This window comes from Blennius ocellaris (genome assembly GCF_963422515.1).
Source record: "Blennius ocellaris genome assembly, chromosome: 6".
NCBI classification, from domain to species: Eukaryota; Metazoa; Chordata; class Actinopteri; order Blenniiformes; family Blenniidae; genus Blennius; species Blennius ocellaris.
Window position 1 is genome coordinate 21,811,045 of NC_137655.1, and position 143,313 is coordinate 21,954,357.

General features: G+C 41.9%; 2 protein-coding genes across 3 annotated transcripts; one reads left to right on the top strand and one right to left on the bottom strand.

Moving 5' to 3' along the window:
* Nucleotides 1-1,328: 1,328 nt before the first annotated feature.
* Nucleotides 1,329-95,795, bottom strand: dachd (dachshund d; the record flags this gene model as incomplete). The annotated part of the gene is given in 12 exon segments (XM_080498471.1): nucleotides 1,329-1,925; nucleotides 6,100-6,168; nucleotides 7,495-7,638; nucleotides 8,243-8,390; nucleotides 10,983-11,128; nucleotides 15,128-15,160; nucleotides 23,566-23,697; nucleotides 23,864-24,113; nucleotides 24,117-24,310; nucleotides 40,072-40,224; nucleotides 47,492-47,607; nucleotides 95,239-95,795. Coding segments are annotated over 12 exon segments (1,980 nt in total). The 3' UTR covers nucleotides 1,329-1,887.
* A 37,020-nt stretch (nucleotides 95,796-132,815) lies between these two features.
* Nucleotides 132,816-138,522, top strand: klf5b (Kruppel like factor 5b). 2 transcript variants are annotated; one of them, XM_080498614.1, is made up of 4 exons: nucleotides 132,816-133,036; nucleotides 135,417-136,341; nucleotides 136,473-136,532; nucleotides 136,926-138,522. In XM_080498614.1, the coding sequence occupies exons 2-4, from the start codon at nucleotides 135,429-135,431 to the stop codon at nucleotides 137,102-137,104; spliced, it is 1,152 nt and encodes a 383-aa protein (XP_080354740.1). In that variant the 5' UTR covers nucleotides 132,816-133,036; nucleotides 135,417-135,428; the 3' UTR covers nucleotides 137,105-138,522. The 2 variants fall into 2 exon arrangements, with proteins under 2 accessions (XP_080354740.1, XP_080354739.1); XM_080498613.1 differs by lacking the exon at nucleotides 132,816-133,036 and adding an exon at nucleotides 133,591-134,570.
* The last annotated feature ends 4,791 nt before the right edge of the window (nucleotides 138,523-143,313 follow it).

Genomic DNA, 143,313 nt, shown 5'->3' on the forward strand with positions numbered 1-143,313 from the left:
ACTCCCCCCACCCCACTCCCCCACCACCCCAAAAATAAAAAACAACCAACCCACACTTTCCGACGTTTCTGTGTCCGATCATCACCATCACTGATGATCATCTACATGTTTGTGTGTGTGTGTGTGTGTGTGTGTGTGTGTTTGTGTGTGTGCGTGCGTGTGTGTATGTGTTGTATTGGGAATGTTACACTGGTGTCGTGTGCAGGGCGACATAGTTAACTCATATAGTTTATCATCAACATGTTAACTTTTATTTGAATTTCGAAATACAATGAAGAGATGATTGGAGAAGCTATATAAGTTATCAGTGACAACAGACCGAGACACTCCATTGAGAAGGAAAAGAACAAACACAGTGTGAACATGGGACACGCCTCGCGCTCGCCTCTCCTGATTGTAACACAGAGGGTCGAAACTGGTTCGCAGTTAAAAAGGACTGACATCAGCGTATGTCTCGAGAATATACACATGTGGTTCAGCACCAAAAATGCAACAACAAAAAAAAGTCTTTAGGAAAAGTAACTGAAGAATCAATCTTTTTTTTTTTTTTCTTCTTTTATTAATTTTTTTCCTCATCAAGATAATATGAAACACGAGAAAATGAAAAGGTGTGTTTTGCGTCGGGTTAAAGAAGGATTCGAGTGGATAAATGGTATCGTCAGTTCCGGAAAAGTTGCATCATGATTGATTGTTTCTCAAGCTGATAACGTTCAGATCGGATCTTTATTGATTTATCTTTAAAAAAAAAAAAAAAGAAGAAGCATTGAGAGGTGCTGATTTCTGAGTGTGTCTCATGACAAAAAGAAAATTACAGCAAATTCCAAGAAATATTACCTCTGTTACAAAGATTACAGTACTATCGACAGCAAAAGTCTTCATTTTTGAAAGTGAAATGTCTGTTAATCATGTTTTCAAACTCATCTGGGCTCGAGTGAGTAAAACCCTTGTATTTGTTCAGCACAATATAGGATTTATTAAATATCATAATTCCAGGACAAACATTTACATGCCTGCATGCTTTCTCACCAAAATGGCAGCTATAGGAAAGAATGATGGCTCAGAGATAGAACAAAACAAAACGGTAGGTTTATATAAATGGTGGTATTGTTCGCCTAATAGCTCTACTGCATACACAATACCTCTTAACGTTATATACACATACCTTATCAATCCGCTGGGGTTCGACAGAGGGAGTTTTTCCTATCATTATCATCAGATCTTGTATATACAACAATGGTAAAAAGGAAACTTGATTGTATTGTCATCTAATTTAGAAAACACGAGAATCAAACATCAGTCTTCTCTTTTGATGAACACGTGGATAAATTCACTTTGTTTTTTTTCCTTTTTTTTTTTTCCTCCACGGGGGGGGTTCATCTCCACTTTTTAGCTTCTCAAAAAAAATTCAATTTGAAATACAAAACAAAAGAAATAAAAAAAAATCTTCAGTCGAATTTCTTTTACGAAGCTTTTCTCGCTGGCTGAGATACAGTATAAAAATCTTCAGTGCTGTGAATTTATTAGTTATTACCAACAATGCACCACGGGTACATTTTGACTGTGCTCAGTATATATACGTTGATCCTTCATGTCGGCCAACTTGTTATGTCAAAACCTGTTTTATCAAACTATTTGGGGTTGGCCGCCATGATGAGAAGAAGACTTTCTTATTCTACGCTCGGACAACCTCCTCCGGCGTTTTGGGTGAAACGCAGCATTTCCAGCTTGACTTCTTCCCGCCACTCTGCCGGCCTGGATTAGGACTCTTGACAATCTTCATGGGGCTTTTTTTTTCCTTTTCTTTTTTTGTTTTGTAGTTTTCTTCAACTTTTTTTTTCTTCCCTTTTATTCAGAAATTTTTATTTCCTCCGGCTCCTGGCGGCCTTATCAGTACATCACTGTGGTTTTCAGGAACAGTCTTCCATCTGCAACAGAGGACACACAGGAGCCAAGGATTAGCCAACAGCGAACAACTTGCTGACGCAAATGCACTATTCAGGATGTGATTGTTGATGAAACGTAACTTTGAAATGTTGCCCTCAAGTCTCGGGAAATTTCCAGCCGCGTTACTATGGATTTAAAAGCCGATTTCAGGACGAGATAACGCCAGCAGCCGTGACAAAGGAGATTAAATATCACGTAGAGTCATTTACTCTATTACTTGCCAGCAATGGGAGAAAGTTAGTCGTGTCATGAGTTTGATTTTAGCATTTAAGCTCATATGCAGTACGTCAGTCAGGATGTACAAACATAATTACACTGTTGCATGCATATTTTATCACCAACAAAGCACACAATGTAAAAGCAGCGATAATAACTGCACTCTGAGCGCGAGGAGTGTGTGCAGCACATGTTTGAGACATCTCCGCGATATGCTTGTTTGAACATAATACTGCACTCATGACGCGGTGCGCTCTCTAAGTGACATTCCCTTCGTGGAAATAGTGTTTATTGAAAACGGCAGACATTCCTCCGCCGCGTTATCTCCAGACACCTCCAACCTAACGAGCTTTGTCCATTTCCAGTGAACACTCTTGTCTGAGTGTTCGCCTGAGCGAGCAGCGCTGCTTCGACGCTGAGCTGGTAAAAGCATCTGTTAGGCACAGCTCAGGAGCATGTTTGACGTTTATTACCTTCACATTTCCTCTGCCGGAGAGCGCTACAGTAATGCCTCGAAGAAGCACACCTCTCTATGGCAGCGCGCCTAAATAATTCAACGTTAAAGAGAAAACGCACACAAAGACATTTAGCAGCGCCGGTTGTTGGACATGACAGAAGCTGCGCGGGACATCAGAGACGGCCGTCCTGCAGACTACACCTGCTTTACAGGGTCTTAGAGCACATCGAGCTCTGCTGGGACTCACCCGAGCATCAGGTTATTATCTATAATTAAAAAAGAAACTCTTATTACTATTCCATCAATCTGAGCTTTAATTTGCTTTTGCACAATTCATAATCTATACTCATTATATTATCAATATTTTATGCAATTGTCCCGTTGCTTTTTAGGCTTTGCTTTATGAGTTGTGCGCAGGGAGTGACGAAACCAAAGCGTGTTGGTGGTGGTGGTGGTGGTGGTGGTGGGGGTGGGGGTGGGGGGGTGCAAACACACAGGCTAATTACCCAGCACTGCCGTAGGTCTCGGAGGCATTGCACTCTGGCTGCCTCCATTCAAGCAACAACCAGCGAGTTCTGCGTAAAAGTCATTACGGCACGAACGCAGCAGCTACGAGGAGCAGAGAGCCAATGAGGGGGCCGGGTGGCGCTAAGAGTGTGGGCCCGGGATGCACAACTTGATGCCCCCCCCCCCCCCCCCCACATACAGATGGAAGCGTCACCTCGCCTGCCTGTCGTCCCGGCGTCACAGTCGGAGCAATTTATAGGGGTGTTAATGAAAACAAAGGCACTCTGATTACCTGATGAGGTTGACATATATCAACACTGTCGGGAGAACGTTAAATACTGCAGTATTTTACTTCTAATAGACGGAATTAACATGAAAGTCGAGAGGAAAAGAAAAAAAAGGGGGGGGGCTTGATAGAGGAAAGTCTCGCAGATTTGAATCCACTTCGGAGGAAGCGTGTAATATTAGTGCAAATGTTGAAACATCTGCTTTACATACCCGTCTGGAAAAAAAAAAAATATATATAAAAACTGGTGACGTCTTGTCAAGTTGTTTTATGAAAGACTGGCTCATTAAAATATGTTAAAACTTTAGTATTTTTATATTCAAATCAAGATGAAAAGTTCATTAAAGAGAATAAATATTTCATTAGATGCTAAATAAAACAAAGGGAATTTTGGCTTCTCTCAGCATAAAATTCCTTTGAAAGATTAATTAATACATGTAAATTATGCAAATTATGCCCATGCAAATATTTTATGAAGACAATTAAGGGATCCATTAATTACAGTCTTTTTTGCTTCAGTGACATTCATTCATTTAATTTTAATTTCACTTTAACTGTTTTGATGTTTAATCTTGCAACAAAGAACTTTATCTCTGCGCACAGGGTCGTGTAAACTTGCCGAACACATCGAGTGGGAAGTGGCAGGGTACCGGGAGGAGATACTGGGGGTAGATATTCGCATGTGCACCGTTGCCAGGCAGTACTGGCGAGGTAACAGTCCCAGTAGCTCGCCTGCCTGTGAAAAGAGCCACGTTCCCTCTTGGACCCGATTCAAAACACTGTAAAAGCAATTAATAAACACAGACTGTGTTAATATCGCAGAATTAGAGAAGTGTGACAAAAGACAAATAGAAATAATTAGTTCTCTAAAATTATGCCCTCATTATTTTTTTTTTCTCCCCTCTCTCTCTCTCTCACACTCTCTCTCTCTCTCGCTCTCTCCTCTCCCTCGCTCTCTCCTCTCCCTCGCTCTTTTCCTCCATCCGTTCGCCTGCCTGAGTTTGGAGTTGAGAATATACCCACACATTTCTCTCGGCTTTCATGCGAGTGATAGGCTTGTTTTTTCCCCTTCTGCTTGTGTAATTTATCAACATCATTTTTTGCCATTTGAGGTTAATTATACAGCGAGGCTTGCAGAGTAGAGTAGAGGAGACATGGGTGGCAGACAAATGCTTCTCTAATTGAACAAAACACAAAGTGCAGCCTGTTATTCGGTTTCCGCCTTCATTCCACTCTTCAAGGCAATGATCAGAATGATTGAGAGCCCGCAAAAAATTATATGCTCCGTGGTCGCATCGCACTGCTCCGAACAGGGATTAGATTAAAAAAAAAAAAAAAAAAACTAAACACTGAAACAAGGGAGAAAAAAAAAGGGGAGTAATTGTGCTCCTTTTCAACCTCCGACTATACATTTCAGAGGGACAATGGCTGCTGTCACTTTAAGTGTAAAGCTGGAGAACATTTAATTCGAAACAATTACACTACAAAGAGCCAGCTTCTCATAAAAGTGTAAAATATTAGAAATTAAAGGAGCTAAATATACTAATTTGGTATGAAATAAGGGGCTATAATTACACCGTATCTGGCCGTTATCTTTGTGTCTAAATGATGACATATGTATTTGCTTTTTTTGGACATCAAACTGTTTCAGATCCCCGCAGTGACTGAAGGACATTTAATTAAGGGAGAGTCATCGTTTCTCTAAGTGCCTTTTCCCTTATATTTTTTCCCAACCCTTTCACAAAATATCGGTTCAAGTAGACTAATCAAACATTAAAGAGTTAAAAGGACCCAACTTACTTGCGCACAGAAAGATGAATATTTTCCCATTTTTCACAGCAAATTACACGGAGCGTTTTGCCGGATAAATTGGGACCCCTCTCACTGATAAGGGCGGTTCTGAGCAGACGCAGCTGAGGCGTATTAAAGCAAGCAAGACGTTCGAGTAATAATGAGGATATTCAACCTCTGCAAGGTGTCTTGTATCTGGGTAAACACAGATAGCAGACAGTCTACAGAGGTTATCACTGGAGCGCCCTTCCCAAACACATACGGCACCCCCAGGCTAACAAACAAACAAACCATTAAAATGTACAAGGCTTATTCATAAAATGGATTGATTTGCCCTGTTTATTACTACCAAAGGAGGAATTCCACTGCTTTTTGCGGTTTTATGACTCATTAATGCTTCCAGAGTTGTAAATAAGTGCTTTTTTCAGCTTTCTTTCTGTAGCGTTCCGGCGTCGGCGCTTGGCTGCTTTGCCAGCTGAATTGTAGGCGAGTTGAATTCTGACAAAAGATCCGTTTCCTAAAAGCATCGCAGCCGGTTAAAAAGTCAAGTAAAAGAACAATATTATCCCTGCAGAAAAACCAATGATCTTGACCCAGTGCTGTGGCCCAGATGGTGAGCTGTATGTCTGAACAGCAGGCACAGGAACACTAATGTTCATAAACTGAAGCTGTGCATGCATGCGTGTGTGCGTGTGTGTGTGTGTGTGTGTGTGTGTGTGTGTGTGTGTGTGTGTGTGTGTGTGTGTGTGTGTGTGTGTGTGTGTGTGTGTGTGTGTGTGTGTGTGAGATAGAGAGAAAGAGGAAAGAGGAGGTTGGGGGGGGGGGGGGGGGGGGGGGGAGCAAAAGTGAAAGCCAGAGAAAGAGAGAGAGATTTATTGTCTCATCTGAGCCCCTGTACCTTGTATTGTCCTTTCAGCATCTGTTCTTCCACTGCTGCGGTCACTCTCCATCTCAGGGGTCAGAGAGTCTGAGAGAAGAGAGGGATCACCACCGTTAAACATCCCTGACATCCACCTATCACAATGCCAGTTTCACAGCATCGTTCATTCAAAACAAGAGACTAAGCCTTCAAGCTATATCTCTGCCGCTTGTAACTGAATGGATGTGTGTGTGAGTGAGTGTGTATGAGTGTGTGTGTGTGTGTGTGTTGGATGAATTGGATTTCTCAGTGTGATTACTGACAGGGATGAAAAGAAGGTGTTTAAATCCTTGATTTAACACTTCCAACAATGACCCTTTGTGGTAAGACCCACAATTCAGTTCTTCACCAGTATAGAAGTAGTGCAGAAAAAGGGAAATAAAATGCATATTGATTTTAATTGCTGCAATAACGCCATACTGTACACAACTGGCTGTAAACCAATGTCCTCAACAAGGCAGGTTAGAGAAAAATATCATGCATTCAAGGGTTTTGTTTATACATCTCGAGCATCGTAGTCATTTTGTTTCAGTTCTTGAGAAAACGTATTGCTTGACTACACTCGTAGTCACAGAATGTCATATTGCGATGGCTTCGTTTTCTGCACTCTGTGCACAATAAAGACGGAATAATCGCAGTGAATTGACACTAATACATTAATTAGCTCTTAATAATTTAGTAGATAGATGGAGCAATTTATTAGCGAGCATTTTCATGATGAATTAGTCATTTTGTAGCCATTTCTTAAGCATGTGCCACAGTCACAGCTCCTCAACACTGCTACCTGAAGAAATAATGCTTTACATTAATATGGTAGTTTGCACAATATGCAAAAATGTTTGTCACTTTGGGAAGTTTTTGACAAGCTTAACAATCTATCAAAATGAGTCATTCAGTTAAATGGAATAATTGCATGGATAGGCTGTATTTGAGGCACTATTGTGCGAATGAATAATGTAAATAGAAAGTTGCTTTACTTAAGTGGAAAATTAAACTTCACAGCAGGTGCAAAACAGCATTTATAGAAACAATAAATCCATTAAAATCAATCAATCAGTTAAAGTGGATTATTTATAAATGGCAGATTAAAGCAACTTAAAAAAACAAGAAGAAAAAAAAACATTCACAGCTTTTGCTGAACGACATTCCTGTAATTAAAACCATTAATAGCATTCAGGTGGAGATAGAGGTAATGCATTCATGTTTTAATAAACTTATTGGTGACAGTATTTCCCTCCGGTAACGTTTACCTCTAAACATTCAGGAAAGGAAACTGTTTGATCTCCTCGCCTCATTTGTTCCACTACATCCACACTAAATGCGGTAATGCAAACAGGTAGCGCAGCGTGAGTGTCTCACAGGGGAGTTTCTGACCGTTGAGTGAACGCATGCTGTCAGAGGGCGAGGGCTGCTTCAGAGTCTGCTCCGCCTGCTCTCTCCTTTTGGATTCATACTCCAGCGCTTCCTGGAGTTTCCTCTTGGCTTTCTTCTCCTTCTTCAGACGCTTCTGAATGATTGCTGCAAAGGGGGTGGGAGGGGGGGGTGGACCACAGTGACAAGAAATGAGCTGTAGGGCAAATTAGCGGCGCCTTATTTGATACCGCAATCTTATTATTGCCATATTCTAACGGGGAAAGATAATAGCCGCTTTCCAAATCAAGCAAAGAGGGAAATCAATTAAAATTAAATATTTTATAATATATAAAAGATCTCCCTTAAATATGAAAATATGAGCAAATACTGAGACTTAGCAAACTGCTCGGGGGAATTAAAGCAAAGTGAAAAATTTATTGGGATATTTTTCATGAATTTCTCTCATTAAACATAAACGCAGAGTCTGATGCATTTTGCATGAGACAGAGAGACTCTGAACTGGAGGTGTGTGTTCAGAATGTTGTTAAAGAACGCGAACGACAAAAGTTACAAAACTATTTATATCGGTGTCAATCAGGAATAACAAACTGTGTTGGTAGATCGAGGAGCTTTCGCCGTCACCGGCTTGCAGAGTGTGAACACACTTGCGTGTTGTGCACCTGTGTGCGTGCCCGATGTGCACACGCGCGCACGCACACACATGCCTGACGGGGGGAGGAATCAATGCCAGGTTGTCATCAGGCAGTACCTCTGTTCTTCTGCTCCATGGCGAGCTGTTTCTCCAGAGTCTCCCGGAGCTCCCTCTCTCTGAACAGCTCCATCTTCAGCTCCGTCTTCTCCAACTGCACCTGCTTCTCCTGAGCCCGCGCGTTGTCAATCGCCACTTTGAGCAGGCCCTGCGCGTGCACACACACACACACACACACACACACACACACACACACACACACACACACACACACACACACGCTTGTGAGTATATCCACATGAAGACACGTAGACTGATGTGGGCTATTTAAGAACTTCACAATGAAGCGACAGCAAACCACACCGAAAGTGTGTCACCGTCAGCGCGGTGCTTTGTACTGCCCACAGTCGTGAAGCAGAACGCAGGGCCGCAAGTCGACTGCTGCGACGCGACTCCTTTCAGTCAGACTGCCATCTGCACCGGTTCCTTTTATCTCCAAAGGTGTCATTATCTTTTAGCGCGACCTCTTGGTCCGTCGCTTCAGAGAGATCCAGTGGCGTCAACACAGTTCCAGGTTTTGTGCCCGAAATTTTGTTTATTCCACATTATTATGACAGCTGATGTGAGAGAGCTGGGTAAATCTGACCCCTTTTGGCCAAAGCTGTGAAATACAAGTGGGGGGGTGGGGGGGGGTGGGGGTGTTCGGGGTGTAACGTAGAGGACGCGACACCAAACTGTGGAGGAACTTGGAAAAAGAACCTGGTCAAAGCTGCTCAGTCGCTAAAGGCTCAAAAAGGCTAAAAATCCAAATAACGACAGCTTCTATTCTCTTCATATCCACCACTTCTATTTTCACATTTCACAACTTATCTTCCAACCATTTGACATTTTTATCTGGGTGTGGATAAATGTGCAGCATCGGTCTCTGCGGCGCACGTGAAGCTCCGCTCACACAGTCACACTCCGTGGGAATGAATAATATGAATGACAAGTATCTCATCATGTATCAATTACATTACCGCCATTTCAAAATATACTCCTGACAGCCCCGCGTTCTTGTACAGTATTGTGGCTATTTTCATTCCAATTATTCCCCATCCACATGCAATTATAACAAATGCACTGGGCTATAGCTTACTAATTGTTGATTCTTCTAACCCCAATTTATTCTAAGTTGCTTTATCTTAATTTTCTGCTTGGCTTCATTTTGTTGATTTGTATATAAATATTCAATACAAAGATCATTATCAAAGATGACTGAGAGGAGTGGTGTGAGCCTGTGACGAGTTCACTTGCGGCTTCTTCTAATTACCACGCGGAGCCAAAGGAGACGGAGACTCTTGATGCCAGTGGTACAAGTGCAATGAGAAGGGCAGCAGTGTACACACATCATTACACTCAGACAAAAGGCAAATACATTCATCTTTCTGACTGAGGGGGTTGGAGCAGAAGCCTAAATAGCACCCGGAGTAGATGGGTGTCGTCAAGGAGTGCAGATTCACTAAATAAGTACATCTCTGGTCCTTGAGTGAATGGCGACGAAAACAACAGAGCGATGTGGATGGTGCGCAGCTTGTGCCGTAAACATTCAAAGACACATCTTAACACAAGCGTGGAATACTGAAAAGTACATGGACTATAACATATAACACCTAAATCACTAAGATCCTGCAGAAAGTGTGCTAAATTGCAATCAATTTGGGATAATTTTGCAGGTGATTTTTTTTTAAGAAAAACACCCTGCATGGAGTGACATCAGGAGGTGGTTTTGTTCGCTTTGCACAACATTTACACAAAATACATTTCACAGTAAAATCAACAAACAAAAGCCATGGAGGGCCAGCTGACGAAATGACTCCTCACAATAACCGCAGCATCTCCGAAGCAACATAGAAGCAACGGCGTCTCACTGGCAGGCGATTTCAGAGGCAGCACATCCTTGTTGGACATTAATCTATCAGCTTGCACCTCTCCCAGTATTTTGCACGATCTGGGGAGAAAACGGCCAAGATTCCATATTCACCAACCGGAGTGTGTGATTTTTCTCACCTGTGAGAAGTGGCAGTCAGTGTGACCTGGAAATAGCTCAGCTATCACAGTGTGTGCACTTAATATCCGTTCGCACCTGTTGTCTTATGTGCAAAGCTTAAATAGACGAGGCACATCATGTATATTTATGTTTCCACATAATTTACACGTCCCTTACATTTGACCATGGTGAGGATATGAAGAGAACAACTTTGAGGATTTTTACGATGAAAACACTAAAACGATGTTAGACTCTGTGCGAACTGACAATGCTCAAATCATGTTCTTGTTTTGCTCAGGATGTGTTGGATAACTCGATAACTGCGCTGAAGAAGCAGATGTTGAGCATAACCAAGAGCACATGTCCAACCTGACAGTAGAACATAATCATATGCAGTTTTTCTCTTTACACAGAAAAAAACAAAAAAACAATCTACTTTGCTTTCAGAAAACTAATACTCTAGATTATGTCGTTGTACGCTTTGTATCTTTCATTTTTGAATCTTGACCTCCAAGTTCATGATTTCACTAGCTGTGCACATTAATGGCAGCAACTCAGTCAGTTGCCCAAAGACACTTCAACATAGACAGAGCCAGGTGGGGGATTGAACCGACAATCTGCCGGACCAACCAAGCCACAGCCACCCTGCATGTTTTCTTTTGAGAGTCATTAGTCCAAAAAAGGTTCAGGCCACTATAACTCCTTGGTCAAGTTATTTTGATGGTACATACAACCAGATTCAGAAAGCAGCATTCAGCGAGTGTATAGTACCTGTATGTTGGTGAGGAGAGTCTCTATCGATGACAGGCCGTCTGGGAAGAGGAATGGTGAGGGGAAACCAGGAGGCAGAGTCTGTCCAGCCAATGACAACCTCTCGTAGCTGTCTCTTGCTGTTGGGGTGCACATGGAGTTGTCCTCTGCAAAGACGGTTACAGTAAAAACGGATTATTAATTCATGACATTATAAATAAGGTAAGTGGTGGAGTATTAGAGTAGTTTTTGCCCATGCTGACAAGCATTGACCCTGAGTCCAGGGCTGACCACTGGCAATTATTGGATCTGTATTGATCTCCAGTAGCCAGTCGGTGCTTTTCCCTGCCATCTCTCAAAAACATAGTGGACTGACGGGGTCCCTTGGAGATTCCTTCATATTGCTTCTTCCGCGAGGCCTTAGCGTGGGGTTAAACAATATCAGCCCGGACATAAATCCAGCTTCCCCCCCATTTAAAAGATGTCATGTGGACTCCAAAATCAGAAGCAGGCCGGCAGTTCGACCCCAGAGGCCCGGGCTTCCTTTGTGTACGCACGCACGGGCGCCTGTCAAACCTGGGATGACATCATCCTCCATTCATCACCGGCAGAAGGGTAGGGCCCTGCCATCTGCTGTCCAGCCTCTCCAGCAGGCCTCAGAGGAGGAGCAGAGGAGCAGGAGCGGGAGGGAGTGGAAGCAGGAGGCGAACCAGCAGACATACATACAGCCTGGTCAAACTAAAACAGTATGTCAGACACCGCCGCTTGCAGCCCGATCAGATCTGACACATGTTTTTGTCTGATGAGCTCTTATGAGGCCAAGAATTTGTAAGTGCTACCATCTTGCATGGGGACAGTTTATTAAACACATCAAGTCTCCCAAAAAGAAAGAAAGAAATAAGAAAGGATCTCCGCGGGAAGTCTGCACCATCAGCTGTTTAATAGTAAATTTAATGTAAAGGGGGGGGGGGTAGTTTTTATTTGTAATGTGGAACCCTGGCTGCGTTGTGCACAGCACCTCTCTGCTCTCATCCAGTATTCATATCTGTTTATGTGGCAGGCTGAATCTTGTACAAACAGTGAGCGGAGCTGAGCAGCCCTGCCTCTCCCTCCCATCAATATTCACCAACGCCAGCCAAGTGCTGGGAACAGCTGGTCTTACATTAATTAGTTTAAAGTATTTATTTCACCCATCCTCAGAGCAGATTGAGCAAAAACATTGGAGATTATTTCAAGCATCTGCAAATGCCCTGGAAACATCTCGGCGCCAAAAGTCGAGTGTTAGGATTCACAGTTTAGGTTTGTAATTTGGATAACATTTTTTTTTTCTTCTTCTCTCCGAGTGGGAAAGATGGTGAAATATGCACCGCTGGTCCGTGGAGAGAGTAAACAACCTTTCTCCTTTTTCAGATGGAGTTCACTCCTGTTGATTAATTAGAATGGATGGTTGCCTAATGGATTAAAATTTGTTTATAATTTGACTTCATAAAAATAATGAATTGCCTACTTTTAAGAAGCCACTCCGGTGGTAATTTATTTTGTTTGGTGCAGTCCTGTCTGCATTTTGAGGTGGGCGTCTGGGTGGAGATAGAAAATGTACTCTCCTTATACAGTGGCACAACATGAAAGTCCCATTTTATCTCAATAAAATAACTAATCAAAGATCAAAAGCATTACAGTTGGCTCCTGCTCAGGTTGATATAGATGTATTGCATGTATTATATGCATGCATCACCCACCTCCAATAAAATCACCATAACAACTAGAGACGTTAGTAGACCTCGGGGAAAGGTCTGCTGTTGTAGCTTTGTAATTGATTTGTACTGTAGGCACTTTGTCCCTTATTTAGTGTTGGCATTAATCATAAATCATTGCTTTAACAAACTCCGGCTTCCCACTCAGCAGGCCTCCCCTCCAACACAATGTTGGATCACAGAGAATATTTGATGGCTTTGTTGCAGGGGAAACAACCTGTCATGCTCTGGGAAAAGCAAACAGCATGTTTTGTTCGACAGACTCCAACTACCGTACAGCACCTCTTGTCAGATAACATTTCCACCAGGAGCTATGCATAAATACTGGCGTTTTACCACCCCCCCCCCCAAGAAAAAAGAAAAAGAAAGAAAGAAAGAAAGAAAGAAAGAAAGAAAGAGGGAGCTAATAAGTGACTAATTTAATCAATATAATCAAAACCGGCTTAATGAAACTGAAATGTAAATTTCAGTGGGACAAGATCTAGATCTGTGGTTTCCGTGCTTCTAATGTTATTGCCCCCCCCCCCTTTTGCTCTGTGCCTGGCTGCAAATGCTGGCACGTGTTTGCATGTTTATTTCTCACCATCGCTCCAGAATCATTGACTTCAACTTAATTACAGCGACAGGCGTTGGAGTGATGGGGGCCGGTGGAATGGAGTACTCTGTTTCCAGGTGATATTTCTACACTAGCAAAGCTGCCAACAGCAGCTGTGACAGCCTCTTGTGCTTCCCGTACGGTAAAGGTACAGTGAAAGTACCCCCCCCCCCCCCCCCACCCCCCAACTATGAAATACTGTGTGGAAAAACACTCGCAGGTCACCCCTGTCACAAATAACATTTCATGCACAACTGTTTCGGTGGATAATAGGAGCCACAAATAAAAATGGGACGCTGTAAATACAATGCATTCTGAATGAAATGCCATAATTTAAAACACGCCACCCCACCCTCCTCTCTCCGTCCTCCTCCTCCACCCTGCTCTCAATAGCTGCAGAGGGAGTCCTTGACAGTGTGCTAGCAATGATGAATCACCTATCCAGTTAATTTTCTCACTCCTCATGTGTTGTGCTGCTAAAACAGGGGCCCAGGAATTGACTTGACAAACTATGAATGTAAAAAATATCACTTGGAGGGATCTGGGCTTATCTCCAATTTACATGTTATTAGATTTGTGTTGCAAGCGGCACTTGGACCTAGCAGAGCTGAGGCAAAAAAGATGGGGCACATGATAACTGGAGATAAAACATGTCTAAAACCCACTTGAAAGCCTTTGAAATATTTGATGGAAAGTCACAGGGAGTGGAGAGAAGCGGCGGAAACTGGCCTGATTTAAAATGTGACAGACACACATTGCAATCTGTGGTAAATCTAGAAGAAACCTTGGGAAATTTAGCTGCAATCTCTGGATAAATAGCTGTAATTGACCTTGGGAGTTGAAAATGTGCCATATGTTTCTGGTTGCTGTGTTTGAAACTGGGTCCCTCAGGACATTTCAGCTGAGTACTCACACGAAGCCAGTGTGAGCTGGAGGAGAGGAAGATATGGAGAGAGAGAGAGACACACACACAAAGAAAGAGAGCAAGAAAGAAGGATGCCAGGAAAGAGAGATAGATGGTCGGAGACAGAAGACGGCTGGACAGATAGGTGAGGCATAGTCTGAGGTAGAGCGGCTGTGCGGAGAATGAAAGAATGACAGAGAGGGAGAGAGATAGGAAGAGAGAGGGAAGGAGGAGAGGGAGAGCAGGGGTACATTTGGCCGGCCAGTCAGTGTGATATATTGACAGGTGAAGCCTTTGTCCTTGCAAACCTGTGTTCCTCCCAGCAGGAGAACTGAATGCTAAACCTGGAGGTTGTCAGCACGGGCAACACAAAGCAAGGCACCGCTTTTCACTGCACAATTACATTTGATTTGACCTGCCAGGGCTGCACAGAAACCAGCCTCCTTCAAATGGAGTAGTTATGACCTCTCGGACAGCCATTAGCAGCTAACACAGCATTATTCCACCTGCACTTAAAGCAGCGGATTTGGAAAATCTTGTCAAGGGAAATATCTGTCTTGTGATGTATAAATGCGGTGATGCAGAGCTGAGCAAAGAGGAAAAAAAAAAAAAAAAAAAGTAGTTGCATGCAATTTGAGCGCTTGAAAAAAACATGAGCTGAGCTGATCTTGCAATTGATGTCTGCATTCCTGACGCAACTATCACGAGATAAAACTTCACCTGGGGGAAAGTTTTAAATAGGTAAACTTTTTGGAGACGTTTATAAGTAAATATAGTTAAGTCTCTTGTTAAAAAAAAAAAAGAAAGAATATGGAGTTATTGTTTGACATTTCCAAAGAAACAAAACCTGCAAGACCTAGAAGAATGTGTGTGATGATCCATACAAGACAAATTCCTTTTGAGTGACTCTCACCTGCATATGCCGTGCACATGTGTGGGTAACGGACTGTACGCACAGGGAAGAAAGAGGAAAACAGAGGATGCTCAGATTTATGCAAACATAAAAACCTTGAAACACACACACACACACACACACACACACACACACACACACACACACACACACACACACACACACACACACACACACACACACACACACACACACACACACACACACACACACACACACACATTACACACATGCACGGCACACACGCTAATGTGCCCTCATCACATTTAAGCTAATTTCCTTTTCATCACGGAGAGAGGAAAATGAGTGTTTGCCCCATCCCTGCTGGGGGACAAAGTCAAGAGCCCCGGTCGGTTTGGGCTAGATTAACAGGTAACATTTGGCTCCCACTCTCTTATCACAGCATGAAAATCAAACCGCGTGTTTTCCTCTATCGCTCTCTCTTTCTCCCCTCCCTAATGTTCCCTTCACTTAGAGATGAAATCGCTTGCTGCACAAACCCATTTGGAGAGAGGAGAGAAGGTGAGTGGGATAATCAGGCTGGCCACTGGGCCGTGTTTCCTAAATGCTCTCCAAAACATTACTGTGCACAGGCATAAAATTAGCACCGGGACCTTAAAATGTTGACATTTAGCATGACTTTTTGGAGAGTGACACCCTCATATTTTCTTGTAGGATATCATTAAATTTCAACTGCCCTATGGCTGTGCCTTTCCATTAATAACCAATTCAGTGTGTCACTTCTCCCTCTCTCCCACTCTCTCTCCAGCCACCTTTTTAAAGTAATGAGTCCATTGCTTTGCCTTAATAAATTGAATCGTATTCTCAAGGCCATATGAAGATAGAGCCACAGATGGACAGGCTGCATGGAGGAAATAACCATAAATCCTTTACTGTCAGAGAGGCGGTCTGAAGTGACAAAAGAAGACAATCGCAAACCTCAATTGGGATCACACTGAGATTACAAAAGACACAGAGGAAGGTTGATTCATGCTGGTAAAACCCGTCTTTTACTGGCTTGCATAGAAAATATCTCGTGTTTCTTCAACTGCTGATGCATGCTAATGATTTCATCCAAAAAAAAAAAAAAAAAAATCATGTATAAAAATTAGAGTGCTGATTGTTTGCAACTGTGGGCAGAGTCCATTATGGCTGATGTTACAAGGAAGAATTAATAACTACAAGTTGTACTGTTGCATAAAGAGCACAGATTTCAATAATGTGGCGCGGCTAAAAACAATTACAGTCAATTTTATCGTTTGTTTAACTGTTAGCTCGGAAAAAGAGGGAGAGAGAGAGAGAGAGAGAGAAAGAGAGAGAGAAAGAGAAGGAGAGAGAGCGAATTAGAAATAGAGAGAGCAAGAGGCAAGGGAGCAGAATCCGTGTTGACTTCCATTCAGGAGGAAGATATCTTGTCTTTTTATGCGGCCCATGTCATATTTATTGCATAAAGGTCAGAGTGTTCATTTGTTCAAAGTCAGCGTTTTCCCTCTCTCCTCTCCTCCATGTAATAAATGCAGGGGCTATGTCATTATCGGACCTCTGAGGATTACAGGCTTGGCTGACTGTGATGACTGCATAAAAGCATACAGGACTTTTGTTTCTGCCAGTGCACACCTTCAAATGAGCTCTTAAAGAGAACAGTAGTGCAGACAAAATGGCATTTTGTACAGAGACTGTCACAGTTAAGAGTGGACGAAGCAGAAAGCAGCAACTTGGAGAGGCTGAGGAGATCGCAGTGGCTAATCTCTGACCTTAGCAGTTTGGGGTTAAACCAGGAGTGTGAGGCACAGTCTGGAGGGGGGGGGCGGAATAAACTCGTGGCTCCCCCCCAAAAAAAGGAAAATGACAGTGAAACCGACTTGAATAGATTCTTGTAATTCACCTATCGACTACAAGCCCAAACTGCCAAGAAGATAATACTCGGGGAAGGACATTATTGTGGCGCACTTTGAAAGTGTTTAGATTGTCTTTGCATATTGACCCCCGTTGTCCAGGCCCATTTATTGACAGAAGAATCCCAGAGATTAAATTGGCCTCAGCTATTGATTGGGTATTTTGCCTGAATCATTCCCATTTCAGAAGGGGATCATTTGTACTGTATACCCCACTAATCTGTCTGACCCACTAATCATCAAGCCATTTATTTCACACTCTTTGTTTAGTTCCTCTTTGTTTAGCATTTATTAATTCATTAGAGCAACTTCTCATGCAGCTTAACTTAAACAGTGACTGGGGAGTCCTGTTTCCGCCCGATAGCAATGTGCATCCCGGCAAAATATGCCACCGAATGTGCACCCAACATTACAATACACATGCCAATTACATATTGATAATTAAGCATTCAAACAAACAAACAGAGAGGAAATCCCTCATAATCACCAGGTTTTAATGGAACAAGCATTAGCTTGGTGTGGTTGGCCAGATAGCCTGCTGCTAGATCAGAGCTTCTCCGGGTTGGGGGGGGGTGCAGAGAGACACATTGGTGTCATTGCTTGGCATTGCAATCCTACAGGGAGAAGTTCTGCCGTTATGTTGCTGCTGAACGACTGTGTCGACGCTGGCTGGCGCTAATCCAGGCTGGATATACTGAGCTGCTTTTAAATGAAGATGAAAGAACAAAAGAGGAAATGGGAAATGTAAACTTTAAAAGGCCTGGCTTAGGAGCACTTGCTCCGCGGCCGCTTGCTGCAGGAGCCGGAGAACTGATGCAAATCCATTAGTAGTCCTGTTTTCACAGTTATAAAAATACTTAAGGGGTTTTAATAGGAGCGACGTGTTAAACGTGTGGAAATCTGTTTTGATAACATTATTCATAACATTGGCTTTGCGCTGTGTGAATTAATAACACTTCATTTACAGACGGAAGAAAGCTGGCATGGTATTTCCAGTTAAAGAGATTAATTTTTAAAGACCTAATTGACAGGCTGGGGTTAGGCAGGATAAGCAACAGACTATAAGGCTGCAGCTGCAAAGTCAAGGTGACTGGAATACTCAGGAAAAAAAAAAAAAAGGCTTTCAAAAAGCAGAATAGAGAGCAGAGTAGGGAGGGAGTGAAGAGAATTAGTCCTCAAGCACTTTTCCCTCCGCCCCCTATTCTTCCCCTCTTTATTAGGAATGATTTACTTTCTCAGTGAAAGGATATAAAAGCTCAAGTATAGCGGCGTAATTATCACAGAGTGAAAATTTAAAGGTTTGACTCACAATGTCCTCAAGTCAGCGAGCAGACTGCCAGACGATAAGAGTGACTGTGTTCAACACTCGGCATCCAATCGGTTGTGTTTTATGGGCTTTGCCAAGGAAGAGCACACAAGCAGCACTCGGCTCTGCAAGTCTGTAAACATGATGGACTGTGGCAAACTACGAGGGCTGGTGTTTACCTTGGCAGAGCCTGGCCCTGGCATGTCGGCGGCATCACTTAATTACTGTTTACATGTAAATATTAAATTATACAAACAACCCCACAGAATGTCTCCAAAAATACAGAAATACATATTCAGGGTCAACCTTATCTGTCTGCAACAGTTGCCACAGCAAGGATATGAATTGTTTTGAATCACAAATTTGCTGCATTGTACATAATCTTCATAATTGTTTAATGCTGTTGTCCAAGGGCATTCAGGTAAATATGTTCCCACAATCTGCATAATAGCAGATGCTCCGATATGTAAAACGCACCTTGTGTTCTCAAAGAGAGGGAGCAGGGGGGGGAAGAAAAAAAAGAAAAGAAAAGAGGAGCTTTTGTTTAAAACGGTTTTTTCGTTGTTGTTTTTTTTATCAGGACAGAAGCCCGTGATCATTAATGTCTCCAGTCAAGACCGATAGATTGCTTTGATTACAGGCCTGTTTCCCTGACGGTCCAGAGCGGCACATATAGTAAAGCACTGGTGCCTACTGTGCATCTCTGGTATGGCTGAGTAAAGCACTTGTTCATTTGCAGTGAAGGGTAACATGAAACAGGCCTCAGCCTTCTGATGGACAGGGAGATTTCACCTTCGCCAGTGAATGATAATGCATTATTAAATTTGCCTCTCTGCTCACTAGATACACTTAGCTGACCACAGCATATTTATCTCCCCATCCGAGGCTCACGTCTTGGCAGGAGAAAGCATTCTGTCACTTTTGAGGCATTTCAAAGATTAAAAAGAACCTCTCTCTTTTCAACATCCCTAAAAGCATCCCCCCTTTTCTCAGCGAAATGTGATTAGCAGGAGATGGTGTCACGCAATGGAACATTCATGAGGGGGAGAACAAATATCCAAATGAACTCCCATGTCCTCGAGGAATAGCCCCTCTCTGCACCATCAGCAATCTCTCTCACATGGGCTGGGGAAATTTGATTGATCCTCTATTGAATTATTTTTTTGCACTCTTTCATTTCAACAGGACGCACTGACAAGTTGTTTGATCATAAAGCATTATTGTCTGCCAAGTCACATTTCAGGGTTGTGATGGCTAATGATCTTGCCTCCTGACTTAGGGAAAGTCAGGTAGTCAGCATGTGTTTGAAGCTCGCAATGCCAAGGACATGAGTAGGAGGACTGAACAAAACACTCCGCATTAAAGTCGGCAAGATGAATGGAAGGAGCTTACACGGAACATATCGAACTTTTAATGATAGTGTTCGGTGATACCACCAATGTCAGTGAAATATTTACATCGCGGAAAAGAATTCCAAACTTTTCCGCCTGACCCAAAGTCCCCTAACTGCCTTTTTATCATTGCAAATGCTTATGCAAAGAAGGAACAGAACAAAGGCAACAAAGGCTTGAAGTCACCATTTTTTTGGTCTTTTTCATCTTTTTTTTTTTTTACTACGTCCTCTCCCTCTCTACATGAGCCCATCAGCGTCCACAGGTCCGTACGCTAATAGACTACGATAGTGGTACCTGCTCCACTCCGGTGGAAGTGGAAAGCGGAGCTGCAGATGGAACACAGTGCAGCGGGCCGGAGCATCCTGACAAAGGAAAGGCGTGGCAAATCCGCTTTGTCCACAGTGGTCACACTGGAGCTCCGCGCATCAGTGATCGCTCAGCTGATAGCAGGTATGAAAGAATGCACCTCGAGGTGACATAATACACCGCAGGGCCTCTATTTGTGCTTGGGAGGACATTATGAGTGCATCTCCTGTTGTGTCAACAAGAATATATAACATTTGCCGAGGAAGTGCCGATATCGCATTACCAATGATTCATCCGCTTTTAAAATATGGTTTACAGAATCAGTTTACATACTGTAGTTGACTGTTCTGTCAGGCGTTTCTTCGCTCCGTATAGAAGAGATGTGACACGTTCAACTGCACAGGGGGGTCTGGTGTGTGTGTGTGTGTGTGTGTGTGTGTGTTGCTGAGATCTGTTGGCAAAATGTTCCAACTGCCACATGGTTGTTTTTTTTGTGTTTTTTTATTTTTTTACAGAAAACTCTTGTACTTCCACATACATACTGTACATATGGCTTGTGTTTCAAACACCTTTTCCCCAAGGAAATAAAATGATATCCCGTGTTTGATGTCCAAAGTGAGTTTACAGCCAAAGGCTTCCGTACCTTTCAAATTTCCCCTTGTTTGTCAGCTACCTGCTGTTTCACGAGACAGAGGCTTGTCGGAAGCTATCGCCACAGACTTTCTGTTTGAAGCAATTCAATTAGTCACATGTGAGATAACACTTAGCTTTCTACTAGCCTTTTTTCCTCACACATCATCTAATCTCCCTTTCCTCTCAAGCAAAATTTGGACAAAATATAATCGAGTTCAAACAACGGCGCCACCCTCAAGGAAAAAAAAAAAAAAAGAACCCAACCATCTGGCTACTCTGCACTGGGTGACACAACTTTGGAAAGTGTCTTTTTTTTTTTTTAAATGACAACAAACAGCCTTTGTCCTTCATCACCAGAGATGACATGAAAAAGACGAGACATATTCGTGGGATATGAGCGATGAGACGTTGTGGCGGCTTGTCTCTGAGGTGTCTGGCTATTTAAATAGTCTCCATACGAGCGGGGCCACCGCATCCTTTCCCTCTGCACCCACTGTGCTCTCCTCCACGAGTGCATTGCGAGAGATTAATTTAATGCTCTGCCAGGATCATAAAGATCAAACAAGTGGAGAGATATCATTAAACCATTGGAATGTTATCTCATTTATCTAAACAAACTGATGCGATGAACAAGCCTAATTAAAAAGCTCACCATAAACAAAGCTTGGGACGGTGAGGCCTCTCCCCCTCTTTAACAATAGAACACATTCGTTTTATTAATCTAATGCATCGTGTATCATATCATTACAGTTCAATATATCTATCATTAATTTTATTCCCTTCACTTAAAGCTTTTATTGGAATTACTTTGGTTATTAGTTGGTTCTAATGTATTGGTTACCTCTGTATCTGGCTGCTACAATCTCTCTTATCTCGCTGCATAAACCTGTGCATGTTATTCAAATTGCCTCATTTATTATGATAGCTTCCTCATGTAAATTGTGCTGACTGCTCGCCCTTGCACAGTCCTCATTAGACTAATGAAAACCTTCAAACGAAAAAACTAAACAACCTGCCAAATAAAGGTCTGGGGTTATTATGAAAATTACAACTGTGGGAGCCGGGAGAAGCTCTCTTCATTAATTCATGCTCAGCAAATTGGTAACTAATTTAGTTGCACTCCTCTGCATTAATGGGTTATTTTATAAAAATGTTTTCCACAGCCCGAGACCTCTGGTGCACACGCTGGAGAGCTCAGAATCCTAATCAAGTCCAGTGACATATTAGGAATTGACAATCTCAAAGATAATACAGCGTGTGTTTGTGAGTAAATGTGCGCGGGTCAACTAGTTAGAACTGGCGTTGATTGCCGGGTCATTTGCTTTCTCCTCTAATATTGCCGAGAAATTAGAGGCATTTGTGTTGATTATCTGAATATGGAGGAGGCACTTCAGCGAAGAAGTAAGATTACCAGCAGCGAAAAAACATACAGCAGGTTTATGTGTGTGGATACTTGGCTAGGCGTCTTTTTTCTTTCTTTCTTTCTTTCTTTTTTGCACGTTTGCGTTACTCTTCGGCACACGTGCACACACACTTGAGTGCACGCACATATTCATGCGCGCGCACGCACAGTTCGACGGTCTGTGACCCATAAATTCAGCTCATGATCCTGCTAATTATTACTATTCGCTGCTTCACACCCTGTGAGTGAAGGTCTAACACTGATCTTCACGTCAGCCCAGCCAACAGGGAACATACAGCCCAATGATTTCCATAGTGGTTTTAATATCATTATCAGCTTCACCCCACCCTGCATCACCCAGCACAGCTCTGATAAAACCAACAGAGAATACTAAAATCTATTATTTGCTTCATTTTGTATTTAATCCACCATGCTCAGTAGATTTCTATCAGATTCTTTTTTTTTTTCCTTTCTTTGTCTTTTTTTTTTCCACGTGCATAATGAAATTAGAATAAAAACAAAACACTAATTCACAATGCGATTTGGATTAAACATTGGGAAATTATTTCTTCAGTTGTAGCAGTCGGTAGGATAAAGAAAGCCTGTGCACAATGTGGCCTGTTTTCTGTATTTGTATGAAATCATCAGCATTAATAAGGATTTTATTAATTTTTTTTTAAGAAAAAAAAATCATGTAACAACAGAAATCATTTTTCAATGGACATTTGCTGACAACTTAGAGTTACACTGGTAAATGTCCTTTCTGGTAATTAGGAAAACTCCAAGGGTGTCATTAGATGTCATTATAGTGTGCATATAAAGCTGAGCATGCTGTGAAATATCCACAACAAGTAATCACTGTAACATACCGAGTCTGTAAAAAAAACATTTTAAAACACACAGATAAATTAACCTCTTAAGGTGTGTGCATAACATCTTTGGTCTGAATGTTTATGGATTGTCTATTGTGCTTGTCTTTTTGTTTATTTTTTAGTTTTCCCATGTGATTTATTGTTTTAATAATAGAATAGGGAAAACAATAAAAAAAATTGTTCAATAAATTAAAATGCAAAGCCTAACATATCTAATAATAGATCATATCTAAGGATTGTAAATTTTAAACTGCAAAATTATGGAAATTGTTACTGACAATCATCTGATGTGATCATTTGTTTTTTGACTAAATGTTTGTGGCGCAATTGTTGAAAAAAACAAATCCCATGATTAACGCAAGATATTTTAAGCACTCCAGCAAACCTCCACTCCTCAACATTATTAAAACTTTGAGTTGGTATGTATTGTTGATAAATTCACCCATTCACCACGAACTTTGTCATCAGACATTTTTGGGCAACTGTATCCGCTTCTGAGAATTTATTTCACATCAACTAATTGTGATTTTTGGTGAGAGCCTTGTTTGCGCACAGTATTTCATGTGGATTACATTTCACCTCAATTCTTCTTCTTCTTCTTCTTTTTTTTAACATTGAAACTTGACTCACCTTTGTCAGCATGCATCCTCTTTACTTCGTGGCTCATGTCGTGGGCCAGATCTCCCTCCTTCGGCCCCGGCCCGAGATTCGGAGACAGGCCTAACAGGGCTTGGTTCATGGACAGGCCGTTGTGATGTACCGCTGCGAGACGTATAAAGAAACCTCAGCGATGTGACGAGGATATGTCTTATTTTAACTTCCTGTCTTTGTAAATTAGATAAAACAATCTATACAGGCTAATCAGATGTTCCACTTATTCAGAAGAAAATGTGCTTGGTTCATGGTGTTGTGGAATGTCGAGACGTACGTATCCGATCTGAGGAGCTTTCTGTGTGTGCTGGGGAGCTGGACACACTGCTGCTGCGGTGGGACGAGGGGTGACTGCCCGGCCTCCTGTGGTCTTCTAAGGAGGGAGCAGGTGAGGGACTGTCCGGCACCCGTTCCTGCAACCCCAGTAGCCACAAAAACCACAAAACCAAGATAAATATCAAAAGCACACTGGTACCCTCGCGCTGCAGTAGAGCTGCACGTTTCAGACACGCAGGATTCGAATCCTGCTACTTTTCAGATTTAAAATTTACCTTTATAACAGAGGTGACCATTCTGGAGGGCAGGCTCTGGCCCTGTGCTGCGGCGGCCATGTTTGCGATGGTGCTGAGGTGGTTCATCTGGCTCATCGCCATGGTGACAGAGGCTGGGGGCAAGCTGACGGGGATCAGGGGGTGTGGCATCATCATGAATGGGAGTTCCAGGCCTGGGACACATGAAGAGGTCGTTGGTTACTCAATGATGCATATTATGAGTGAGATATTCACAAGGGAAACTTGCGAAGCTCCGGCTGAAAACTCAAAACCTGCTGCTGTTAATTCAGCAATCAGCAATTCCCACCACTGAGATCCCCTTTAAAATTGGTGTCCAATAACACTAAAGCTTTACACGGCCATCCATTAGGAAAAGAATGGAATAATTCAAATCACTGCTCGGGTATCTTTCCATGTTAACATAATACACATAAATGTTTTACAACATACGTTAATAATAGATACTACTGCAATAATAATAAAGAAAACGGGGATGATAACTATATACACAGTCATTCAAAGACCAAAGTTTACACTGCAATAAAGATGCATCAATTATTCTGTGATGAATAAAAAGGGCACATTATGGAAATTGTCTCAATATTTACATATAAAAAATATCTATGCGAAAAACAAAGGCAATCTTGAAAGCCATTACCCAAATGACTAGTTAAACGTGCTAATGACAAACAAGTACTGTCAGATTACAGCATAGCAATGACTTTAGGCTAATTATAGCAGCCTATATTCCAGACCAGAAGAGGAGGACGAGAGAACAAGAGAGCGAGACCCAAAAAAAAAAGAGTTAGTCACTTTCAGATCGTGCAATAATGGAATTTTCTTGTCTTTTTTTCCCCCTCCTTCTTTTATATGCACACAAATTATTCCATTACAACATCAGAGATATCTTACAAATGTTTTAAATTATTCAATTGCTGTCTGGCAATGGACGCCTAATTGGGAAAATTGAAGACATTAGCAGTCTGAAAATGTAAAGAATGTCTAATAAAGATACCATAGGGGGTTCGTAACTAGTCAAACTGTGGCCCTGCACTGTGCTTCTGACTGGCTTAATGAAAACAAGCCAACTTTCAAAGGACATGAGCGCAGACAGAAGGTCAAAGTTAGGTGTCTGTAGCCCCCCCCCAACTCCCAACCATGGAACCTCCCCTTCTATCCCCCCACAGCCCCCCCACCCCTCTGCTCCGTGGGGACTTTGAACTGGCAGGATCAAAAGTGACTGGGAACAGTTTGGTCTCATTCCTCCACCACTCAGATGCTTTTCCTCAAATGCTTTAAAGAAAACCTCATAGACACTATTGGATCTGATTGAGGCTCTCTGTTGATTTTTCACTCCTTTTTTCTCTCTTTCTTGGCAGCCTGGTTCAAGGTAAAAGAAAAAAAGAAAAGAAAAAGAAAAAGAAAAAAACCTGCGTGGAGGGGGGGGGGGGGAAAGAAAAAAGATAGCACACTACAGAAAGCCATCCACAAAACAACTCCACTCTTCTTTTCTGACAAAACATCAGTAGCCAAAGGGCAAGGAGATCTGCATGGCGAAGCCTCTAAAGAGAAGGACACTGGTTGAAAATGAAAGGACATGAGAAGTACTCCTCTCTGTCGTTCCCCTCCTTCCAAAAGAAGCATTGATTTCCATAAGAAAGATGGCATGCAGTTTCTCAGTGGCGAGTATTCCCAAACAATATAAAGCAGGGGAGATTAAAGAAAGGCGAAAGCCAAGCAGCACCTTGTATCAGCGCCTCTGCTGTAGCTCAGACTGAATCAATTACCACTCAGCAGGCTAAGCTCAATTAAAAAACACCACAGAGGGCCTGATTGCGGGGGTACTTACTGTAGGACTACATGGAGAGGTCTAGGCTACCTATCAGCCTTTCAAGGCCACTCAAGGGCCAGAGAGAAGGGACTTGTTCTGCTTTTGAGGTGGATACGTTACACCCATTCAATCACACACAGTTAGGCGTATAAAGGCATGTTTTCAACACGCTATTAATAAAACACGGAAAGAAAAAAAAAAAGGGTGAGAAGTCACCTCAAAAACACACAAGTCACCTCCCTGTTAATCACATTCTTCCACTTATCGTTTTATTGGGTCATGTACTTGATGGTATATGAATTTCAGTGATGCCTCTTCCTTGACTGACAGCCTGGAGCGGAAACACTGAAGCTCTGTTCGCTCGAAGGGGTATTAGTCTCGCTTTCAGGGCCCGTCCAGCCCCTTTCATGTCACCCCATCCTAAAGCAATGTTTCTCTCATAAAGACCCATTCAGGCCACTGTAGGGGAATGTGCCACGGAGCGACCAGGGTTCCACCGAAAACCCTTTATTTGTGGTTCAAAGGACCAGGTGAGGAGGACATTGGTTTATTCACGGGACCTGCCTTTTTTTTTTTTTTTTTTTCCCTTTGCAAGAGAGTTAAGTGTTTTCAAGTCATTCATATGCAATTTCCCCTCATTTGCTTGTTATTTACTTGTTAAAAGAAAAAGCTCAGGACACGTTTTAACCCAGCAATAATCAACTGTGATTTTTTTTTTTCCTTTTTGGGGGCTTTTGTTTGTCATTCAACAGACACCAGTCGGACTCATAAATCACTTGGATATTGTGCAGATATTCCAGCGAGTAAACTGTTAGAAAGATATTTGTCAGTTTCTGTTTATCTCAGATGCAGAAGTTCAGACCTGATGAGAGGTGAATTCCCACAAGCCCCCCCCCCCTCTCTCTCTTTCCTGAAGGGCATAAACAATGCATTTGGAGTAATTTACCTGAAGTAAGCCTGAGGGAGCTCCAAAGGTGAACTCCTATTTACCATCATTAAAACTACAAATCACTTAATACCAATATAAACAGCTCAGCTATTATGTCGTGCAGTGCTCGGGAGTTCACGCATGGATAAGCAAAGATCTGAATCACGGAGGATGAATTGAATGAATTAAAACAGCCCTTGGTAACAACATGATTAAAAAGCTGTTACATCAGACTCAAACGGCACGGCTGACGGTGGCTCCGTTACTTAAAAGAATCACACCAAAAGAGATTGAACGCTGACTGTTTTAAAATGATTAAAAAGAGAGCAGTCATTTATTTCGATGACAAAATGATAACTCGCAGTGATTTGCGCAGCCGTTAATCTTCATCGAAACAGAAGTTCAGCCTTTCCGGCCACCTAACCCCAAAAAGAAAAATAATAAGGGGGAAAAAAAAAAAAGAAAAAGGGAACTAAGTCATTGTCATTGAAAGTGGTATGAGGAAGCAGCCTCACCCCTTAACTCTGTTGTGGACAGATTTCCCCTGACAAAAATTAAACTAGCTCCTACTTGGCACTTTATTATCTCTTCAACTGAATGATTTATTGTTTGTGGAGCGAAAGAACCAAAGAGAGGGGGAAGATTACATTTCCAGCCAAAGCTCAAGCCTGATCTCGTTTTTTACTCCCTCTGTCCAGGAAAAAAGCTCCCGACAAACAATAATGTCAGCTGTAATTGATCGGAGGTCGCTGGCTGGGCCTGCAGTAAAAGCGTACTATTTAAGCGACAATCGGCCCCGCGCTCTTCAGACGCTGGCTAATGAAGCTGTCTGTCTGGGCTATTTACCTTCTCTTAAATGGAAAGGGGAGAGATGTACTGTAAGAGACAGGGGCTGGAGAGGATCTGCCTCTCGCTCCTGTGAAATAGGACCTGCACATGCCTCAGGAATGTATAATTGGTTGGCGCAGCCAAAGCTGGGGATCCGGTGCTAATTAAATGACTTGTTTAAAGCCTATCTGTCTTTGTTTGGGAGGCTCTGGGCTTCAGAACAATGCATTGTAAATGCTGTTGTCAAACAAACATTCCTGGTTATCCTTTGATTTGAATTGAACAAGACAAAGGGCTGATTTGCTCACTGCTAAGCCTTTGGTTTTCACGCTGTTGAGATATGGTTTTTTTCCCCTCTTCTGATCTGTCAAACCGAACAGGGCCATTCCAGTCGCGCGGGCTAAATGGACTGACTCACCGCACAATGCGCACGCAGCCTGGCGCGCCAAAACAATCACAGTTTTCCCCCCTCCTAATTGCGCTTGTAAAAATGCCCCCATGTTGTGTATGGATTTCTCCCGACAAAGGTGAGACAGTGGTGCGCACACATGGAGAGTCTTTGTTGTGGTCGTATCAAGGATTTGCACACCAGTTCCCGAAAGGAAATGAATGGCTCATGAAAAAAAAAAGTGTCTGCCGCACGGCGAGACATTTAGAGGCCTCTCGCCGTAGCGCTAATCAGCCATTCATCTTTACCATAACTGTTAATCTCCGAAAATCAGAAGCCCGGCTGTGTGAGACGGAAGGAGCCTTAAAACCCAATAGATCAAACACGAGACGGCCTCCGTAAATATGCTGTCTGGCATCGCCGCGCCACTCTCGACAACACCAGCGCATGCTTACATGTGCACAGGAAAAACTGCTCCTATATTCACACACAAGAATACACACACACACACACACACACACACACATGCAAACAAGAAAAAAACAAAAAAAACAGACACACACACAGATGGCAGGTTCAGTCAAGGCTGGTGAGTCCTGTTTCTCATTAAAATGGTGGGGGGGGGAGAGGAAGGTATTGCGCTTTGATGTAGCCACCCACAGCCCTTCAGTGTCATTGAATGAAACTTTGAAGCTTTTCGTGTTTATGCAGTTAATGTTGATAATAAAGCAAACATCTTGTCTTTGTTAAATACCTGCCGTACGCCGGCGTACGCACGCGCACAAACACATGAGCGGACACATAAAAAGAATGCAACGCGCACGACTAACAAAGAGAGGTAAACATGAAAACATAGCGGGCCCACGCTCAGACAATGATGTAGTATAAATGGTTGTGTAAAATAAAATACCATGTATACACACACACAAACCCCACATGGAAACAATATGTTTTACATTCCAACACATATAAAGATTGGACACGTTTCAAACTAATTCACGTCAACAAACAAACTGTGTTTAAAGCGCCAGGATGAAAATGTGCATTTCCCCGGGATTCAGGTGAGCAAAGATTCCCTGCCAAAATGCCTAATGTAATGTAATGTAAGAGAAAACACGATAAGAAAACATTTCTGGTTTGATGAGGTAACATAATTGCTTTCAAGCTCAAACCACTGGAGTGTAACATGTGGTGGAAATTATGGAGGAGACAGAGAGAGGCGTTTGTCCTTTAAGTGCATAAAAAAAAAAAAAAAATCTAAGGCAGGCAACTTTTTATAGGATAATTTAAATCTCCAGCTCTAATGGCATGCATTCCTTATGAAAATTGAAAGATCAATCATCTCTGTGACAGATCTGTTGTGAGAGAAGTTCTTCCTACCTTTGGAGAGAAAATGTTACTACCCCCCCCCCCCCCCCCCCCCCCCTACACACACACACACACACACACACACACACACACACACACACACACACACACACACACACACACACACACACACACACACGCACACAGTTTTAGCTGTCTATTTGTCTCTTTGCTGAAAATGTTAACGAACAGGGCAATAATCAAGCCATATGCTTGCATGTGGCAAATCTCATTACAGTAAATGACCTTTACCAACCAATGCCAACATCCTTGTGCTTGATAACGCCGGGCGCATGGAGCGGCGGGGGGTGGGGGGGTGGGGGGGGGCGGGGGACAATGGTGGGTTTAGTTAACGCAATCATGCACGTGGCCGGGGATGGCGGAGACAGCCAGGCCTTCAGGACACATTAGCAAACACCACTCGCTCCTCTAATTTGGGTCGGAACCAGGCTCACTTTACATTTGTCACACATCAGTCTTGATAAACGCGCGGAGTCGGCGCCGGAGCTCCAACATCCGATGGCTTCTGCCGCGAGCAGAAGAGGAGACCAGAAGGAGAGGAGAGATATTACTAGCAGCTGTTAGTACTGCGGGTGCAATATATTCAAGCCCAATCAATAAAGCTCCTACAGACAGTGACACCCAAGCAGACAGAGGAATCATTTTCATCTGATACTTAGCAAAGGCCCCCCTTTTAAAAAGATTGCTTTCAGTCAATGACAACCAGTTGTCATTTGACTAAGGCTCCTGAAATGAAATATATTGACGAGCGTTATCAATCACGGCCCACTCTGCCGTCATATCGCTTTAGTGGAAGGAGAAGGAGATCAGTTTGCATGTGGTCATCAGATCATTTGTTTTAATTACAAAATTAGCATCACTACCTCCTGTGCACTTAGTACTGCATTACAAACACCTCGCCAGAGGAAGACCGTAATGCGGTGTACAGTTTACTCTTGAGTTCAAGGTGATTCCTCTCACTGTAGCATGTCGACTTTATTTCCCTACAGTTTAGACACTTGGTTTGAATTTAATTGTATTAAGGTGAAACGAAACACAACTTTTCCTATTTCATTTTAATTATTTATAGCAGGAGCATAAAACTAATTTTAATTCATCCCAGTTTGCTCTCAGTCGTATAGCAGTAGTAAAATATATCACTTCTAAATACCAGCAAGTATAAAAATATTGTCCATTTTGCATTAGTATGAAAAGTTCCAAGTTCATTGTGAAAACTTTGCATTGAAAGAACTTTTTACTAAAAGTATTAGTACAATATGAAATAATTTGCCCTTCAGATTAATCGTGGCGAAATCCTGTTGCTTGCAGTTTCTTCTGCCTTCAGCATCCACATATTGATAAGCTCACTTTCAGTATTTATTTAATTATCAAGTCATTTCTCTCCCAAAAATGTTGTCACAGGTCTGAGAGTAAAGGTGTCGAACTCAACCAGTACAACAGAAGCTTAAATTAAAGGCTTTTCTTTTGTTTCTCTGACTAAGATACCAGTACATGAAATTAAAATAGAAAAATAATTAGTTTAAAGAACTCCTATTTATCAAGCTTTTCAACAATTTCACATTGGTCTCATTGGTCTAAAAATGTTGTATTCAAACTTTATTCCCCCAAATCCAGCTTTTCTTTGATTTCCCTCCATTTGAATATTGGATCCTAGGAGCTGCATTCAGAATCTGCTGTGTCTGTGTGAGCTGGACTGGCTCCGCCCACACATGCCCATCTTGAGAAGAGGAGGAAGTACTTCCTCTCATGGTGCCATGTGCCAGAGCAGAGCTGCCTGATTGTGGGAGGAGTCAAAGGGAGGAGCCTACCTTGATTGTGATTGGCTAAACCCCCGATGACACTATATAGGGTTTGATTTCTGATTGGCTGGTTGGAGCAACACACTTTTTAAATCCTGAAACAAGCCAGGGAGAGAGATGACAGAAATGTATCACTTCTGGGGCGTCATTCCAGGTATGGGGACGATTATTACTGATGGAAATACATTAGAAAGTGAATTTTGCATAATATGGTCTCTCATAACACATGATGTATGTAGTTTGCCACCGTACAAACTGCAATTTGCATTGTTATAACTTCTACTTTACTGAAACAGTGCAACACCTAGTGGGGAGATTAGGAACAACGGTTATATTGATTAAAAAAAAAAAAAAAAGCTTATTAATTATATTTTCCTTTGATTTTTCAGGCTCATCTCCTGAATAATTTGATCTGCTTTGCAGGCCGTTTTACTTGTTGACTGTGGGTCAGTGGTTGGAGCAGCTCGTTCTTCAATCAGCAAAGTTGTCGGTTTGATACCCCCTCGTGCATCGTCCATATTTCAAAGTATCCTGGAACAAAACACTGAACCCTAAACTGCTATCAATTGAGCATCATGCATGGCAGAAGTCACTATTCACATCTCTGTGAGAAGGCATGAACATAACATAAAAGAAATGTGAACCACTTCGGGTTTGATAAAACCGTGAAGAAAGTGCAACGTGCATGTGTGAAATCCATTCATTACAAAAACAGTGCAACTAAAATTAGGGAATTTATTAATATTTCCGTTAATTCTATTGCAGTACTGATTGGTACAGTTTTGTCCTGTTATATGTTTGATTAATAAAAAAGTTATCTATACTTGTATTTAAAAAAAAAAAAAAATTTAAACTTCGAGAAGCAGCTGTCTTTGGTCCCCAACGTGAAGGACATGCTGATTGTGAAATTCCTGCACATTGTTTGAACTTGCTTGCTCTCTCTCTCTCTTTATCTTGGTCCCATGGGAGAGGCTGTGTGATGGTGAAGATGTCTGGGCTCACTGTGGCTGATAGCTCTATTTGGATGAGGGTTACCATATCATAATTGAGAGAAGAAAAAAAAAAAAAAAAAAAACCTACTGACTGAATGCCTCTTGTGACACACAATCACAACTATTTTCTGGATGCGGCTCCTGATGGCAATGGGACATTTTTTCAGTGTAATCACAGTAAAAAGAAATTGTCATTTTGTTGTTGTCATCAGCGCATTGTCATTACTGTTATTGTGTACACAGTAATATGATCACTCTATGCTAATGCGTCCTCTTAGACATAATCATAACGAAATGAGAGCGCATGATGTTCAGGCGCTAATGCTGCGCCATCTTCGCCGCATATGTGAAAACCGCTCCCATTCGGTGCAATTACGCACCATGTATGTTTTCACATTACTCCGACCTGCGAAAGCTCATCATCACTGAAAGGTTGAATGTCATTTATTACACGTATCACATTTACACCAAGTGACATTGTCTTTTCAAATTGTGTTGATCTCTTCACTCTCAAAGGTCAGCCCCTTCCCTGGCTAAATTCAACCTGACAGAGAATAGTGAGGAGGGGACAGCCCAACACATGCATCACCCTCGCATCAAAGCGCTCCAAATTAATCTATCCAATTAATGAAGAATGAGGCCTAATGTTGATGAGGGATGACAACTCGACTGGTCAGTTGTTTTTTATAGCTCTGCTCCTGCTATTGTGAACTAACCACAAGAGACAATCAAACTAATATTTCCACAGCACATGGCGTGTCTGGTGTGTCGCTTCCCTCTTGCCTCTTCCTCTTCGTAACACTGCAACGCCGCTGCCACTCAAAGATGATAGAACTTGATATGGATCATTACGGAAATAATGTTTAATCAATTCCCCCTGTTATTGTAATCTATTTCTGCAGTTGTCTGCGTTTGTGTATTTTGTAGCTACACTAGTGTTCCTCACAATTTCCCAATCATGCATATTCAAAGTATTGCGCTGATGCTTAACAGCCGACGCAACTGGAATTAGAACGAGGACATTAGACTTCATTAAAGAGAGAAATGATTATCAGGTTTATCGTTTGAAATGTCTATTAAAATGTGTGTGTCGTTCCTCACTTATCTGTCACCTGGCTCCCAGGAGCCTGGCAGACTAATAGAGAGATGGTGAGGGCCAAAGCCCAAGAGAGCGACAGAGACCCATCAAGCTCTTCACTCAGACTGGAAGGCTGTCTGTCTGCTCTGCCACTCTCCGTCTCTCTCAGTATGTCTGCCTCCGTTGCCCATTCCCCCCCCCCCTCCCACCCCCACCCCGAACATTGGCAGCTTAAACCGGTCCAATTTGAGCCCGAACAGCCTTGATACCAGAATAAAGGAATCCAAACAAAACCGCGCAGTAATTGCATAAATCAAGACAAGACAATAATCCGTCGCGGCGAAAGAGGTGTTATGATATGTTCGTGAAATGAATTCCATTCAGCCGATGGCTACAATCTAGTCTCTCCAAAGAGCCTTGGCTGACAAAGGCTCCCACAAGAGAGCTAGAGAGGAAGATGGATGAAGTTGCCCCTAGACACTCATATCAGGTCAGTATGTGCTTTATCCCCTAATGGTTAAGGTTAGGATTGAGTAGGGGGTGATACTAGATCTGAGCCCGAGGGCCAATGTTCTGTCGAGAGGAGCAGGAAGTTGCCACCATCCTCCATCATGGCCCACATTTAGCTGCGCCGGGCCACCAGCACTCGTGCAGCTAGCAGGTTGGAGCGCGTTGTTAGCTAGTTGGACGTGTCCTTCCACCCAGAGAGCTTTATTATTAGAAAGGACATAAACAGACTAATTAAATCGCAGCAGTGGAGCTGGGCTGACAGCTGGCGCAGAGAGTGTGACCAAACGGATCCCTATCAAAGTGCAGGAGCGGCGTCTCTATATGCGGCCCAGCTTTTGTTTGCGTGATTGTCTGTGTCTGCTGACATGCATGCCCACCCTTCTCTAAATATACAGAACATACTAACATGCATGCATACGTGTGTTCATTTTCACCTACGGTGGACCTGTGGCCGAGTCATTATTGATTACTGAGATTATTTCAAAAGTCGTCACATTAACACTGTCGACAGTTGCACTCATTTAAGCAGTCACCTTAATATCTTGTTTACTAGAGTATCGCAGAGCACAGGCGTTCACTTACGTGGTCCAAAATAGTACAAATGCTATCCAGCCGAGCTGTAAACACTCCAGTAATTAGTGCATGGTCTCCAGGCTGACTGCACTCAGCTCGGCAACATGGCCAAGCACGGACCCCATATAGAGAGGAGCCTAGTTATGCATTGATCTCAGAAAATTAAGGCTAACTGCCCCAGATTGCAGCGTCTTGATGTACCTTCTGGATGAGCAATGTACTGTACTCGTATTGTTTGTAGAGTAAACAGGATGATTTTGACTTGCTGTGCTTTAAAATGACTACATGCTGAATAATTAACGACAGCCCCCCCCCCACCTTAAAGCCGTTGTTATCGGTGTGGGCAAAACTAAAACCACTGATGATGAGAAAATATGGTTTTAACAAGTCAATAATGGAGAGTGCAACAGGAACGGCCTAATCAATGAGGCTGCAACGTTTGCAAACAAGGACTTGAATTATAACGCCAATAATTGATCTCTTCCATTTCTTCCCCTCTCCTTCATGTGATGTCATTGTTTATTGATTGCTTCCTGCCAGTGAGGGATGATGGGAAGTTTCAGAGTTTGTTTTGCTATGACTTTTGCTCCCCCCCCCCGCCAACCGCCCTCCTCCCAACATGCACCCCACCACCCCCCCCTCTCCCCACCACCATCCCACCAGCCGCCCCCCCCCCCTTCTTTCCTCCATTTGAAATTTGCAAGCTGTAGCACCAGCTTAACCAAAAAGGATTAAGTCCCATACCCAACTGAGAACACAGATAATGCTCAGTAATTGGTAAAAAATGAAGATGAATGGGACAGCTAGATAAGGACCAATTAGCTGCTGGGAGTGTACAGCTGTGGTCTCCTCACAGAGCGCTCTCAGGGGCCAAGGCCCCCTCTTTCTCTCTCAAACGAGCACGCGCACACACACACACACACACACACACACACACACGCACGCACGCACACACACACGCGTGCACACACAAGGCAACACGGAAGTGTGAGGGTAGGGCTTGCAGAAATTAGCCTGATGACCCTGGGAAGAGAGAATGATGCTTCCTCATCATCTCACCCAGAACCTCTCCTCTCCACCCTCCTGTCAGGCAACACTCCAGGTACCTGTCACCACCCGTCCAACTTCAGCCCAGCATGTGGCTCCCCGCTCCCTGTCGGGCACGGCCAGGCCTGGATTCCAGCCACGGTTGCAAGACAAAGGTTTTTTTTTTTTTTTTTTTTTGAAACATTTCCGCTTGGCCTGTGCAGGATTTTCAGATGTGCGGTACTTTTTTTGTTGTTGTTGACATTTTTGAAAGTTAGCAGTTACTCGTGTCATCCACTTTCGCTGCGGTCCCGTCTTTCAGAGAGTTGTTTGGTCTGCGTGTCGCGGCATCATCTGGCTGATGACAGTGGAATTCCCATATCTAATTACAAACAGGATTTCAGCTCCATTAGAGTTGTGTGGTGAGGAGTCAGATGAGTGGCAGGGCAGCACCCAGTGGCCAAAGAGAGACAGTGGGTGGAAGACAGAAGTGAGACTGAGCAGGAAGACGCAGGATTAAAAAAAAAACAAAAAAAAAACAAAGGACAAGGGTAAACCTTGGGCCTTATCTTCCTTTCCGACCATTTTCTGCAGCTCTAAGAAACAGTTTATTTTCCGTCTGCGACTGAAAAAGCCAATTCCTCCCCCTGAAATTGGCAGGTGTTTGTTAGTGGGCAGCTGACAATATTTTTTCTCCCAGTAATGAAGGTTGTGGCTGGGGTCAATGCACTGGGAGGGAATGGCGGGCTGTTTATCCCCCTCAAGGCCAAGCGCCACACGTGTTTTGCTTGGTCTGTGATCTGTAATTGTGGCATTTCCTGAGAGGCACAGGAACAATCCACATTGTGCTTTGAGAGAGCTCCCTCTGCCCAACTAAAGAGTGTGAGGGAAAAAATCAAAGAAAAGACACTCTCACACACACACACACACACACACACACACACACACACACACACACACACACACACACACACACACACACACACACACACACACACACACACACACACACACACACACACACACACACACACACACACACACACACACACACACACCTTTTATACCGTCTCTCTTTACATTTTCCAATCACTCCATCTCTCAGTTTGTCTCCTTCAACCACTTCTATTTCTGCCTCTCCAGTTCTCATTAAGTGTGTTTGGCTATTTTGCAGAGAGCTAAAATGGTAGTTTCTTTTCCTTATAATTAATAACATTGATGCAAACAGGAAGGTCTAATTGTGATGAATATTTAATGCGAGGTGGAAACATAAGCCTGTTCAATTTAAATCAACACAAAGACAGCGGCGGGCAATCCAACTCTACAAACAGCGCAGAGTGTCCTTCACTGCTGTATACGCTTTAAGCGCTTCACAACACAAGATCTGCTTCAGAAAAACACAGAGATGAAGCACCTGTATTTTAGCCTGAAGAGGTTTTTTTTTTCCCCTCCATCTTCTTTTCCAACGGCTTTATGTAGTATCTCCTTCTGATTAAATGGATCGGTGTCCTTAGTGGTATTATCAGAAGCGTGCTCATTAACATATCAATTCCTATCGTGGATGGTAACATAATTTGTGTAAGTAAACACATCCGTTTGTGTGGGTCTTAGTTTAAGCTGGATGATTATAAAACGCCGGTCCATTTCCTCAGAGCAGCTGTGGTCCGAGTCTGTCGAAAACAGCATGAAGTCATTCCCCAGTCAGCACTCGGAACAACAGTCACTCCAGTCCCAACAATGCTACAGCCAAACACAATTCCTTCTCTACTGCTGTATCAGTCAAGTGATTTATACCTTCAGATTGCTCGTGGATAATAGGCTTGAGAGCTGGACATATTAGGCATTCGTACTCCAAAATACTCAGACCCATAAATCAGGCCCGAGTGAAGCACTCATGGAATATTAAATAATTTCTTCCCAAGTTATTTGTTTATTTCGCGCGCAGCAAAATTATCATGGAAAACAAACATGCGAGTGGAAGTGGAGGGACTGGATGAGAGAGACAACACGGTGCTGGCGGCGTTTCATGGCTCCACGGTGCAGAGCAGGCCATATATCTCCAGCGTATTATCAGGATGACTCCTGCTGGCCACCCTGTCACAGGAGAGTGCTTGATATAAACAAGAGATTGCTGCGACACCCAGTAATCAATATTAGGATGGTTTCAGTACCAAACATCATTTGTCTCCGCGACCATTCCTTTGACCAAACGAAGCATTAATTCAAATCATAAATCTGAGCTGATTTAAATCCGAGGAGAGTGAGGGAGAGAGAGAGGCCCCTGTCTGACTGCCTGCCCCTAATGATTTATTTTCTACATTTCTGCGAGCGAGAGATTTGTCCATACTCACTGACAGGTCACCTTCAAACGCCAGTGGCAGACTGTTCATCACCATGCAGACGAGCATCTCATCGCTGCGAGTAAATATTAAAGGAAAAGAATCCAATTGATTGTGGATGGGGCCGAGAGGCGTCACTGCCATATATTTCACTCAGAGAGCTAATGCTGTGGCCCGTGCACCCACACCTAGAACTGCTCCCCCTTGCCAGAATTATGATTCTACCGGGAGCCTGTGTGGCTGGCTGCGGGCTCAAGGTTACAATTTAAATTGTAAAAAGATAAAACAGTTTCTTATTAGCTCCATTGCCGTAGCCTTGCTGTTGGTGCTCACATTTATCTTTATTTCTGTGACCTCGCAGGCTCGTATTCCCTTTTTTTTACACACTCCATTCTCTCGGAGTGATGACCTCACACTTTATGCATTTTGCATTGTTAAATCTGCTTAGAAACACATCCTGTTTTCATCCTCGCGCACCGTAAGCTCCATGGTGTCAAGTATTACCACAGAAATGGATTCAGGAGTCGAGCCATTTATGACAGTAAGTGAATCAAAACCTCAATTTAGCAACCAAAGCTACAGGGATTACATTTGGTTTATAATTTGAAATGGGCTCATGAATCTGCACTAACATACATTATCATTCTCTTTAATACACTAAGTGGTTGTGTGTGATATTACTAAAAAAAAAAAGAAAGGAAAAAAAAGCTTCTGCATTTTCAAGGCTAATAATTAATTGAAATGGCACATAGTGAAAAACCAGTGCTCTCACAGCAATTCAATTAGAGCTTGTTAAAAGCTGATAGCTTTGGGAAACCAAATTCACAGTTTCACTTAGCTATTAAGATTTTCCTTCCTTTCAACATCAAATACTTGAAGGGAAAACAACACTTATATGACGACGGGGGTATTTCCAATGCACACGAGCAAAATCAAAGCAGGACCATTAAATGTGTGGCGCTGGACCAGAAGCGGACGTCACATGTATGGCTTCATTTCACAGAGTTTGATCATGGGAAAAAAAGAAGAGGTTTCTGTACCAATTCATGGAAATGACACGTATAATCCACTTTGCGACTTCGATCTGCGTTCAACTCAACAATTCAACCATTCGAGAAGATTCCTACATTCTATCAACATCTGTTCACAAAACAATGACCTCTGTGACGTTTTAATAAACTTTAGTGCTCTGCTGAGAAATGTGCTATGAACGTAGATATTTCTCATTATTCACAAGGCAAATAGAGACATTTAATGAATCGGCAATATAGTTTCAGAAGAGGATGATACTTTTCAAAACAATTTCAGGATTTTTTTTTACAAAATGGGGGTTTGTGGCATTTGAGTTTATGCCATCTTCTTTTGACTATTTCACTGTATCTATACAGGTATTGCAACTCGATTAATTGTACATAATGGTGATGGAATAATTCATCCTGATTCCTAATACTTTAAGCTATTGACTGTTTGAAAAATGTTTAAAGCTAATCTGCATTATGTCCTACTATATATATATATATATATATATATATATATATATATATATATATATATATATATATATATATATATATATATATATATATATATATATATATATATATATATATATATATATATATATATATATATATATATATATATATATATATATATATATATAAAAACATGTTTGGTAACTTCTGCATTGATCAAACCAACAATGATAGGTTTATCAAAGCGGTGCTGGATGTTAACATTTGTACCATTTGTGCAGGACACTTCCCATAATGACATCAATATTTGATGGTGAGCACGGTGCAAATAAAACTAGAGCAACCATATGGCTGTTGGGAAAAAAAAGAAAGATACTTTGAGCAAATAACACTTGATATTGTACTCAGTGGTGTATGAAATGTAGACCAAAGGAAAGCATAAATTTTTACACCGCTTCAGAGTAACATTTGGAACTTTTTTTTAAAAATCAAATAAAAATTTTTTTTAATTTATGATTTCTTTTCCTGACATAAAAAAAAAATCCACTTAAATGAAATATTCTACAATAACTTAGTAAAGTTTATCAATGATTGTGCCGTTAAAGGGATAAAAAGGTGGCTTGTGGTAAGAAGAGTTGGGAGTCTGTGTGGGTTTGTACGGGCATACAAAACAGTTTCTTACAACAATGTGTAAAAAGTGTGGATTTGTTTGTGACACTGTGTGTGTGTGTGTGTGTGTGTGTGTGTGTGTGTATGTGCGCGCGAAGGGCGTCCTCACCGACGCTGGAAGTGAGGTCTCCATTCTCTCCATCGCCCCCATGGTGGTTGGCGTTGCTGTGGTAGCTGCTCATCGCCTCCAGCTTGATCTTCTTGACCTTCATGGCCTCTGCGATGGCTGCGTTGGCAGCTGCTGCCGCCGCCGCTGTCAGGCCTGGAGAGGGGAGGCAGAGGAGACAGAGCGCTTACACTCCTCTACATGTCTGCTGGGGCTCAGCCACTGCACCTGCAAAACCTTTCAAAAGCCTGCCTCTGTGAAGAAAAGCAAAAAAAAAAAACAAACCCAAACAGACAAAAAAAAAAAAAAAACACCCCACAGAAGAAGGACTTTTGAAATAATAAAACAATGAATAATTTTATACACTATGGGGAATAAGCTGCGATGAGATCACGACTTGGTTTTTCATCTTCTGACAGGGGATATCTTCACAGCAGGTTATCATGCTGATGAGATGGATCCCTATGTGTGTGACAGCATATGATTTTTATGAATGTTTCACCGACTCCAGCGTTCCTCGCCGCTATATTGATGTATTTGTGCCTTGATGGGAACAGATGCAGTCAAGATAATAGTGCACGATGCAAGCATTTTGTGTGTACAACTTCTAACGCGCAACGTACGCGCGTATGATGGAGGCGTAGCGATATAGAGAGTGAGACAGGAGAAGAAAAAAAAGTCGTTTCAACATGTGGGCAAATACACACAGAGAACTGTGTTTTACGACTCTTGTTATGGAGGGTGTTTCAATGATATCATGTATGATTTTCACCCAATCTAATGGATCTGAATAATGCTTAACATTGGTATTCACATTCTTCAGAGTAATATAGCGAAGTGCCTCAAAAATAACCGTGCTTTAGTGGCCGGTCAACGAGTCATCAAACACAATATAAAATAATAAATAGCAAAGACTGATGTTTTTTTTTTTCTTCTTCTTCTTTGGTTTGAGTGTGTTCAATGCTGAGGAGGCCTCATGTTAAATATCAACTGAAACAGGGGATTTTAGTGTGCGAGGATGTCGTCCTCACAGAGTTTAAACCACAACGTATTCCAACGCAAGCTTTCAATAAAAGAAAAAAAAATACTCTAGTGTTTGCTTGATGTTTTAAATTTGGAGAATTCCAAGTCTTTATTAGTCTACAGCAGTGGCTTCACTTATGGTTTCTAATACTTCTCCTGTACTCTTAAAACAAATGGGCGTGCAAAGAAAATATGGAATTCTTTTACCTTCCACTTATTTCTTTTTTAACTTGATTGTTTCTCTCTAAAAAAATCCACCTGACTCCCTGTGGCCAGCCCCCCTTACTTTGAGAGGAAACCCACCCAAACCATTGAGAATCACTTAACTAAAATTATATTATCAAAAAAAGAAAAAGGACAAAGAAACAGATGGAAGAAGTGCGACAGTGTTCAAAGGCACTCAAGCTCGTTTCTATCAGGAAAATATACAGTACATTAAAAACATAAAATAATGACAAAAATTCAAAAATAAATTACAATTTTAGGTGCTTTATGTTGTATTTCCAAGGCCGATAATAAAACATGCAAACAGTGTTGAAATTACTTTACTAGATTTTTTTTCTTTTTAAATAACAGAACTACTTTTGAAAGAGTTTGCCAGCCTTGCCCTTTCAGTCAACAGGAGACTGGTTCCATGCTTGTTGCAAAATTACAATAAAGAAATTATAGCACATTATTAGTTATGCGTATCACTTGAAAATTTCTGGCGACATGCCAAACAGCTTTGAGAATTTCACATGAATCCTCCTCAGGGCCAAGGCTGCTGTTTTCCTGAGTAGATTAAATATCTATTGACACCACATATTAAATAATCATTTCCAGTCCGCCGCGATCTCCAAACACGCGGTGGAGCGGCGAGGTCTGCCGTGGCTCGTCCACCTCCATCAAAAATGAACTGGATATGATTGATATAGTGAGTGGGAGATTATGGACGTGCATATGCTGGGCACACTGCAGAGATCATAAAGCACTGGTTTGTCATTGTGGTAGTTCCGGGGTTCTGGTGTATCGAACGTGACTGAAATCTTTATTCATGAGGCCGGTCTCAAACAGCAGGGACAGATAGCGCTAAAGCTCCTCGAGGCCTGGCGAGTCTCCGGAGAGTCCCGCGACTCTCCCTTGCCAACCCCGGCAACAAAATCAAAGACGCATGGCGAGATAAAGATATGCACCTATTACCGGAATCACTCATATCCACAATACGGTATATCACCTGGCCTTTTACAGTGACTGCTTGTACTTGATATGCAGGTTTGCCTTACGTTTGACGCAGAACAAAGCAACGTCTGCGTTTATCACCACTAAGCTGTCAAGTCACCATGATGGGACTCAAAGCAGCTATTAGCCGTGCATTTGAGGGGAGACACGGGTACAAGGAGAGGTAGAAATCAAACACGTGGCTCTAATAGATACACACACACACACACACACACACACACACACACACACACACACACACACACACACACACACACACACACACACACACACACACACACACACACACACACACACACACGCACACACGCGCACGGAGGAGCATACCGGCCTGGACAGCCTCTCCTCTCATCCCCCAGCTGATAGGCAGATGGCGAGAGTCACTCTGAGCCACTGACATGGAGGTGCATATAATTTAAAGCCTTGTTTGCATCTTAAAATACATCAGTACCATATTGACGTACAGTATACATCATGTCAGCGAGGGCCCTCTCGTTTGCAATGGGCCCTGGCTGCTGTTCCATATGCATAGGCAGTGCAGGAGGCGAAAGGGAAAAAAAAAAAAAAAACACACAGGCACTGCCTCATAAGAAGGTGATACTTCTCCACATAATGAATGTGGCCTCTGCCCAGTCTGAAGGTCAGCCTTCATTTGTGTATAATGGGCAAGAGTCAACTGTTTTCCAAATGAGACGTATGCAGAACAGACTGCCGAGTAAATATTGAAATCACCTCTGGGCTGTTTGTGTGATAAATTCCCCCCACAAATCAGGTGCCGCTCAAAGGACTGCTGCAGTGGAGCTTTCTGATGCTCTCTAACTTGTAGGAACACTGTGGTTTATTGCACTGCAGCCTGTCTGTCCTCGCCATTTATTTCCTTTTATACCGGAGTAAACTGAGGTAACAGAAAAAAAAAGAGAAAAAAAAGGGAGAGAAAGGGGGAATGAATCCATGTAGAAGAAGATAACAGGTTCTGATCAAATGTTTAGTGAGTAAATAACATGTGGGAGATTGATCTGTACTATTGTGAAACTGATAAAATGATTCATTCTTCGCTTATCATTGTCCTTCAATCTGCAGCCCGTCTGAGCGACACACTCCATAAATCGAAATCTTTGTTCTGATAATTGTTTCATTTCACCAGATCAATTGTCATATCCATATAACACAGACCTCGATACAATGGGTGTAATAAGGAAGCCTGGGAGATGTTCGCGCCCAACAACAAGTCTATTAAGCCACTAGAAGTCTAAACGTCAACAAGACCAATCCCACTCAGCGCTAATCTGCATTCATTACTATGCAAACAAAACAATCCGGTCTCGTATATTCTTTCAAAGTCACCTTTAGATTCAGACACTTTTCTCATATAGAGGCACAAGTCAGAATCCTCCTGAGCACAAAACAAACAGCGCAGCGCGGTCGCATGTAGAGAGCCACACCGGCGAGGGAACGGGAAAGGGAACATTTCGACAAATAGAGAATAGCATGGCACTGTCACATGGGGAGCACAAAACAGCAAATAACAGAGACAAGGTCTGATGGTAGCCCTTGGAGCAGCTGTCATATTAAATAATAATGAAGGATCTATTAATATGCAAAGGAAGCAGCAGCCGACTGGCTTAACGCTGTCATGCCTCTGCATATTGTCAGGATCTTCATCATTAATTAACATGCTAGCTGCCCCATACCTGCGCCAATGTCAGAACATTCTTACAACAAACACCCCAATGCCTGTGCCCTCCGCAACTAACTCGTATAATTAAATCAAAATCAGATTAACTTCACATCAGCACACAAAAGAGCGACTTTTACGACTTTCCCTAGCAGTGATTTTTTGTTTTTTTTTAAAGAAAGAAAAAAAACAACGTGTTTTTGTTCTGTTCTCTGTTAGGGACGGCACCATAGGCAACAATGAAAACAGACTTTATTTATGGGGTGAGTAGGATAAATAGAGAGGAGACACTCCATGTCAATGAGCATGGCCGCCTAATTTTATGCATGGACTGGTGGCAGCACAGCAATGACAAACTGGGGATGGGAACAACGCGACTCTTAGGTACACTAAACCACTTGAACTGTGCTATCCACATCATGACAAATTTAGTATCAATTACAGAGCGCGCTAACCTTATGACAAGCAGCGGACCGAAAGAGGAGGGGCAGAGACACAAAGAACTGACACTAAATTACCTGCTGCATACTGGATCTATTTTAAAGCAGCCTGAAGTGGCGGCGGATTAGATGATCCACTCTATAGTAGAAGATGACATGCTAATTGCACGTTGAACGGGTATAAATATTACAATATGTCTCCACTTGGAGCGCTTGCAAGGAGAACCAGATCTGCTGTCCACACACACACACACACACATACTGGCGCACAGTGAGGAAAAGCCGGACCGCATTAGGAAATATTGTTTTTATCAGTAAAGTACAGGATGCAACCCGGTAAGATGTAGGTGACATTCATTTCTCTAATGGTAAATGCACTTCTCCTGCGTTATTCAAAAGGTTGAAGCCATATCCAGGACATAAATGAATTATATTGAAGCTGCTGCTTAAGTAGTGGCCAGAGTGTGAGTGGAGGCCCCCTCTCCACTTTAAAGGAGATGTCATCTCAGTGTGGTGTCAGTCCACAGCAAATAATCCGATTTGGGGGCCAATCTGCCTGTAATGCATCAGCAACTGGAAAGGCTCCAGCGTCACTCCCCCCACCCCCGGGGGCACCAGCACATTCAAACACTCACACATACACAGATGTGCCTTCACACACATATGAGGGTATTTCCTTAAGTGGAAAACTAAGCATATTAAGATGTCCTTTTCTAAGTGGAGCTGGTGTCAAGGGCAAAGATACATATGTTAACAATGTGTTTCACATCGCCTCCCTGGTCCTTGTTTGGTATGAAGACGACATCTTTTCACTGTGTTTTGTGTTCTTGGTTTGAATCGGACTCGATAGGAATCTTTATCAGTGGCGTTTAATTGTCACAAAACTTGCCGATTTAAAAGCAATCAAATATCCCTCAGAGAGAAAAATGCTGTGTGTTGTGTTTAGCGGCTTTTAAAGGCGACAAGATTGTATAATTGACTGTAACTGATCTGTTTCTAATATTTTTCATTCTAACCTGTTTTCACCTTTTTTTTTTTGTTTTGTTTTCAATTTAAAGGTCTGACACATTTGTGTTTCCTAATTGTTACCTCACAGGCTTACAAGACGCTTGGTTTTGAATTTTTTTATTTTTTTTTTATATGCATTTTATAAGCGAACTTACGTAAATATTCAAGACGTGTGACGTTACCAGGCAACACGCTCGCGCTCATTTTGGCAGATTTAGCTTCCTGTTGAAAGGTCGCTGACTATGCTGCGAGGGTGTTTTACAACTATCTGGACAATTGCACAACGTGAACGAATGTCGACACTGTATTGGCATATTGATAAGTAAATGTCGTTTTTCTTACACATTTTTGTATGTTGCATAAATCCCAGAGCACTTAAGGTGGACAACTTAAAGCGGTGTGTCATTTCTCCCATGTAACATCAGGAAAGGAACAACATGTGAAGAAAGCATTTGATGCCGCGCAGTGCTCTTTCTCTGCAGCCCAAATTACAACAGTGCCATTTTTAGTCTTAAGAAAATTGGTGAAGCCTCGGGAAAAGCCATCGGCATGTATCCTATCTCTGCATGCACGCGCCAACTCATCTGAAAAATGAACTAATATGACATGACACGACAGTGTAACTATTTAAGACAGTTTCTCAATGTCGTTTTTTATCATCAGTCAGAACGCTCGGACATGACAGGAAGATCAATTAGTCGCCTGCTTAGATACTAACTTATGTGTGGTCAATTATACTTAATTACTAATCTGTCAAAATCTGTAACTTCCTTGACGTTTAATGCTTAATACTATCATCAAAACAATAAATGGTTTAATTACAACATGGAAACTGGTGTAAAAGTTCCATCTCGCCACACTTAGGAAGCTCAAGGCAGTTATGAGAAGACCAAAAACCTCAATTACTTTATCTCTGCCCCCTGAATACCCTGACTAAATGTCAAGATCATAGAGTCCCTCTGGGCTTAAAGGGGAATGATATCAAAAGGCTTTTCTGTTGCTTTATGTTCCACTAAATAACACGAGTCTTTCTCATCATTGTCCCTCGTCTGTGTTCACGCCGTCCTTAAAGTTCCCCGTCTGTACTGCGGCGCAGATAGCCAGTGACCTCGACCCGTTCGCTGAGTTCAAAGCACGACTCTGCGAGTGTCCACAGAGCACCATCACATGGACCGACCTGCGGTATGTTATTGAATTTCAAAGTACTCGTGGATGCTGTTTGGTTTCCTGTTGTTTTTCCTGAGACGCAAATATATTGTGTTTAGAGAGGCGATTATAAGTCTGTTAAAATGGCTCCACACTGAAGATCACCGTGAAATTTCTGCTTTGGTCTTTTTTTTTTTATCTCTTTTTAAAGTACTATGGTTAATAGTCGGCAAAATACAATATGCACGGTGCACCGGATGAGCATTCAAAGAGCTCCTATCGACACAACAATATCATTAAGGACATATCAAGAAGGAGAGCAAAATATGCAAATCAGAACACTTACAGCCACCAACATCAAAGCAGTCACAATGAAGCCAGCCACAAATAGAACAAAAGCATTGGTTGCAATAAGACTTGGCCCAGGGGTAAGTTAGGGCACAAACGGTTGTTGTTGATTCTTGTGGCGATAAGCTTGCTTTAGCATCACCACCGCCTATGTACATATACCAGTGGAGTGGATTTAATCGCACTAATTAGAATGCACTCAAGGCGAAATGCAACATCTACTGGAATAATCTGAGAGAAAAGATCTCCACTCCAATTTATTCTCCCCCTCTTGGTTTCCGGGGGTTGAGCAGAGGATCTGCTTTTGGTAAACGAGTGAGCGGCTGGTGTCTGGTGGTTGGGCGCATGTGTCACTTTGGACCAGTTGCCATTTCGAGGACGAGCTGCAGGGAAGCCACTCACAGGGAGCGTGTGTGCGTGTGTGTGTGTGCGTGTGCGTGTGCGTGTGTGTGCGTGCGCGTGTGTGTGTGTCTGAAGGAAAGAAAGAGATAGAAGAGACCCAGACAGGGTGAATCACAGCCTTAGCAACCGCACCAGAGCGATGCAGACGGAGACCAGACCGTACCTGTGGGCGGCATCATGCCGGGGGACATGAGGCCCGGGACTGAGTGGGGCATGATGTGGGGGTTCTCCGGCGATGTCACACTCTGGGTTCTCTTCGGAGGCCGACCGGGTCTGGAGCTGAAACGCAGGGCAGAGAGAGAGAGTGAGTGAGAGAGAGAGACGGGTGAGAGATCAGGATGAGACTGGCAGTTGGGGTGGGGGTGGGGGTTGGGGGGGGGTTGTGTGGGAAGTGGTGGCGGCGGGGGAGTGTTAACATTTGGAGCACTCCAGTATGCAATTCCATTCCAAAGAGCTAACATGTACTGTAAATAAATTTCTTTTCAAGGACAGTTGCTTTCTGCAGCTCAACATAATAGACTTCCATAACTAATTAGATTACACGGTGAATTCATTTCCTTTATTGAAGATCAACCACTTTTTGATGCATAATTCATAACCCGTACCTCGTTACCTGTTCCTCCGTATTAATATCCCCACACTATTTGAATTGCCTCGTTTGCATATGCTAAAATCCAGTGCGCGGCCCTCGGCCTGGAAATTACATGTTAACTTGTTATAATTATTGCAGTCAGGCCACTATTGATTTATGAGACTTTTAAAAACCAAATATGTGTAGTTCTGGTAATGAATGATATTTTAAGGTTCTTCAGGAAATTAAAAGGCAATGGCTGCCTTAGGAAATGTTCTGCTTGCTTGATTTAATGCGTGCCTTAGCTGGAAGGTGGTGTGACAAAGTGATTCAGACCTGTTGGACGGTTCTGATGGGGGAGTTTTATTACACCAAACGAGGGGCACAGATCCAGCCATGATAAATGACTGTGCCACCTTAGTGTGGAGGAGAAAAGGCCTTCAAAGCAGATACACCCCTGACTTTCCACACATCTTACTCATTCACTTATTAATACAGCTTCGAGTTTCAATCAATACACACTTTGCTGGCTTATAGTTACAAAGAAAAGCCTACGGGGTGAGAGAAAAAAACACACACACACACACACAATGAGCATGTAATAGGGCAAGATGCTGTTGAGGTATATTCTTTATGAACCAGGAGCTGGATGTCTCATCTGAAGATGAATTATGGTGACTTGACACAGGTGACATATTGGCTTCATACATTATTTCACATACAATAGTCCATTTCAAGCTTTAGCAGGATACTAAGTTCTCTTTAACATGCATGGGGTCAAATCTATCTTTAAAAAAACTGCTCCAACGACATGAGGAAAAGTGGACAAACAGGAGTGCCGTTTTTCTCATTGTAAACATAAACCTACATCATCTAATAGAAGTTAATCGTTAAATGTATCGGCAAGGCAAGGTTGATTTATTCAAAGAGCAGCATTCAAACACAAGGGAATTCACAGTGTTTTACAAAGAAATAATAAACACATCAAAGCAAGTAATTAAGAACCTTAAGTGATTAATCAGTATGTTTAACTGATAAACAGGAAGAAAATATCAACAATCAAATGGTGTCAGGATAAGTGTCTATACTGTATACCTTACACTATATAATTACACACCTAGTGTAAAGCAATGATGACATTTTTAGATGTATTCTTGACTTTATTAACCAGTGCAGTTTATGAGGCTGTTTGTGTTACAGTAGTTTTCGCTACTTTTCCCAACGGCAGAATCTACGGAGCGCTGCAGCGGTTTAGTTCAGACACCACACCGCCTTAGCAGTGGAATTTATTCAGCCATGTCTTGCGAGGTTTATTTACCTCAGTCGCGCTAATAGAGTGCACTCACTCTGTCTGTCTGAATGTGCTGACTCCCTCATATGCCGACTCCGGAGGTTTTTAGGACTAAAAGCAAACCCTCACCCAACTGTGTCCCCTTGGAAATACACATGTGATGGGGAGAGGTATGAAGTGGCAGAGAGAAAGAGAGCGAGGGTCAGAGAGAGAAACGACTGCCCGCCCAACCTAGGGACGTCTGGAAACGTAATTCCTATTTCTATAGAAGCGTCTCTTTGATCTTATGAGAGGGAGAGATCGCAGACAGTTTTGCTGTCATCACTTTCACTTGTACTCTGGCTGAATTATTTATGAAAGACCTCAATAGAGGGTATGTGATGGGTAAAAGGCCTTTTTTTTTCTTCTTCTTCTTTTTTTTTAACTAACAATACTAAAAGCAAAAAGGCCCTCAAATGGACAAAGAATGTCACACCAACCTTAGATCATGTCAAAGGGATGTGAACTAAGGCACAAAGGCCCAGCTAAGTAAAGGTAATGTTTGGATAGACTGTAACAGAATCTGTCCGTATGTTTGAAGGGATAGCATTTCAGCTTCTCACTGCACACAAATAACAGTAGCCAGCCATGAAAGCAATACGCCGGCTGAAACGGCGCTTTGAACTGAGGATCCTCCGAGCAACAGGAAAGTCTCTCAGAAATTATTGTTACCATCTCTTTTACTTATGGCTGAGTAGGTGTCTGACTTTTGCGGGAGCTTTGTGACTTGGGGTGTGTGGCGACGGTCCCCGTCTTGTGTTATTATCCAAGCGTGGTGACTGGCAATGTGTTACAACTACAAGAAGTATTGCAGTGGTTTGTTTGTTTGTTTGTCTTTTTTTAAATGCCCCGGCCGAGGCCCGCGAGCTCACACCCAAACCGCTGGGCGATAGTTGAGAGCCATCCAGGCTAATAAGCTGGGGTCCAGGGAGGAACTCAACCTGGCCTCAAACAAAAGAGCCAGGCTATTTATCAAGTAGCAGATGCTGATTCCCTAAATAGCCTGGCACAGAAACCGCTCCAAACTAGGCCATTATTGCACTAAAAGATACCACAACTGGATTTATGTTTGGAATTTTGGTACTTTCCTCATAATCTGTTGTCTTTTTCCAATATTTGCAGTCCTCTTGTTTTTCCTCTCTTTCCGCTGAAGAAATGTCTCAGAGAACAAGACCTTGTAAGTTTTATTTTAACTCTGGCTTGTTTGGACAATATTATTCCTGTACTGGAGGTCAATCATGAAAGAATTTTATTCCATGCTTTATTTATATTTGTACTGCAGATATTCAGGGCCCTGGTATCTCTGGCTTCAATTAAGAAAACAAAACAGGCCCCGCCAGCTTTGGGCTGGGGCCACAAATATGTTACACATCTATTCTCTCTCTTTTTTTTTTGTTTTTGCTGCCATGGTGAAAAGAAAATAGTGGTGAACTTTCCCTGAACCAGACTTCCTTTAATGGCCCGGCCGCGTGTTGACCCAGCAGAGTCGGCTGGAACCCGATACTATCCAACACACTACGCTGCACAGGCAATCAGATTACATGGGGCCCAACAATACACTCCACACGAGTCCAATTTCAGCACTACAATGCAATAAAAGCACAATAATTAAATTCACGTTCTCACCCCGTTTACAGGAAGCCAACATGAAGTGATAGGCATAATACGAGGTATAATATCACATGAGACATCGGGATGGTTTTTGATCTCATGGCAAAATTCTGACATCTCACTATCAGACGTTTTTTTTTTTTTTTTTTTCTGACTACGGAAGCAAGTGAGTGAGATCTTATTACCCAGAACGCTGTTAATGCAGTGATTATGATCTGTTATAAATCAATTGAAACCACAAACGTAATGTTGAGCCCAAGTGAGCGCGCTCGCTTAGTGGATTTGGTTTCACGCAGAAAAAAAAGAAAGAATGAAAGAAAGAAGGAAAATCATCTGCTCCTCCAATCTCCGGATATCTTCAGGAATTCAACCTGATTGTGTCAATAGTGACTCCAGTTTGCAGAGAAACAGCATAATATTATTTCCTGGTGGTTATGATTGAGCCATTAACCTTTTATCTCGGGCTTTTGTTTGACGTTTCTAAAAGGTAAGGATGAAGATATTTATTCCATTTCCGCCCAGTCGGCCAAAACAAGCGAGTGAATCATTCGTCTGGGGCTTGTGTAAACAAAAGGCCTCTCCAGGTCTCTGCCAATCAGGCCTTATAAAATATTAACCCAATGTCATTGCCCTTTTAAAATCTCTCACCTAGAATTCCCTAATTGTTCCTTTTCTTTATCTCTCCAGTGCAGAGAGTAAATAAATTAACAAAATAGCTTTTATCGCCCTGAGTAACCTTTTAACTGAAGGATTATCTGGGGTTTATTTTTCATTTCTCTCACAGCGATAGCAGAGCATGCCCCATTGATTGGTTTGCTGGGGTGGTGACCAGCCATGAAAACAAGGTCTTATTGATAAAACAAAGCAGCTCCTTACCTTTTAAGTGCCAGGTCAGGCAGAAATGCAGAGGCCCCAGACCATCAGGGGCCTCAATATGCTGAGTTTATACTTTTTCCCCCCCCCCTCTTCCTTTTTCCAATCAAAATGCTTTAACAATATGTGTTAAACTCCCCTGAGAGGTTAACTATGTTTGTTTGAAAGACAGGGATAACATGTCTTGCGGGGTATTACTGCTTATGTAAAATTCCCGTAGGTGAGATAACAGCCTGAGTTGAAAGGCGGAAAGATGAAATGCCCAGCTTTAATTTTTGACATTAGTTAATATGGTAACAAGCTTTTTCGCTGAAATACTGCCCGATGGCAATAAAGTAGAAGACTGATATGCACGTGTTTCTTATGAAACTTATATTCAAACTACAGTTCAGTTGAGAGAAATGAACAAACTGTTTCTCCGCAGTGGATTTGTGATGATAAAATATATGTCTAATTAATTATCAGCTGATTAGGATGTGATTTCAGCTCTCTGGCTCCCAACTTAATCAGCTTCCTTAAGATCTGCTATAGAAGATATAAAAGTGATGTTAGAAAACAGAGGCGCTGATAACATCGCTGGCCATGCATACTAAAAGATAAGGAAATAATAACTTGTTAATAACCTACATATTTTGAGAGCTTTCTTTCTTTTTTTTTCAACTTTTCACAATATTAAAAACTGAAAAAAGCCGGCTCATAATTTCTCGTCACATTTTGAGTAAGACTGTGTTTAACTCAATGTAGTAAACTAGAACTGCACGATACCGGACGAACATGCAGAATGTGATCATGTTGCTTTCAAATTACGATTTTCAAGAACATACATGAATACTTTGTGCTTTGAGAGACATTCTTCCAAATAACAGTGATCTTTCTCTTGCCCCTAATTCACACATTTGCAACAACTGTCGGTCATGCGCCGATACCAAAGGACAATCTTTGCTTGATATTTGTGCTTCTGACTTTGACCATGCATGAAAACAATGGGGCTGTCAACTGATTACAATTGTTTGATGAGTTAATTGCATATTTCTTTGAAATTAATGTGTGATGGTTGTTCATGTGGTCACCGTAATGGTCAAGAATTTGCTATATATTGTAAACCTTGAGTGTAAACTTTATACTTTTAGGTTGTAGTGGCATTACACGTTTACATTGGCCTTGTGAGCCTGAGGAAAAATATGAATGACAAAGATTTACCAAGCAAGCAATACTACTAATTATAAACTGATGAATGAAGATATGCTACAGACACAGAGGAGGAATCATGTGTAAGATCATGACAATTTGACAAAGCCCAACCACTGACAATGACAAGAATATATGTTGCTTTCAACCAAAAGGGAAAAAAAAGGATGATTTATATTTCCTGCTGACCTTGGCAGTCTATTCGTTGTGATGATCATAATCTCAGAGTCACAGTGTGATACATGGGAATGTATTCACTCATCCATCTTTTTCATGCATCCATCTATCCTTACCCTCATCTTGTATCTGTATTTGCATTGAACCTATTCTTGGATTATCTCAATCAGCTTCCCCTTGCACCTGTCAAACACCGCCTCGCACAGGTAGCCACAGCACGCTTATCTGATCTAGATAGCTGGATTACAGCGAGTTTGTGAGTGCGAGGAGGGGAGGACAAAAAAAAACACACACACACACACAGTTTTATTTATTAGGGTTAGGAACAGCTGCATCCGCCTCCAAACTGTGAACCTTTGTTACGGAACAATATATCACAGATCAAATGGTGTGAAATCAAAGGCGGCGGAGAGTTAGCATCAATCCCACTAAAACCCCTTTTAAAGTGCTGTCTGTGCTCTGATCCCTGTGTGGACTAATGTGCAGGGTTGAGATCAGTAGTAGTTGGGAGAGTGGGTGCCTTCCTGGTGCCTTTGTCTGGGCTCAGGCCTGATTAGAGCCACGCTGGGTGAGACCAGCACAGTGTCAGATAGAACGGAGGAACTTGGAGCCAGTCACGCTCCTTCCGCTGTCCTCAAGTCTGTGTCATGAAACGACAGCCGGGCTTTAGGAGGGAAAACCACTGTTACAGTAGCTACAAAGAGCTTAGTCTCTTAATCACATTCTGTTAGAGCCGTTTGAAGCCTCTCAGCTGTGAAATGGAATCTAAAAAGGATCTAAAACACGATAAATTGCTGATTATTCTCATGCATCATTAATGTTAAAATCTGATTTCATAATTGTATGTCCCATAACTACAGAGTATAAGATTGTTTAGTATCACATCAACAGCCTCTGATAATGAGTAAGCAGACTTCCTACATCACGGGAACTGATGAGGAAAGCCTAATTGGTTGACTTTTCCATGCCTAATGGATGATTCTCTTAATTAAAAAGATACTGTACCAAATGTTAGAAATCAGATAGTGCTTAAAGTAAATGCAGTTAATCAAATGTATGAGAATGAGCAGTTCCAGGAAAGCCTAAATGAGATTGGTAGATATGATTTTGCTCCAATATTTATTAATTGCAAGTGCCTTTGGTTAGCAAAACAGAACAGGTCTTATCTTCAAACTGCGAGGAAATTTCATCTCACCACTCTCACTGATCTCTCTTTTTCATGAACTGCGATGCATATGAAACAAGTCTTCAAAACAAGGCTTTAAAAACTTACCCAGTCAGGGTGCCTTTGAGGATATTTAATTAAAATCTAATCCTGCATTCATTAAGGCTCACATAAATTAAGCTGTCATTCATAAGATTTATGGATTCTCATTTGCATATTGCATACAATTCATCAATTACTCAAGTATGAAAGGAGCGCATTTCCCTTGGAGCTGCCTGCTAGCCTGCCAACATTTGAAATGAGAGAAAGAGCACGACTGTCAGGCATTCACTGCAAACTTTTCCCCACAATGTCTGCGCGCTGATTAATCTCATTTTCTAGGCATCCCTTACAAGATTGTACACAGTCCAGCTGCACTTTTCAATTATTTCTCCTGTCCTCTCAACTAACTTTGAAAGCAGGACGGGCTAAATGTGGACTGGGGGCTACTTTAGTCTTTATGTATATAACATGTCTTTTTGCCAGGGTAATCATAAATTAGAGAGCGGGGTTTTAGAGATCCTAATGGAAAGGAAATGTAGTAATTTTATTGCAAATCCCATCAGGCAAATATTCTGCATGCTATAATAGCATATTTCCTGTCACATTTAGAGAGGAATACATCCAGCAGGCATTCTGACAGAGGGAGAGAGCGCAAGGAGGAAAAAAAAAAAAGATGGAGGGGGAGGGTGGACAGATGAGAGAGAGGGAGAGGGACGGAGAGAAAACAAAAGAGAGGGGGAGAATCTTAGTGCTAAACACATAAAAACTCCCCTTTTGGACATGAGGCTATGGGAAACACAGTATGGAGTAAGTGCTTAAAGCAAGCGGAGCGTGAACGCATCTAAGATAAAAGGTCAGGCAAAAACAAACAGACCACTCGCGAGGACGAAAGGAATTAATTGACTCATTAATATGCATGGCTAATAAAGCTCAAAATCCTAAAACAAAAATCATTGTCAACCATTCCCTTTTAATGGCTCTTATTTTCAGCTTGAGAAGAGCTAGTCTACAGGGTGTATCAATCTTAGGAGGGGTGGAGTTCCTCCACCAAACAGGCTTGGGGTAACCTCGGTGTTGTATGCTCATGTCCTCCCCAGCAGACAAAGGCAGAGTTGTTCTGGTGGAGGGATTAATTGAGAATTAATCCCAGTTTCTGGCAGTGGAACAGACCGGCAGTTAGAAGTGAAAGTCATCCTGAAGGGTAGTTAATTGGTTCCCCATAGCAAAAGCTTTGGAGAACAGAAATCAAGCTGCATTTTCATTAATCCTCCCCATTGTTTTGTGAAATTGTTGTGGAGAGTGACTTCAGATAGAGTCAATAGTTAAGGCTTTTAATTTGCTTTTAATTCTGCCAGTGGGGTGACAATTAACAAACCCCGAAGAACAATAGCTGTGAAAATTATGCGTTCGATTGACTCTAAATGACTCTGGAATCAAAAACCGATAAGCAATTAATATACTGTACTCAACAAATGGTAAGTACCCCCAACATGCCCGATGCGCTCTATCTGACTCTATCTGTCTATACTATCATCTATCGCTCTCTCTCTCAAAAAATGTTTAAATTATATATATATATATATATATATATATATATATATATATATATATATATATATATATATATATATATATATATATATATGTGTGTGTGTGTGTATACAGAGAGAGAGAGAGAGAGAGAGAGAGAGAGAGAGAGAGAGAGAGAGAGAGAGAGAGAGAGAGAGAGAGCAAGAGAAGAGACTGTATCACTCCCTCACCAAAGCTTTTGAACTTTGGGAATAGCACCACCAGATTGTCGGATGTGATTAATTTCAGGTCTAAATGGACACAACAGACAGAAAGGGTGAGGTAATCATAACATGAGGAGACACAGTGACTAACAGCAGACATGGAGGAAGAAAAAGAAGAAGAAGAAGAAGAAGAAGAAGAAGAAGAAGAAGAGAGTGGAGGGGGGGGAAAAGAGAGGGAGTACAAGGGAAAAGAGGGAGGGAAAAGACACAGCGCCGGCTCACAAACACACACCGAGTTCAAGCTAAACAGGAAGACCATGGTGATTAGCATTAATTGCACTGAGGATTGGAATCCTGTGTGAAACATTAAACAAAAATTATCTACTGTTTATTCATTTTTTTTCCTGATTTTCTTTTTTTTCAATAATTAATGAAAAGTAAATACGTGGAGGAGTCCAAAAATGATCTGGGGAGGAAAAGAAGTGTTTACATAATCAGTAAAAATGTTCCTGTCTTCTCTCGCTCTCTCTCTCTCTCTTCCTCTGTATACATGGAAAGGTTAGGACTCGGGCCTGTTTCTCACTGTTTCCCCATCAGAAGTAACGGTGTCTGTTCCCCCGAGTGTCGACTGCTGTGAGAGTGTTTGCATATTTAGATACAAGCAGCCCTGTTTATGCAGCCCCACTCTCGGCTGCTCAAGTTCACTCCAACGCAAGCCCTGATCAATTTGGCCAGCTGTGCTTTAAATGCTGTTTACAACAATAACATCGCGGCTAACCGAGCAGAGCCTCGCGTGCAAGCACACACACATACACTTCTCAAAGACGGAGAGAGAGAGAGAGAGAGAGAGAGAGAGAGAGAGAGAGAGAGAGAGAGAGGGAGGAAGGCACAACTTCAGAGGGAGCCCCCAGCCTGTGCGTTCCCAGACGAGCATTTGTACTGAGTTAAAGACAAATCAAAGACCGGCTCGTCTGCAAGACACAGAAGAATTGGATTCCGTCTGTGTACATCTCTGTGATCCTTCCGGAAGAATCTCTGACTGCAAGCAAAGAGGAGAAATAACAAATCCCACCCCGAAAGTGGGCCAAACTGAAGGTGGCACCTTCCAGTTACAGGCTTCATTCCAGATGAGTGATTGGCGTCGAGTGCTAAATAAGACGTCAGGCTCTCTAAAATCCCCGCGCACATGACAATTGTTTTCGACGAGCCGACCTCGCATTTCACAAATAACTCCGTTTGGGCGAGATTACCACATTCCTCCAGACTTCAGATTTCGCTTTCTAAAAGCTAAAACTCCATTTAAGCCTGGCAGGAGAGCAAATAGGCCTACTCAGCAGATAGCTGTGAAGCTGCTGGTGTGCTCTCGCTTGATGATATAATTCTTAATGTACAGCTTGACTAGACATAAATCTTAGCCAAGCATCATCTCACCTGAATTCTTTTCTCTCTCTTTCTACCCCCTCTCTTTCTCCCTCTCTCTCTCATGATGAATTGTTTGCTACATCTCGGAGACTAAAACCCTTCAACCTCTTCAAACCCGGGTTTCTAATAACGCGTAGGTGCTGGGGAGAGGTGACAGCATGATGAATATCACAACAGACAGCTCCAATATGGGACAATTTTACCAGATCGATATCTCACTGCAATATCAGAGAAAAGGAGCTGATATTAGTCTACACAGTGTATTACAGATGGGGTACATTTCTTCTCTCTGCACTCCCAGTGAACCTAGGCTATATTTCATCCATGTCGGCAATGGTTTACACACTCGCAAACGCTCTGGAAACTAATCATAGCATGGTAGCCACGCCAGATGCATCTGCTTAAAATTATCCATATGTGTGACGCGCCCATAACCCCTTGTTTAACACGGCGATGGACTTGCAAATAAACTGTGAATCACATTAGAGGATGTTACAGACGATTATTTCCAGTGAGAACAAATGTTTTGTCACATTCTAATAGAGAGATCGCAGGCATCATGTGCGAGATGCAGCTCTTTCCAGGGAAGCCGAGGCAAAGGGAGATTCTCACACTGAGACAAAAAGCATGAAACCACAGAACTACAAAAGCAGGCAATTTTCTGAGCATAAAAAGCAGCAGAAGTCGCTGGCTTCAAAAAAAAAAAAAAAAAATCAGGCACTAAAAACAAGGAAATGACTAAATCTCCTGAAATCTGAAAGCGATTTTATCCTTTTTTTTCATCCAGGAAATATCAAACGGAATCAGTAATAGTCAAAATAAACAACGTACTCTGAGCGAATGCATCGACATCCGTGTGCACGGTTGTGATTAGAGGTCTGAGTTTAATTTGCAGTAAGAATAAACCGTGGTTCAGGGGGATTCGTCGGAGTACAAACATTTGTTGAGCCCCGGATGAATAAATCAATCAGGAATGCTCTCTGACAAATTAACTGACACTATTCTCTTTGTCAAGCTCCGTGCTAAACACCATGGTCAAGTAACGTGTGCCTGAAGAAATAGAATGAGACACCTTTTACTTCCAAGGGAGACGGATGCATATAGGGAGAGAGAGAGAGAAGAGAGTGACAGAGAGAGAGAGAGAGAGAGAGAGAGAGAGAGAGGAATGAAAAAGAGACTGAAGGAGCAAGTGCAGACGTTGCTAACGCTTAATATCTTCCCTCTCCAGGGGGCTGGGGCTGAGGGCCCCACTGCTGTCAGCTGCAATAGGACCAGTCTTTTTGTGAGTGCCCAAGGTTCGTTAAGGGCTATTAATGGAACACAGTATCCCTTGTGAAGAGAACTTGTCAGTGTTTCATTAGAGACTGATAAACATATAATGCATAAGTGTCAAACACAGTGTGTGTGCATTGTGACGTGGGGGCGGAGGAGGGGGGGGTGGGGTGGGGGTGGGGGGGGTATGGTTCGGGATCACGGTGCAACAGTCCTTCCCATGATCTGCACTGACAACGTTTAGGCTTTAATAATGAGGGAAGAGTGCAGCGGATGGCTGGAGACCTGTTGAGCTGTTGGAAGGGTGCAATTTGAGCAATATGGAATCCTATCACTGATTTTAATGGTGACCCGAGGAACAAAAAATATATTATTATATATTATATAATAATATATTAATATATAATAACATATATATATATATATATTTCGGTCGATATCTCGCCAAGATAATAGAAGCCGGAAAATCTCTCTTGTTCTCCTCTCGCAGCTTAAGTCCAAAAGTACAAGAAAAAGAAATACATCATATTCAATTAAAGCTCTTTTTTCACCACTACTGAACAAATCAGCCCACAGCTGGGACTCTGGGTTTAGTTCACAAAGTCCTTTTGATCATTTTGTGGCAGTAAGAGAGTTTGGAGTCCCATGGAGAACAGGACCAAGCTGATCTTATTATGATAATTGGGATACATCAACTTCAGATAGCACTAATGGAGTGAGATTTCAGTGATCAAGAGCACATATTCAACTGTAGAAGTTCACTTTTTTAGAAGGAGGCATTACGCAATGCTCTGGTTGTGTCCCAGTGAGACCGCCAACACAACCAAGAGTGCACTTTTAGCTTCTGGTGTTGGAGGCAACGCTCCAGTCGCTGACGTTTACCACTGCAGGGAAGCGTTACTCTTCTCAGGTTAAATCTATTTCCCCATGAGTGAGTAATTGGTTACCACGACCATTAATCAGTTAATCTTCTCTTTTTACCCCCTCTCTTCAACGGAGAAATATCAGAGGTTCAATAATTAAAAACGTGTCAGGTGAAAGTCCAACGCGCTTCCTCATACTGTATGTTCTCACATTCCCTGCTTTGTTCATCTTATTAACCTCCTCTCCGCTCGCCGCGCCTTTAAATGAAATCTTTAGCCCCTTACATGTGAAATTAAAACTGCCCTCCCTTGAGCGCTTTTAATTATTCTTCTTCAGGAGAAACTTCCACTTCCACTTTTGTCAAGGCGGCCTTCTTTCTTCCCAGTCGCCCTCTCCTCACTCCCACTCACTGCCCAGGTCTGTCATGCTTCACTCCTCCCTGTAGCCCGTTGCTCCCCCCCTCTTTTTTTTTTCTTCTTTTTCTCTTCTTCTGCGGGTCTGTTTAATTCTCACCTTGCTCTGCCCTTGTCATCAAGCCGTTGAAGCACAAAGCCAGGAGCAAGGGAGTGTTTACTCATTTCCCCACTACATTACCTCTCCTATTAATCACTGCATGGAAACTTCTGGACACTGAAGCATCTCTGCAGTCGCTGCCCCTGCCCCAGCTGCCCCCCGCGTTAACAGGGCAAACTTTACATAACTGGCATTCTGCAAAAATACCTTGTAATAAGACTAAGATCAATTACTTTTATGAACTCGCTACTTCAAGTAAACTTCCACAATTCAGCACTGTCTTTATAATAAGACTTCAATGTGTAAAAGGTCAGAAATTCAGATTCCTTTTAAATGCCTCGGTGCCTTTATGAGAACTAGACATAATGAAAGCTCTTGAAAAACAAAAGTTGGAGGAAACACGAGTTGGTTGACATTGAAATTCAGTTACAATATTTGCACACAGGACGGGCAGAGGTTAGTGTCTCTAATTAATCAAATTTAATTGCATGTAAATTGTATTTTAAATGCAGATGAGGGAAAAACAAAAAAAAGCCGTTTTTTCAGAGGTGAACACACCCTCTTGTTACTCTTCACTTGTTCTATTTGTGAGATCAGAGAGAAGAGAAATGAGGAGTAAAAGCTTCGCACCCAGCTGCTGTCTCGTATCAAGGTTTGTGTAGATAAACACATTTCTGTCTGTTAGGTGTAATGAAGGGGGGCGGAGGGGGGGGGGGGACTATAACAATGATTCTAAATTAATAAAAATTCTTTCATGTCCGTGCTGCCCTGTGAACACGGCAAAGCTGCTGCTGCGGATTCTTATGAAATTCAATTAACACACCAACAGCTTTCCTTTTCTCTCCTGCCCTAATTCCCACATTCGTGGCGAAATGACTGCATTCCCAGCGATTATGCTAACCGCTTGGAGTGCACCATAAATTCACAGGTCTGGGAAAGGCTGTAACGAGAGCTCCTTAAATATGGGAAGGAGACGTTTGAGAAGATGGATCGCCGTGGGCTAGCGGTGGACCGGTAGTGGGCACGGAGGGTGGGGGGGGGGGGGTGATTCTGTTTGTGAAACACATGCTACTAGCTGCTATACTGCTTCTAATGAGGACTATGGACATAAGCAACATTATCATTAATGATTGAACCCCTCCTTTTCCGGCTTTTTCTTCTTGCCCCCCCCTCCTCCCCTTTCCCTTTTCAGCCAGAGCCCCCTGTCCTTTCGCAATTACTGTTTTACTGGATCGCCCAGGGCAGCAGGCTGCATGTGTTTCGGCTATATATGGGCGAGAGAAAGAACCCAAAATATTTGAAATGCAAATAAATGAGTAATGTAAATAGTTTTGAGAGAGTTTACCCAGGGAACAATGGCCCCTTATGAGACACAAGTGCAACAGAGGGAGAGAGAACAGGACTGCTGGTGTGGGGATGGCGGCGGTGGGGGTTGGAGGGATGATCCAACACAATGTGGCCCTTCTCCTAAAGCAACTTGTTATCAGGCGCTACGCAGAGCCCCCCATTCAATCTGCATTTAAATACATTTCAGTTCACTCACTCATTTGCATTCATTTCTCCCATTATATTTGAAAATGGCCAAATGTCTAGCCAGCACAATGTGGGAGCCTATCACCGGCCAGGGGAAGCCCACACCTGATGCCAATTTAGCCTGCTTGGATCTATTCACTGCCATGGCTTGATCTGACAACTCCAGCTCTTCCCCATCCAGGAGACTTTTCAATTGGATCTGCTTGTGGTGACAAAATTGTTTTGCTCATTGAGGTTGTTTTTTTGGTTTTTTTTCTCCCCTTCTTCTTCTTTCTCGGTCCGCCCCCCCCCCCCCCCCCCCCCCTCCTTCCTTTCCATCTTGCTCTCCCCTCTCCCTCCGTCACTCCCTCTGTCTGTGTGTCTGGGTGTCTGTTTGGGAGCCATGGGAAAAGGAGAGGCAAATGATTCTCAGTGGCTTCTGATTTCCACTATTTGTTCAGCATTAGGCCCACTTATCTCTGAAAGAAAAAGCAACATGTGGAGAGAAAGTGACAGGCAGAAATTCAGCCTCACTAACAGGCCTATTGTGTGCTGAAGATCTGCATTCAAACACGAGGGGCCCTCTAACTTTCTCTCTCGCTCTTTCTTTCTCTCTCTCCCTTTCTCTCTCTCTCACTCTCACTATAAAATACACACATACTTGTGCACAGACCTCTGTCACAGTCAATTACTGCTTCTAATCTGTCCTGCAATGGAGAGTAAATATTTCATTACTTTTGCAAATAAACAGTTGGTCTGAGCCCGTGAAGTGTCATCTACCCTGTGAAAGGAGCTGTGACGTTCACATTCAATTGCGCCATAAAACCGCCGAGCTCCTGAAGTAGAGTTTTTGTGCTGAGAGCACACTACTAAAATCATTAGACTTGGTAGCAACATCTTGAGATGAAAAGCGGAGTTGAGAGCTCGCTATTTAAACTGCAGCACCTTTTCTTTGGCCTAAAAAACATTCTGTGAGCGCTGCCCCTTCCTCCCCTTCCTCTTTCTCATAGCGCTCTCCCCCGGCTCGCCTTAATGCCTGGTGGAAAAAGTTCATCAGTGTTGCCCTCCACGCTGTTCAGCAGAGGCACACTGTGCTGTTTTCTCCGCAACGCACTAACTAAATAGTGTTGTGTGAGATTAGCAGATGAAATAATGCAAGGAGCGGGGAGGGCAGTGTGGGGAGGGGGGACTGGCGGGGGGTTGACAGAGAGATCCCAGAGTCTACTGCTCATTAATCACTGCAGCGTCTTTGACCTTTCATTTGCCAAGGGCGCAAAGAAGAGGAGGAGGAGGGTGGCCGCTGCTGCTGACGCTGCCCAGGAAAGAGGGGAGGGCGAGAGGAGCGAAGGGAGGGAAAAGGAACGGCGAGGAGGCACCAATATGATCGCCAGACTTTGGATGTGTTGGAGTCCAGAGAAGACACCACAACACAATCCTAATGAAGAGTGAAATTAATCAGCTTCACGGACTGTTAGATGAATCAGGCATTTCCCAGCCCCGAGGTGGTATCAGCTGCTCTGCTCTGCTCGCCAGGCCTGATAAAGACCGATAGGCCCCATTCCCATTTACACATGTTATTAAAAGAATTACAAAGATGTCTGCTCGGCTCCCTGCCTTTCACACCAGTCTGGGCTTTGGGAACCGGGTGCTGGAGGTGGCAGAGGGGTGTGACATTAGTGTCAGGCATATTTTTAGCGTCTGGATGCTCAGCTCTTAGTTACCAGGTGGGACGGGGTAAACTGAAGGCAGCCAGGCAGTGGAGGAGGTGGTGGTGGTGGTGGTGGTGGTGGTGGTGGTGAGAAAAGCTTGACACACCACAGATATTGAATAGACTTGAGAGCGTATCTCGACTATTAGCGTGTGAAAAGAGAGACGAGCGAGAGAGAGAGAGAGCGAGAGGTTGCACAGCTGTAAAAGCTGGATTGTGACCCTGCTTTTTAGAGACTAGTGTTGAGTGATTTGTTGAACGATACCTGTTATACATCCTTGTGTCTCTATTGTCTGCCTTAACTTGGAAACTCACTCCTATAATTAGATAATGAAGTCTCACTGTTTCACTACGACGGTGCCATAAAAATACTCTGGTCAAAATAATTAAGCTACAAATAAGTGTGAGAGAAAATAGATGATAATGCCGGCTAATCAAGTAAAAATAATGCCACTTACAGAATCAATGCCGGAGAAATGAGCGATACAAGTGTAATATACTTTTAGCGTCAACTATGGTGGGCAGTTATTAATATACATTTAAGCTTATTTTTAACCCTAATTGATGTTCAAGGTTAATCTAATCAGACCAATTCTACCTCTGAAGAGCCTGCTCCAATTTAATTGGCTATTTTTATTGCCTCAGCGACATTTTAATTGAAACCAAAGGGGAATCTAACAACAACTGTGACATGTTGATGTCTTGGGGATATAGTTATAAATATGTGACAAAATATGTGCATTATTAATGTGATTTCTTAATGCATTATTGTAATGTGTCCCCAGAAACACAGATATTACTTCATGCTACAAGAAGTTAAGGGGGGCGGGGGTGGTGGAAATCTCCGTTCATCCTGAATATGTCAACAAAATATTACAGAGACATTTTCCTCCCACTCCAGGCAAACCATGAGATTCTGTGTATTAATATTGTAAAAGCTAAATTTGAATTTATATGATAAAAAGCTGGTAGTTATGCACAGTGTCATAAAGGCAAAAATATCTATTCTGCCCTTGAGACAGCTGAGAAAACTGGCCTTTATTAAGTTTGTACAGTTGAAATGTTGATTCAAGTGTTAACTCAGCTGTCAGCATATTCCGAGCCTCTTGCACGCTAAAGATTATGTGATTTAAGAATAGTGTTACTACCTAGTCTGGAAAAGCGATGAGACCATAAAAAAGTGCCATTGATCCAAAAGAAGAGATTACATTGTGTCTGACACAAGGCGTGAACATTAGCATGAGACTCCTGGATCAAATTCTGCGCGGCAGCAGTAACCATTGATGATATCGATCAGAATCATGGCTACTACGATTATACCTGAGCCATCAGTTGGCACTTAAAAAAAAGGTGCTTCATCTCCTTATAGACATTTGTAGAAACGGTCCCTTTATCTGTAAGAATGGCTCTCCATTTTCCCCCCCATTTGTCAGAAGTGTGATTTTAGAGGTAAAAGGCTTATTAATTGCACGCCTGCTTCCTGCTGATAGATCCAGTGAGACTTGAGAGGCACACAGGACTCAGCACTGTTGGAGTGTTGTTATTTGTCCTCCAAGGGATGACAGTTGCTCTTTACCGGCACTTTAAATATCAGACCTATTTCTAGACCCGGAATGACTGAGGTTGAGATAAGGAAAGATACAAATGGGGTAAATATATATCGAGGAGCTGAAAAAAAAGGTAAGAACTTAGTGTTTCTCTGTCATCTGTGGGGAAAACAAAACGGTGGTGTCAAATGGGGCCCTTAGTCCTGCAGTAAGAGTGGAAAACACCACCTACTCAAGCCTGACATCTGTATAAAAACAAAAATAATCTGCTGTCAGCAGAATGTTCAATGACTCCTATCACCCGGCTGCTGATAAAGACTCGGGCCGCTGCAAGGATTGGGCTGTAATGCGAGGGGCTCAGTGGATCGGAATGCATGCTAATTGCCATCAGAAATATGTGGCGAGCCTTACAATTTCTGGCATTGCTCCGCACCTTGGCGAAGGATACGCCAGAAGGGCTCGACAAAAACAAAGATTAATGAACGGCGTTGAATCGCTGTAATGCCATGTCAACAGTACCATACATTTCATTACAGAGGTCACCGGTGCTTCAGTGTTAATGCCATGCGAAAAAAAATTCACACGGCACAAGCCGAACTCCTTCCAGCAAGCTGAAAAGAGGAGATAAATATTTTACTTGTTGGATTATACCACGCCATTGATGTGATTACAAAGACCACTTTGCAGTGGCCAAATGTACATTTACTCAGCCAGCCAAAAGATATTAAAAAAAAGAGAGAGAACAGGGGTGTATTGAAAAATGGAAAGGTTCACAGCGCTATTACAGTGACAGCAGGAAAATATATTCACCGTGTCAGTATAATCCAGTGTGTCAGTAAAACCTGATGCTCTAAACAGGAGCAAACCTCCCCTTTTAAATAATTGATATTTTCTGATTAAATGTGGCAGTTTGGAGATAATGAATTCTTTATAGTGTGCCTTGAGCAACTCAACAGCTTTGCCCCGCATGACAGCTTTATGGGGCGTCTTTTTGCCCAAATTTTGAAAGTTTAACCTATGTAGATCAATGTGCTTCCTTAAAAGAGTTTAATAAATTAAAGTGCAGGGGGCTTTTTTTTTCCTCAGCGAGCAGAAAAAGCTGATGAGACAGGTTTAGTTTAATCTCAGGCAATAGAAGTCATTAACCATTCTCCCAGGAATTAAAATATAGCTTGCCCTTTTCTTCTCTCACTTATCATTAGCATCACTTTAATCTCCCCGCGTTTCACACTGCTATTTTAATCATTACTTACTGCCTTTTGACAACTGAAGAACATGGCTTCTCCCCGCTCAGGCAATATCCTGATTTTAGCTGACAAAATGTAGGACATCATTTAAAAATATCTAAATTTCCTCTTCCGTTTTTATTCTTCCAACTTCCACTCTTCAGACCCCTGAAAGTCCGTCTATTTATATCAAAGAAAGCACAAAAGACGAGAGGAGATTGAGTGGACGACATTGAAAATGTAATTTGAGTTCACTGCAAGGGTAACAAAATGTATTTTACAGTTTATTTGTGTCTGTCATGTCATTCTAATAGATGGTGAATTTCACATATCGCTCTATGTGGGTCACGTCGGGTTTTGGGGGTATATTTGTCTGCCCTTGAATCAATGAACATTTACAAGAGAAACCATGGAACTCCAGTGCAGAATATAAATAAAGTATTATGGCCAGTCTCTCAATGACAATGACAGATGTAGGGCAAGCCATTTCTACAACTTTTGTTTCTTTATTGTTACTGGTAACAGTAAAATTGAACAATGGAAGTGGATTTGGAGCATGATTAATTTGGATATGATGAAAAAAAAGGACACAATAACCCACGGTTGCATTATACTACTACATTTGGTATTGTGTGAAATTTGTAGTTTGGGGACTTCATTCACTCGGACCAGAATGCTTTCACACTTTCTTTTCTTCTCGCCGTGGCTAATGTTTTACTCAGCATTGACACCCCACATTATTCCCTGTGTTTCACTTTTTCTGCTCTCAGTTTTCACTGAGAAACGGCACCGCTCCATGTTTACGCAATTGGACATATTTTTGCGTCATTACATTTCATTTGACTGATTTAACAGTAATCCATCTAAGCTAGTGTAGTTCTCCCCTAAAATACATGAAATTGAACTAATCTGCTTTTCCCTCTGTGACTCGCTACTTCACTGCCTTTTCTAAAACTGTGCCAAGATTAAAGGCATTACCAAAAGAACAGAAACCTCAAGTCCTTTAGATTAGTGTTCAATTACTTAATCCTTTAATAGAATTTGAGTTTTGTCCAAAAACAACAAAGTACCTCAAATGCACATTATTATTCCTGTCAAAAGCAACAAGCAGATTAAGTATAACTGTTACAGGAGGCTTTAAGGCTTCGGATTCTGTGCACGCGCAACTTTTTTACAAGTGGGAAAACTGATATAATGATCATTTAGTGAAACATATGGATGGCATATTGTCCTAATGAGCCACACAAGCAAACGTGGAGCTTGAGACTTTGGAGTAACTTGAAGACCGTATCTACAGAACCCTCTGCTATTGAGGGGAATAAAAGCCGTTGTTTTGCTATCCTTGTCATTGGGTACACGTGAACATGAAACCACCCCCCTCCCCCCCCCCCCCCCCCCGACCCCACCACCACCACCACCTCCTTTCTCCTCTTCAAACTCGCCCCCCTCCTGCGCCTCCCGCCCCGCTCTCCTGCCACCATTTCAAAATCAACACTGAACTTGTTCGCTAAACAGTTGGAAGCAGTTTATGAACATTTCAACAATGAAATCCCCTCCTCTTACATCAAAAAGGAGCTCAATTCATTTCTGATCTCTATCCAAGTTCAAAGGCTAAGTTAAAGTGATACTTCAAAGACGCGCGTAATCAAAGACACGCAGCTGTTAAAACAATCTTTTGTTAGCTCATTGTCTTCAAACCAGACTCTTCACAAAATCCCCAAATGAAGGGAAGCAGAATCAAATAAGTTACATTCAATCATTCTGAGTGGGAGGCTTTGGTGTCATGCTAGAATAAATGCTACGCCGGAGATTTACTACTATTTACAGCAGCTGAAGCAGTACAATAAGGCTGCTATCCTGCCGCAGGAAAAACTACCATGGTCCTCTTAAATATGCCAAGGGCTCGAGGCACGGTAAAATATGCCCCAGACAAAAGTGAGGCATTTTGACAAATTAAGCACCTAGTTATGAAGGCTACATTGTTATATTTGATGTTGTAGCCTTGCTTTTCTCCTGCAAGGCTCCGCAGCTCGGTGTGTAAGCAGTATAATGTCCTCTCAGTCTTTCCGCTGTGGCCTGCTGCACTGTGTCATTTGATTTCCTCCACAAGGGCAAGTTGCAGCTGTATTAACAAGACGCTATCACTACTTGACGCCATTGAATTTTAATGTTAGACCATCCAAAAGGGGGTACAATGAAAAGGGAAGGAGGGAGGGTTAAAAAAAAAAAAAAAGAAGAAGAGAAGAGGAGCTTTGCCAGTCCACTGGCTTGGCTTAATTTTTTAATATGCGTTAGCACCTTGCTCTAATCCGACTCTAATGTACATCGTCAGGGGTTACTGTTGAGATAGAGAAAGGGGCTGTCAATCAGCGCCTGGTCAAATTATACCCAGACTCCATTAGGTTTAAAATAGAGCGATGAGGTCTTGCGTGAGTCAATCAAATCATTTAAGGATGGCTGTTATGGTTATTACGTTCTACTTGTTATGGAACCTGCTCTTACCTTTATTACCATCAACTGGTGAGTCAAAGTGAATGATGAGTGAAGCGCACCTGTTGTTTTCAGGCCGTGCTAAATGCTCATAGACTTAGGCTTTATGGTGACTATCGTGCAAAACAAAAAGAAAGTATTCATGTCTCTTGCGCACACTGGTTCAATAGAAGTCTTACATTACTGCATTAATGTGTTTTTACGGTGCTTGATGAGGTCATGTCTTGTGAAAAAGCTCAATAAAAAATGAATGAATTGATATTATATCAGATGATTAAGTGTAAATACAGGGTTTTTTGTTGCAATTTGAGAGAGAGAGAGAAAAAAATTACTCACCTGCAAATCAGAGGAGCCAAAGAGGATTGGAGTAGAACCACACATGTGAAAAGAGAACAAAGGAGACAGGAGTTAAGGCTGGTGCAGTGGTTAGCACTGCCACCTCACACTCAGCACACCCTGGTTTGAATCCAGGTTTGGACACGGGGATTTATTTTCCAGGTACCTCCAACAGCCCTGTGATAGACTCATGACCTGTCCTGGGTTTAAAGCGGCTCCACCTACAGTCCGATAAAGCAGCGAAGGAGATTGATGGTATCAGTATTTACGATCATATAAAATTTCAGCAAACTTTGACTTGTTTGACCTCTGTTAGCGAAAGCCAAGGAAATTAAGTAATTTTTTTTTCCCCTTATCTCTGGGATGAAGACAAAAGCCAATATGCTGAGTTCCATGACAGCAAAACAAAGGAAACCCTGATGCATCTGTTCTCTTGGCCGCCACAAATCTTCCAGCCAACTGACAATATGTGTAAAACGGGAATAGTGTTGTGAAACATTTTCATTTGGACTGTTTGTAAACATGGCGCGAGCCGTGTAACTGCCAGGCAGTCCTTAACAACCACATTTCCAACAAACGGAAAAGTAGGGAAAAGACAAATTGCCGAAAATGACATTATCATCTCTGTATGTGTCACAAGGCAAGTAGATCTATGTCAGCCACTGAAAAGAAAGTGTCTGAACCTGTCTGCGAGTCTCTGCGGCTGTGTGTGTGTGTGTGTGTGTGTGTGTGTGTGTGTGTGTGTGTGTGTGTGTGTGTGTGTGTGTGTGTGTGTGTGTGTGTGTGTGTGTGTGTGTGTGTGTGTGTGTGTCTGACCTGCTCCATCTGGAGGATTGGAGCACTCAGGGGCTGTCACACAATAGGGAGACGAAAGCCCGCTGAAGGATAACAAATGACTTCATGGCAAAACAGCCATTGAAATTCTTTCAGTATGTGGCATTAAAAACAACTGAACAAATAGAGATAAGAAGGTGGGTAGGATTTGAAATGAGATTTTTCTTCTTCTTTTTTTCCCCTGCTCTCCCCTCTCCCTTCCTCTCTCCCTCAGCTTAAAAGCTAAACAAAACAAATGGAGCTTATTACTGCAGATTACCTTACACTGGACAGATTCACCGCATGAGGCCCAGTGTAAACAATGTCTTTCTCTCCGTGTACTAACTATGTGCCATTTATAACAGTGAGCAATCATATCCACGGTACCGATAGATAAAGCAAAATATATTCTGGCCAGCAGTTTGAAAATATAATTATTTAAGGGGCTGTTTCCATGTGGGTTACCATAGCAAACACTGATAAACCAATTAGTCTGTTATATTATTGCTTATTTTACCTCTACATAAACAGCGGCTGCCACAGGAGACTGATTGGTTGTCCGTGAGTCACAGGAAAAGCTGAGCCTTCCGATCCCTCCAACTGTGTCACTCACAAGGTGTCTTGACGTGCGGCTAACGCAGCCAAGACATGAACAATCTTTCCTATTTCCACTGACTAAATCGTCCTGTGAAGAAATCACACTCAATCTGCTGCAGCCTCCTTCATAACCCAAACTTTTCTTGTGACTCCAATCGAGTTTTCAGCCCAAGTTTAAGAAGAATAAAGTGAATGCATATTTCCATCCAGTTGCGTTTTGATTCAACACTGGGAGCCGTTGGTGCCGATTTTTCAGTCAAGTGCAATTAAATAGAATTTACAATCAAGATCGAGACACGTGCTGTTGCAGTCTTCATCGATCCTTGGAAATCTGAAGATAATGTCTCCCACTTGAAGCTAAATGCTTCTTGAGTGTCATATTTACGTTTCTACGTTGTCACTGTATTTTTTTTTTGTGGCTTTTTGCTTGCAACTTTTCCACCTCAGGCCAAGCTGGTTCACGGCTTCACCTTCAGTCTTTTATGTGCAATTTGAAAATGCACAGAAGAGCGAGTCAGCCATATATATATATATATATATATATATATATATATATGTATATGTATATATATAAAATGTTAGATAATCTTTATAATCTTTGAAAAGGAAATAGCCGTTACCTCAATGGGGTGGAAGTGGTCAAAAGAGAGTTTAAAGGCGGCGTGATTCATGTTGGGTACAGGGGGCAGCAAACACACAGCTACTGCACAGAAACAACCGGCTCAAAATTTATCATGCGACCTCGTCGGCCTAACAATCAGGCGTTAAAGAGAACAAAAGCCCATTCCAAATAAATTCCCACTGTATTTGTGCTGGGATTTGATTTACCGGCCTGTGGGGAGGCACCATTTGGTAGCACAAGAAGAGGCGGGGAGAGGTAGGTGGTGTCTGAGAGCAGTGTGTGTGTGTGTGTGTGTGTGTGTGTGTGTGTGTGTGTGTGTGTGTGTGTGTGTGTGTGTGTGTGTGTGTGTGTGTACGAGGGGGCTGGGCACCAGGGGATGTGGGTAGGGGGGGTGCTCATGTGCCAGAAGTGTTTATTGTGTCATGGTGATTTATTGAGTGAGCTTCATTTCACTGAATGTTCTCAGATATTTATTTCCCTAAAGGCCCCACAAAGATATGAACAGGCCTGCATCCACATATGTCATCATTGCCCATTTTACAGCGTCAGGAGATTTCTCTCAAACTAAGAGGGGGAAGAAAAAGAGAGAGGTAGAGAAACAGCTAGTGGCGATCAGGGCACCTCTCCATCAAAGCCCTGTAAACAATGGTACCTCAGCAACACGGAAATGGCATTTTGGAATATGGCTGACGACTTTTCAGTGTGCATCCCTCCTGCTCTCCCCACTCTTTCCTGCCAAATACATACTTACAGAGCATACATAATTTAAATCCAGACTTTGAAGGCCCACTCAGCAAGACCGGTTTAATGTTAAAGATCTCCTTTAGGCTTTACCCTTTAAGCTGCAAGTTTGTGATACGTTACAGCTCCTACCTCCTAAAGCAGAACTTGAGGTTTCATTAAAGTCTCAGACAGCTTTAAGTATCAAGGACAAAACCATCACAGAAAAAAGTAGTATCTAATGATCCTTGGAATTGCAGAGTCAAAGGCTATGATTTAAGAACGGTGTAGTCCTTTCAGAGAGCTCTTTTAAAGTTCAACACATAACCAGTGGCTATCATTACCTGTTTTGCTTTTTAAAATATTTGAGTATTTTTTTTTAAATAATAACAACTATGTTGATTGTAAACACTGCAATTCACGGTACATAATTCAAATGAATCTTTGCTGCAGACCTGAAGCAGGGATGTGTTCGTCAAGCAGACGTGACATTGATTTTAAGGGTGAGGGAAAAGTGAAATGGGTGAAAATCAGGTGTGACAGTTCAATGAACATATGTTCATTTTTCAGGGCTGATGTTAACGTATGATGGCTTAAAGAATGAAGGTCAGGTCCTATGGTCACATATTACAGAAATAAAAAAGAATGAGGAAAACACACGCCACTGTTCTCCTCACTGCTTCATATCAAGAGCTGGGGGGGGAAAAAATGGTTTTGTTGTTGTTAATTTAACACAATATCACCTGACTTCTTACCACCAAAAAGGCCAAGCAGTGTTATGGCAATGTACTATCTGGTTGATTCTTATTCTGTGGGGGTAGAGAGTGGGTGAGGCAGCCAGATGGTAGGAGTCTTTGATTCTCCAGATGGCTGTTCTGTGTGGTGCTCAGTGACACTGGGCAGGCTCATTGACATGCTGCCTCCCTCCCCTCCATCTCTTCGCCTCCTCTTCCTTCACCTCCTCCTCCACCACAGTCACTGTTACGAAGATGGATACCAGCCCCCTGGCCTCGAGCTGCAGATCTTGAGAGGATGGGATGGTTCTTTCCACTTAGCCCAACAAAGAAAATATCAATGTGTGGGATCATATTGATGACACCCATTTGCAACTGTCAAATCTGCGTAAATTGTCGATGGGCGGCGACTGCCGTTGAAACTGAAATGATTTGAGAGATGACCAGGCACTGATCTGGGGTCAGACGCAGCATGTCTACAGAGGAAGTTTGTGTTCGGGTTTAAACACAGGTCTCCGCACTGTAAATCCTTCAATCTCACACTGCAGCAGGTCAAAGTAGACATAAAACATTTGTTAAGCCTCCCTCTTCAATACATTTATGGGAGATCTGGTTGATGGTTATGTGACTATTCAATCTGTGGCTGCAAATTTAACAATGAGTGGTAAACTTCTTTTTGACTTTCATATGAAAATACAAGGCGGGTTGTCACATTATTATTATCATTAAGCCATTTTGTCAGTGTGTAGAAATTATTATATTAGGCGCTGACTGCTGCTGACATCGAGAAAATTGTCATCTTGACCCTCATCATTATTTTTATGGAAGGAGAAAACACACCCCAGCCATACTCACTGCTGGAAATGAATCTACATTCATGCACATCTAAATTAGCCAGTTAAGCAAATCTTGGCCTAATTTGAATTGGACCAGTTAAGACCGTGTTTCTGCAGATCAGCCAAGCTCTGGCATTAAACGCTCCCTGCTTTTATTCCCTGACCCCTGGTGCACCTCTCCTTTTGGGGTCATATCATCATTACCATAGTGCAAGCTCAGAGACTGGGTTTCTGTGTGCCTTAATTAATGTGTGTTTATAGGGGGCCACAGGAGTGAGTGCACTTAATGAAACATTGCTACGGTAGCCTCCGGGGTCCAGAACAGACAGCTCCTCTATTGTGCTGCTGATTCTTACAGGCTGTAAACACTTAATTGATCTGAGGAGCATATTTCACTGCACATTCTTGGGAAATCCTTTTCGAATTGGGACTGTTCATGATTACTTTTTAACTTCTCTTTCAGGGAGCTGGAAAAAAAATAACACTGTCTGGAGTCTGTTTATTTCTGCAAAGAGAGTTTTAATTAAGAACTGTACATAAACTAAAATGAAAACAAAAAAAAAAAGAAAGGAAGATGGTGAATGAATACACAGGAAGAAAAAAAAATGTTGAGGGTTTCTCGCAAAGCATGTGTGTGTGTGTGTGTGTGTGTACGAGCGAGTGTGTGTGGTTATGATGATCCCCCTGAAAATGATCTCTGGTTGTTGTGATGTCACGTCTGGGAGTCTGGGGGGGAAAGTACTGGTGCTATAAAAAGGCCTGGAGGTCCCTCTCTTGTGGTGGATTGCTTTCCTCTCGCGTTTGTGCGTGTGTGCGTGTGTGTGTGTGTGTGCGTGTGTGTGTGTGTGTGTGCGTGCGTCCGTGGGTGTGTGTCTGTGTGTGCACTGGGGCCGATGACAGGGGCCATGGCCTCCACACCCGGGGGACCGCCAATGAGAAAGAAGCATTTCCTCTAACATTCCATGGGTCACAAAAACAATTTGCCCAGAGAAAAGTGGCTAAAGAGCCACCATGCTACACGGCGCAACTGCGGGGAGGAAATAACGCAGGAAAACTCGCCGGTGGACTTTCCTCCACTCCTCAACTTTAATGAGAAGAAATGTGCAAGAGCTTACAATTAAGCGGACGGAACACGACAGCTTTTAAAAAATAATATTGCGCCACCTCAACACCACTGTATAATTAATAAGTTTGCGGTGTATGTTCTGAAACTGTTCTGCATTGGAAGAAACAAATTCATTTTTCACGCTTCAATTGCTTCGTGATTACTGTTAATCGAGAACACAGAATGATTCGCTACTTCATTACCCCGTACACATATAATGTCTGCTGCAGCAAAAAAAAAAAAAAAAAAAAAAAGCAACTACGTGACAAATCACCCCGCCCCCTTCCTCTGAAGTGTCCGCATCCCAGCAATGGCAATTCTAAATATGTGCACTTCAGTTGGTTGCATTATCTAAATATACACATAGACAATCAACAGTTCACACACACACACACACACACACACACACACACACACACACACACACACACACACACACACACACACACACACACACACACACACACACACACACACACACACACACACACACACACACACACACACACACACACACACACACACACACACACACACACACACATTATCTGCTGTCCTTTAATCAGCACGGAGTCCGGACCCCCGGAGAACGTTCATGATGACATAACATCAGGTCAAGTGAAACCTGGAGCAGGAACGCGGGGCAAAGCCCGCTGCACGCCGGCGAGAGCTGACGGCGCCGGAGCTGCCTGAATACTGCGAAAGCACACAGAGCACTTTCTCTTCCTCCTCTCGCAACCCACATGGGCCGACTTCTGGGGCAGGTACAGAGAACAGAGCGGACATTCCTCAAAATACTCCTGATCTAGGACAACTGAAAAAAAAAAAAAAAAAAAAGAAAAGAAAGAAAAGACAATGACAAGTGGCTGCCGCGGTGTTACTAGGACAGTAATCTGAGGACATATAAAAAAATAAATATATAAATAACCTTTGTGAAATGACCGTGAGGCTTGCCAGTGATAAACCACGGTGCTGTGGGACACCGTGTGTTTAAAAAAAAAAAAAAAAAAAAAAGAAACCAGCACAGCTTGGCTTATTCTTTTCACTCATCCAGATAAAAGTTGGCGAGAGCGCTGAGTCCTCTCGCTGGCTGAGTATGAAAATGTGTTTAGCGGCGGTCTTAAGAGGAGTTGATTGGGGGTGGAGGATTCTCCCTGAACACAGTGATTTCCCTGGGAGAGCGAGGCCAGGTAGTTAATAGGGGTCACAGCCAGGGCTGAAGTGTAAATTGGCAGGGGTGCATCAATTAGAGGGTGGCAGAGGCTAGGATAAGGAGAGAAGAGAGAAGCTAGATGGAGTAGGAGACAAGCATATAATCTTTATCACCACTGCAAGATGCTCAAAGAGGTCTGCCATGGGTGGGAAAATGTAAGACGTCACACAAATTAAAGAGACAAAAGAAAAGACTTCTGATGCGTGTTTTGGGTGAAATTCCAGCATGAATTGCAAGGATCAACATGTCAGAGATGATATATTAAGCTTAGTTGCACTGATATCTTCTTTCCTGCTTCTAAAAATGTCGGGAGCAACCGGCTGGCCCACCTGGACACAGGTGAACTCCACACATACACGCGGGAGAAGCAAAATCTAAAGTGTTTGCGTGCGTATATACGAGTCCGAGTGTGAGCCGGCATAACCTTTAGTCTTGCTCGCGCGCACGTCCTTGTGTCCACGAGCAGGAGTTATTCAAAGAGAGAGATATTTAATTATATTGTGTTCACCTATCCAAGTGATCCAAATGATTTGAACATTGAGCATCGGAGCAGACGGGCACTACGGAGCTTACATTTGCAATCTTATACCGTTTAAGTGTATATTGGAAAAAAGACAATCTCGCTTATTGAACACATTCACCCTGGAGGGCAAACTGCTACGGTAATGAACACCACACTCTCAGAGAATTACAGTGTCCTTTATCCCGCTGTAGTGGAGGATGAAAAAGGATCTGGCCGACACGTACACACAGACACGCGCACACACACACACACATATGCACAGAGCGAGGGAGGGAAAAGAGAGGAAAAGTGGAGGAGAAAGAGGGAGAGAGAGAGAGAGAGAGAGAGAAGAAAAAAAGAGAGCAAACACGCATTTCAAGACCCCATAAACCTGTAAACAAAATCTGTGGAGCAGATAAATTATAAACGCCACAATGCAATTAAAGCCAAATTCAATTTGAGCACACACTGTCCATCTGTCACGGTGAAACAAAAGCCGAGAACCTCCATTATTACCAAATCCCTGCTCCCGTTAATTTGCTTGCTGGGAGATTTTTAGTTTCTAGGAGCGAGCCGTACTTAAATGCCAGGGTTGCTCACACAGGGCTACGTCCTCTGAAAACAGCCTCCAGATGCTCCCAATCAGCCTTCATCAAACTGCCACCACTTTTTCTCCAACAAGAATATATTCTTTTTTTTTTTCCTTTTTTCCTCTGATCTTAATGAGGGTTTTTTTTTTTTTTTTTTCCCAGCAACAATAATGCAAAACAAGCACACCTCTGGAGAGGGGCACTATAATCTACATTTTTTCTGCATTTGCTAATGATGCACCAAAAATTGGAGGTAAAAATGTAAATATCCCAAACAAGAAGTTGTAGTAGTTTGCGTTTTAAAAATGCTCCTTTGATCGCATCAGCATGTGTTACATAGGATGTCTAAAAGCTCCTCTAACAGGTGAGAAAATAACAGCTGATACAGTCACAGTGTGCATCTAAGATCTTTAGTCAAGCTCTGGTGAATTGTGAATTGTGTACGCTTCCTTGGTCCTGGTGAAACAGAAGCGCTCCTCTTCTTAATCCTGTTTGGCCACTTTAGAGAGAAAGATAGAGATCTGTGCCCCAGAATCTGAGAGTGGGGTTCAAGGGACTGTGCTTTCGCTGCTTTCTGCCAGCGAGAGAGCGAAAGGGGGAGAAAAAAAAATATATAAAGAAAATACTATCATCTTCAAAGGTGGAGGAGTGTGTCAATTTAAAATCAGAAATGTATCTAGCATCTTTATGCTTCTTAAACTACAATGCATCTCGGCTGATTAAAGCACATCAAAGAGGGCTCATTCATTCCTCAGAGCAATGAGGGGAGATTTTAATTGCAAAATGTTAAACCTTACAATTAACAGGCTTTCTGCTCCCCAGAACTAACCCAAACACAACCATTAAGGACACCGTGCAAATTAGCCTTAACAGGAAGGAGACTCAGGGACAAGGCTGCGTCTAAGAAGCAAATGATAATCTTCCATCAGAGTCATCTCAAGGCACCGTCCATGCTATTAGAGAGTGGGCATGCAGCTGGAGACGGGCTTTTCATGATTTCTCCTTACTCTGTGACACGTTGTCCCACTGGCTCTCGTAGCGAGCCTGTTCACAACACAACGGTGGAAAGAAATGAACAAACATTGTTGAGCATCTTCATCTTTTTCTATGGAAGAGAAAATAAAAACCTCACATTGATAGAAAGAAAATAAATCCGCCCATAAAGCAGACAAGTATATATGAACGTCAAAATAATTACCCGGCATTGATGTCTGCATGTAAACACACAGACACACAGACACACACACACACACACACACACACACACACACACACACACACACACACACACACACACACACACACACACACACACACACACACACACACACACACACACACACACACACACACACACACACACACACACACACACACACACCATTGAGGTGTCAGCGTGTCAGAAAGGGCTGTGGCTGCCATGATAAGAGGCTGACAATGATACTGTACAGCTATTAGACTGGAAATAGCCTGCCAATGCAAACAGTTGTCAGGCCAGCCCATTGTCGGGCCGTGGATTTACAGTGAAGCCCAAAGAATTTAGTCAACTGCACTTTTGTAGGTAGTTTCCTGAACCCATTCAAAACATTGTTTTCCCTCCAAATACTGGCGCATTAATAAAGAAAAATAAACATGCTGGAAAGGTGTGACAGTAAGTGAATACATAAAGCACGCCGTTAAACACACACACACACTCACCGACACACACACACACACACACATGCGTGCACAATGCACACATGACTCCTTGTAACAAGCACAGAGCCCCCTTTTACAACCCCTTAGAGTAACAACCGTGTCTAATTAAAATTCACATTTCAACCAAAAAGGGAAAACAAGCCATCTTTGAACAATCCCGTCCGTCCTCACCCTGGTCATGAATTTCAGATAAACACTGCGATACACAGAGAGTACTGCCACATTAATTAAAAGCCTTGATAGACGCGGCTTCCATCTAACAGACCTATCAGGAATTAAATTTGTATCAGCGGCAGAAAGAGCAGTTGAGGGGTCCCTCAGGGGGATTAATGAAACAGACTTTCATAGCGGAGTCATCAGAGCCCTGGGCTGAGGGGAGGAGGCAGGGAAGAAAGGGCCAGCAGCAGGATGTCATGTGCGGGACCGTCGCGTCACTGACCTCTCATTTCATACTTTAATAAAGTCGCACCCAGGTGTCCTTGATGCCTTCCAGTTGCCTGGGGCTCTGGGAAAAGCTAAACAGGAGGCAGCCATAACATAATTCTGAATTCCCCCCCCCCCCGCTCTGTGTTCCCTCTGTGGTGTTGTGTTATACATCCATGGGCATGCACACACAGGCACAAGGATATATGTTGCAGGTGCCGGTGCGCTGCGCTATCTTGATTGTACAGATTTTGAGTCTTCATCAGGATGAAACTATGGTTGAGAAATGTGGGGCTCTTGCCTCACTCGCGCATATAACCCAAGAATTCGACTTGTGCAACACAAAGAAGCAACATTACATCAAGTCCTCAGCCTCCGCCGCTGTGGAGTTGGTACCGCATTTGCCATGTCACTTCAGCTTCATGATTTACTATCATGTGCAGTTGGTTACAGGAAATTGAAACGGTGCTGACTCGCTTTTGAATTGTGGTCGAGACAGTTTTCTGTTGAAAACAGAAGCAGATTATCTTGACGAGAAGGCAACAGATTTAGAGATGTACAGTATGCAATATGTTATCACAACGCAGTCAGCCCAGACAGCTGCTATCTGTCATAAACTCTGGCTATTGTCGGCCACACTACACAGCAACATGTGACCTAATCTAGATGAGCAGCCACTGAGCAAATACAGAGTGGAATAGTGTCATTTTTAATAAAGCTGTTTTATGGACTCCAGTCAACAGAGCCAGAGGAACAGGCTGAAACTTCCTTGTGCAAATGATATGGCAGTAGGAGTTTCATAACTTCCTCTGCTCAGACAAGCCTGTGGCAAGTCTCCTAACAGAGCACAGTGCAGCCGTCGGAGGGAGAGAGAGAGAGAGAGAGAGAGAGAGAGAAACCTCAGTCTTATCAAGATTTTACAGAGACATTTCTTTAATTAGTTTTAATATTTCTTGTTTAGATAATGTCAGCCAATTGACAATTCAGTCCCAAACGGAACAAGGGGAAGAAGAGGTGTGGAGGAGGGGTGAGGCTCTGCACTTCCCTGATACAGAGGAAAATGGCTGATTAAAAAAAAAAAAAAAAAAAAGATTGCTTATTTTCATTTTGTTTTAAATGCATATGCATATTTTGGACAGGAGTCAAATACCTTTGCGTGCACAAACCTTCAGCCCCGATCTTATCTGCGTCGCCTGACTCATATCACACTGTAGTATTTGTTAAAGTCAGAAGTAAACTGGAGAACAAAGTGAGCTATCTCTCAAGCATTAATTGTGCAAACATGCTCACAACAACTTTGAGCTCTCCGGTGTTACGTGCTGTATTTGCTGCCTGTGAGGCGGCGTGGATGTGAAAAGTTCTCTCTGTTGACGGAGCGGTGATGGAAAAATAATTAGTGTTGCCGAGGAAAAGTTTCCTCTCTCCGAGATCTCAGACAAACATGCTGGGCCTCTACCCCAAAACAATGTTGATCAAAGCACGTAAACATCTGGAGCAATGAGACCGCTGCTTCTGGAACAAAGATATCTATTTATATATTTTTTTTCCAAGATTACCACTAAAGATAACCACACTTCACGCATAAGGGAGCGCTTAGAACACCAAACGCTTGGAGTGTGATACTGTAGCCTACCTGCATATCCCCCCCCCCCACCTGTCTCTCCTCTAATCTTTGTTTTTTTCACAATCCTCACTCCCACATTAACACATTCGGAAGCTTTTGTACTCATGTCGCCTCTCCCTAACCACCTATCTTTGTCTCCCCCTCCCTCTCCCCTCTCTCCTGCACACACCTTTTCTCTTCACCGGGCAGCAGGTGTTGAGTGGTTGTGTTTACTCCCCCCCCCCCCCCCTCTCCCCCGCCCGCCCGCCCGCCTCCCTCCTACCCTTCCCTCTCGGTAAGGCTCTCGTTCCCTTTCTCTCCATCTTTCTGCGAGTGTCTCTCTCCCTCTCTCTCTGGCAGCTGGTAAGAGGAAGGAGGAGGCTGTAACAGCTGCACATGAGGGCGGGTGGAAAGCAAAAAAAAAAAAAAAAGCGCACAAGGAAAACAGCTCCAATCCCCTCAGGGTTGTCAACTCGAATCCCCCCCAACCTCTGGCGTTTTTTAACCAGGCAAACAGAGGGGGAAAAACTGTTGCAGTCGGAAGACGTCAGGGTCCCCATTCGATCAGCCCTACCTGGTGATCTCAGCCACCGTGAGCAGGGTTTATACCGCCGCAGGGCCTCTGGATAGAGCCGTCTAGTAGCCGGCATGAGAAGTGTCCACTTAAATCCACTTACTACCATTTAATCATTTTGAGTTTGAAAAACATGTCACTTCCAAATGGAAATTGTGCTGGAGGTACTTACATCTGTTGGAGGAAAACACCAAACAACGGACACCAGGGTGCTTTTTTTTTTTTTTCCATTCCTCTCCAAGGGTTGTGTGTATGTGTGTGTGTGACTGCATGCCCGTGTGTGTGTGTGTGTGTGTGTGTGTGTGTGTGTGTGTGTGTGTGTGTGTGTGTGTGTGTGTGTGTGTGTGTGTGTGTGTGTGTGTGTGTGTGTGTGTGTGTGTCGTTTTCACAAACAGCATCAAAATACATGAGATCAGCTCTCAGGCTTTGTTTGGCCCTGGCAAGGTTAGGCCAGCCTCATTCCAAATTTCCTGAGGGGGAACAGAGAGAAAAACGATTCCATGCAGATAAATCACTCGCACAGATCAAAAGACAAATCAGTGGCAAAGACAAAAGATGCTGACTTGCAGAGAACAATGGAGACATGGAGATGTAGGTATCAGAGGAGTCGGCCCTAAGATCCCCGGCACCGCTCAATCAAACCGGCTAACCAGGGCCCTCGCACTAGGCCAAATAAACTGAGCTTCCGCGAGAGTGAAAGTGTATTTAAACAGATCTTATTGAGCTATTTTTTGACGGGGGAAGCTGCTGAGTCCTGAGTGTTTAGTTTGGTAGTAGTACACACAAGACTGAGTTTCTGGCTTTGCAAACTCATCTTCCCGAGTTTGATTTAATGGCTGTCCTGAGAGTGGGAGATGCCCTGTTTTGAAAAGAAAAATGGGATAAGACAGAAAGAGAGGGGGTAAACTATTTGATATAAAGCCTTGGTGTGTGTGTGTGTGTGTGTGTGTGTGTGTGTGTGTGTGTGTGTGTGTGTGTGTGTGTGTGTGTGTGTGTGTGTGTGTGTGTGTGTGTGTGTGTGTGTGTGTGTGTGTGTGTGTGTGTGTGTGTGTGTGTGTGTAGTTGTACATGCGCACGTCTGTGTGGTTTGATATATGCGTTCAGCCCGGCTTTCTATAGTTGTGCATCTAAGACGAGAAGTCCTGTCCCATGCAGCCCTTCACGCATCACAGCCCACAGTCTTCTATTAACTTCTTCAATACGAGCAATAAATAAATATATAGAATCCACAACTCTTTACCATCCACTCATCACTTTCGAGAATCGAAGTGTCACACAGAAAAGAGCCCTTTGGGAGGCAACGTGTAGCAGACAAGAAGCAGCAGCGCCCTCTCCAATATTACCTTTTCATCAAGCTGCTTCAGAGATATCAGAGGAAGCAACACATCACTTTTACGGCTCTGTTCCCGGTTTAAAAACAATTCTCACAAAGGGAAGGGTCATATGAAAAGCACCTTGTGATTTAGCTTGAAAGTACATTTTTATAATGTAGAGGACCAAATTATGTTCAAAAACACAGTTCACCATGCACCACTGACAGTCATTATTTGATCCCCTCCATCGAGATCCATGTATGATAACACATCAATTTAGATTAAGGTGATATGAAAGAGAAATGTAAAACAGGTTTCAAGAGGGAGGAGCTGCTGCATTTGAGATGAATAAAATGATATTAAAATTAACATGTTGAGCTTCGCCATAGTCACAATTGACCTGTGAAGTGTGCTTAACAAGAAAATATTCTAAATTTGAAGCACTGGGTCCAGATAGGCTATAATAGCCGCCCATAAAATCTGCTGAACTCGTCAGAAAATGTCACCCAAGTCCTGACATCAGGCTTTATTCAAATACACGGGGATAAGAAGGCCGATAAGGTCAAAGGATTTTCCTAATAGATTTGTATGGATGGTGAGAGCCCCATTCGAGGGAGATTAGCGCCAACCGCTAACCAGGGCTGGGTCGAGCTCGCACAGAAACTGACCTGCGCTCAACACTCTCCCTGCTATCTCCAGTCCAAACATGTAAGATTTGATACCGCTGTTCTAGCCTGGAACGGAGGGAAAAAACAAGCCCGCTGCCACAACAAAGACAGGAAATTCAGCATAGATTCCTACTTCTCTCTTTTCTCCTGCCTCACTATACCTAACAATGCTGGTAATGGAGAGAGAACAGTGCCCGGAGCTGGCAGAGACACCTGCGACATATTTTCTCCCCCCGAACCCCCCCCCCCCCCCCTTCCCTCGTCCACCCTCCCACTCTTCCCACCCCCTCGACATTAAAGTCCTTCACAGAAATCAGAATTTAATAAATCACCCCAGAGCCTGACAGAGTTTATCTCCGGGGGTCGCCTCCACTGTGCAGAGACTCACAGACAGACAAAGCCCGGCCCGATAAGATGTGAAATTAAATACAGTTAGCAGTTTGAGACAAAGGAGGGAGAGTGTCAAACCGAGCTTTGTACGACGTAAACGGCTGGCTGCTGGTCGGGCCACATACACACACATGCGCGCGCGGCACACACAGACGCCGCCGAGACAGCGGGGTGATTCATTTCAGGTTTCCTCTCACATTTAGCCTCATTTGCATCATCCACTGTCAACATATCGCCTCTCCCAGATATGTTCAAGAGCTTTCATTAGACGTCCAGGGGATGACATCCTTTTTACCCAGATGCACCATTATTAATCACTCGCTCTACTCCTATGTGGACTCATCTCCATCACGGATCAAACGCTATCTGCCTGTGTTTCCTTTCATTCAGCAGACATCCCTGACACCAGCCATCACTACAGCTAAAGGAGACTTATGGGAGTGTGTTGGGGCTCAGACGACCTTATGAATGCAGTACATAAGCATTTAGCACTGAGACGATATAAATGTGAGGATTTGTTCAACGCTGCTCGGATCTGTCAGCAAACCTCCAGCCGCGCGCACACACACACACGCACACACACGCACACACACGCACACACACGCACACACACGCACACACACGCACACACACGCACGCAGCATAACAACCAGAGGGCTCAGAGAAACAACAATTAGAGCTACATTGGAAAAAAAAAAAAAAGAAACATGCGATATGAAATCACTGCTTGGCGTTTCAAAGACGCACGATTGCAATACTTTTATATGAGTATACAGTAATATTCTTCTCAATTAGCTCACGGTCTCCAGTTCACATCAGGATATGGCCGACCTCAGCTGTTCAAAGCTGATTTTTTCCCCCCTACTCGGTAGTTAAGAGAAAGCACAGTCAGGTTTCCAGGAAGAAGTGGTGTGGGCTGTTTAATAGGCTTAGCCTGGTCGTTGGACCTGACCTTTCCTTTTTAACAATACTGAGGCCGTTGGGCTCGGGCCTGCTCTGGGAACACAATGACCCGTGGGTGAAGCCTAATCTTCTCCAACTCCATTCTCCGTGCTGACCAGACAGCCTTCATGTACAGCCACTCTGTTGCTCCAACTGATGTCTTCCTGCTGAGACAACAGCGCCAAGGAACTGTCAACAGGCCTGGCCCAGCAGGGCCCCGACTGGGTCTCTCACACAGAGCCCTTCAGGGTCCACAGGCACTGACACTCTGCGCTCAGACCGCGAGTGCCCCTTCACAGAATGTCGAGAATGACAGGAATGCTGGGTGCCATCATGAATCCTGATAACGTTTTACATCTAAGAGCATGATTAGTGGTCTCTGTAGCCGGGCCGTCTATGGACGTGATCGAGAAAATGGGCTGCTGGATATTGTAGGCCTGTCACTACAGTGCAGCAGCTTGTCATTTCAAATAACCTGATCCTAAACCTCCCACGTCACACATATAACCACCAGCTGCAAACTGTGCCTCCCCAAAGTGTCCATATTAATGTACAGTTAATGCGTGCGTGTAAATTGGGGCTTTAAGACTTCAGCCCACAATGAGTACAGCCAGAAAACTTAACATTAGCCCCTGCTAATAGAGCTGAACTGCAGTAGACCTGAGAGCTTACAGCCACACTTCAGCTGAAGCTTTGTCACTCTTCGGTTAGACCTGCCTGACGGTACATTGTGAAAAGCTTTTTGGTGAACAGCTGCAATTGAAGTAATGCTGGCCGACCCAACGTACATCAGTGGGGAAAGCAAAATGGCATTGTTGTGTGGAGAGACAGAAAAAAAGGTTTCTATTATAGTGATTGATCATGTATAAAGTGCTTCACATTGTACTGTAACTGGAGGAGAATGTCCTCCTACAAAGGCCAAGATCAGGCTGGATAAAAGAATAAATAAAGAAATGCTTTAAAATTCAAAGGTGTTCGATGGTGCGTTACCTGAACTTGGGCTGTTTGATCTGTGCAGGTGCTGACAGGGCGGCTCATTCTTCTACAAATATTTTGGGGTTTTATTTTTCCAAGCGTTCAAATGATGTGCTGTGAAAGGTTGTTCTTTCTTCTTCCTCTGTGCAACTAAACTATACAAAGAGGTGTTTGATCTCTGAAATCCGATCTGTATTTCTAGCATTGTCTCCAGTTCCTACTGTGGCATCTTAAAGGTCAGGAGTGAAAGGCCATTTGATAACAACAGAAAGACCTTTCGGCTTTATTACACTGCCTTTCATCTCCTTTCCTGCGGAGGTTAAAACAAAGCATTGCATCCTTTGAAAAAGAAAGGATAAAATGGATCGCTTTGGAGCCTCAAGCCTTTTTTTTTTTTGTCACTAGGGGAAGTCTGGCATCCAGTGTACAAGGAAAACTCTAGTGGGATGTGTTTCTGAGAGAGAGACGAGTCTTCTCAGGCACAATTAGCATATGTCCTCTCAACCTTCTACCAAACCTCTCAATGAGACCCTGAAATCCTATTGAGATATTATTACCACTCAAACAGGGCATTACATGAAACATCTAAAGCATGCACGTACACGGCAACACAGGTACACACATGCAAACACACACACACACACACACACACACACACACACACACACACACACACACACACACACACACACACACGCGCACACACAATCACAGCTCAATGACACCCACTTCCCATTGAATATTCCTTTCTTTTTAATGGTAACCTTGGGAGACGGGCTGCACCGGCGCGACACTTAACAGCCACTAGTCTGAGAAAAATGTTTTTGATATGCTTGTGTCATTTAATCATCCACATTCTGCCGAGGCTGTGCAGGACAATTTTGCAGGATATTAACTCCCAACTAAACCCTGGCTTGTATCATTTGTGGGGCCAGTCAAGCAGGAGTCCCAGGAGGAGCAGAGACTTCCTCCTCACAGTCGTAGTAATCTAAGCTTGACTAGGCGTGCACGCACTCACACACACACACACTCACTCACACACACACACACACACACACACACAGACAGCCACACACTGACAGATACACAACTAATAGACAGGTAGAATGAACCATAAAGGGATAAGGGAATCAGGAAATCTATGGCTCAAATGAAGCCCTTTGCTGACAGTGACAATAGTAAAAAAAAAGGAGGATGTGATTTGGGTGATCAAGTAACAACAATAATGTGGCTAATAATATAGAACAGGAGGCAGCGGTACAAAATGCCCACGTGTATGTTGAACATATATGTATAATTCACCGACAGCAATATTACGTCCCTTTTCTTTTATTTCCACACAAAAGTTGGAGATTGAAGAGCATTCGTAAAAACGTCACTTTAACGTGATCCATTTGGACAGCTCACATTGCTTAATGGGGTAGGAAATTCATTTTTTCTGCTGTGGAACATTGTGGATGATGTGATTCTATGCAAAATATATGAAGCCATTACTAGAAAAATGCATGGGTTTCAATAGTTGGGGGGGGGGGCGGCAGGGGGGGTTGCTGCATGGAGGCTATCCCTATTCTTTAGTAGGGTGCACACACACACACAACACACATACACACACACAATGCAGAAGACAGCAAAAGCAACTGATGAAAACCATTTTTGTTCCATCACAAAGAACTAGGTCACCCTCTCATAATTGTCAATCATGCAATAAATCTCTCTGTGGCACAAATGAATACGGCATTGGAAATGAGACAAAGCTTATTGGCATGCTATGTCAGCTTGACTCAATTCATCCTCCTTTTCACACAAGACCATTCATATGTGAAGTTGTGCAAGGGTGTCGCTCTCTTTCACACTCACTCTCTCTCTCTCTCTCTCTCTCACACACACACACACACACATACACGCAGCCCCCTCACATACTTACACACACTCCAAACGTGAAAGTTGCACAGGGTTAATGTAAGTTGACAGACCACCTCAGTCAACTGCCGCTTTGTTATCATAACCATGTTTATTTCCATAAAGTACATGTCCGACTGTGTTTTCTTTGCTACCTTGGAATTACTAGAAACATATACAAGTGACTGCGACGACACACTGCTTTCAAAGACATCACTGCAGGTACTAACAGAGTTTGACAACTTAAGAGACTTAAAAGTAACTCCGGCTTTGCGGTGGCGATTTGTACTGTTGGTGATTTGCATGATTTGTCGACAACCAAAAATTGCCTCCCGACTTTCCCCCACTCACCTCGCAGCACACCAGGTGTACAGTGGGTCTGCTTCCAGCTATTTGATTGGCCGGGAGCATTGGCTTGACACAGCAGTACAGCTCCATCCGCGGAGGTTTGTGTCATGTCTCCGAGGACCCGACTGTCACTCTTTAAGAGGAGGGTAATAATAGCCAGGCGCCACAGCAAGTGGTGGCACAGGCGATTTTAAAGAAACATCAGGGAGACGGTGACATTTGAGTCTACGAGGAGAGAAACCCAAGCGCTGCAACCAATAAAGACTCCCGCCGATATTCTCACTAGGCTCACGGAGAGAGAGACACTGAGGCAGAGGGAGAGGGTGAAAGCCAAAGCGAGATGTCAGTGTTAGATGAAAATGTGTTGACCCGGTGATATTGATACCCCGGCTCATAACCTCTACAGGTGTGCCGGTGCCGTCAGGAAGCAGCTCTGGGTGTGGCTCTCGCTGTGGACGGAAGCCAGAATTGCAGACCGTGTCGTTTCACGACATACCGAATGAAAATATTATGTCCGGAAAGAAAGAAGAAAAGCGACTGTGCAAACAACGCAATAATGCACAGGACAGCAGATCTTCTTCTTCTTCTTCTTTTTTTTTGTCTTCTTCAGTCTGAAGTAAAATTTTTTGAAAAAATAAGTATGGATTGAAGTTCTTATAAAAAAAAAAAGTTGATAAGTCAGCAAATCTTTTATTAAATGTGGAAAATGATTTTTTTTTCTTTTTCCTTTTTTAAAAGAAAGGTTAAGCTGACAATTACTTTAAGATGAATAACCGGACATCCACTGAGTAAAAAGCTTCAAATGGTTTTCCCACTATTTGAAAGACAGATCTGGAACAATGTGCCAATCAGTGTCAAACATTTAATGCTGCTGTAAGATGTGTCGTCTGAATATGACCTATAAATGTATGAAGTGAGGAGCATAACTGGGTAGTCTGTCTTTTGTGGCAGTTTGAATTAGAATACACTGATCTTACGAAAGGGTGTTAAAATAAATGATCATCATTCGATATTTTTACTCAAGCTGCTTTAGTTCACTTGAATTATAAGTCATCTGTTCAGACATCATTTGATTATTTGATTATTAACACTGCACTTTTTTTGTTAGTTTATTTTATTTTTTTTGTATTTAAATAAACAGACGAACTCTCTGCTGTCTCACCTGCCGGCCCAACAGGAGCGCATTTTATGCACATTGTTAGTGATAATTCAATGCAACAAATTGACTGCATAAAGTGTTTCTGGTGTCTAAGTGAATTCAGATTCACATAAATAGCTGTGGGCCTGTTTTCTTAGTTTTTCATCACAAAGTATTGACTGAGCAGATGCTTTGAACCACCAGAATGTGCTGCTAGTCTCAAGTGTCATTAGCTTCGGGGCTTTTCCAGCTAGCGCCAGGTAAAGATTAGATAACAATCAGCCCTTTAATAGATACTGTTGGAGGCACTGGAGCCGTTCCTGTGCCGCGCCGTTCATCTGAAGCTAACAACAGAAGAAGAAAGCGTGGAGACCGATGTCATTTCCTCCCTGGTTTCTTTGCTGTGATGTACCGCTGAGCCCTGCGAGGAACGCTGCTGTTGTTAAATTACATGTAACTGTTGGCTCATGCCCGTGTCAGTGTGCAGTGCGTCTGTCTGCCCGTGTCTGGGATTATTGCTTGTGTGGGGGTTATTAAATTGCGACACATTTAAAACGTTTCAAAAAGCTTGTAAGAACGCTTCCAATATATTTTCTTCGTCCTCTTCTGGCATTTAATCTAAAATCTGTTAATAAAGACATGTAAGCCGAGTCAACATTAAGCAGATTTGAAAAAATTTTTTTTAAACTTCTCGGGATTGAACAAATCCTTTTTTCCCCCCCCATAAAATGACTGCTTGTGAAGCGAACTTCCTTTACTCTGAGTGAAATGAAGGTAAAAGTTGTATAATATGAGGAGCTTTACTGCATTGGCATTCCAAAAGTACAAAAGGCTTTTTGTTGGATGACATTCCTTTCTTAATATACCTCAATTATTAAGGAGGAGTCCTTTGTATTGAACAAAAAGCTCCAACAACATTGACACTGGAGAAAAAAACATCTGCATGTTTACTCAGGAGAAGATTCATCCCTGATAGCCTCCCCCAAAATGAAGAGTGTGTGTGTGTGTGTGTGATGGGGGGGGGGAGAAAAAAACAAGTGGAGGAAATTTGTGGAATCCCATCTGAGATTGCTTCCCTGATGGATTCCTTTTCCTGTCAGCTCAGACGAGAAATGAAGCCAGGGAAAATTAACTCCTGATACAGCTACGCTGAATTAGACAGAGAGGAGGAGGAGAGAGAGAGAGAGAGAGAGCGAGAGAGAGAGAGAGAGAGAGAGAGAGAGAGAGAAACCCAACACACTTTTTAAGGATTCCAGCCTTGTCATTTTCAATTTTCTGCTCTTTGGACATGCTTGTATTCAGATTCCCCAACATCTATTCGCCATATCAATCCTAATTAGACAATCTGGGCCCACGAAGGATGGGAGCGGAGTTATTTGCATAATTTAATCATAAATACTCAGTGATACATATTTCCAAATGCATTTGTACAATTATCTTTTCATCCTTGGGGCAAAAGTATTAATATGATTAGGCAATAATTCTTTAAAAAAGGGGGAAAATAGGAAACCAGCAAGTGTGCACTCTTTTTTAAACTCCAGCTTTGGGCTATATGAAAAATTAATTAATTTCTGAGGAAAATCAATTTCTCTATGTGACCATATTAGACAGAGGCAGGCAAGGGCCTGCATTCCTTCTCCAATCAGGAAATCTCATCTGCTCCCTCTAACTTCTGTCAGTAGCGTTTAACATCCTGGTACAAGCGTCAGTGACTTCCGCTATGCTCCCTAAATGTGTTGTAATGTGAAGAAGCCCGTAAGTAAAGACAAGCCAGGGAGCTGTGACAGAGGAAAGAGGAGGAGAGAAATCAGTACCACCCCCCCCCCCCCAAAAAAAAAAAGAAATACACTGCTGGCATGTTAGAGAGTCACTAATTTAACATGCAAGATCAGTCATGTTGACAGATTTTAACCATCTTTTATTTTAAAATGAAGCTGAGGAATAATATCAAAAATGTTAAAGTGCAAAAGCCCTTTTGTCAAATGAGGGTTTTAAACCATTTCACTCTGCAAAGGAATTAATTGGTAATTCAATTGCTGCTGCCGATCCAGTGAAGGCATGCAAATAAGATAGGAGCATGGCAACTAATGCATCCAACAGACAAATTAACAACCCAGGCCTCTTTGCCATGCAAATAGCCTCTAAATCCACAAATGATAATAGACGGTGTCAAACAAAAGCCTCCCTAACAAGTGAAATCTGGTTTCAACAGTCCTGGCTTTGCTTCAATTTAAGCTACAGAAATATGGTTGTGGACGGGATATGGATAGGTGTGGAGTGTTAGTTTTGTTAACTGAGCTATTCTGTGGACTTTTTCCTTTTTCAGGAAAAAAAAAAATAAAATAAAAAAAAGCTTTAATTTGCTCTCGTTCCAACTGGGTGAATGTCGAGTCAATAAAGCAATTCTGATTTTCAAGGAGACTATTTGTTTGCGGAGAGAGAAAAAAACAAAACAAACCCAACAACAACAACAACAAAAACACCTTGCTGCCATCTGCCAACTGCACAGTTGACTTGAGCACATGTACAGTACCTAATCAAATTTAGCGGAGCCCCAGTGAAGGATAAAAAAAAAAATTAAAAAAAATATGGGAATGAGAACTTTACTGCATTTTGTTACTTCAATACAGGAAACAACACACAATATGAGGGGCCAATTTGGCTTTCCAGAAACTACTTCAATAGATTTGGATTTAAAAAAAGCTTTGTATAGCATTACTCCTCACTCTCTCTCTTTCTCTTTTCCTCCCTCCCTCTCTCTCTGTCTTTCTCTCTTTCTCTCTCTCTCTAATCAGGCATCTGTCACTCTGTTTTTGAAGTTATTATCGCCCAAGCTCCCTCTTGGATGTGGTTGCTGGGTGACGGGTATCTTAGCACCCACTCTGACTGGGAATGATTTGAATGGAATCCAGAAATCTCCCCTGAGTACCTGTAAACACATCCGTGCCTTGTAGAAAACAAATATATTATAAGAGAGCTCAGCAGAGGAGAGGAGGGAGAGAGACAAGCTGGCACCCTCAGTGGCAGCTCACACTGAGCGCTAAACAAAACAATTACCGTCATTTGCAAATATGTGTGTTTAGGCATAAACACTCTTGAAATAGGAACAAGAGGGGTGATAGCTCTCATAACACTCGCTGTCATATCAGTATCAATTAGATATATTCGTTAAAGAAAGAAAAAAAAAGTGCTTCGGCTGTGACCTGTCACTCGTAACATTTCAGAGAAAGATCTGTTTGACTGAAACAAGCCGGGGAAAATCTATTTAAGAAGGGCATGTAAGTGAAAAGCCATCCCATTCCCAGTGGTGGGACATTGTCTAGGGCGTGTGGTTAACCTTCAGGGGTAGACAATGATTGTCAATTAACTGCTGTATTTCTGCGCCCCAGCATCGGATAGCCTGCCTCCACAAAGCAGGCCAATGAGAGATATGCGATATCTCTGCACCGCCCCCCGTGTTATAATAACCTTTCAGAGAGTTCAAGTGTCACACAGCAATAAGAACCTTTTTCATCCCACCGCAGGGAAAATGAAAAGGAAAACAAGTAGCTGGAACAGAGGGCTCCTGGAGGGCTCCTGGAGGGCCAGAGTCATAATGTAAGGGAGATTACGGACCCTGGATCAGTGCGGGAGCACAAGTGAACACTGCTAATCTGGCACGAGAGTCCTTAAGAAAATGAAGGGGTCGAGAATTTCTAGTGTTTGTTAAAAATGAACAATAATTACTTTGTACTAAAGGCATGGCTCAAACACTTGGTGTAAATCTGCTATAGGACTTCTTTCACTATTTTTAATTATATTTTCCCCCTTGTGAATTATTTATCAAAACCATAAAAAAAAAAACATGAATACAATTGTGAATAACACTCTTTCCTGTGCTGTGTATCCTAAAAAAAAAATAAAAATAAAAAAAGTTCTGCTAAAGTAAGCATGGTGGGGAACAATTTGGTTGGAGCTTGTTTGTGTCCACATCAAAACTAAAGCAGCGGGATGCAGTGGTGCTCTGTGATGCTATTCACATTCACACCGAGTGCAAAATGAGAGGAGTGTTGTTTTAACACAATAGACTGTGGGAGGGGAGAAAACAGCATGTGAAATAGTAAGACCCATTGTACAGGAGTATTATTCACTTCATTGTTATCACTCTGCCACTGTATAAAAAGAGTAGTGACATTGTGGTAATGGGGTGAGATGGAAAGCTAAACTATCTCAGGCAGCAGGCTGTTGTTGTGTAACTCGAGCGGGTTAACCGGCGATACTTTTTATCTGACACTAAAGTCGCTGCAAAACAGAACATCGACTTTGGAGAGGGGGGGGGGGGGGGGGGGGGGGTGTTCCACCGACAGGGCAACCTGTGTCCTGTTTACTCCGACTGATCATTTTGTCAGCAGCAATTCAATGACAGACGGAGGAAAGCACACATCCCCGCAAATAAAATCAACTCTTTCTAAGTAACAGAAGCCTTTTATCCAGCGGATGCCTCACTGTTCCATGATGTAATTCTCCAAATGGGGCAGGCAGGCGGGCAGGCCGGGTCTGAGTGATTGATTTCAGCCCAGCACCGGGAGAACCTGGCTGCTTTCAGAGACAATTACAGTCCTGTCCGTGTGCCCGTAATAGCCCAGCACTTTAGCGTCATTAAAGCGACGCGAGGCACTGCATTATCCTTTAACCCCATCGCTGGCCATCCCCCCATTGACAACCTAAAGAGTTCAACCACATACTTTGTCACCTGAAGCCCCACACCAAGCTGGAGGGGAGGACCGCCGCCCGGCGTGTTTCTCTCGATGGAAAGGGGGGGGGGGGCACGTTCTGCTCCCTTGATGTTTTATGTAAATGATGCTTAAGCACCAAAGTGCACAGGTGAGTTGTTGAGACGATTGCTACTGGAATGGAAATGTGAAGCTGCAGCATATTCATAAGGTCTCCGCACTGCATGTGCATGTGTGAGAGCGACTGTTTAGAAGCAAGGCACCGGGAACAGTGTTTCCTATATCAGAAGGAACTGCAAGTCACATTTTAGAATTAATTAATGAACCACAGACAAACAATTCTTCAGAAAGAACGTTTACCTCTCACAGTATCAATCTGTCTTCTCGTTTAAAATAATGTCGAATTTTTTTTTTATCTCGTCATCTAACCTACATAAAGAAAAAAAAAATCTTCACGTACATAAACAATTTAAAAATCCAAACACAATCAGTGTCGTGGGGATCTTATTGGCACAAAATAATATACGAAAGAATTTAGCGAAAAGAAAAACTTGTGTCGTGCTTGTGTTTTACATCAGTGTGCACCTTCAACTCAAAATTAACTTCAGCCTCTTCAGAGTGTATTTTGGCAAAGGGAAGCCTGCTTATAAACTGAGACTCGATGTGTTTGTTGCTATCCCTCAGTGATGGGAGCCTTTCCATCATATTTGCATTTCCAGCTCATTTCTGGGTAGGAGATCAATATGGAATCAATCATAGTGACAGGTGAGATGGTAAATTTGACCAGGCTGAACCATCCAGTGAGACTGAGCGATACATCAAAGCGAGGTGCAACAGGACAATAAAAATGGCTTTTAATCAAATATTGATCTCGGCTTAAATCACTCAATTTTAAAACCCATGAGGCTCCAAAAAATTTTTTATTTGATAATATATTGCGGTGCATTAATTTTCATACAAATACGTTTAATCTGGTCTGTATATTATCCTCTTGTTTTAATATAAAGGCTGGTTAATAAATGGAGCAGGCTTGTTTGAATGCTGTGCTGTCATATAACTGAATTATCCTTTGGTTTGGAATGAGAAATGTCTCATGCACACTTTTTCTTCAGGGTTCATGAGTGTCTGCTTCAGAAATGTGCTGTGAAAACATTTATACAGACATTTGTTGTCCCCTACTCCTAACAACCTGGGTATTTCTTGTTTACTTTCGAGAAATGTTCAAGTTATTATCATAATTGAAATCACACCACCCCTGTGGCAGGGGCTTACAATGTGGCACAGGCTAATTTTATTTCAATCATTGTGAAATAAATTCAGCCGTCTAGCAATTCTTTTTTTTTTTTATTGTATTTTTTTTAAGAGAGTGGTAATGCATGGCTCAAAATAAAGATGACAGGGTGATATCTGGGGACGGTTCTACACCTCCCAAAGTTTATTCAACAGCTTGGCGAAACTCAGCTGAGGTGCTGCCTACATTATCGATCCCTTCGTGCTGAGGCTGACAGGCTTATCCATCATGGCACGGCTTTGCTCTGCACGTGTTAAAAAAAAAAAAAAAAAAACTTTCACTCAACTTTTCCCCACCGCTGCTGAAGCGCGCTGCTCTCTTCCTGTCCGACACACACGTTTACGTGGAGTTTCACACACATTGTAAGCCATATCCACACGCTTAATATACAAATCTATTTTCTTTATATTTTTTTTGGACGGGGTGAGGAAGAGGTGTAGAAATTAAATCGCTGGAACCGTTTGGTTTAGTAAAGAGGGAAAATGCCCCCCCACCACCACCACCACCACCACCACTACCACCTCTCTCTCGCCGCTGCGCCTTTTACGCACGGCCGCGTGAAAGGACATTTAAACCCCCCCACCACCGAACAACCACCGCCGTCGAAACGCGCTCGCAACTCACCTCGCATTGGTACAGTCGTTGTACAGAGTCTCGAAATCTTTCCTGGAGATGAGTTTACAGCGGTTCACACCCGGCTGGATGGCGCCGAGCCCTCGGAGGATGCGGACCTGCTCCACGTTGCACACCACCGGCGTGATCTCCAGCCGCTTCAGCTTGGTGTACACCGTGTGCAGCCCGCCGACCAGGTGCTTCAGGAACAGGTCGAACGCCTGCGGGAGGCAGATGAGCTCGCAGCCGTCCACGGTGAAAGAGGCCACTTTGGCACCGCGCAACTCGACCATCTTGCACTCGTTGTTCTGCGGTATGTTTTCAACAGGCGACGGAGTCGAGTACACGGGCTTGCCGGGGGGGAGAGCCGCGCTCGGGATGCCCGGGCTGCCGGTGGCGAGCAGCTCCGATCTGAACAGGTTCTGTCCGGGTCCGGATGGGGGTGCCAGGGATAGGGATGGGGATGGGGACGAAGTTGTCGACGGCGGGGACGTGGTGGCGGAGGGAGTGGAGATCGGTGGCGGCGGGACGAGGGGAGTCGGTGGGATCAGCGCAGCCGGTACGGCCATGGTCACCTTACAAGGAGGGGAAGAGAGCAGCCGAAGTTCAAAGTATAAAAACCCAGCCTGCCGAGACACCCCTGAATGCAAGAATCCACGAGAGTTTAGCTCCTCGGATAAGTTGGGAAGTAAAAAAAAAAAAAAAAGAAGAAGAGCTTTAAACGAGGGTGGTTTAAAAAAAAAAAAAAAAAAAGGCGTGCTGAGTGACGGGCTGAGGGGGGGCGAGCGGCGGGACAATGATCAAAGATAGGAGGAGGAATGACAGGAGGAAAATGAGCTGAAAAGTGCAGCTCCGCTCTGTGGATGAGTTGTTGTTGTCACACGGTACAGAGAGGGAGGAGCTAGGGGACAGTGGAAGCCTTTGAAGAGCAGATAACCGGGCTCTGGCTTCCACTTCAATGTTCCAGGTCTGCGAAAAATATTACATTGTTTTGTTTTGTTTTGGTTTGTTTTGTTACTTTTTATATGTCTGATACAATTGTGTCCGATCATGCTCGAGTAAACAGCTTGGACTTGCGTGCGTAAAATAAACAAAAAAAGAAGAAGAAGAAGAAGAAGAAGAAGAAGAAGAAAACAGTTAATCCTGTTTTAACACTTCTGTTATCCAAAATAAAATAAAATAAAAAACAAGAAAATCCCAGATTACCACTGCAATCTGAAGTTATGAAAGTTTTTGTTCTTGTTCTATCATTTCTGTACACGGTAAACTGCCTTTAGTACAGGCGTACACGATGCAATAGCTTTTTTTTTTAAATCTTTAATTCTGACGGCATATTTTCTGACTGAGCATGGCAGTGTGAGTCAGTGGTGACGGTACACCCAGTCTGTGAGAAAGGATGTGTTTTATTCAACTAGATGCTTGTGGTTATTGCCTTTTACAGTGCAAGTGGCCGCACCTTCTTCCAATAAACAACTTTTAATAATGGGTTTTTCTTTTAAGTAGATGCAAGCTTTGTATGCAGATTTTTAAAAAGCCTTTAGATTACTGCATATATCACACAGCAGTAACACATCAGCAAACAATGTAGATGTACAGTTATTAATGGTTCACCTCCACTGGGCTACTTTGTAAAACTTGTAGTAGTGATTATACAGATTAGATCGTCTTTTTCTTCATCTGAAACCTCAATTGAAAGTGATACAAGAATCTACTAAGTTAATGAAAGAAAGAAAAAAAAGTCCAAAAGTAACAACAGGTTCTAAAAAGTTAAGCATTGTTTTTCCACGTCCTGCACAGGAATTAAAAGGAAGGGTTCACATATTACACAATCTCCATTCAGTTTTATCATGTCGAATATTAAACCAAACTTTAACCGGCTTGTTCATGAACTCTCAAACTGTGTCTCCATATGAGCCCCAGACAGGGCAGGAAATAAGGATTCAGGCTGCGAGGGGGGGAGGTGATCTCTGTATAATTTGGTGGGTTCAGGGCCATGGACAAGTGTATTACTGCAGCTCATATAGACTTCACGTGTATATAAACATTGAGATGCGTCACAAAGTACCATACAGTCTATTTAGTTCAAGTTTTACTGGTTATACTAGTAAATTACACTATTAGTTCTGATTCATTATCAAAAATAAACTTTATTATCAAAACTTTGTAACTTTTTTTGTGCAATTTGGAACCCCAGAAAAAGAAAAAAAAAACATTAAACACAATGAAAATACAAGTACATGTCAATTTCATTAGTTCAGGATTAGTATTACAGGAGCAAATTGCAGTTGTATATTTCTTGTTACATGTGTCTTAACTCACTTTTTGGGAGAGTTAATCAGCACTCAGTATGTAATCAGATTGAGGAGAATGAGTGTAACTCGTGCAGAGGAGCGCTGCTTATCTGCCCGTGTTTTTTTGCCTAAATATTCTGTGTATTTCTGGCGTCCTGTTGTGTCAGATCAGCTTTAAGATAAGCAGTGTGCCATTTTCAAAATTATCATTCAGGGAAGAGGTAGCTTGTAGTGTAAAATCAATAGCTGCTTAAAATTCATTGCCAGGCAATCCATTTGCCCTTTATGTTGCTAACCTTTCACTTAAATATGCACCATATTAAGATTTCATTATATACAATGAATGTCACAACAGTTTGCCCACTATTTCTCTTGTTTGCATGGGTTAACTGCAAATCATTGCGCTTGTAATGTCTGAAAAATGACTTTCATTAACGTTATGCCGGCAAAAAGGAAAATATATGAGGCCGGGTATCCTAATAGGTATTAAAAGGCACCACAGGATACGTATGATGTTTTTAGATACAAAGGCCCTTCAACAGACTGGGTGGGCTGCATGTGTCTGACCCCAGTTAAGAAAACACTGCATAACACAAACATGCTGTCTGTATACTTGTGCTGTACTTTACACCAGTACACTTTGTTGGCCTAGTCCAACACAAATGTGTGGCCATTAATAGTGCATGTGAAAATCTTGTGTGTCACGTATTTTCGTTGGGCACAGGAAACCCAAAGTTGTGCAGCTTAAAAAAAAAAAAAAAAAAAAAAGTACCAGCGATAAAGTTTGTCCGAGAGTGACATAAACAGTTAACGCATTTCTCCTTAAAGTACAAAGAAGTACAGTACATGTGGAGGAGATTGCGGTAAACAAATGACTATGTCAGAATGTAATCACCCTGTGTGATGTATGGCATCAGGAAAGCGTTTGAAAGTGTATGGATATGGGACAAGACTTGTGTATGATCAATGACACAGTATATTGTTTGATGTAATAATTTATTCACCCCATAAAGCTTTGATAAAACAATGTTGAAAAGCAATTTAAATTGAATTCATTTAAATGTCAATTCTCATGGTTAGGATTTTTCTATAATTGGCTATTTAATTAAAATAATTTTCATAGTCATTAATACAGCCAGCAACTTGTAGCGCACTGACGTGTTTTAATTACATGGTATTAACAAAATTGATATGCTTTAGAAAGCATGGTGAATAAGAAATAATTAGACCAATCATACATCATCCTCTTATGGACATTAAGTGTATCACAATATAATTGATGAACTTAAAAAACGAGAGAGATAAATAACTTTAATTGTACAGAGTTGGTGTACAGAGCTTGGAACAAAGAATCATACTTACGATGTATTATATTTCAGAGGCAATTCATTATCTGTAACATCACTTAGCTCTCCGTGCCCAGCACTCTCCCCTAACCTATGATTACATGACATTTGAAAGCAGTGATACTGTGTAGTCTTTTAAAATGTCCTTTTACCCAGTCTGCATAAATCTTCAAACAGCTTTTTCCACACAGGCAAATGAGGGAAGGGGGGTGGGGGGAGGAGGGGGGGAGGATTCAGACATAAGAATCATTTAGATGCTCGGAATAAAGCACTTATTGATCATGAATATTTGCTCCTTCAAGGTTATACTGCCTTGACCCCATCTATCCTTAGACACCGGCCAACGCAAACATGTCACATGGGGTGAAGGGGGAATGTCAGGGGCCACACTGATGCTGGAGGGTGACTGAGAAATATTCTACACTGTCCACTCCAATGTGTCTCTGGTTACAAAGTAGAAGCTTCCAATTGCTACGCTCAGGCACAGAGTGTCGGGAGTCGGTGTCTGAAAGGTTTCCATCGGAGCAAGAACTTCTCGCCTCCTCCGGCTCCTTCGGCTGCGTCGCAGGAAGAAAGGATTTGAGTAATCGCTTGGTGGATCAATAAAAATTTAAATGCACATACATTTGAATGATTAATCATTATGTTTATTTGTATACTCGATATTCTCCGTGGGGTTTGCCGCTACTATTATGATTGGTTTATTTATATTTTCTGAACTGAATCGTTTTGAGAATTTGCCTTTTTTGTGACCTGTGAGCAACATTTATGTGTTTTCTTCCCCCTTTAGTTATTTGTTTGTTTACCTCCTGCCTATTTGACGGCTCCTTTTTCACTCTTTATTCTTACAGGGTTTGCTCCAACAAGCCATTGCCACCTGCACCATGGACTTGGCTAGTTTGTAGCCCCGGTGCAACTCCTGCCAGGTTTGAAACCTGCAGGATCACCTCCTGTACATCCTGGATTGAAATTTAACCAGGAGTTTACTTATCTTTGTTTATTTCAGTTTGACGTTCCCATACACTGAGAACTACTATGATTTGGGCGAGAAGCCCTGGCTCGACCCACAACCCCTTCTTGACCTTGCATTTGTCTCACGCCAAGTGGCAATATATGGTTAACTGCCGGATTATCTAATAAAATACATTTGTTAAAGACTGTTGAGATTCAGAGGGAGTAAAAAAAAAACAAAAAAAAAAACTCTTCTTGAGTTTGTTACAAACTTATAAAGAAAAAGCTGGTTCATCCAGTGGCTACAAGTAATGTTTGTGCCCTTTACTCTATTTTATAAATTGCATATCTATGATAAAAAAAAAGATTCAGTAACAAAAATATATGTGATAACAAAGTAATCACAGAGATTTACGCCCCACACTTGAGGGCCACTGATTTAGACCCAGAAACGCTTCCAACAGAAGCGGTTGTGCGTCGGTCGTGTCGCCACAGTCTGAGGCCCGGCTGAGTTAATAGAAATGCTCCTTCACACTGGGCGTGCGAAATAACAGCTTTCTCGTCCCGTAACTGCTCAGAGGAGGAGCAAATGGAGCTCAATTCATTTTCGAAGAGTCAGCCTCACCAATAGTCCCACAATTAGAGTAGTCACGGCCCACATACTCCGGTACTTCATTTGCTGCCACGCAGCTCCCAATATAACCGGGGTGCGAGAAACAGAGAGATTTGTGGATATCTAAATTGCTAAAGCAGAAACCTGTATAAACAGCGGTAATTACCGGGCCATTGACAGTCTCTCAGTGTTGTGCTCATTCTGCCACAGCCGCAGTGATTAAAATGAATCCTCATCGACTTCTCCATTAAAGCGCTGGCAGGAGCGATCCCGTGACCTTTCCCCATTGATTGAACATAACAATCACAATTCAATTGTAATGCAAAGAGAACATTTGTTATAATGTACACGAGATGCATGAGCCATTTCCTGGGAGCGGAGAAGGGTAATCAATGGAGTGACTCTTGGCGTGATGCAAGGAGAATGAGGCTGTGTGTTTGCAGGCCCTAATTCATACAGCCCGCAGTGTATGATGGAAAGCAATGATATGCATGTAAACACTCTGATTTCTCTCTGCTCGTCGTTCAATAGGATAACAACAAATCTTGATTTCTGTATCTATACACTCTAACAGCCCACTCCATGATTGGCAGTGATGTACGAGCACAGACTGTTTATGTAGATGCTGATTAGTCTGTCTGACGTCAGAATGGGAGTTTTGAATCTCGAGCTATGACGATAACTTTTTCAAACGTTCCCTCAGAAAGCAGCCACTCGCGTCTTCCCAGGAGAGCGACTGATTATTACACGTCTCTTTAGTCAAAGCGACAAAGTGGGGGGAGATATGAGATATGAACTTTCATGCCACACATGTGTTGCCTCGGGCCAAATAGAGGTTTTGAGCTCGAAGTAGTTGAACGCCAGAATTCAGAATGTTTTTTCAAAATATGATTTTGGATTATTGACGGGTGGATAGTGGTTCGCACTCCCAACAAAAAGAAGGGAATATCTCTGGTTCGAGTCGGTGCTTGAGGACGTTTTCCTGTGGAGTTTGCAGGTTTTCCTGCGGTGTGTGGCTTTTGTCCGAGTACAGCTCCAGAATATGCATTTTAGGAAATTTAAGACTCGAAATTGGATCCATTGGATGGATGGATGGATGGATGGATGGATGAAATCAAAAAGCAATAAAAAGCACAAAGCTTTGCAAGCATGTTAGATACTTTTTTTTTTAAATATCTCTCTTTAAAAGTATTTCTGTCACAGCTATTTTTTCCTTTTAGTCTCAGTTACATTAACATTAAATCTTACATTTTAAAAAACATGTGTTTCTATGAAATAATTATTTTGTTTTGCCATCCATTTGTTCCCTTTTAATCAAGATTTATAAAATAAAACTAAAATCCTCTTGGGAAAAGGCTTAACCCCCCCCCACCCCACCCCACTAGAACAAGGGTCTACAACCTCCAGCCACTGCAACTTCCAGAAAACTATGAAAATGAATATTCTGCATTAATTTATTTTATTTTATGTGCATGCCACACTACTTAAAAAAAGGTCTGAAAACAGCTAAAAAAGCAAAACAATCATCAAAAACAGTCAAAAAAAGGGTAAAATTGCAAATATAGCTGAAACAGGTTTAACCATTAGGAAATGCACAGCAGCTATAAATAGCTAAAATGGCTAACATATTCAAAATGTGCTAAAAGTCGATTAAAAAAGAGATAGAACTGCTAAAATAGGCAACACGAGCAAAAACAAAGTGGAGAAAACAGTATTTAAATCATATCCATAACATCACAACGTGAGCTATCAGCATGTGAAGAAATTGTTTTAGATGTTTTGTGATTAACATGTTCTGCGGCTCCAGAGAAGGTTTATGTGGTGTAAAATCGTAAAACAAAAATAGCTCTTTTGGTCCTAAAGGTTGCAGACCCCGAAACCAGACCTGCCTGGTGGTGGCGCCACAGCTGGAGGTCTCCCCACACAGAAACTACTGAGTTAGACACATCCACACTCACAAAAAAATGAACAAGCCAAGAGGATGAGTGGTCTTATACGCTCTGGAAAAATATGGTCATATTAAGCATAACTTTATGTCGGTTATAGTCGAGCAAGGACAAGCTTACAAATGCGTAATGCCACATGGTGAGCTGAATTCAAGCGAGTGCATCGCAACTTGCAAAATCTGCGTGCCACAGAAAAGAAAAGCATGATAGGCATAACAACCCATCACTGTTCAATCCCCTCTTAAAAGCTGCACTCGATCATGTCTTTCAAAAACTGTCTTATGAAGAGTGTATGCGAATGATGTCCTGAAGGGATTTCTTTTTAGAATCAGGAGATTATAGTTTACACGGACATTAAACAGATTAAACCAGCCAGCTCTCTAAAGGCAGTTTATCTAATGGAGAAAATGTGGTATGCTAATTGAGAAATTCCGATGGTAAAATTATATTTAAACCCTTCTCTCGCGCTCCTCGCTCTCTCTCTCTCTCTCTCTCTCTCTCTCTCTCTCTCTCTGTTTCTGCTGGAGGATTTGTAGTTTGGCTTGATGAAATCAAATGGCTAATCACAGCCATAAGCTGTGAGACGTTAGCTGAGTGAAAGAGTGTTTGCCATGCTAAAAGGTAATTGTCTCGGAAAACTTCATCGATGACAGATTCAATTCCATTTAGTAAATGTTTAATAAATGTTGTGCAAACAGGCAGGCCTATCTCACTGTGCTTCGAAAACAAAGGGAAACTTTAATTGCTTTAATCATCCCTAGCTTTGACGTTGTTATTGGCCTTAAAAATAGCAGTTAACAGAAACTGTCCTGCTGAGGAAATTGAACCACATTTGGAAAATGATCCGTAATTAAGATAGGGGCATCCCGAGTGGCGAGGTCCCGGCAAACTGTTGTGACTAGGAAAAACATTCCAAGTCATACAAAGCTATTCAATTAACAGAAGGACCCAAGGAAAACAACCTCCCTATTATGTATCACTTACTTTAATCAGATTGAAAGCAATTGTATCCCTTTTTGAAATTCCCTTAACACAAACATGTTAATTAACAGATAGGAAAGTGGAAAGATGTATTTTTCATTAGTGGGTAAAATAATGTTCCCCTTTAACATCAAGGAAAATCAACTGCTTACTGCAGTTAAACCAGTCAGCGGTGTAAATTCCCTGCCAGCATTTTTATTTAAAACCTCATTAATGTGTTTCAACCCAGCATAGCTGTACCTTTAATCTGCACTAAAAGGAAATAATGCGTTTCCTGCTTTATTTACCAGCCTTACTTAACAAGTGTTCCTGTACAATTAGAATTGTTAATAGATCTGGAAACAAAAGGACTTTGAAGGTGGGAAAGTGCTGACATTATTTCACAGGGGAAAAACACTCTTGAGAAAAAAGATCTGCTGTAAATGTAGTTTCCTGGAACACAGGCGTGCTGCAATGTTGGTCTCTCTCATTAGAAATGCCATGCACAGGACATAAATCAAGGCCCCGTAAAACATTTCATTGCCACACAACACTAAATTACACACTTGCTGGTTTGCCACACTGATTGTGTTTAAACATTGTAATTTTACTTTATTCCCATTAAATCTATGCAGAGTTTTACAATCCATAAACAGAGTATCTGTAATAAACGTTAATAAATGTCAGAATTTGCATTTGGGGGAGAGAAAAAAACACCCTGGTACTCTTTTTTTTTTTTTTTTGCAAATATCAATCTATGAACCTTTCAACATTTCGTCAAACAAAATGCTAATTGTACCTTTAGGAATTTAGAAGACAAGTGACAAGAAATGAGATGCAATGTCCTTTGGAATCAGGAGATCAGCTCGGGTAGAATACATTAAGTGTGAGGCCAAAGCAAAGCGGAGGACTGTTTAGGTGGAGAACAAAAGACAATGACAGGATATACACAGTATTCACATAATAAGTCGTAATCCCACTTAAGCTTTTCTTTTCTTTTCTTCTTATGTTCAGGTGTGATTTCATTTCATTCAGGCAGTTAAAAAAGGAAAACATGCAATCGTTCATTAGTCTCTTCTTTGTTCCTATTCTCGTCGGTCCACTTTCCTGTCATTATTATAGGTATTTAAAAAAAATATACAGGCAAAGACGCAAAGAAAATGTATTCCACTATTATGACACGGAACAATAAAAGTGGAAAAAGCATTGATATGTCGTGTTGAACCCATGTTTCTGTGAGGAGTCCTGCAGGCTGAGTGGTGGCTCTGGATTACCCTTACATGTGAACATGAGTGTGTGTTTGCCCTCTGATGGACTGGCCTTCTCTCCAGAGTCACCCTGCGTTCGCCCATAGCCTGCTGGGATCTGCCCCGGGGCCCCCAATACAATCACTTACATAAATTGTTGCAGCTGATGGATGTATGATGATTGCAGGTGATTTAAACTTGAATTAACACTGCAGCCCCACTGCTTTGTTTTCTTGACTTTTTCAGCATTTCTGGGTAAAATTGTACTTCTGTGAAGTATTGGCAATCAACATTGGTGCACTGATCCAACATGACGGCTTTGTTTTAATATGTATTATTGCTTTTTTAAAGCTAAGCCCCGACCTTGATTGTGGGGGAAGAAAACTGCAAAATCTGCTGAGCAAGTTTCAACGATTTGCCATTGCAACCCCTGTAAAAACAACCACCGTATTGTTTGTTTATAACAGGTAGCTACAATTTATTTCTTTGCTACTGCGAAAAAAAGAAAAAGAAAGAAAAAGGTTTGCATCATTTTTATTGATATTATTTCTTCCAGTGGATGAAATATTATCTAATGCGCTGGTGTGTGGCCACGGCTCCATTAATTAAGGTCAGTACTCGCACTGGAATCCATCAGTATGTCGACTCATTGTATTATTAACATGAGCACCGATGGACCTTTCTCTTAATTCAAGATTAATCTATCTACAATTAGACAAGCCAAGCCAAACAGAAGCTGCTCAGCTGGCTAACACCATCAACAGGCTGCATTGATGGATGAACCCGTCATGTGGAACCAGTGCGTCTGGGTCACTTTGGTCAGGTCCAAGTTCACCATATGATCGTGACGCGATGCTGTGTGATATGATACCAACATCTTATTTTGTGACTACAAGAAGTCATTCTTCTTCCTCTTCTTTTTTCTTGTTCTTTTTTGTTTTTTGCATCCAGGCAGTAATACATCAAAAAGTCTTGGCAGGGCACCACCATGTGCTATAATATCTCTCAGTTTGCAGTAGGTCACTATGCTCTGCTGACTTAATAAACTATGCATCCAACAACAATGATTATTCATGTCATTCTTCAAAGGTCCTTGAGAGGAGCTTGATGCAGCAGCAATTCAACATTTCGTATTAATTCAAGCTTGGCTAAGATTGTACCATCTGGGCCCTTGTACTCCGTGATTAATGCCAAAGAGTTGATTCATATGTGCAATTGGTATTTAATAAACAAGGATTTCAGAGTTAAATGGCACATACAAATGCCTGGGATGAACTCATTCACAGTGCCTAATTTGTGTTCTTGGTAATAATAAGCCCACACATAATTGCTCACTACAATCAACTCCCAGATACACAAATATTAGGATTTTGTGATTAACATAATATGTTTCTTCCGCAGAGGAAATAATCCTACAACTCTAAGATGCCTTCAGACATATGTACATAAGATTCTTCATTTGCTCCAAATTAACTTACTACTGGTACAGTGTGATTAACACTGGCACAAAAAAAATAATTACTGTTCATCATTGTGCAGATTAAGCGTCAACAAACTTCTTCTTTTTACAGCAGTGTTGTTTGTGAGAGACATTATGGCTTGGCAAACAAAATTAACTTTGTAATCCTCCTCTGGCTCTCATTCTCTTGGCCTATTTCAATGTCACAGCACTTGCAGACTTTATAAAAGAAGGTATTGGGGCTGCTGATAGTATCCCAGTCTGACACAATGACACCACACAACAGTGACCTCTACAGGAAGGCACAGGGCATCAACTGCAATCTAGTTCATGCTCACTGTAAAACCATGTCATGACACATCTCTGAAACGTTTCCAGTTCACTGAGTCCATAAATTAACACAATTAATCACCAATATTCTTGCCCAGGCCAATGTACTTTTTTCCCCTAATTTGATAAGCCTGTTGCTCGCTATTGTCAAAAAGCACATTGCATTTATTTTGCATTTACACATATCGTCGTCCTTAAAAGCTCTCTACCTTGGTATTCATAAGAAGATTATGGAATTCCAACTCTGGCTGTTTACCATAAGATCTCCTTGGATCTGACACAAAGGTTAATTAGGGCTGGATTTTTTTAAGGAAGGCAAGGTGTAACGCAAACAGGTGAGGCTGCCGCATATCAACAAGTAATGCCCTCGCAAACCCCATCCCCGCTTCGCTTTCAGCTGGAGACAAAGAACAGTGTGTGGACCAGTGTCTTTAGTGGCGTAGAGGAAGAGTGGGTGGGTGCCAAGCCACACAGACCACAGCCAAGTGCAGGATCACAGAGGAGGAATGAATGATGCTCAGATAAGGGACGAAGTAAAGAGGGCAGACCAAACAGGAAAACCAAGAAGGGAGAATGTGCGGGGCGTTGCCTGCCCGAGCAGGAAAATGTGTTGTTATGAATATATTGCATTCCTTTTTAAGTTTTTGTGTTGTTGCATATGTATTTTTTGTGTCTTCACAAGAGAAATACTCAACAAAACGCGTCCCATTTTAACTTTTGGAAACATTCTCAGGGCTTTGGCAGAGTTATGAAATGCAAACTTCTTCAACATTGATAACTTTTAAAATTATCAAAGTAAATCAGGTCTCTGTTATAGTTTTACAGCTAAGATAACACAGTCTTGTATCAAGAGACTCTAAATTCAGAGCAGTACCAAAATCGAATCCTTTGCTCCATGGCCTAAAGGCCAATTGTGGTTTTAGTGAAATTTTGTCGAAGCTTTGAATTATGTGGCTCACATGAGGCCGAAAAACTAACTAACTAGGCAGAAACTTGTAACTTCTTTAATGGAAGCAATAAATCAAAGCGATTCTTATGCCGCAACAGTTCCATATAACATTTGTATTGTGGTAATGAATCCTTTGATGGAAAAAAAGAAATTAATTACCACTTAGGAAAAACACATCTGATACCAAAAGAAATATGGTGCGTGGAGGTTAAATATGCAGTTCTCAAGCTTAATGTACTCCTGGCACAATTGCAGACCTAAAAATGCTAAATTAGTAGCCAAGAGCAGGCGAAGAATGGAAAACGAAAGACATAAGCTAATCTGCCTCTTTTCCCACACAAGGGACCGGGAGAACACAGGCTATGTTGTACCCCCCTTTCCTTCCTACCCGAGTTCTCCTTTATGTATTCAAATTCACTTCAGCAGCATAAAATTCTCCCAAGAGACAGCATTGTCCTCCTGCTTGTCCCTTGGGCTTCCCATCTCTCCGTAACATCTCTTCACTCCACACAATTTAGCCCGACACCTAGCAGACATACTTCTTCCACAGTGCCCTCTTTTTATATCGTTCAATGCAGTTTAATCAAAATAGATCAAAATGTCTTTAAATGTCAGTGCTGAATGCATACAATGTTTAAAATCCCAACGCTAATTGTTAATGTTCTCTCTTTCTCTCTCTCTGTCTGTCTCTCTCTCTCTATTTTTTTTCTTAGTAGGACACTGAAACAAATGCTCTGAATAGCCTTTCACTGGTTTAACCCCCTGAATAATAATCTCTGTTGTGGCATTATGTGTGAAAACAAAGGGTACACACATTTTTTCCCTCTCTCTGTCTCGTTGCATTCAAGAAACTCAGAATGGCAAATTTTACACCGATGGCTGGGTTGCAATTGCAGTTACAAATGTACGAACACTACACTTTCATAATAACGCGGTCCAAATGTTTCAAAAAGAGCGTAGGTCTGCTCTAGTGAACTTGAATGTGTGGTCCTTGGTGCATAAAGTAAGCATAAGGCCAACTCTATAGCAGTGAGCCTTTACTGAATGAAATGAAAAGCCTAAGGCACCAGAGTTAATACATTAACACAGGGGAGGAATACAGACCCGAAAAAAGAAATACTAAGACTGGTACTGAACAAATGATCGGTGTCGTAGTGAAATAATCATCACAAGTCTTTAGCATAGAAGAGAGGTTCGTACTCTCTCATGTTTCAAGTAAAAATGAATTATCTAAACCAGCAATCTGGACGGGTATTTTGTTCCGGGGCTCTGCCAGGGGGGCTTTCACGACACAAAAATCATCACATAAACCACTTCTGTAGGAGTGCTGCCATCACATCCCCAGAATCACAACATTATCATATCTATTCACTGCTAGCATGATGTAAATAGGCTCAACGGCATGCTTGCCACTACAAAACTCTCCCACAGGGTTCTAATAAAACAGTACAATTTCGCACTCTCCTTTCCCCCTCAGAAACGTAGCAGTGTGCAGCCCTGTGATCTGCAACAGACAAAATGAGACGCAGCAGCTACAACAGAACTGAGACACAGTCAGAGTATTCCCTGTGCTCCTTGAATAGATAATGCTTTCCTTCACATTCCTTTATTCTTTCAAAAAGAATGCATCAGAGGCCAAATATTAATTCTTCTCGTCATATGGAGGAGCTACACAAGTGGCATACTAGGATGGGCTTTTGAATGATTAAGGGAACACATAAAGGGTTTCTTGTGGCGCTTTGAACTTTCTGCAGAGTTCTGAGCACTCTCAACTTATTCCCCACTCTGCAGGAGACTTGATGTTAAAAGACAACATTAATGAAAGCTCTGTAACAGGTAGAGACAGAGGGATTAATGCAATCTAAACACAGCACGCCTCTCAGAACTGGCTCGGGCTCGCAGGTGAACGGGGAAACACTTTTCCTCACTTTTCCTCTTTCCTCCCACCATGAATCTCCTTTAAAGAAATGCCAATAGATCTGATTGCCTAATTCTCTATTCCCTCCCAACCCTGCCTCCCTCCCTCCCTCCCTCCCTCCCTTCCGACCCTCCTACCCTCCCCAGGCCCATAAAGATGCACGTGTGAGGGAATCACTTCAAGGAATGACATTGACTGGGGAAGTGCTGACTTGCACCACTGTTTGTCTTTTGATGTGAGAGATCAAATCAATGTACGCGGCGTTCTCCGAGCTGTGTGCAGGCAGATTAGCATTAGCCTGAAGGTGCCTGCTTGCCCTCAATCATTAGCGTTTACGTCTGACTTGGAAAAAAAAAAAAAAAGAAATTTTTTTAAATCTGAATTTCCTCTGTGCTGTAGTGGACTGCACTGCATAGCCCTGCAACAACAACAACAACAAAAAGCCTTATATTTGGGATGGATGGTATCGTCTCAGGTTGCCATAATGAGACTGAAGCCTAAATAAGCCACAGACACTGGCTGACACTGACATTTTTTATTGGTGTGAGCTGCGTTATTTGTCATTGGTCTGGTGTGCAATGGTGCTTTCACATGGAAAATACCACGATGAGATCTCCTGAGTGCTTAAGTCAGATGGATTGAATGCTCTTGAACACTGATAAAGGTTGATTTCAGGTTGTGCCAACATTATTGTGGGAAAACTAATACAGAATAATTATCATATTTCGCCCTGTCAAAACCCGGAACAATGACATATTTAATGCTCGGCGGCGTGCCTTTGCATTGAAAGGCGAGAAATAAACACAATGAATTGACGACATTTAGATGCATGTACTTGTATACTTTGTGACAAATCCCCGATGCCCTGTCAGTGTTGAAGAAGAACTCAAACAATAATTGAATTGAAAAACAAAAAAAAGGAAAAGAATACTTAAGGGTGCAACTTTGGGATTAAAAAGGCATAAAGATCTTGGCAGAGCATTTCTGCCACATTTGAATTCACACTGTTTGCCTGTAACTTCATGCTAATGATCAAAGTTGAGGGGGGGGGGGGATTCTCCTGAGTGCAAGTTATGAAGATGAGATGAGGAGAGAGGGAACGGGAGAGGGAGAGAGAAACTGCTTTGCTGCCCTGCTTTGAACACTTTTACACTTTCCAACAAGCTTTGTTTTTTAATTGGCTGAAATTAATCTTAGGGATGTAGATGCCTGATTTGCATTCATTAAAACCCAACCAAAAGAAGTCATGCTTAATTCCAATCAAATTTGCTTAATTATGCATGGCGAGATATTCCCAAATGAGCTGTGGATTTTTGTTAGACCCTTTTTTTTTGTTTCCTATAGCAAATAAAATGTAATGAAGCTGTCTTTTTGTGTTTTACTGAATGTTGAGGAGCATACGAGGAGCACCTTGAGCCTGGGCTGAAAACAATATTACTGCTAAAGTAATTATAAGAATCTGCATTTTTCATTGTTAATTGTGGATGTCAGCATCATTAATTTTAATTTACGGCAGGCAATAAAATTAAGAATACTTTGTGCTGATGTTTTAAATCATGCCTGTGAAGGGGACACATAATGCAACTTAAATCTCAAGTAGATATTGATTGGGGTGGATGGTCTTTTCTATGAATCTTAAATAGGCAGACGCTGGGAATCTGCTTGAGACTTCACTTTTACGAGTTAACTCCAGCAGCGGATAGCACAAGTGCAATACAATTAAAGAAGTGTCAGTTTATGCACACGCACGCGTGTGCGTTGGTCTCCCACACATACACACACACACACCCTCTCTCTCACACACACACACACGCACACACACGTTTAATCAGCTAACTGCCTAACAACAGAATGATGTTGAACCAGATAACAGCTCTCATAAAGGAGTGAATGCAATAACAACATAATCTAACCGTGACAAACTTCTTTGTGAAGATCCAGGATGAGAACACACATCTCCACTGAGCTACCTTCTCTTTAAAAAAAAAAAAAAAAAAAGTTTTCCACAGTGCTGGTTTTGACAGTCATATTAATTAGATCTTCGGACATTGTCAGATTGTTTGTACAGACAGAATGAAAGTCGAATAGAGGAGTTTGAGTCGCGGTACTGTACTGCACGCCGTCTATGGGGGATGACATTATGTGTTTCTGCTCCAACACTTGATTTATAGCTTCATTTGGACCACGCTTGTACGAAACACATCCTGCTGCTGCAGGAGCTTTAGTGCATTGTAGTCTGAAAACAAAGGAAGAATAAAATTGATCTTTCTGGACACACACAAAATCAATGAATGGCTATTTCCTGTTCCATGGCATGTTAGTCCAACTGACTTGCTCAATCCTTGAACTTTCCTTGAGTCCTCTTTGCTGGACAAGAAAGGTCTCGAGAGTTCAGTGGAAACTTGAGATGATGTCATTTCAGATGCTTTGGATCAGAGGATTTTTCTTTCAATTCTTATGCCTTGACCCTGAAAAGAGAATGCTGAAAGGGCCTTGGGTTTCAAATGCTATCATTTGCTGATTTTAATTGATGAGCTTATTTCATGTTATAATTATCATTTGAATTTTAAAGTAGCCTACTTCTCAATGAACTGGCACTGATGCAACTCTTACAATCGAAGCAGAAACAACACAAAGCCCTCCCCCCCCCACCCCACCCACCCCCTTAAATGTACGTCTTCACATCATTTTCTTGAATTCCACATGTTTATTCCAGAGGATGTGTTTGTACCTGCAGTACAATGCATCCTGTTCTCCTACAAGGTGATTATGTTTCCGTCACAAAAAAGACTCTACAGTGACGTTCAATTGTTCTCTTGCAGGCTGGCTGTTAGCCAGCAGCTCCTTCATGACACATGGAGCTACTACTATCAGCTCCCTTCTCCTCTTCCTGCCTGCTTTCCTGCCAGTGACTGAAGCAAGTCACTCTAATGCAACAATGATGGTGATTTCACTCTGCTTATCGAAGCGAGTAAGTACTTAAGCAGCTGCTTGTACTTTGATCCAATTTACTTCCTGAATGTGTGCTTCCTCATGCACAGTAAACAGGCCTGCCTAAGTTGTCATTAGTTCAAAGCCGAGGCAAGTACTTCACATGATTATTGTTTGCTAATTTTTTCTTTTTTCTTCTTGTGCCACTCTGTACAGTAGCTCTGTTAACAGAACTGAGTTAATGGTAGTGACAGGACCTCTAAAAATGGGGCATATTTCCAGTATCAATTTGTATGTTATGGCAATGGCTCTAATTCAATATTGCCGGCAGAGTTTTCGAGGTTGAATAGGAAAGCCGTAAGCTGAATACGGCAACCTTTAACATCATTGTGTGTTTGACTCATCTCCAAGGACAGGACAGATAAAAGATGATCAGTAAGAAAATTGATAGCACTGATTTAATAAACATCCTCAAAATGATCTCCGTGACCTGCAGGTAGTGCGACAGTCACTCGTACTTCGCCTGGGTTAAAGAATCAAGTGAGATGATTCATTTGAGTGACTGAGGTAGTTGAGTTTGATGGATCATTCCTAAAAGCATCATTGCTAATCTTCGGCTCCTCTTTTTTAGGTTATTCACAGATCAGTGAGTTTTCCGGCTAATCCTGGACCTGACGCTGCTCTTGTCTGTGTACATGGTATTCATCATACTCTGACAGGGAGAGTCCTTCAGACGACAAATAACCTTCAGAGAGAGGAGGCAGGCAAGCAGTAGGTGTGCAGTTATTTTGGATACATTTCACAGTGGAGTAGGAAAGCTGCATGGGGAGATGTATGGTGTCCTTGTTGGGTGCGAAGAGATGGACCCCTCTCCGTTTCCTAGCATAATCATTCTGAGCCTCAGCCATGCCTTCGACAACTCAATCAGACAGCCCTCTACCTGTAAAGTGGCTGGGTTGATTTGATTGCCATTTTTATTGGATCCCGGTCACATAAATCAAACCAATGGGGACGGCTGTACAGACGTGACCACTCGTCATTCGCTAGTAGCCTTGGAAACATTGTTTCGGGGGCCGCGTGGCTGTCATCGGAGGTAAATCAGGGGTCTGAAGTTTCTCTCCTCCAACACAGGAGCATTGAGTTAAATCATCTTGAAAATTGATGTCACTGTGCCCAAGTGTTTTCACCTATCCCTTAGATAGAGTCCCATCAACTGGTGACAATGTCAGCACTTTCACCCTTCTTTCAAAAAAAGGATGTTTTCTGTCCTCGGGCCTACACGTCTGCTGTGGCTGATAAGAGCCGTTAAAGTTTTGACCTTTTTCATTAAAGATATTTATCTGCTTCCTTAAAATGTAATAAATGTTTTGCTGATAATCTCAGCAAGCAGTGCCTTTAAACCTTAACTGGCATATATATGTGACAAACTTTCTCAAGTAAACTAGTTTGCGACGGTCTCCGCGGAAGCGCGGTTAGCATCAGAACGACAGGGTCCGACACTTTGGCCGATCTGGACCGTCACAGTAACATATCCTGTAAAATAAAGGAGGCAGTTATTCTTAGTGGTAAACTCAGGGACCCTGTCTTGGAAAGTTAATCCATTGTTCACTGCTAAGCACTGTCTGCTGAGCGTTTTGATTCAGTGCGAGGTGATTAAGTCCATCATGTCCACCAGCGCTTACAGTGGGAACATATTAGATTAAATACAGGTAGCTAATTTCCTCCTCTGCATGGGTGAGTGGGAGTATGAATGAAAGTGATGTAAAATTAATTTAGACCTCTAAAATTTTGATCACGCCGAGGCTATTTTGGTTCTCATGATGACAAGTAATAGGAGGTTGTTGCTTTCTAACCTCACAATATTACCGCGTTTGCCTATAGGGCTTTCAGGATCAATTTCATTCAGCATAAATATCGCTTGATCTGTAAAACAAATTAGAAATAATAAAAGCCATAAAAATGCACCCAAGCTCTATTGAGATGTCCCTCCTAGCCATGTGTCAAGTCTGAAGACATTAATGATACACGGAGGAGAGAAAATTACCATCTCGGATACGTCCGAACCAGTAAACTGGTAAACAAGCTGGCCGTTAGGAGTGGGGATGATTTGAATCAACAAGGGTGAACAGATATGGATACTCGGCGCATTAGTGTTAATAGGAATAGATTATGGAGGGATTTCGTGGAGTGACCTTCAGTGCACTAATTGAAATAGTATTCCGAGTCAGCAGTGGAGTAATCAACTTAAACACAGAATCATAAATCATCATGAATAGCGCTGTCACAACCAAGCCATTAGCCTCGTGTTTTTTCCCCAGCAACCTCATGAAAATATCTGCCACACCGATCCGTAGGTTAATAGGAACAGAAATGGCATTTAGAGTCTATTTGGATCAAATGTACTGTGAGCTTGAAAGTAGAACTTTGCTAATTTGCAGGTAATGTGAATTGATGTAGTAAGGGTTGAAGATAGTTCAGGCAACGAGTCAACACAATCACTGGGACCTGAAAGAAAGAAAGAAAAAAGAAAAAAAAAATCCAGCGAGAGCTTGAAAAAGCCTTGATCATAACCCTGCTTTGTGACAAGTCTTCTCACTATGTGACCAAGAGGCCCAGCGGTGGCGAGATATGTTATCAGGCAGGGGTTAGGTAATCACGTTGGCTTAGCGTGACCTTTGTCTTTTGTTATTAATTATTTCTGACAAAAAAGCAATAAACTCTCGGACTATAAAGCAACATTTGTTCTCCGTAAAAATGTGTAGCCAGCAACTTAAATGACCGTTGCACAATTCATAACAACACTGCGACTGCGGGTCACACTGCAAGTTGTTCATAACTGCTCCTCAAGTCTAATCCTCAAGATGCAAGTTTATTGACTTATTATCATTTAATGCCACATTTATTTCATGTATTGATACAAAGTGCTTTGTCAAAGTTTACAACATCTATATTAATATCAACAAGTGTCCTCATGGTAAATAGCTTTTTAATTGCAACTAAAGTGAACGAATTAGATACTAAACAGTCGTTTAGCGTCAGTAAAACGTCTTTCACACAACAATACCCAGCAAACTTGTCAGAAATGCTGATAAGAGGGCCGATCCTGAGCGCTTACACTGCATTAATCAAATAGCAGGTCTAATTAAAAGCGCTTTAAACAAAGCTTTTTTTCTAAATGTTGCTCAGGTATGGCAATAATTTTTGATCAGCCAAGCCTGGAAGACAAATAATTAGAACTGCCACAGCGGCCTGATGAGTGATGTCAGCATCTCAGAGTGACCTTCCCCTGCTAATTAATTTTCATTCCAGGGAAAAAAGACCCCGTTGTTGCACATTATTAATTGAGTTCATGAAAAGATGCACCTGATTAATTTTTGTTGATAATACTTGTCATTCTGGCCGCCGTTCGTAATCATTTTATGGGTTTTCATCTTAGTGTTTTTCAAAGTTGATCTAAGTCATCTTTACTGGAGATTAATTTGTCCAAAGTAGAACTGCCCCGTCCCAAAAGACAGTCGAGCCCCAGTGTATCTCACTTAGACACACTTAGCATAGTAAACGCATGAGCTTTTTTTTTTTTCCTTCTTTCTTTCTTTTTTAGCAGTTGTTTGTTTATATTTTCTTCTGGCATATTCATAGTGAAGACATTGTGAGTGTAACAATGAATGATTAACCTTAACAATTAATCATTCACTTTTATCACCAGAATACGTTAAGAGTCTATAAAACTCTTCTACAACAATTTGTATTAGGAAAGTTTGCGCACACAAAAACGTGAAGGAATGATATTTTAGACATGTTTTAAATGTTAAAGAACAAGGTATTTAACACAGCACATAAACGCATGGATGCGTGTGAAAGCATTCAAATGTCAAAACTAGCGAGCAATCAATCTGTCTCAAAGGGCCATTAGTGTGATAATGACGTGTTGTTTTCAGTAATTGAGAGAGCTGCATTTCATCTGTGAAGGAGTGTAATCCTACCTTCAAATTGCCCCGTCATACACTCTGGGGATGGCAAACCTGAACCAGAAGAACTGAATAGATTCTACTGCTTTACCTTTAATTGAAAATGTAATAAAGATATGTTGTCTGGTAAATTTCAGGAAGACATAAATAAAAAACATGAGTTAATTTCGAAATGTGTAACTTTCAGTCTGTTTGTCACAATAATAATAATAATAATAATAATAATAATAATAATAATAATAATAATAATAATACAAAAAAGGTGAGTCTACTGCAGTGATGGATGCAGTTTGTAATCAAGCATTGTCCGACTGAAATAAAAAAGCCTTTCCTGAAAGAGAAGTTGTCCGGATTAGCGACTGGACATCTGCCTTTACTATGACTTGAGAAGTCTCTTCATCTCTTCATGATCAGTTGCACTCATCACGTCACTGGAAGGTTCTCGTGCACCACTGAGAGCAAGTTGTGGGTTTAGTGTCTTTTCTAAGAGCCCTTTGCCGCATGCACACGGAGAGATGGATTATTGAACCCCGAACATTTAGACTGGAAGACCATCCACATGATGAGCCGCGTAAGATCTGCCTCTCCAGTGCTGTAATCTGCCCAGACTACAGGCAATAGTTCTGTCTGAGGGTAGAAACCTCAATCCTTCTCTTTAATCTACTGTCAAACAGTTTCACATTTCTGCCCCAAAAAAATCTTCAGTCAATTCACTTAATTTTACTTTTAAATGTTGCCTCGATCCATTTTAAATTAGTTTTGGCACAAAGGAGTAAGTTATTGGAACACATAGGGCTTCTCTTTACGTCTGCTGCTTCCACAACCCACTGTGTCCACAGACAATGACTTCTGGAAGTGTTCCTGCAACCATGCAGTGGTTTCCAGAGCTAATTTATTCCTGTTCTGAAACCCCTGTTGCCTGAGGGCTGGACAGCATCCAGTCTTGACCTTTAGTCACATCTCTTGTGTCCAAGATTTCCTAGAATATCCAGAATGATATTATCGACTGTAGATGGAGGGATATTCAAAGTCCTGACAGTTTTACATTGACAAACAATTTCATCCGGATCATTTCTACACTTTCAAGACACATAGTTGTTTGCAAATTATTGAGGCTCGTCCAGAGGCCACCTCTTAGAAACTCTCTCTCTCTCTCGAAAGATATTTTTTATACTCAATAATGTTAATAACTTGAGGGCAACTAACCTAATCAGTTCCCCTTTGTTGCCCCTGCTCCAAAAGTCCAAGTTTTGTGGCACTGCCATTAAATTCATAATAGGCTTACATTTTAATGAAATTGTTAAATGTCAACATCTGCTATGTTCCCGATGTTATGTTCCCAATAAAATATGGGCTAATCATCATTGTGAGTCATTTAAAACTGTTTTTATTTCCATTCGTCACAGGAGCCTAACCTTTCTGGAATTTGAGGTCTGTAACAAGAAGATATTGTCATAATTAAGGAAATAAAAGAGCTAATTTGGTACCTGCAGTAATAGTAAGATGCCACATTACACTCTACTAATAAACAGCAATATACTGTCCTGGTTGCCCTGTATCATTTGGTCTTAATGAAAATGGCAATAACCATCAACTACAAATACAGTCAACAGATTGCTAACAAATGTTTTTTAAGCATTGTATTTTGTTGAAAGTGTAACATCATTTTCAGTTACTGTGATTCTGCTGATATTTCATCTTTAGCAAAACTGCAGTATAAAATACCCAATAAAATTCCATGTTTAATATATATATATATATATATACACACACACACACACACACACACACACACACACACACACACACAGTGAATTGTGTTGAAAATGTAGCCAGGCAGACCCCGTAAACACTGAGTAGGGTCCCACCATGCTTGAATTCTTTCCACATTAAATGCTATTCTGACAGACCAGGTATTGTTGTTCGTGAAAAAAAAAACCCCTTCAAACATCAATTCATCGTGCCAGGTGGTATTACAAGAAGATATAATTAAACCTCCCATCTGCCAACCAAAATAATCATGAAAGGCCATACAAAAAAAGAAATTACCTCACATTTATTGTTATAGCGAGTGATTGAATGAGTCATTTTCAAGCAGTAGTATGAAAAAAAAAAATCATGTTAATTCATGTAATTTTCTGCTTAAAAAATAGGCAGCAAATTTCTTTGCAGTTTTAAGGTAAATTGGCTTTTTTTAAAGGAAGGATTTTCCTGCAAATGATCACTAAAACAGGCCACAACATCACAGAGGGATTAGTTACAGCTGTAGTTACACTGGTTTCCAATGAAGCAATAATATGCTATTTATCCAGCAGGCTGGGAGTGAATGACAATTGTAAGTGTGGTTAATATGGTTTCGTTGATAATATAATTTTTACTGGACATGTTTATGGGGTTAACAGACCCCAGGTGCCTGATGGGTAGTGAGTTCATAGATTGTTGGATCAGACCACAGGAAAATGTCACAGGTACACCTGGCTGGCAATATACACCTGTTCTAAAGACCAAAGCTGGAACTTTTGTTCCAGTTGGTTTTTCAAAAAAATCCAAAAGCACATAGACAAATACCCAAATAAAACAGTGTCATTATAGGTTTTAATTTTCAGCAATCAGATTTAAGTGGATATGGGTCAACACTTTTAGTTGAATCCCATTACATTTTGGACTGAGCCAGTGATATGGGGCTAAACTTTCACTAGATAAAAGTTATTAATATCATTGTGCAGTTAGTGGCTTAGTTAATCACTTTTGTATTTTCATTTTGAGACTATCCTTCATGGCTACTCAAACATTACTCACCATACAGAAAAGCAGACGTTTCGGGTTGATATTTTGGGATTTTCTTTGGTTTGAAGGGAAGTTACAGGGCAGCCGCTGAAATAGGAGTAAAATCTAATACAAATACAAAAAAATTCAAAAACATGCAGGCAGCCCATGTGCCTCGAGTCGATCAGCTGATCGGTTCGTTTGTTTCCCTTCCTGTGTCAAAGGGAGGCGGGGCTAATCCAAACACCCTGTGGCTTCTACAGGTGAGCAAACCAATTTTGACAGTTGTAGATTAATCTCTTAGATAAATTGTATAACACTGTATAATATTATAATTTAAATCGGAATATCAACAATCTTTGCAAGTACCTTTAAATACGGACACTGGCTGGACTATTTGTGCCAGAAGCCATTCTGAAATATGATCAAGAGTTTGTCCCCTTCAATGATAACTGGATAGTTCCCTCATTATTCCACACATTTGACTTGAGCTCCTGTTCATTTGGACTGTAAGCCAGTGCAAGAATGTGCTCTTCAATTTTACATTAACAAAAAATAATAATTCTAATCTACCATCACTGTCTCAAGCTCTTCTGAGGTGTTTAAATTGCAGTTATTAGAACATTTGTGACATTTGACAAAGAACAGAACTTTATTCATTTTAAGTGGCTGCTGAATTCCCCTCATGTTCCACATCATAAAACGTAGCTCGGTTTTATTGACGTTTGCATTCCTTCTCCATTAATGAAAGTCACAGAGGAGTAAAGACGATACATTGAGTATAGGCAAGATGTGTACCAATAATTAAGAAAATAATGCAACGATGGCATTGAGTAAACAAAAACAAGGTGATCAGAAAATACAAGAATTCTAATTAAAGTTGATTAATTTAGCTATAAAACCACGATTGGTCTTCCGGAGTAGAGAAACAGTTGCATATAAATTAGTCTCACAATGTACAGTGACTCACACAAGTAATATATTTCATTTATTGATATTGTTAAGGTTGATTAAAAATATGTTTTGAGAACTGAAACTAGTCTTCCAGATTAATTTGAAGAAAAATGCCATATTATAATTAATATATATCGTGATCTCCAAGACTTGCTCAATCTCTGGAGTTTCTTATGACCTTAGTTTGTTGTATTTTTTTGGAATGTATATCTTTTTAGATTCTAAACCTGAGCACTGTAATTCAACAATATAAAGTTCACTTGAACTGAAATGTATGCTTCATTGTTTTTTATGGAAACAAAAAAAGGACAAATCACCTATATTTTAAAATATCAATACCACAAGATGTTTATATTGACTTAAACTTTCAATGCAAATTGTTTCATGCACAATAATTGAAACATTGAAAAAAATAAATCGACAGTATTTATTTTTAATTCCTTAAGATAAGCAGCATAACTATATATTCTTTATCTTTGTATTTCTAGCTATTAGAAATGTTTCTGAAGATGCGGAATCACATCGAAGGATCAGGATTGTGAGAAGGAGAAGGTACAACCATCGTCATCAGTGGACTTCAAATCTGTTCTCATGTGGTGAGAGGTGTAAACTTAATTTGTCAATTTACTAATTCCTAAAACTGTAAACTCAAGCATGCATTGTATCCCCCCCCCCCCCCTCCCTTTTTCTTCCTAATGGAAAATACCTTTAGAGCCACAAAAGCCTGCTATTGTACGATAAGCTGCAAATGTAGGGAAGTGTCTGAAAATCCATTTAGAATTAATAATACCAAAACCATTCTTGTTAATGAAAATTTGTAATTTATCTGAAGAGGCTCGGAGTCATCTTTGAAATGCAAGATGTCACTGAGCTGGCATAAATGAAGGCTTTAATGGAGATGTTGACAGTGCTGTGGTATTGTTCTTGACAGTAGAAAATGATGTGAATAGCATTGCTTGTCACTGTTGTGAAACTATTAATAGATCTGTAATTATAGTGGGCAAATTGTTGATTTTTTTTTTTTTTTTTTTTTTACTCTGTGGTATTTGATATGCTCAGCACAATGAGGAGATGAATTAGGACTAATAAACAGGTCTCATGATTCTGTCTCTAATTGGAGCATCATTATATCTCTTCCAGAGAGATGCCCACAGCTAAAGCCTTTAACAGCACTATTTCAAACAGGACACAAAGGCCTTAATGAATACTCCTGTGACTTCACACTATCTCTCACAAAGGGAAGCACATATTCTGTTTTTATCTTACACATAGTTTCCTGTAATTGTTGGATTGAGGTGCGAGATCAGCTCTGCTTCCCCTGGAAATAATAATAATTATAGTGAGGTTGTGTTTTAGGTTAAGGACCTAACAGATCATTTGAAGAAGTGAAACTTGAGACGGCGGTGGCATCCCCCCGGCATTCACTCACTTCTGTACAAACCTGCATCGCTTGTCTGTTAATGAAGGGACTACTGAAAGAACCAAACCGGTATTGGTACACTGTTATGTTAAATGTTTTACAATGCCTTTACATGCATACTTATGCATTGCCATTACGACACAATAACGGAAATACATGGAGCAAGTGTAATGCATGCTCAGGGAATGTGTTCAAATCTCCGGGTGCCATTTGCTCCCATCAGTGTGGCTGATAGAGTCATTAGAGAGCTGCTGCGGCTCGACTCTGGGGTCTCTCTCCTCTAAATGGCTCTGTTGGATGGGTGAACAACCTTCACGTGGCTCTGTGGCCTCAGAGCACTTCACTAAAGCTAATAGGTCATAGCTGTAGAGATGGGTGACAAAAGCACAAGTGTTAACAATGGATAATGTGAGAATGGATTGTAGTTATCTGCCACTTTCTCTGTTCCACAATTCAAAGTGTTTTGCATTGTCTCGAGTGAATTTTAAGTGCAAGATACATTGTTTTTTTTGCTGTTTCCTCCCCCCCCCCCACACTATTTCCCCGCTGTCTGCAGTCACAGCAAGGTTTGGGAATTTTGACATTATACGAATGACCTCCATGCTAATGGAGCAGCTTCTTCTTTATCTATTAGTGACGAACGTGATCACCCTTTGGATGGCTGCAAAACCAAAAGTGCTGAAATCGTCTAAATGACGAGCTGAAGGATCTGTGGGTTTTTGCATATCACACCTCCTCTATGGCTTTAAGAAAAAGGGTGATGGAGGTCAGCTCAATATGCATATAATTTGTGGTTACATTTGAAGTTTGGGTTTTAAGCTTCTTGATGAAAGAAAGCTATGAATAAATGTAATCTTTTCTCTCACATTTGGTCATTTGCTGAGCGCTTCGAAAAAGTCTTTGTATGCGCCTTCACTATTAACATTCGTCACTACTGTACTTTGAGTTTCATTGCCCTTCTGAAATACCCTGAATGGGCAAAGTGACTTAAAGATACATATTTACGCAATTTGTGTTATCCAGCCATCTTTTATACCTCTTTAGCCAACCTCTGGGTCGCAGAGCCCTTCGGCCGATCCCAGGTGACTTTGGGTGAATGCTGGGTCCATGTTGGGTACGTCGCCAGTCCATCACAGGACAAACACAGAAAGAGAGTCACTGACACTCAAATTTACACTTAAAATCACAAAATGGACTCCAATGCCTATTTGTTGGATCGTTGAAGGAAGCCAGAGTCCCCCCGGGTGTAAACATAAGGAAAACATGCAAACTCAGGAAGGCCCAACTCAAGAAAGAACATTATTATTGTTCAACTGCATGGCTTCCGTCCGTCACGGTAGACCCAGCGAGAAAAGTTTAAGCTCACACCTAGAGAAGAACTTATTTGTTGAGCAAGGCAAAAAAAAAACCCAACGAGACGAGGGCAGACTGTCAAAGGATTGAACGCCATTCATCTGCTAACCTGTTCAAGGTGTGCCTGGTTGATGTCCCCCTCTTTGGTGGGGAACATATGTCCACAGCAGCTGTGCCACCATGAATAGGTAGTGATTGTGTGCTCGCTAACTGCATTCCTGGGAGCCAGGCCAAGTCTGAGTGGAGTGAGCTGTCCCATTTTTTGATACGAGCATTCCACCTGATTTACATGTTTCTTTTTCCAGAGCAATAGCAGCCATTCACTCAGGCCAAAATAGCGGCTGACTCTGAAGATCTAATTTTTCCTCAGACCAAAGATGCTGAAGAGGTGATAGTGAGACATTCCAGATGAAGTGTCATGCAGCATGTGGCTCCAGCAGCTGTGTTACTGTATTTTCCCACTGACACAGTTTTCAAGAGATGAAGCACAGGTTCAAGTGTTCTGAGTCTCGTAGTAATGATGTATGATGGACACTCCAGTCTGGTCAAGCTATTTCTGTTTGGTATGAATGAGATCAGACGAAAAGTATTAATCTTTTATTGTATGGGGGGGGGGGGTGTTCCTGTAGCATTATTTGACGTCGCTTCCACGGGGATGTCAGCCCTACAGCCAAACGGACGTGTGTGAGGACGGCACAGAAAAAATCAACTCTGAACTTAACAGTAGATGGCAGCGCTGCTCGAGTGTGAGGCATCACTGATGCAGCAGTGAAAGTCGCGTCCTTTATTGCTGGAGAATCAGCATTAGTCTTCAAGATGTCCGCTGGGGGCTGTACTTTTGCCAATATTACTGAAGATCTGGACATTTTCCTGCAGATCTAGAAAAAATAAAGACATTGAAGATGCTTGTTTTGTTCTCAATTACAATAAAAAGCAGACATCAAATGGAGAGCATGTTTTCTGGACACTGTATTTTCTATCAGTGTACATTTTATTTTTTTTAAATAACAGGAAAAAGGCCGAACTTTGAATTCTTCAGTTGTACTTTTTCTTAAAAATGTTCAGATTGTGTCAAAAAGACAGATAATCCATCACTACACCTTCAATACCAATTGGAACCGACCGAACTATGAACCTGGAGAGTCACACACACACACAGATCCCCAAAGTCACCAATTAACCAATAACACGTTTTGAGAAGAAACCAGATTACCTGAAGCAAACCAATTCACATGCAAGAAGAACATTCAAACTCCACATAGAAAGGCCCCCAGGCCCAAACCGTGGCCCTTCTGCTTATGAGGTATTGCCATAAGTCTATGTGATCATTGCATTTGTCGTCTAGACATAGTGAGATCTAACTAGATAAACAGCTGTACCCTGCAACTACAATCTACTTCAGTCAACCAGATCAGCCTGTTAATATTCAAAAAAAATGTTTCAATGGAGGCAAACAGCGACAGCATAAAAGTAACTAGCGTGAATTTATCAGACACTTCAATAGAGATATCAAACATGAGCATGTGTGAAAAACAAAAAACCCTTCATACTGACAGTCAAGACCCCAGAGATTTCACGAGTGTTTTAAACTTTTTGAAAGAGATGAGATCTTTTACCTAAAGATCAATCTGTACACTATTCAAATGTTCCTTCAAGCATGAAAGCTTTCACGTTCCGATCAATTATAACTTCAGGAAACACAAACTGGAAACAGTGAAAGGATCAGAGATTGTTTTGTCAAAAATGACAAGGAGGAAAGAGTTGGAACCAAGATCCTCTTTTCAAGGTAAAAGGTGACCAACGTCATGGAGTGCTCACTTAAGTGAAAATCAGTTTATTAATTAACAGCAAAAAATTAAAAAAAAGACGAGCAGCTTCAATTGTTAAAAAAAAATTACAACACAAAGTGCAATTATCGATTTTCTGTTATTTTTAATCTTTTCGGGAATTAATTAATTGTTATATATCCAAAACAGCCAATGAGAGGTTATACAGATTATCTGTGAATAAAGTAAACAACAAACAGGAGCGTTTCAGCTTGCATGACTTCATCACCCGAAATAATTGCCTGGAGACAATAAGCCAGGCAATGTTGAATATTTTATCAACAGATGCAATGATTATTTTGGAATACGGCATTCATCCCCTCAACAATGAACTGAAACACACCTGTAATTGTTATCAGACAGTGGCGCGGGAAAGCCGGGCCTGTTAAGGCAATCTAAATGTAAACACTAAAAGGCAGTTGCGAGATGGAAACGTGGCCTCTGCGTGGGCTGATGTCTGATCACAAACAAACAATAGACATCTGCAATATTTCTCCGCCCTATCACCGTCCTCCATCCCGCCAGGAACAAGGTCAACAGACGAGCTCCAAATGGGACGGTGATCCCAAAATAACAATTCCCAACTGCTAACAACCCCCCCCCTACACACACACATTTACACACACACACACACATACACACACACACACACTCACTAAAACACAATCAAAGCCTTGCTGCCTTTCCTTCATTGTTTAATTTCTGCTGGCTATCTTAGATATCTCTGCGGCTGTTCTTATCTTTGACCTTCAGCTTGTTGCTTTGTCGTCACCCCCCAACCCCCCCCACCCCCCACCACCCACCACCACCACCACCCCCCCACCCAACACACGCACGCACACCACCGCACACACCCCACCCACCTACCTGCTCCCACCCCCACGCCAGTGTGCTGCGACCTTCAGAGGGGTGTCATTACTCCCTGACCCATTTGACGATCCCCTCATGTGGAATGTGCATATGCCGAATCGCTGTGAATCTGCACAGTATGGGGTGAGGTGAAGTACTTACAGAAATATGACTTGACACGCTTTATCAAATGGGGAAAGATGAAGACGAAACAGCTGCTGGTGCTGTCGTAAGCAATCTGGCCGTGATTGAATAAAAGTGTCAGGAAAAGGGCCGCTTGATGGTCTTTTGTTCTCCCCCATCCAGCTTGATGTTAGTTTGAGCTGTCAGGAGGGAATCACAGCTGGGTGATTTATCAATACTTGGAGTGACCTTGTAGCCACGCTGCTGTGTGTGTGTGTGTGTGTGAGTGTGTGTGTGAGTGTGTGTGTGTGTGTGTGTGTGTGTGTGTGTGTGTGTGTGTGTGTGTGTGTGTGTGTGTGTGTGTGTGTGTGCGTGCGTGCGTGCGCGTGCATGCGCGTATTTGCGTGCGTGTGTGTGTGTGTGTGTGTGTGTGTGTGTGTGTGTGTGTGTGTGTGTGTGTGTGTGTGTGTGTTAGATCGCTCGCATCCGCGTGTGGCTCTCATGGATTAAAAAGACACAAAGTGGAATATTTTCAAAATAGTTGGCACACATCGACAAAGACTTGGCCTGACTTGGAACAAAATTCTCTCTTCTCTTAAACACAGTAAGTGGATTGTTCTGCCAACACGATAAGGGTATTTTTCTCAACATCAGAGCAGTCAAAGTACCACCAGCAAATGTTTGGGAGAAGTGTGTTCTTTTTAACTAACTCTGCGTTTGAACTTTTTTTTTCCTCCCTCTCTCTCTCTCTTTTTTTTTTGTTTAAATCTCTTTACTTTTTTTCCCTCTAACCTGTCCACACCAGCTCTTCACCTCACTACTTTCTTTGAGATGTACTTGGACAGCCTGTTTTCACAGCAGCCATTGACTGTCTCTGTTGTGATTAAGCAGATGTTTTATTGCAGGCTGGAACAGTCATTACTGCCATAAACCCATCTGTGGAATTGCTTTTTATGCAAATTTACAAAGCATCTGCATAAATAAAGTTCTAATTAATACCTTTCTGCAAACCTCTGCGCTCTTTGATTCCTAAGTGTTCTTAATTGTGTACAAGCAGGTAGAAAGTACAAATCAATGCGTACAACATGCAAGGGTTTTGTTCTTCGTGTTCGCCATTTGCATTCTTTAATCATTTTTTTTTTTTTTTTGGTAGCGTGGAGAAGCAAATAAATGTTGTCTTGCAACGCTTTGCAGATTGATAGATTTTTATACACGTAGTGCTGAGCTGTTATTTAAAAGTACTGTATATTTATACATAATTACATTTTGACAACCCAACATGGTTAATTATTGACAGGTTGTTGATTAAGAAGGAGCTGAAAGCAATTGCAGTCAGGGATAACATTTATGTGAAGTTGCAGTGAGTAGCATTTTTAGCTCCTGTTGTAGGTTACAAGGGAAATAAAACAAAATCTGCTGCTACCGGTTGATTGGGAACTACTGAAGAGTAAAGTTTCCCCGAGAACATTAAGGCTGCTTTATAGATCCCTTTGTTGTGAGGGTGCCAATGGAAGCTCATTAATTTCCCCAGGTTTTTAATGGGGAGTGTTGAACATGTGGCAAGAGTTGTCTTGGTGGGACTCTTATGAGTTGCACTTCTGCGGCTGAAAGGATGCTATACTTGTTAATTGTAAAGGTGTCCTTTTGCTAAGTAATCATGGACATTTTATTGTTTGGAGAACCGTACAAACCAATTTACTTAAGGAGTGTGTTTGATAATTTATCATTTAGATTATAATTTGCTTATTTTTAATAGGCCATATAATGACAATCTAGTTTGTTTGCTGTAAACTTGCCAATTTTATTTTTCATCACGATAAAATATATACCGACGTGATCATATTTTTTTTTTTTCTTCATTCATGCCACTAAATCTAATATCTTTTCAAGTGAGTCACCTCAGTAAGTAGCCTTGCACGGTGTGGGCGCTCTCGTGTCCCGGTGTACAGTCAATAAAAGGGCCAAAAAGTCACTTAAAGTGAACTTGAACTTTCAGCATTGGTGAAATCTGCAGAAGAAAGGGAATGTTGTGAATAAAGAACGACGTTGTCTAATGATTAAAGGAGGCATCTGAGCCATGAGGGAGGAGGAGGAGGAGCCGTCATCGAGGTCACGGAAAAATGAGAAATGGCTTCGGAAAGCATGTTGGGATGACGGCAGGTTGTTCTGCATTTAACTCTTATTTCACCGGTTTGAGGACCTTTAATCGAAATAGGTGTGCCGCTTGCTATCGAGCCTCAATATTTCATACTGGTGTATAACAACGGATCATTTGGAAATAACTCACTAGGTGGCAGTGTCACTTTTTAAACATGATTGTTCTGTGTGTTCAATTTGGTATAAAATATACTCCAATGAAAGGGGCAGATCTCACCTTTAATGTGTTTGAATTTATGCTAGTTTTAAAAGTACTAAGTGTGAGACATATATATAGTACTTTTAACAGATTGTAAGTGGCTGCTGTGTGTTGTTTCGCTGCACAAAAGAACTCACACATGACTCCAGGTGGAGTGTGAATCAAGCTTTGCCATTTAGAATAAAGTGTGGAGTCAATATGGAGAGTAACAGGGTGACTATTCAAGTTAAAGAGACTGTATCTATCAAGAGTTATCAGTGTTGAAACAAGCTGTTGTGGAGGATTGGAAATGAGTCGTTACACTAAAAGAATGGATAGATTGAGTGACCTTTTCTTTTCTTTTTTTTTTAAACAGAAAAACTTCAGCTTGTTTAACCACTTTTTGATTTAAGTCTGCGGCCACTTTTACTTTAAGCGACCATCACCACAGGTAAATAAGCCAAGGAATCATTGGATAACATCTATTAATGTGATGGAAAGAGTAAAGTGTCGAGAAAAGAGGAACAGCTGAACAAACCAAAAACAACTCGACTCATCTGTCAGGCGTGGTGTCGAGTCTGCTCCGGCTTCCAGTGTCACTGGCGTGTACTGAAGCTTTGACTGCCGAGACAAGCAGCAGGGAGAAAACAAGAGGTACACGGGGATATACATGCTCAGATCCCTCCACATTAATTCAGAGTCACTGAATGAGATTTGAGGGGACTTCACTTAAATCATATATTTTCACCGTTTCAGCAGTCGTGCTGCACTTTACACTGTTAGACTCTCATTCGTACACCATACATGCTCAAGGACACTTCGGGTTGTTGTTATAGAACCACCTAACTTGTCGTTCAAGACGGTTAGCCCGCCCAGTTGAGCTGAAGTAGTCAGTGAAGTGGACTTACTGTATTTAAAGTTGTGGCATTTCAGGTATTATTATTATTATTATTATTATTATTATTATTATTAATAATAATAATAATAATAATAATAATATTGTGGTTCTTATTATTATGCAATCTATTTAATTCATTAGCTTGAAGAAGTTGTGTTTCAGAAAAGAAGGGGGAAAAAGGAGAAGAGCCCATTTCTTTAACAATGCAACGCTGACCAGGATTTCTTACACAGCACAAAAAACAAACACAGGTTATGCTACTCTGTCTCATCAGCTCGTGAGATCTAGCAACTTTTAGCATAATGAATTTAGCAGGGATGCCTTCTCTACACAGTCCATCAGGCCTGCCATCTCGGAGATTAAATTATGTCTGTAAGCATTAAAGCTTTGATGCTGTATTTGGGCGGCATGCATGCATCCATTTGCAAAATTCTATATAACAAAATTAAAAACATGGACACCTATGGAAAATGGCTTGGCACTAGCACTTAAACCCAACCACTCCAAACAGTCTGCTGACTAATGCATTTCTAATCATTTCTGTGATCAATGTTAGCCACTGTGCAATAAGATTAATCAGCCATATGCAAAGCTAGGATCACCTTGAACGCGGCGAGATGAAAGCAGAAAAAGGAGATAAAAGGGCTGAAAGGAAGTGTTTTGCTATTATGTATGATAAGCACACCATACAGAAATAAAGCACACCTGCATTATTCACGTTTTTCATGCCGTTAGTTCTGTGTGTATTCCGGCAGCATTACACCGTTGTGCTTCCCTCAGCTGTGCTTTGGCATCTGTGCATGGCCATCTCACTGCTGAATAGCTGCCTGATTATTCCAAATCTAAGGGAATATTCAAACAAGGCCGATAATGCATTCTTCCATATGATTCTCCAGAGCTGGGACAGCTGTTCAGCAGCTTTCTGTGCCATGTTCAGAAAAGGACAGATTTCTCCGCTCAATTAATAGGCCCCATTAAAAATCAGCGAGAAGTTTGACAAATGAAGCAGGGATTGAGTTTGTCTAAGGAAGACGGCTGCAAAATAACTATCTCACATAACTAATAAATAGCTACATGTTAAATGGAATGACTGGCAAATTAATGTTTGACTCCATAACCAGTCGCCACACAGGATATCATTCATTGACCATGTAAGCAAACTGGGCTATTATGCACACATTTGCCCCCCCCCCCCCCCCCCCCCTTGAAAGCACACAAAGCCTGCACTATTTGAGGGCTCGCCGTTTACATTTCTGGACAAAAACTGTCAGTAAGTTTGTCACAATGCAGTCATAAAAATTAAACAGATTACAAGCAAGTCAATTTCACAAACCAGCCCAACAACACGATAAAACTTTAATGACAAGAATTTGTCAGCTGTATCGGACAGGAGGAATTACTGGAGATCAGTGCCTCTTTGTTCGCCTCGCTCCGGCCACATGGCGATCTGAGAGTTGCTGCTGCGATGCCGGCGCCTCGCAAAGTTTTCAACCGGCAGATGAATTCTTTCAGTCTTGGCTTAACCCCTCCTCCCTCCTGCACTCCTGGTTCAGAACAACGGCGAGGTTGTCTGTCCAAGGACACACCTGTAAGGTGCAGACCCTCGACCGGGCTTACCCCAGTGGCCTCTCCTGCTGTACTCAAAAGGCAATTATTCCTCTCAGAAGATAGAGCACTGTCAACTTCAAACACGAGACATTCTTTAGGCAGATTAGACTAAAATTATGTTTTATTATTTGGGCCCTGAAGAATGAATTGGACTCTATTTGGCCGTCTTTGTGGTGAAATCTAAGACAGTTTAAATGGCAGAGGTATGTTTGGAGTCGGGGTAATACTCTGGTGTCTTTATGAAAGGGCAACAGAGAGGATCAGATTAGAAGCTGAACAGCGAGAGTCTTTCAGTGCGGCTGTGCTATCATCTCTGTCTTCTTGTCTGTGCCTGTAGAGAGGTTAAATTAAATGGCTGTAATAAATGTTTTGGTCTTGCTGATGTGGTATGGCTGGCTATCAAACGAAAACACTGTGGAGAAACGGCATGGTGGAAGATCAGAGAGAGGAACAAATGGAGGGTGGGAGAACTATGTCAGCACATTACCAACATTAGAAACGGACTTGTTTTCACTTAAACCTCAATTATAATGGTGGCTCCAGAAACAATTATATTGATGAATGCTTTCTAAGTTACTGTAATTAAATTATTCCATTTAATTAACGAATTATATTGAATTTCTCCCCAGAGGACGGCATTAGCCTCATCTGCTGTTTTACAAACAGGAGTACTCTAATGTTGTGTGCTATGGAAATGATTACTAATGCCTAATGAAACTGTGTCAGATCAGATAAATGCTGTACACAGTCAACAAGCCAAGTCTGTAACACAGCCAAACTTGAGACAAAACAATAAAGCCAAAGAACAAATTATTGATTGTATTTTTTCAAGGGCAGGCTTTGTAAAGCTGACATCAAATGGATTATAATGCTGAGTGCCTACTTGATGTTCTAAAGAGAATATAGAATGTCAAACAAAATACGCACTAAGCAAGTATTAAAAAAATAATTGACCTTGTATTCATTTATGAGATGGTTTTTAATTTATAAAGAGAATAACCTGTTGTTTTTCTTAAATATTGACTTGTTTCTTTCATCCAAACACATTAAAATAACAAAGTATATCTTTCACAAACAGAAACATTAAATAAAGGTGTCAATTTATGGTGGGGAAAAAAAACCCCATTCAATTGATGTTTGCACGCACAGGCTATTAAAGATAATCACACAATATATGGAATTGAAAAGCACACAAAACAAATTGACTCTGATGGTTCAGCACTATAAAGCTGCAGTACGTAAAAGGACAAATGGGACAGAAATTTAACTGCAGCTGACCATTGCCCTCTGGTGGGAGTGCCAAGCACCTGCTTCAAAATTACTAAAAATGGACCAGAACTGAAATTTCTTAGATTTAATTTTTCTTGTTTTTTGTTTTTTGTTTTTGTGGTACCAAAGCCTTTTCATTTAACAGTATCTGTAGACAAACCAAAGTAAAAACCCGAATTAATGCACGCATCAGTTTTACAAATAAATCCTCCTTTTCACAACTATAATTTTTGAGTTCTTCCTCACTGTTATAAAAGGTAGGAAAAGGAGAAGAAATAATGCCCACAGAAGTAATGTGCTGAACGTGTTTATTGTCCTATCCCCTCTTGGCTTGGCCATATTAGTCCATGTGAGAGGAGAGAGGAGTTGTGATGCTGTAAGCACATACCGCGCATTCTCTCTCCTCCACTGTGCAGTTGTTGGGCATATTGTGAGGTTTTAATACGGGGGGATATGGAGGAAGGCTCGGCTCACATTCGCTGTACGGGAAGAGCCACGGCCAAGAATGACAGTTGCTCCTCTTGGAGCTGAGACATACATGGATTTAAATTGCACTTTGAAAGGTCAGCACATGACAGGCAATCAGTCAGCTTCCAATTGGATGATTAGTAGTCATTTAAATATGGTTAGGATTTTTTTTTTTTTTTTTTCAACAGTATGATCAAAAAAGTATGAATATGTGCAAAATCTTCTTGGGGGTGACAATATTAGTAGTTCAGCTTTAAAAATGTAGTACCTTTAATGTCATGAACATAAATCATGCAAATAAGAACAATCTGCTTAAATAATGATCGAATTGAAGGATTTCTGAGTGACTTTCTGAGTTTAAATAAACAACATTTTGTAGGCCTGAACACCTGATAAACATCAGCATTGTTTTTACCACAATATTAATAATAATAATAATAATAATAATAATAGTAAAAAGATTTGTGCTCCGAACTGCATCAATCTTTCTTTCTTCAATTCATTCAAGTCTCATGCGTGATCTTATGTAACCCCAGTCATACTTATAATTGCAACATGTTCAGTCTAGCCTATGATGGGTGTAGTTACAACATTTAAATAAGAGGACAAACAGTGCCAGAAGAAGAACAAAAAATTGCTGGGAGTGGCCTTAAATGTCACCTCAGGAAGAATTCTTACACACACTGTGTGCTCTTCTTTTCTTTTAATGAAATGTCACTTGGCTTTGTCTCTATTCATGCCAACAACTATGGCACACCCGTGTTTCCAGTTCCAGCATGTTGTCGTGGCACCGTCATTGACATGAGGTACAGGCTGGTTAATACTTCGTACAACCGTGTGGAGAGGAAAAAAATACCTGAACACTGACAAGTCAATTCAGTTTTGTTAAGCTGCGTTATAAAGCTCCTGCCACTGTGATCTCAGGAGGGCTCGAGCCTGGATTACCAATTCTCTTTTATTGCTGCGCAGAAGCAAAAGAAATAAGAAACAAAAACATCTCATGTCAAAGTTCCTCCAAGGTCACCTCAATAGGTATGTAAAAATACATCAGTCAAGTAGCAGAGGTGGAGAAAGTACTGGAAATATGTGCTGTTACAGGCTGAGATCCTACTCATTTAGGATTAAATGTACTGCTGTTTAAAGAATACTCATGTACTCATGTATTAATTTAATTGTGAACCACAGTTTTTAAGTTTAAGAATCTGGATCAAAACATTACTTAAACAATTAAGTAGTTTTCTCAGTGAAATGAATGAATACATTTACCATGAAAATTCTGATAAATAGGTTTGAATACATTAAATTGTTGGCATTGTCTGTAGTGACTGATTTTAAAAGTAGTGAAATGGATTACATGGTGCAAATCATATTACGTACACATAAAAATACATAACTGGAAAATATATACACATTAAAATGCAAGCACCTCAAAATGTCCCATTGATGTAAATACATAATTACTCATTATTTTTTCTTTTGAGTTCTTTTCTGTGTTCCAGTCAATTCAGTAGAGATTCTCACATATCATTTAAAAGTATTTAGTCTGATTAAAAAGTAACCGCTGTGCTGATCATTTGTTTGATGTGATCTTCAGAGTTGTGGAGTTTGTTTCGAGCGGGCCTGCGCTTTTGGTTCTTCTACGATATGCGGTGTTTTGCTTGTAACGCTGAGCTATTTTGACAGAAACTTCCACTGGAGTACTGTATATGTGTGCTGGCTCAGGAATGTTGCCATCAAATATGCAGTCGTGACAGACAGCTGCACTGCAGTGGCGTTTTTAACATGCCACATGAGGAACCAATGGGTTCATTTGTCTATTGGGAACTCAAAAAAAAAAAAAGAAAGAAAGAAACTAAACTGTGGGAAAAGCATGTAAATAGGTTCCATGTCTGCTAAGAGGTCACAAGTGTTTTGATTTGAAGAGGCCACCACTGCATGCCCTGCGTGACCCCGGATACTCACAGATCTGTTTTGCTCACTTTATTCTAAGGTCTGAGGACAAACTGATCATTTAAGGCTGCGAGCACCGGACACCCTCATCTTCCGTTGGCGACTCTTTTATCCTGACGCGTTTGGCGTTATTTCTACCCTGAGACATTCCGCCTCACCAGACAACCACAGTATTCATTACACTAGGTGCATCCGGAGTGCCTGCTCGCCCTGTTTATTTGGTGCCTGTTCCGCCCCGCCCTGCAGACGCACTGATATCACGCCGTTGCGTAATTTGACAAGCAGGCGCAAAACAGGGAGAATGAGCGTTTGACAGCTGCCGCTTCTACTCGTGCAGATTGTTTTGAAACGGAAAAAAAAAGAAAAAAAGAAAAGAAAAGAAAAAGATCACATATGCGAAATTTATTTGATTTGCGGATAGTCGAGGATCTTTGCTTTTATGGCCGCTGCCGTGAGGAATAATGTTTGGGTTGCTCCGGGGCAGGACGCGCAGTTTCTCCGTAAAACCGCCGCGACACTGACAGCCGATGGTCTGAGAGCTGAAGATCACGGACAAGTGCCGTGTAACACTAAGGATGCCATCCCGGGAGCTCCCTCCTTCCACGATTATAATTTGGTAGGGAAATTGCATGTTTGTTTGTTTGTTGTTTTTGTGGCATCTCGCGGTCAGTGTTGTTTACTGATGTTTGACGCACGGATCTCGAATATTGCTGATCGAAGCACAAACTTGCATGATTTCCCGAGTGATCTAATCCCGATAGTCTATCGATCGCAGTCCAAAGTGGCGGGTGAGATCGCGAGCCCTGAATGCATGTGGTGGGATGATGACTTTCATTGACTCAAGGGTGAATTGCTTGGCATGGCCGGGATGTGGAGCGGCGCGCGCCGCTTCGCAAACTTGTGAGGAAGATGCGTGGCGCTGCAGGAGCAGCTGGATGTGCTAAATTCAGACGTGTATTTCGAAACAGCCTCAGACTGGAGCTCTTTCAGAAGGGCGTCTGCAAGCTCATAGAGGGGGGGTGGTGGTGTAGAAGGGGGAGGAGGGGGAGGAGGAGGAGGAGGGGTAGGGTGCATCTTTGATGTGGCAGTGTGTGTACACACACAAGCAGGCCCCAAAAAGCATCCTCAAATTTATTCAACCCCCATTTAGGTTTGTTATTCTGTCAGCCCTGTCATTTCTTAGCATCTGCGGGGGAATGGTGGTGAATTCTGATTGTGGCTCTGCATTATTAAGCACTCCTGCGTGGTCATTGGAATTAATATTTAAATGAAGATGTGCTGCCACAGTAGGGGTGGCGGGGGGAGGTGCATGATAAATTCAAGGTGGATCTAGACTCTCCCCTCTTCTTCAAAGTAAGGATCCAAACTATTAAAAAAAAAAAAAACAAGCATCCACGTGAGAACCGAGATCAAGCTTTACCCTGTGGCTGACCTGATGTGTTCCCTCTGCTTTGCTCCGCAGTGTAAGTCCGAGATGGACAGCTACCTGTGTCCACACCAACAGGATGTAGTGAATCCCAAAATGTTGTGCAGGGATGGCGCTCTGCCCCTGGAGCCGCCGTTCGCTGAGGATTTCGCCTCCCCTTACAGCGTCAACATGAGCCTGCTTCTGCCTGATGTCACGTACCTGCACCCCGGCCTCTGCAGGACTATGAGACAGATCAAAACAGAGCCGTCTCACCCTCTCATGCATCCCACCTGCCAGAGCGGCGGCGCACCGCCGCCGCAACCACCGCCACCGGCTCTCCCAGAATACCCCGGGGTTTTCAGTGCGGCCGACGCGACCAGTTCTAACTTTTACATCAAGCAGGAGATGCCAGATTTCCAGGACATTCCCCTGTTCCAGCTTTTGAACTCGGACTTGGAGCAGCTCGCCCACGGAGCGCAGGTGAACTCCATCCCCATGGCTCCGTTGAGCCTCCCCATCGGGAACGTCCACGTGGCCTCCATGCAAAGTTCGGCCAAACAAGCGGGCAGCTTGCAGGGCGAGTGTTTTCCCTTCAGTCGGCATTTAGGCCAACACCTGAGGCCGACCTACCTGCCACCTTCTCCACCAAACTCCGAGCCTCCCAGCCCCGACAGGGGCAAGGAGGTCCTTCACAACCTCTCCCCGCCTCCTTCCTACGAAGCCAGCATCGCCTCCAAGTTAACTTTCCAGACCAATAACGCCACCGATCTTGGACAGACGTCCAGCGTCGCTCCAATCAAACGCCAAGACCAAAATACCCCTGCTGGATTCGCCCCAAGTCCAGGATCCGGACCAGTTCAGACAACGCCCGGTATCGGCCCAATGTCCCCAGAGCTGGCCCAGTCTGCTCCACTGAGGTATAACCGGAGGAACAATCCTGATCTGGAGAGACGGAGGATTCACCATTGTGACGTCCCAGGTGAGGCTCCTGTCCTGTCCTGTCCTGCACAACAACAGTAAAGCTCAGTTTAACCGTTGGCAGAATTCAAACTACAGTTTTATTTCAATATACACACTGAAAATACGTGACCAATACGTTTTTTTTTTTAGGGTGCAAGAAAGTCTACACGAAGTCTTCTCATCTGAAAGCCCATCTACGGACACACACAGGTACTTTTTATTTTGGGGTGAAAGCAGTCATGTTGCCAGGCAGAAGAAAATGCACTTGGCATGCAGATGCATTCTGTCTGCTGACAGACCTGGCCCACATCTCACTGCTGTCAAATCACATAAACCCTGCAGCTCTTGTAAAGGGGGCAGGGAGACAGACAGGACACAATGTGATTAATGACTCACAGTTGAGGTGCAGCGTCAGTTGGTTTTTTTCTTCACCATCAAAACGTATTAATACACCTCATTTAAAATTAATAAAGAAATATCCTTTGTCCTGATTTGATGTTATTTAACAAGGAGAATTTATCACCCCCACCCAAAAAAAAAATAAAAAGAGAGCAGAGCAATTTCCTTGCCGTTTCCTCACTTTGCCTTGTCTTCCTGCTGAAGGTGAGAAGCCGTACCAATGCTCCTGGGAGGGATGTGAGTGGCGCTTCGCTCGTTCTGATGAGCTGACGCGCCATTTCAGGAAACACACCGGCGCAAAGCCTTTCCACTGTACGGTGTGCAGCCGCTGCTTCTCCCGCTCCGACCACCTGGCCCTGCACATGAAGAGGCACCAGAGCTAGGAACACCCTTCTCAAACAACGTCAGCCTTTTTTTTCCACTTTCATTGAACATGGACAGAGTAGCATCACGTGCATATCTGCAAATAAATTAATCAAAAACGGTGGTTTTTTTATTTTATTTTTTAAACTCACTCGATGCTGACCCACAAATCACAAAATAAAAAAAAAAAATGCCTTATTTTCACTCAAAAGAGGGATATTTTTCAGTAACAAAAAAACTGGCCATTGATGACTGCAGATTAATTTGTGTTCATGTTCTCACCAGGGCATTTATTGTCTTCAGTATGTATTTGAGCAGTTCACTGGAAGGAAGTGGCTCGAGCCAGCGAAGGTAACATGGAGCGTCGTCGTGGAGACACATATTAAACTGAGCTGTTAGTGAGCTCCTAATTCAACACTGCCAGATCTATGGTTTAAAGTACGTTTTGAGCATTTCCCTGATAGACGAGGACACCGGACACGTGACGTTACTGGCATTTATTCGGACAGCTCGATAAATGTAACACAGACTCAAAGCAGGTGCTGGTGGTGAATCCAAATGTCTCTTCTTGTTTTCACTCATTCAAGTTATTATTTCATCCCTGTGGCGACGTCAGGCCCCCGGCAGTCTTGCAGTAATTTCACAGCGATGAACATAACGTACAACACTCCGGAACATGACATTACAGCAGAAGGTCAGAGTTATTTTCTCTCTCCTCTTCGTTGCCAAGATGAACAAATCCGAACTTGATCAATCTTTTTTTAGGTTGCAAATGTGAATATTTTTAAAAACGCAATCCAACTTTTTTGGGGGGGGGACTGAACACCTGCCGCTCAGGAGCGTCTGAGAAAATGTTCTTTATCGTCGAACACCTTCTGGAAGTGCCTTTAACCTTTGTTTCATTGTCTTTGGATGGCTGGAGAAAAAAAAAACAACAACACCAAACTACTCTGCTGGGATAAAAGTCTTTTATCAGGTCAAATGTGTTTGAATGGCTGTGTGTTGCCTCTCCCTCTTTATTTCCACGACTCGGCAATCTGTACCACATGACCAAAACTATCTATCATTTTAACACGGACATCAACTCTTGATTTTTGTAAAGTCTCGGTGATTCGAGTTGTATATATATTTCGTATCTGTAACTTAAAGATACAATCAATTGAATGTTTTTCGGGGGTGTACAAAGATTTTAAACTTTTCTTAAAGAAGTAGACGGTTTATTTTTTTTTTTTATTTGATGAAGTCCAACAAGGATTAAATTATGAAACATTGTTAGTCTACACTGTTGTAACAGTGAGTGATACTGTTAAAATATCACACACACACACACACACACACACACACACACACAGGAATATTTTGTGTCCAAGTTCAAACATGTAGCCTAAATTGGTGAAAGTTAGCGAAAGTGACCTTCACAGTGCAAATAAAAGTTTGTGTCGAACGTTTCCTGGTTCAGTCTGGTTCTTCAAAACGTAACAGTTGTAAACTTCGCCTTCCCCTGTGCAGCGAGTGGCGACTTGTGGCCACTTTCATGTAATTCTTAAAAGCCGCTCTATCTCAAAGTATTGATACTGTTGACTTTTTGTTTTCAGTGAACCTCAGTGGAGGTAATGTGATTACAATATGGCTTTTAATCTGAATAAGGAGTGTAAAGTGTAGAATTTGACTTCACTGTGCTTTAGACCAGGGGTGACAAACGCATTTTAGTTCAGGTATATGCCGATCAATTTCATCTCAAGTGGGTCGGACAGGTAAAATTGTGCCATAATAAGCTTTAAATGTAAACATTACAGGATTTTTTTTGTGTGGTGCAGAGTAGATGCAATGAAAATGTTTCTATTTTTGTAAAACCAAACAAATATTATGCATAATTACTAAATTCTCAACATAAAGCCAATTTTAATGAAAAGTTCTGGGCCACGATACAGTGGAATGCCAAAAAAAAAACCCTCCTCCCTAATACTGGCTGCATTACTGTATGTATGTTCTTACAAACTCACCCTGACAGCATGACTCTGAGACTAACGCCCGTTTTCTATCTTTCAAGGCAGCATCACTGATCTCTCAGTTTGGGTCTCAGTGCTGTATTGTGTCCACTGCATTTAATTTAAGAATGTCCACAACTCAGTGTTTTGTTTGAAGTTATGACAATTAGCTTGGTGGTTTGGCCGGACTGGAGCCTCTTGTGGCCAGTTTTGGCCCACAGGCCTCATGTTGAACACCCCTGCTTTAAAGAACCATGATATTAGACCCGTAAGTTACACATATAAAAAGAAGGGCGTGATTTATTTTAAGTTACCGATTTCAGAAATAATGGTAAAATGTATGCATTGAATGTACAGTAATTGGTTTGCAACCCTCAAACAGTCTATATTTAAACTACAGCAAATGGTGAATGTTAACATTTAAATATAAGGGATGTTAGCTCATTTTAGCTCATCTTAACTTGGCTTCAAAAAGCCCATTAAAACTAAGTGTTTATATGAAAGCATGTTTTAAATACCTGCTTTTAATTAACAATTATGCTGAGTTTTAAAGTTAATGATCGTGATGCACGTTCTTGTCACAACATTTTGCAAATGTCAGGGTGGTGAGGACTTTTCGGAGAGTAATATTTATTTCTTGCTTGATGCAGAATTGTAACTGATCAACAGGACGACATTCAATGTTTCACGTTTCCAAGAAGAATTTCACAGTTTAATTCTAATTCAAGACAGTTTTTCCATTTGCTCAGAGATTTCTCCAGATCCATTTCATGCTCTTCTGACAGCAAATTTACAATCGTCTAAGCTTCCCAACATTTATATTGAATGGAGGATATTTCTCTTTACTAGTATTCACAGCTGTCAGTCACAGTTTTCCACAGAACCCTCTGCCTCTCAATCTTTTACAAACAACTGAGATTGTTGCAAGTTCTTCTTTCAGCTGTTTCCATTAAGTATTTTGTTTTGTTTCATTTCAAAATTCCCTAATATGTTTCACATAATGACAACTCATGTTACTTTTAATGTCGAGTACGTCAAATGTGAGCTTTATAATCACTACTAGGTAATATCTTTATGTGGATTTTTGTAAACATTTGTACAGAATCTCCCAACATTTCTGGCTTGTCATAAAGAGGAATTTCTGACGGATCAAAGTGAAAGAGAAAAGAGCTATTTAGAGAAATATTCACAAAGTTTTGATGAAGGCTTGTTCAAAATTCACCGTGTTTGAGGAAGACTTCTTGTTTGTGTTCAAATCTTGGAAAGCGGCCCTGACATGAGTCACAGTAAAGGTGCCGATGAAAGGCAGTGAGGGAACCGGCACAGACCACAGAAGATGTCTCAGCTTGTCCCGAGTGCCGAGGATCTTACCTTTGGGGGTGGCTTTTTATTTACTCTGAGCATTTCTTTTTTCTCTCTCTCTCTCTCTCTCTCCGATGCACTTTGCGTACTGTACAGCCTGGCCTTATTCAGTACACTGTGTCGCCAGTAATCAATCATGCAGGTGATATACTGCGCTCCAAAATGCTTAGTGAACTGGGAATTGATTGTAATCATCTGAATCCTTTTTCTGCCTGACAGAAACATTCATCCACCGCCGGTTATAATATAGTACCGTACAGGATGTGCAGGGCGTTTAACCAGTTCTCATAAAGTGTAATCACACGTGAGGGCATGTCAGGTCTTCAAATACTACCTCCTGCTGGTATTGCATAACACCAATCTGTGTCACTGAAAAGTACGGAACTCATGTTCTTTGGCCAAAAATAAGTAGCTGCTTAGAAACGTGGCTTCTATGTGATGGTGCGCTCATATAAAAGCCACAGATCTCCAACCTTTATGAGCAAAAGAGCCGCTTTTGATTCTTTTCCCCAAATAAAATTTGTCAAAAGCAGTAAAATAAGTTTACCCTTTAAAATGAAGATGAAACATCTATAAAGTGATGTATATTTTTTTCCACATAAATTCAATCACGTTATATAGTTAACTGGATAGGATTGTCGGCATTTTAATTCCTTTTTCTTTTAAACAATTTTAGGCATTCATCTTGTCATTTTTAGCCATTTTTGTCAATTTGCCTTTATCATTTTCTCCTATCCACATGACAAAGCCATTTCATGTAACGGTATAGTTACATAGTGGGTGCAATACAGTTGTTTTGAGAACGACTTCCAGAGTGGAGACATTTGAAAATATCTGGCCAGGTTTCCATGTACCCGTGTATTTAATAAATGCAGGGATATTTCCCTGTATTTTGGAGGTGCATTGACACATAAACGCAACTACAAGCCACCACAAATGAGGATTCGTTAAAACTCACAACCCACAGTGGAGGTCTGGAAAAACTCTGAGGGAGCTTCCAAATAGCCCCTCCTTTCTCCTTTCCTATCCACTTTTCCTAAACCCAGTGGATGACGTCACGGGGTTAAGGAAAGGTGTCAGGAGACTTCCTAAAGGAGTTATGGAAAGGCGTTCAAGTTGTTGTGACAATCGGATTGCACTTCCACGAGGTGGCATAATAATAATCTGATGGTGAAATGATCTACTAAACTTTCCCCTTCTAACCACTGATATAATCACAAATATCACAAAGTTTGAATGTAAATCAAAGGAAAAGAGGCTGCCAGGTGAAGAAATAACCAATCAAAGTGAGAATAGGCTGCAGAAAAACTTGACTTCACTGTGTTCATTTTAAAACACAGCACAACGTTCATAGTTGTGGGTTTTAGATTATTTAAAGTTACTCAAGGCAGATTATTGCATTGGTAATTTAACAAGATCTGCATTGAGTCATCCTGAGTTTCCCTGAAAGCTCAGATGAGTGGCTCCCTTTAAATGTTGTCGCCACAAGGAATTGTGGGGCAGCATGTTTTGGTAAAGGATGCATCAGTGTTTCCTCAGCTAAAGGCAGTTATAAAGGAAGCATTGCACCTCCTTTCCTGAGCTTATTAAGAATTTGAACGCTCCTTATCATGGCCGCCATTTAAACACCTCTGGGGTAAAGGAGAAGTGGATATGAAAGGAGATAGGAGGGACTATTCGGATGCACTCTATGTCTCTTTGCATCTAAAGGAGGGTAGGTGGATATTTACTTCACAATTAGTGACATCATTTTTTTTCAAGGATTCTGATTGACTATCATGGCTTCATGCGTCTCGTTACACTGCCCCCTACAGGTTTGGCTGCTCATTGTAGCTCTGAGCCAGGCATATATGCAGGTCAGTGTCAATGAAGATTTATTTGGGAAACAGATGACGAAATATATGTTTTTTTGTAAAAACTCAGGTACAACGTGGCCTTGATATGGATGGGCAAGATGCACGTTTGCTGAAATGATGACATCATCGGCCATGTCTTCTTCTCTGTTGTTGGTGTATGTCTGTGGCGGAGGTACAGTGCCACCTATAGGTCTGGCAGATGTGCTACATGATTTTGAGTTGTTTTCATAGTGCCATGTAGATGCAGATATTTCCTGCACCTATGTGTTCTGGATGACAAATTGTTTGTAGAATGACAAGGACACAAATAGATATTTTTTGCCCCATTTCGGCAATTTTATCCTTTTTATTTTAAACCCTTTTTAACCAGGAGAAATAAACTTACTTTGAGAATGAGTCTGCAAATTGAATTTAAATAAATGCCTATTTACATAGAACTTTGTGAAAGCTGCAGGGAGCCGTACAGAGCGGCTAAAGATCCAAACGTGGCCATAGAGACGCAGGTGGCTCCCTGGCCTACTGGTAAAAATGAACACGATCAGACTGAATGCATCCGCTGGGAAAGTGGGAGGTTTTGAAGGGATCCCAGAAGTAGATTTGACATCAATCAGGATGACAGTTAAAAACATTCAAATTCGTTGCTTCCATCTTATCTTTGAACGTACACATAAACAAAAATAATTGACACTCCATCTCTGCACCTTCGTGAAATAAACTGCAGTTTGTCACTATAAAGCAGGCGTGTCAGACTTACTTTAGCTTTGGGACCGCACACTGGCCGGGCCAGTAGAATTAGTGCACATTCACCCATAAATAAAAAGCTCCAAATGTTCACATTTAGTGATGGATGAATGAGTACTTAGTAAGTCTGCATCTATTGAGATATCTTTTCACAGATCCTGAGTTTATAAAATGAAAAATGACTGCAAATTTAGCATTATGACTTTGTTCTTCATTTGAGGGTCCAAATCTGCTGATTACATGGGTTCAAGGAAGTACACACACATAAATATGGGGAAATCC

What these genes read in the sequence shown, in the direction of transcription:
- klf5b (XM_080498613.1), top strand. Translation starts at nt 134,394, where the DNA reads ATGGCCGCTGCCGTGAGGAATAATGTTTGGGTTGCTCCGGGGCAGGAC. An exon ending in CCTTCCACGATTATAATTTG is followed by an intron (nt 134,571 to 135,416) that starts GTAGGGAAATTG and finishes TTTGCTCCGCAG; the next exon opens with TGTAAGTCCGAGATGGACAG. An exon ending in CCATCTACGGACACACACAG is followed by an intron (nt 136,533 to 136,925) that starts GTACTTTTTATT and finishes TTCCTGCTGAAG; the next exon opens with GTGAGAAGCCGTACCAATGC.